General features: G+C 53.8%; 2 protein-coding genes and 2 long non-coding RNA genes across 5 annotated transcripts; 3 read left to right on the forward strand and 1 right to left on the reverse strand.

Annotated features, from left to right (window-relative positions):
• The first annotated feature begins 11,413 nt into the window (after positions 1-11,413).
• LOC138848842 (uncharacterized) lies at positions 11,414-12,619 on the forward strand. The gene is made up of 3 exons (XR_011386993.1): positions 11,414-11,551; positions 12,068-12,148; positions 12,253-12,619. It is a non-coding gene; the product is annotated as an uncharacterized lncRNA (long non-coding RNA).
• Positions 12,620-19,894: 7,275 nt separating this feature from the next.
• Positions 19,895-100,939, reverse strand: TPO (thyroid peroxidase). Its single transcript, XM_070069763.1, has 19 exons — positions 100,800-100,939; positions 88,738-88,877; positions 88,424-88,641; positions 86,846-86,944; positions 86,207-86,291; positions 83,449-83,618; positions 57,829-57,961; positions 51,730-51,859; positions 49,498-49,704; positions 43,710-44,216; positions 39,956-40,214; positions 38,652-38,822; positions 37,215-37,452; positions 36,398-36,606; positions 35,111-35,278; positions 25,117-25,248; positions 23,739-23,838; positions 22,194-22,311; positions 19,895-20,388 (listed from the first exon to the last, which is right to left on the reverse strand). Exons 4-19 carry the CDS (start codon positions 86,937-86,939, stop codon positions 20,350-20,352), a joined length of 2,760 nt encoding a protein of 919 aa, XP_069925864.1. The 5' UTR covers positions 86,940-86,944; positions 88,424-88,641; positions 88,738-88,877; positions 100,800-100,939; the 3' UTR covers positions 19,895-20,349.
• Positions 100,940-110,608: 9,669 nt separating this feature from the next.
• Positions 110,609-119,008, forward strand: LOC138848843 (uncharacterized). The gene is made up of 2 exons (XR_011386994.1): positions 110,609-111,213; positions 117,526-119,008. It is a non-coding gene; the product is annotated as an uncharacterized lncRNA (long non-coding RNA).
• Positions 119,009-134,519: 15,511 nt separating this feature from the next.
• On the forward strand, positions 134,520-142,164 carry TMEM18 (transmembrane protein 18). 2 transcript variants are annotated; one of them, XM_070069764.1, is made up of 6 exons: positions 134,520-134,677; positions 135,227-135,347; positions 137,425-137,479; positions 139,695-139,788; positions 139,870-141,226; positions 141,580-142,164. In XM_070069764.1, exons 1-5 carry the CDS (start codon positions 134,621-134,623, stop codon positions 139,957-139,959), a joined length of 417 nt encoding a protein of 138 aa, XP_069925865.1. In that variant the 5' UTR covers positions 134,520-134,620; the 3' UTR covers positions 139,960-141,226; positions 141,580-142,164. The 2 variants fall into 2 exon arrangements, with proteins under 2 accessions (XP_069925865.1, XP_069925866.1); XM_070069765.1 differs by having other exon boundaries at positions 139,870-140,028; positions 141,671-142,164.
• Positions 142,165-142,902: the final 738 nt, after the last annotated feature.

Below are 142,902 nucleotides of genomic sequence, written 5' to 3' on the forward strand. Positions count from 1 at the left end.
CATCTGCACAGTGGTCCACTTGCCCAGCAGAGGGGTCAGCTGGGGCCGGCGTGGGCCAGCGTGGGTGGAGGACTGGCTCTCACGGGGGAGATTCCTTACGTCTGAGTTGCCTGAATGGCTGTGTCATCTCCTCTCCAACCCTGGGAATGCAGCTACGGCGTGACCACGGGGGAGGAGGAGCAGCCTCGCAGCGCCCCAGGCCCACCCTCCCGCATTAGTCATCTGCAGCTCGGGGCCTCTGGGGAGCGCGGGGCCGGGGCGGCCCGGAGCCCCGAGGAGGAAGCCCAGCTGTGGGGGCTGGAGTTTGCCGGGCAGTTAGGGCAGGAGCAGCTGAACTGTTGACACTCAGGCAGACGCTGGAGTGATGCCAACACTTACCCTCAAAATAACCCAGAGGTAATGGTGGCAGAGTTGTTATCGGAGCATGATGACCGAGCGCAGGACAGCCGGGGCTTTTACTAACTGTCGTGCATTTTCTCATTTTCCTCTGATCCTCCATGGAGGGGGTTTCTACTGGCCGTGGGGAGTGTGTGTCCCTCACCGTGCTGTGCATCTGTGTGCATGCACATGTACACACAGGCAGATCTGCGAGCACACACGTGCTCACACACATGCACATGTGTGCACATGCGTGGGTGCACACACACATGCACCGCTGAGGAGAGTACTGCTGAGCCGGGCCCTGCCGCCCCACTGGGTGGTCGCTCCACTGGGGGGTCTCTCCAGAGAGGAGGGTTTCTCCACGGGGGGGGGTCTCTCCACGGAAGTCTCCAGAGGGGGGGTCTCTCCACTTGGGGGGGTGTCTCCACTGAGGAGGTCTCCACTGAGGGGAGTCTCTCTGGGGGGGTCTCTCCACTGAGGTCTCCACTGAGGGGGGTCTCTCCACTTGGGGGGGTGTCTCCACTGAGTGGGGGATCTGCTCTATTTTCCCACTCGTTTCATTTATTTCTCCTTCCCATTTCCCACTGCGTTCACGGGCAGCTGGGTTCCACGCTCATTATCTCCCTCCACTCCCGAAGGCCCTGCCCCACCTGCCCCTGGCTCGGAGCCTGCGCCCTCCTTCTCACACCTGTGACCTCACCTCTCACAGCTGCCACGTTCTCTCCATTTTTGAAAGGACAGTAAATGCAACTCAGACTAACGACTGCTCCCGGGGAATCAGCTGTGTGTGTGTGTGTGTGTGTGCACAACTGTCTCCTTCGATGGGGAGAATCTTTTACGGCTGTATTGCCCCTAACTGAATGATCTGCAGATGGAGTTGATCGTAGCCCCGGTCCCATGGCAGGGCTGCTCACAGCCTGACGTGGGCAGGGTCCCTTCCAGCACAGTGACCCAGGGTGGCCGAGCAGAAGAGCAGAGGCAGGGTGCCCATGTACGGGACGGGCTTCTCTGCAGTGGGGGGTCCCTCTCTGAGGGTCACTGCCCGGGGGCTGGAGCTGGCCTTCCTCACCAAGCTTCTTGGTGGCCCTGCCTGTTCGCGGGTGCTGCTTCCTGCCAGGCAGGGAGCCCCAGCACAGCTGCACAGTGGGGCAGCCACAGGGTCTTCTGCCTGCCCCAGGGCGGTTGCTTCCCTGGCTGACTGACTTCTGCGAGCAGGGAGGGGCTAATGCTGAATGTCCGGGGTGCCAGGATGCTGGGCTGCTTGGGATGGCGCAGAAGCCATCTGCTTCCCAGAGTGAGTTCTGTCCCAGGTCCCCTGCACCTTGCAAGTGTGGATGGCATGCAGCGCCCCCCACTGTTCGCTCCTGGAATCTGCCTCACTCCCTGCAGCAGGTGGCTTGCAGGCCCTGGTGCGGTGGCGCCTGTAAGGCCCTCGATGACCACAGCAACAGAGACCATGACATCCTCTGAATTTTAAACCTTTCCTTGCCTTGTAATAGAACTGTCAAGTTTGGCCCAAAAACCTGGAGTAAAAGCAGGTTCTCAGGCCGCCGTGTGGCTGTTCAGTTCCCTGAAATGGGGGAGCCACATGCCACAAGCATGGCCAACCCTCCAAGAACAGAGCCCCCTCCTCCCGTGACCTCCCTGCCTGTTCCTGGCTGGAATGTAGAAGTGATGACTCGAGGCCGAGCAGCCTCCAGACCACGAGGAAGGCATCCCAGCAGGGGAAGGAGCTGTGGTGCCTGCTGCCTGCCTGGCAGCCCCCCCCCACGCCCGCTCCCAAGCTCCTTAGAAGAAAGAAGGGACCCCCGAACGCCTCTTCACGGGGTCCTGATCACGCAGACGCCTAGCAAGCATCACCAGTTCATGACTGCAAACATCGCTGTGCAGGGACCAGGGGCGGCAGGAGACAGAAAGGGCGTCTCCGTGAGCAGGAGCCGGCCGCGATGTCCCTCCCACAGGGATGGTCCAGGCTGTCCCACCCCCCTGGGAGGGAGGAGTCATGCAGCACTTTAAGCCCTTCAGTTACCCCAGAGCCACTATTGTGCCCATTGGACAGCGGGGAAAACTGAGGTTCACAGCGGTTGCTTGTGCCCAAGTCCCCAGCTCATGGTCTGTCCCTTCTGCCTGGCCCTGGTCTCCAGAGCCACTGAGGTCCACGCCCGGCACAGTGTGGGTGTTTGTAGGGGTGAGTATGCGTGTGGGGGTGACCATGTGCCGTGGGCAGGAGAGCACTGGACCCTCTTCCGTTCTGAGTCAGTTCACCCACACGGCGGCGGCCTCGTTCCCAGTGTGCCCGTCTGCCAGGGAGAGTGGCTGGAGCCACACAGGCTGCGGGGGTCCCGTCTCCCCCCACACTCGGGAACTCCCCAGGAGCAGACCAGCCTCTGGCCACTGCAGGCTCAGGTGGCCATTTCAGCCTGGGCTCTGGGGGAAGGGTGCTGGCAGGACCACCACAGAGCCGGGTGTTGGCCAGGCCCTGGAGCACAGCGAGGCCAGCATGGCTGTAGGGGTGGAGGTGTGTGGTTCTCATTGTCTGTGGTCCAGGCCCCGGGTGAGAAATGCCTGGGAGGTGGGGATAGCCAGGCTGGGCGTCCACTTCCAGAATGTTCTTCCTTTGGAAGTTGGAGGACTGGCCGGGAGGATGCTGCTATCCAGGCTCCCACCTATGCACCTCCAGAACCACAGGGCCCACCTGACCCCTTCCCGATGCCCTCCTGGGTTTACAGTGGGGATCTGCTGACACAGAGGAGGGAGGGAGCTGTGACTGAACGTGGCCACACAATGGATGGAAGTGTCCTGAGCTGGCTGAGATCCAACAGCGCCTGCCTTCGCTGGTGCACGTGTGGGGCAGGGCCTCCCATCTCAGGCTGGGCCAGGCTCGCTCCCACGGCCCTGCCCGGGAGAAGATGAAATTCGGGCCGGGGGTTTGCTTCCTACTGGGCATGCACCGCACCAGCCAAAGAACTCTGAAGCTGAAACACGTGTCGAGAACCATCTGCAGTAGGAAGGTAGATTACATGTTTCATATTTCTAATCAGAGCACACAGTTCAAGGAAGGGTCAAGAATCCATTACAACAAAGGACAGAAAAGAAAAACCAGAATGGCGCACGTGTGGCACAAAGTGCAGTGAATCGTCCAGTTCGTGTGCAGGGAACGCGGCATAAAACCACCACTGACGGGGCAGGTGCAGCAGCACAGTGGGTGACGCTGCTGCTTGCAACACCAGCATTCCATGTGGGTGCGGGGTCCGGTCCCGGCTGCTCCACTTCCTGTCCAGCTCCCTGCTTACGGCCTGGGAAAGCAGCAGCAGATGGTCCAAGTGCCTGGGCCCCGGCACCCACAGGGGAGAGCGGGAGGAAGCTCCTGGCTCCTGGCATTGACCTGGCCTGAGGAGTGAAACAGTGGATGGAAGACCCCTCACTCTGTCTCCCTCTTTCAAATACTAAATATTAAAAAAAAAAAAAAAAAAAAAGGAGGAAGTGGAGGAGGAGGAAAGAAAACGTCTGGCCGTGGGAGTCTCAGACAGCCTTCGGGCTGATGCAGATACACGCGGGCTCCACTGAGGAGTTAGCTTAGGGCCGCCTCTTCTCCCTCGGTGGCCTTTGTGGCCCTGAGGCCAGCGTGAGCCTGGCTGTCAGGGCGCTGCGATCCCTCCCTCCTCTTAGTGGACGTGCTCCCATTTCAGCTCGATCCACACCACCTCTGCTCATCTGTCAGGAGGGGGGGTCACGCGCAGCGGCGTGGTGCAAGGGGCTGCCTGGATGCCAGCTCTGAGCACGGGCTCAGCCACCCCGGCTGCACTTCCAGCCAGGGCTCCTTGGGCACAGCAACACCCGGGTCCCCTGGGCGCCGACACCTGCTCGGGTTGTTGTGAACGTGCCTGGTTCCCGCGACACGGCAGGCACTCGAAGCTTCTTCGAGAACGAAGCTCATCCAAGGCACGTGGCAAAGGGTTGGGCAGAGCAGTCATTCACTCAACCAACACGAGTGACCCGCAGTGTGGTTCAGTTCTGCTTCCGTTTGCCAAGGAGTTCCATTAATCACCTGCTTCCTTGAAACACCGCCTGTGTGGGCCTCTGCGCACAGCCCCCAGCCCCCCAGGACCCACCTCCACCCCGAGCTACTGAGGGAGAGCTCTTGGGCTTTGCGCTTCTTCCCCACAACGGCACAGCCTGGCGTCCTCGGTGCCACCTGGAGGCCAGGCACTTCCCCCCTCTTCACTCAGCAGACTCTGCACTGAGTGCCACGCGCGTCTCTTCCCACCCCCATCATCACGTGTGTCATCTGCTCCACCCTCGCCGTCCAGACAAGGGAAGTGACCTGGCTGTGGGCTCCCACTCACCAAATCGCCCCTCTTCTGACACCATCAGTCCCAAACTGGCCTTGAGTCCTCCTCGGCCCCAGGAGGAAGGCCTCCCCCTTCCACCCTTCCTGCGCCAGAGGGAACGCACCGCACCTTCCACCTCCCCAGGTCACACTGGGCCCCTCCCCGCAGCAGGACAGGGGAGCCCAGCCCTGCTCCTACAAGGGTGGCGGGGGTCCCTGGAGTTTGGTCGCTGGGACTCTCTGTGAATGCTCCGTGTGGGCGAGGCTGGGTACAGCAGCTCTCCATGCAGCCCCAGGATGCAGTGGTACCTCCTCCTCGTGGTGGAGACCGGGGTCTGGGAGCTGGCCCCACCAGGCAGCCTGTGCCCCGAAGCTGTGGGGGCATCCAGCCCACACCCAGGGAGGCTGTGGGGAGGGTGGGAGGAACCAGGATTTCCTCAGGCGATACACCCGGACCCATGCCCAGGCAGGCCCTTGAGGGGAGTGGGGGCTCTTGGCTTCCTCGCAGCCTTTCTGGGCTGTGTTGCTGGATCCCAGGTCAGGAGGGCAACACCACGAGCAGTGGCTGCACAAGTGTGGACCACGGGGACCCCACGGTCTTTAATTGTGCCCGGAGCAGGAGGAAGTACTTCCTGTACCCAGATTAATGCTACGGGGCTCTTGGGAACTCCACAGACCGTGAACACACATGGAGTGTGGCACGGTGGTGGTCCAGCTGGGCGCGGTGCTCTGGGGAAGAGTGAGGTGCCTGAGCCGAGTTCCAGCAGACACTGTGAGGTAGAGAAGGCTGGGTGAGGAGGAGGATGGCGCAGGGGCAGCCATGGACAGGACGGAGAGGGAAGTTCAGGGTGATTGGACCACAGCACCCACACATGGAACATTCCAGAACTTAGGGGAAGAGGACCCCGGAAGCCAGTCCCACTTCCTGGAGGTGGGTCCTGGTGAGGCTGAGCGTCTTCTCCAGACAGTGTCAGAATGGGAACTGTGACAGGGAGGCCTCCTCCCGGCCAAGGCCAGGCTGGGCTACAGGGGCACTGCCCACCTCGTAGGGCTCCCAGGCTGGGCTGTGGGGGCACTGCCCGCTATGTGGGGCTCCCAGGCTGGGCTGCAGGGGCATGGCCCACCTCGCAGGGCTCCCAGGCACCCACGCTGCGCCAGGTGGTGACTCCGTGCAGAGAGCCGGGGCTGTGACTACAGCCCCTGTGTGCAGCTGTGGCCCATGGTGAACACTGCAGCCAGGAGACGGGCCAGGGCCCCCTCCCGAGCCCTGAGGGAGAGGGCAGGGGCCTGTGGAGAGGGGGATAGAGGAAGAGCACTGGGGAAGCGAGATGCCCAGCTGGCCGCACTGACGCCTGCGTGGACGCGAGGCATTGTGAACGCTGTGGCCTCACAGATGGGGGCACCCTGTGGCTGCACCCTGGAGGACCGGGCTACACAGCAAGCAGCACAAGGGACCAGGGTTGCTGGAAGGGCTGGGGCTGTGCATCTGCGTTGGCAGCGTCAGGCGGCCCTGCCTGGAGGCGGGCAGGGGAGCAAAGCTGTGGACGGGGATTGTGGGGTCACTCAGGGTGGTGCCTCTAAACCAGATGCCCCAGACCAACACTGAGTGAGTTCCCAAGCACAGAGAACAACTCGGGGCTCACAGGAAACAACCGGAGGCTCATGGGAATGACCCCAACGATCTGAGAACCACCCCAGGCGCATAGAGACCCCAGTGACCCTGAGAACCATGCAGGCTCACAAAGACCCCAGGCGTATAGAGAACGACCCCAAGGCTCTCAGGGCACGGCCCCAACAACCCCGAGAACTGCGCAGGCTCACAGAGAACAACTTGAATGAGCCCGAGAACAACCCAGGCTCACAAACAACAACCATGAGGCTCAGAAGAAATGACCCCGGGCTCACAGGAAGGACCCCGGGCTCAGGGAGGGCCCAGGGCCCTGGCAGCTCGGGCGCCGGAGAGCTCGCGTGCCCTCAGCCTCAGAACACCTTCATATCAGCACAGGAAGTGGGCGTCTGACTCAGCCGGCCTGGGTGGGGCTGACAATGTGCATTTCCAGTGGGTTCCTGGGGGTTCCAGACCTGACAACCACCACCCGGCAGCCCAGCGAGCCACCTGCGGCTCACCTCTGGAATCTACACGGACGGCCTGGCAGCCGAAAGGCCCTCGCCCCATATCAGAGTACCTGGGCCTGATGCCGTGACCTGCTCCCAAGCCAGCCTCCCGCTGATGCCGACCCTGGGAGGGACCTGGGCTCCCGCCGCCAGCCTCCTGACAATGCCGACTCTGGGAGGGACCTGGGCTCCCGCCGCCAGCCTCCTGCCGATGCCGACTCTGGGAGGGACCTGGGCTCCCGCCGCCAGCCTCCTGCCGATGCCGACTCTGGGAGGGACCTGGGCTCCCGCCGCCAGCCTCCTGACAATGCCGAGCTTGGGAGCACCTGGCTCCTGCCGCCCACGTGGAGAACTTCTCCAGCCTGCAGGACCTGCACCTGCCACGCGCACAGAGGGTCACCTGGCACTTGTTAATGATGAGGGACGGACCCCCAGCAACAGGTTTGTCCCATTCACCTCTTGCTTTGGGGCCCTGCCCTCCAGGGCACAAAGCCCCACATCTGTGAGATCCTAGCCGTCAGTCCTGGAAGAGCGTGCGGGACACTCAGTCATGACGTCGCTGACTTCAGCCTGGCTCAGCCTCAGCCGTGGCGGGCATCTGGGGACTGAACCAGAGGAGAGGACAGAAGATCTCTGTCTCTCAAATAAATATAAAAAAGCTTTTAAAAGGCTGTAAAAAATAAATGCATGAAATAAAATTTACACAGGAGGCTGAAGGATGCAGGAGACACCAGGACCCAGGCAGACCCTGCGGCGCCACCCTCAGAAGCGCACCCTCCTGGGGGCCGGCGTCCTGGCGTGCCAGATGAAGCCCCGCCTGCAACATCGTCATTCCACACGGCTGCCGGTTCAAGTCCCGGCCGCTCCACCCTGCTCCTTCCTTGCTCACAGCCTGGGAAAGCAGTAGACGATGGTCCGCGTGGGAGACCCAGATGAAGCTCGTGGCCTCAGCCTGGCCCAGCCCTGGCCGTTGCAGCCAGCGAGTGAACCAGCAGATGAAAAATCTCTCTAACTCTTTCAACTTGCACTTGAATTCCTTTCCCAAATCTCCAAAGCCTGTGCCAGCTGCTCCTGGTTCAGCCTTGATTCCACGAAGGCAGAGTCCATAAAATTAAACGAGGTGTTTGGGGAACGCTCAGGCAAGGCCTGCAGGAGCAGGGCAGACAGCGCCCGGGCCCCACCTCTAGTGAGGAAGGCAGCACCGTGGCGCCCCTGGGCCTGCAGTCCGAGTTTGTGAAGTGTGGTTTCTTGGCCTTTGGGCTGTGTCCTTGTCTCTCTGGCCCTCCTATCTGCCAACCCCCCCTTTTCTGAGCTCCCATCCAGGAGTCCAGCTAACACGCTAAGCCTGGAGGGCCTGCCTCTGCAGGGACTCCCCGCGCCACCTCCTGGCGGCCCTTGGCTCCTCCTCCCTGGACAGGAGAGGCAGAGGGCCGGCGGCCGGCGCTGTGCTGCAGCTCAGGGCCCCAGCGGATGTTGGACTAGGAGGCGCTGGTGTATTACTTCCCTGTGGCTGCTCTGACAAATCACCACAGACTCGGTGAGACAGGGAAACGTGACGTCTCTCCCATCGGCATCCCGGCGTGGGCAGGCCGCGCTCCCTCCGGGGGACAAGGGAGGATCCTTCCAGCTGCTTCCATCCTCAGGGGCTGCCGGTGTCCTGGGCTCCTGGGCTCTGTGCTGCGATCACCATCTCCACTAGTGCCCTCTGTGGAGGACCCCTGTGACGGTGCCGAGGGCCCACCTGCCCCCAAGTTCAGTCACGGAATCACACCTGCGAAACTGCAGATCAGTGGGACGGTGGGGACCTCGCAGGAGAGGGGCCTGGAATGGACACAGGAAGTCCCAGAAACGAAACTGGAGTTCCAGCTTTTGTCCACACCCAGCGTTGTGGGGGCTGAGGGGCCCTGGGTGCTGTTGGAGCGCTGGGTTTGTGGCCAAGCAGAGGGCACCCCTGCCTGGGGCGGGGCTTTATGATGCTCACCTGTGGGGAGTAGGGCCCGTCGTCCGGGAGACAAATAAGTACTAAGACTGGACAAATAAATACTGAGGACAAATACTGAGATTACCGAGACTAGACTAAACTACTGGAACTGCTAAGACTAACTCTATGCATCTGATCTCCCACAATATGGTGCTGAGAGGGAGTAAACAACTTCCACACAGCTGCCTCACCCACTCGACTAACAAGCTGCAGGAGCTGATCCTGCCCCTGATTGGAGGAGAGCAGTGTGCTCAGCGCGTGGGGAGAGAACACCAGCAGAGTTGGGAAGAGGACTATAAAGGAGGAGAGAGACAACATGCACCAGGAACCCTTGAGGAACTCCTGAGAGAGCCGGCCGGTGACGGTGTGCCACTCCTCCGCGGAAGTGGGGAAGTGGTGGGGGTGCCACCCCTCTGTGGGGGGTGGGGTGGGGTGGGGTGGGGTGGGGTGGCAGCAAACCGGGGAAGGGCCGGGGAAAGAAACAACAGCAAATCCGTTGCTGCTCCTCCATGAGCCTGTGGAGCGAGCGACACTCACCCCTCCCTGGGGCGGGGGGACCTTTATGGAGCTTGCCCCTCCCCAGGCAGGGGGCTTTGTGAAGCTCACCCCTCCCCAGGCGGGGGGCTTTGTGGAGCTCACCCCTCCCCAGGCAGGGGGCTTTGTGAAGCTCACCCCTCCCTGGGTGGGGGGCTTTGTGAAGCTCACCCCTCCCTGGGGTGGGGGGCTTTGTGGAGCTCACCCCTCCCTGGGGCGGGGGGCTTTGTGAAGCTCACCCCTCCCTGGGGCGGGGGGCTTTGTGGAGCTCACCCCTCCCTGGGGCGGGGGGCTTTGTGGAGCTCACCCCTCCCTGGGGTGGGGGGCTTTGTGAAGCTCACCCCTCCCTGGGTGGGGGGCTTTGTGAAGCTCACCCCTCCCTGGGTGGGGGGCTTTGTGGAGCTCACCCCTCCCTGGGGCGGGGGGCTTTGTGAAGCTCACCCCTCCCTGGGGCGGGGGGCTTTGTGGAGCTCACCCCTCCCTGGGGCGGGGGGCTTTGTGGAGCTCACCCCTCCCTGGGGTGGGGGGCTTTGTGAAGCTCACCCCTCCCTGGGTGGGGGGCTTTGTGGAGCTCACCCCTCCCTGGGGCGGGGGGCTTCGTGGAGCTCACCCCTCCCCGGGGTGGGGGGCTTCGTGGAGCTCACCCCTCCCCGGGGTGGGGGGCTTTGTGGAGCTCACCCCTCCCTGGGTGGGGGGCTTTGTGGAGCTCACCCCTCCCTGGGGCGGGGGGCTTTGTGGAGCTCACCCCTCCCTGGGGCGGGGGGCTTTGTGGAGCTCACCCCTCCCTGGGGTGGGGGGGGCTTTGTGGAGCTCACCCCTCCCTGGGGCGGGGGGCTTTGTGGAGCTCACCCCTCCCTGGGGCGGGGGGCTTTGTGGAGCTCACCCCTCCCTGGGGCGGGGGGCTTTGTGGAGCTCACCCCTCCCTGGGTGGGGGGCTTTGTGGAGCTCACCCCTCCCCGGGGTGGGGGGCTTTGTGGAGCTCACCCGTCCCTGGGGCGGTGTGGGGAGCAACTCAGCCTAGACTGTTACTGGAATTAAGACTTATTCTATGCATCTGCTCTCCCACAATATGGCGCTGGGAGAGGAGTAAACAGCTTCTACGTAGCTGCCTCCAGTTCAACCAATGACCTGCAGGAGCTGATCCTGCTCCTGATTGGAGGAGAGCAGCGTGCTCGGCATGTGGGTAGCAGAGTTGGGATTGGTGGAAGAGGACTATAAAGGAGGAGAGAGACAACATGCACCAGGAACATCTAAAGGGAACATCCGGATAACATCTGAGCAGTCCCCGAGAGAGCCGGCCGGTGGTGTGCCGCTCCCCCGGGGAAGTGGGGAAAGTGGCTAGGGGGAACCGCCCTTCCACGGAGGTGGAAGGGTCGGTAGCCAACCCGGGAAGAACCAGCAGCAAACCCGGGGAGAGCCGAGCAGACAAAAGAACAGCGCAGGGTCCTGTGTCGTTCCTCCGCGAAGAGGGGGAGCGACAGGGCGGGGGGCTTTGTGGAGCTCACCCCTCCGTGGGGTGGGGGGCTTTGTGGAGCTCACCCCTCCCTGGGGTGGGGTGGGGGGCTTTGTGGAGCTCACCCCTCCCTGGGGGGGGGCTTTGTGGAGCTCCCTGCTGTGAAGTGAGGTCCGCCAGGCTTCCTTGGGCAGGACTTCAGAGAGGAGCTATACCTCTTTTTTGTTGGAGTCCTGGTTCCGATCCCTCCTGTCTCTTGATCTGGCCGGCTGGCCCAGCACACTGATGATTCCCACCTGAGCTCCTGTGTGGGGGTGGTGTGACCCGGTGCTCCTGAGTCTGGGACAGGTGGAACCGGCTTGGTCCACTGGGAAGCCTTGTCCTACTGGGGCTCTGACGGACCCAGACTCGCCCTGCGGTGGACGATCCGGCGTCTGGGCCGGAAGTGCTGGGTTCTCCAGGAGCAGCGAGAGGCAAGCACAGCCCAGGCGCATATGGAAGCACTCCCCCAGTGAAACCACAAACCCCAGAGCCCGTGCTCACCGCCGTGTCGTCCAAAGCCTGTCGAGAGGAAATTGGTTTTCCAGTGTAGGGGTGGGGAAGGCAGTTGAACGCTGCAGCAGAACTGGTTCACACGCAGCCTTGGACAACAGCACAGAGCTGCTTCCGGAGCAGGCTGTGTTAGCTCCAGAGCTCAGAAATGAGGAATCACTTCAGATGCGTGCAGCCGCACATCCAGCCAGGAGGGATTCCGGAGGTGAGGACCCGTCTGGCCTCAGGTGGAGATAGCTGGGGGTCAAACAGGGGCCCAGAGAGCTCGTCGGGACCTTGGCTTCCAACAAACGCTCAGGCAGGTGACTGCCCTCCGCCTCTGCCTCCAAAACATTCCGGAAGCACCACTGCCCCCATTTTACCTCCTCCGTCCCGGTCCCGGACACAGGAGACGCACTTGCTCCCGGGCCACCGCTCCTCCACCCACCGGAGTGCACCAGTAGGTGGAAGACATTCTCCCTGGCTCTGGCTCTCCCTCTCTGTATAACCTTGCCCTTAAATAACTATTCTTTTTAGTGGAAGAGCCCTTGAAGAAAAGACCACTGCTCTGTGGGGGTCTGGGGAAGCCCAGGGGCCAGGGAGGGGCTTCCTCTGTCCAGTCGCCTGGTGTGGGGTGGTGCTGAGGGCAAGGACAGGGCCGCCACCTGCTGGCACGCTGGCCCTGGTGGCCAGGAGCCCCATTTCAAGGAAAGAGAACAGTTGTGTGGGTTTTTGCATCCAGCTCGGCCCTGATGTCCCCTGGCGCCACTTCCGGACCAAGGGCCAATGGTGCTGCTGCTGGCTGTGCCTTGCTGGCTGTGAGGTGAGGCTGGGGCTCCCACCGGGGCTTGCTGACTGCAGCGGCCGGGCGGGCCAGGGAGCTGCCCTGCCCTGCTTCTAACCTGCCCCTGCCCAGCCCCTCCTCAGGTCCTGGGCCAGGCCCCGGTGTGCTGGACATCGGTCCCCCCGGGGGCGCCCATCACCCGCGGAGGTGCTGTGCAGCATCCGGCAGCGCGGGCTGAAGGTCACATCCCGGGAGGCGGTCAGGACGCCCACCCACAGCTGCAGACCCCAGTGCGGCACGCGTGCCCTCATACAACTCAATGGGGCGGACAAGGAAACCGTGTGCGCCCCTGGGACCTGGGACGGCTCCGTGACAAGGCCAAATCCTGTCTAAAGCGCTGGAAACCACGCCTGGCTGGAGCACAGGGCGACGCCCTCTGGCCCTGGCTTGCTCTTGTTCCCCACCGGCTCTCACCAGTTCTGTTCACCCAGAACACTGCTTTCTGGCCACAGATGACTAAGGAATACTTCTTCCCCACGGTTTTGTTCATGAGGAGCTGCAATGCACCCTACTAGCGTGGGGGCGGGGGGCGGGGGTACGAGTGGGAGGCCCCCGCCTGGGGTGGGGTGTACAAGTGGAAGGCTCCTGCCTGGGGCAGGGGGGGTACAAGTGGGAGGCTCCCGCCTGGGGCGGGGGGCGGAGGGTACGAGTGGGAGGCCCCCGCCTGGCCCCTGCAGTGGTCACTGCTGAGTCTGAGCTCTCTTCTGCCAGAGAAGCCACTCTGGGGACAGAGGACAGAGCACGGGGAGGGACAGCTGGCACCGCGCAGGGCCCTGGTACTGCACAGGCAGGAGACGGGGTTCCTGCCTGGGGCTTGTGTGCCAGCCGAGACTGCCCACGGGGAGGCTGGGGGCCACGCGAGCTGAGGAGCTGGCAGACAAGGACACTGGCCGGTTCCAGGTGAGCTTAGACGACCCCGTGCCCTACGAGAGATCCCATCTTTTCTCTCTGATGCGGAGAGACAGCTGGGCGGCAGGGCCCAGCCAACGGTTCTTGGGCTGGGGCCCGAGGGGACCGGTCAGCCCCACGGAGCCGTGCCTCTGCAGAGCCTCTGGCCCCAGCAGAGCGTGCAGCCCTCTAGAGGACCCACCCCATCTCCTCTTTGCAGCCGCCCATGATGGCAGCCACACTGAGCACCCAGGCTGCCCTCCGGGAGAAGTCTGGGAACACCCCGCTTTCTGGCGTGCCCCAAAATGATTCCCGGAAGCTGGAAGGAGTGGGTTCCTTAGGTCTATGGAAAACTCAGGGCATGTCCTCCACCCTCTAAGAAAACAGGTTCCCAGCTCATGTTTCTGTCTGCCGAGCAGGCCGATGCATCAGGCTTCCTGTGACTCACCAGGCCAGCGTGTGGTCACTCTGAGCAACGGTAGCAGTGCAGAGTGCCCGCCGGACATGCGGCCTGTGCTGGCCACGTCCCCCTCGCCAAGCACCTTGTTCTGAGCCTCACAGCAACCACAGCCAGACAGCTGAGCCCTGGGTGGTGCTGCTCGTGTCCAGGACCCGGTGGCGGCACAGGCGCTGAGCACTGCCCTCTGGTGTCCATGGTGTGACTTCTCCCTGCAGGGCCAACACCAGCTCCCAGGCCCCTCTGTGGGAGGCGGCACCTGCACACCTCCTGCGGCCTTCCCCTGCGTGGTCACATGACCTGACTTCTGTGAGAGAACTCTCGCGGTGGGTCTCCTGACACTGGGCACACCCGGGCAGCGGCATGATCAGGATTTCCTTGTGTGGGGGTTCCCTGCTCTTCCCAGGGTCTTCCTCGCAACACCTCCTCCACCTCTAGGAGATGGGACCCCGGTCGGTGCCATCACACGCTCTTCTTCCCAGCCAGAGTGTGCAGCCTGCACCGTGGGAGGTGACAACGCCGCTTCCCTTGAGCACACGCAGACCAGCACCTATTCTGGGCTGTCATCAGTCTGCTCGCTCCGCTCCCTTTCAAAGGGTGACTGCAGGGTGCAGAGACATCCCCCCCGCCCGCCGAGGCTGGCTGTGTGCTCCCAAAGGCCCCTGGGCCCCATCTCCACTCCTGTCCGAGACAGGTGCTGGTGAGAAGCTGGCGTGAGTGGGCTCTGGACTTCATGCGGGGAAAACGGGGCTCATGCCAGCGCTGTGCCGCCTCCTCTGCTGCCCTGTGTCTCCTAGAGATGCTCGGCTTCCCAGAACCCTGCGTGTGCAGGACAGCTTCCACCCAGCGCCTGTGCACACCTGGGGACCCCTGGCCAGCGACCAGCCCAGGAGTGGGGGACCCCTCATGGAGAGGAATGGGAGCCCCAGGACGCAGCCAGCAGGAGTCACAACACGAGAGCCGCCTGATGACCCCAGCCCAGGCCTGGGGTCTCCCAGCGAGGCCAACACCGTGGAGCAGAGTCAGACCCTGACCTGAGAACCCGTGAACGGGACGCGTGGTCACCGCACACTGAGCAGTTCCGGGGCCACCGGAAGCAGGGCAGGACTCTGAGTGCAGCCTCTCCCTGCTCTGGGGGTTGACGGAGGGGAGGGGAACCAGGAAGGTGTGGCCCATTTCCTGTTACCACCAAGAAGTAACTTGGGGCAGGCACCCACGTCCCACATCAGTTCGAGTTCTGCTACCGCTCCAGAGTCAGCTTCTTGCTGATACGACCCTGAAGGTGGCGGTAGCTGGGTCTCTGCCACCCACTTGGGGGTCTGTATTGGGCTCCCACTACCCAGCCAAGGCCAGTGCAGGCATCTGGGAAGTTAGTCAGCAGCTGGGAGCCCCTGCTCATAATCTGAACACCTGTCTGTCCAGAGGAAGGGAGGGAGGAAGAGAGGAAACAGGATATACCGAGGCTGCAGTGGACCCGGCTCTGGTGAGGGAGCCCTGTGTGAGCCACACGGTGGACAGCAGCATGGTGGGAGCAGGTGCAGGGCAAGTCAGAGCCAGAGATGGGGCCAGTAACCACCTCCCACCTGGCCACATCTCTTAGAGGTCACACAACATAACACACTGCCAGTGTGGACCAAGTCCCTGCCAGGAGCCCCTGGGGACATCCTAGCCACGTCCTCACCACACACCGGGGACCAAGCCCCTGCCAGGAGCCCCTGGGGACAGGCTGCATCCTGTTTCAATCTTCAACAGCGACCATGTGCGTTGGCCACGTCCCCTCCTCCTCTTCCACTCCTCGGTGGACAGTGAGCAGCAAAATGCCCCTCCCTGCGGGTAGGGCTCCCAGGCTTCTGCAAGAGGACGGGACAGCGCTCTCCTGAGCCTGGCTTTGTGAGAGGCTTTGTGTCAGCAAAGCCCAGTGGCTCAGCCCTTCTGCTCCCGCTCTGGGTGGTTTGGTTCCAGATAAAATGTCCTGGTGTCGGTACTGAGGCTGGCACTGTGAGGCGGCTCCACAGCCTCCACGAAGCCTCCCCCGGCCTCCACCTGTCTGCTTCCTGTGGAGGGCAGCCAGCCCTGGACGTGCTGCCTCTCAGAACGGCTCAGGGCCAGCTTCCCGATCCCTGCAGGGGAAGAGGGCCAAGCAGCAGGGGCCGAGCACCGCCGGGCAGCCTCAACCACCTCGTGCGGAAGCTTCTGCACCGGCAGGCCAGCGAGCGGTGGCCGCAGAGGCGCCGGGGATGACCTGGGAAATGGGTGCCCGCCCCAGGTTGGGGACCACAGCATCCTGGGCGATCTGAGGACGTCGGTATGCAGGAAGGACAGGACGGAAGCTCAAGCCACGCGGGAAGCATTCCTTCCTGTTCACGGCAAAGGTGTAGGAGCTGCAGCAGGGAAGGACCTGGAGGTAGTGCAGCACAGCCGTCAGCTCGGCCGCGTGAGAGGGGCTGGGACCCCTGAGGCTGGGTCCTGCCGAGCACCCGCCTTCAGGAAGGGCTGTGGGCTCCGGGCTCCAGGGCTGGGCACGGGCCCCCGGGGGATGACTGCAGAGCCACAGCTGTCCTGGTGCCTCGTGAATCAGTCCCAGACGCTGCTGCCTTCCATGATGTGCACCCAAGGTCTGTGACTTGCATTTGCCTTTATGTCCCAGCTGATGCCAACTCAGCACATTTTACTGAGCCCCCGCCCTGCCCCTTGCTCTGGTGTCCAGACGGCGCCTGGCCTGGGAGCATGCTCTGGACGACGCAGTCCGCCCAGCACCGACTCCACCACGGTGCCCAGCCTTGTACCCAGGGGTTTGTGCACACGCGTCTTCTGCGGGAGTGCGTCACTTCCCACACTGCTTACAGGAGCAACGCACAGAACCCAGAACGTAGGGGAAATGCTCAGGTGGCATCCCTGCGTCCCTTGCTGCACCCTGCTGAGGTTGGTCTGCACCTGACCTGCAGTTTGTCGTGGTGTTTGGCCCCAGTGGTGACCCCAGGACTCCACAGGTTCCCCAGACACCTCCGACCTCATTCTCCACCACCTTTTCTGGGGCAGGCGTGACGCCCAAGGCCCAACCCCTGTGCTGCCACATGCTGAGCTGAGTGGCTACTGACTGTGAGCTTGCGGCATGCAGGAAGGTGCCCCTCACTGCTGCTCGCTCCCTGGCTGCTCCCCTCTGGGCCCAGGCAGAGACGTGCATGTATAGGCTTAAAGACCCTCCCGTGGCTTAAAGACCCCTCCCGCAGGCCCGCAGCCCCCAGCACAGTGGACGGCGAGACTGAGAGGGGCACAGCACCGACCTGCTCATGCTGACAGCAGCCGGGCACTGCTCGCCCTCGGCGGGCTGTGGCCTCCTGCCCTGGCCACGGTGGGCTCTGTGGGCTGTGGGCGCCGGCCCCACCCCTGGGAGCAGCACATGTGGTTTGTGATTCTCTCTCCAGTTTTCTCTTCGGAACTTAGAAGTGGTTTCTGAAACTTATTACTGCTTTTAAAATATTCTAAGAATGTTTAATAGCGAAGTGAATTCTCAAGGCGCCCACAGGAACGCTCTGAGAATGTGTTCAGTGCACCGCGGGAAGGCTGAGGGATGCAACGTGGTATAGACACGGCACTGCTCAGCCACAGCGCCCCTTGCCACGGAGGTGGCCGGCCGTGAACCTGGCAAATTCCAGGCTGAGCTTACAGTAACACACAGGGGTCCCGGCCTTTGTGCGCAGGTGTCGGGGCCTGGTGGAGGACGAGTTGGCCTCTCAGGACAAGAGCCTGGAGGTGCCGGGCCGCCCCAGAAGAGCCCCAGGCTCACTTCAGGCACAGCAGGACTTTGGGCCTGGATTCTCACCACAAAACCAGCCCAGCTACGCCCCTGCCTCCTCCCCTGCCTGGGCACTTGGCGGCCAGGGTCAGTCCGCCAAGACACACAGGGTGTGGTGCAGGACAGGCTCTGCCAGTGCCAGCAGGCCTGGGCTGCACAGCAGGATGCCTGGGACCCTCTGCTTTTGGGGAGGAGCCTGTCTTGGGTGTGGACAGGGAGGCCAACCGTCCATACCAGGGCCAAGGGCCAGCCTTGGACCAGGTCCTGCTGTCTTCCTGTGAATGAGCTGCCTGGATGTGCAGTGACTTAGTGCAGTGTCTGGGGAGCAGCAGGAAGTGGGGTGGCACAGGGGCAGCCTGTTCTCCACGTCCTGGGAAGGGCCAGGCTGTTCTGTGCACCAAGCAGAACCAGGAGGGCTGGGCCCTGCCAGGCTTGGTGTGCACATGTCAGCACAGGGCAGTGGAGGGTGTCCACGTGCCGAAGGGTGTCCACGCCTAAGGCCCACGCCCATAGCAGGGCAGGTGGAGAAGTGGCCACACATGAGGTCCACACCCAGCGCAGGGCAGGTGGAGAAGTGGCCACACATGAGGTCCACGCCCAGCGCAGGGCAGGTGTAAAGTTGTCCACGTGTCAGGCCCACACCCAGCCCAGGGCAGCGGCAAGGCATCCACGTTGTCAGGCACATGCCAGAGCAGGGCAGGTGGAGAAGTGTCCACCCATCAGGCCCACACCCAGAGCAGGGCAGGTGGAGAAGTGGCCACACATGAGGTCCATGCCCAGCGCAGGGCAGGTGGAGAAGTGGCTACACGTGAGGTCCACGCCCAGCGCAGGGCAGGTGGAGAAGTGGCCACACATGTCCACGCCCAGCACTTTGGAAAGTCTTACAGAAAGGCGGCTGGATGAGAAACGCTTGTTGCTTCCCCAGACGCCCAGCAGGTGGCGCTGCCTGACGGAGATGCTGAGAGTTTGTTCCCTTCAAGGTCACTTCACCCAGAACCACACAGAGCGAGAAGCCCATGACCCGTAGGCGCCACGCAGGGCAGAACCCTCGCTCCCAGGTGCTGCTGGGTCCACGTGTCCACACGGGTGGGGCACTCACGATGCTTGCTGACTGACCCGGCCAGCAGGAGGACACAGAGGCCCCAAAGGCCAGCTCTGGTGGGAACATCCTGGCTGTGGCGGGCAATGCCTCCAGGTGGGCAGGGCCCTTGGCTAACTGTGAACTGCTTTCCTCTTTTGTTAAACTTGAGCTTGCTCACTGACTCAGCATCCACTTCTGTGCCCAGGACCAGCCACGTCGCTGTCCAGCCACGGCTGCACAAGGTGCCCTCTGGGATAGGTTCCAGGGCTACCATGCAGGACGCCAGGGGCCCCAGTCACAGGCCAGCCTCTGGCAGTGTGCAAGGCTCCTCTGGGAACAGCACCAGGGAAGTGACCAGAGGGAGGCCAAAGGGGAAAGAAATGGAGCAACTCCCAAGGTACCGAGCCCCGCACAAGCCCGCTTAGATTTTTAAGTGGGTCAGACCCGGCAAAAGCGCTCCAGACCCGGACAGCAGGCCAGCTCGGTTCTCACCCCAGTGCAGCAACCAAACTCCCAGCTTGGCCAGGGTGTGCAGGGGCCGTGCTTGGTGCTGAGGGGGTCACGACTGGTGGCTGAACTGGCCACGCCCACACTGCACTATCCGGGGATCCCATGATGTGGGCTGTTGTTCCTGGTCAACTGTTCACCGGCACCGCCTAAGAGGTGGGCGGGGCCGAGCACAAGGGCTCCGAGGCCGGCTAAGAACAAGTTCATTCCCCAGAGGGCACAGCAGCGCCAGGGCTGTCTCCCGGCCACCCATGCTGCGGGAGGCTCGGAGGCAGAGGCGGACTCGGCCGGTGGCGTGGCCTGGCTCCTCCGTCTCCCAGCTGCTGTCCCCTCCATCTCGGCCGCCCTGTGGGGGAAAACCTCAGCACCCTGGAGCCCAGGCCGTGTCCCCGTGGCAGGAGCAGGGTGGTCACCACCGGGCTGTGCTCATCTCTGCGCCATCCTCCCACCCTCCACAAGCTTTGCATTAACAACAGGAACGGACGGAGACACCGCCCCTCCGCGAAGCGGCCCTGCTGAGGTGAGCGGCGCTCCCCGCGCCTTGCTCCCTCTCTGGTGGCGCTGCCAGCGGTTCTCATGGGCTGCGTCCCCGGGCAGACGCGTCCCCTTGTGCCTGGTCTCTGCACGGAGACAGCTTTACTCGGCCGCACCTGCTCTTGTCACCTTGGGCCAGTGAGGCAAGCCCCCTGGTTCAGGCCCTGCTCAGCAACGTAAGGAAGCCGGCGAGGGCTGGCTGTGGCCCCTGCAAGGACAGCTGGGCTGTGTCCCCAAGGGACAGGGGGCAGGGGAGGCGAGGAGGCACCTGCACCGAGAGGTCCCCAGGAGCCGGGCAAGCACAGCTGCTGGCTCCCGCGTTTGGGGGGGGGGGACGGCCGCGGTGGGGGAGACTGACCAGGAGTGGGGGAGCTTGGGGGAAGGGCAGGACAGCAGAGGCACGGACTTAAAATTGGAGCACAAATCCTGCGTCACTAAAATAAACCCCAGGCAGGACGGCAGTGTGACGGGGCCTCTGAGGTTTATCAGTGCGAGGGGTGTGTGGGTACATCTAGGGCACCCCAGCCGGAACCAGTGTTCATGGGGGGGGTGCAGAGGGGGAGGCCGGGGGTTCGCTCTCAGGACTGAGGGACTGCAGCACAGCGCGGGACTCCTAGGAGAGCAGTCAGAACGGCAACTCCCAGGCGTTCCCGGCCCGTGCCAGTGTGCCCCCACCAGATGGCACCACGAGCCCTAGCAGGGCTCTGCTCTCCACGGAGGGTTCGCACCGTGTCCAGCGTGGCCTCCGCGGCAGCACATACATCATGTGTGGAGACGTCCCAAGCAGGTGGCCGAGGCAGCCACGCTCCTTCCGACTGCACTGGGGAGGACGTTTCTGGCTCCAAGCTTCGTGGTTTGCTTCTCGGAGGCGGCCAGGGATGCACACTGGGGAGCACAGGCTCCAAAAGCAGGGGCTCCTACCTGCAGAGAAGGATCTGGGACCCACAGGCGGGCTCCTGCGGAAGGCAGGGAGTGAGACACCTGCCTCTGCCCTGGGTGTCAGCCCGGCCCACGGTGCCCAGGAGTGGCTGGGAGGCGAGCCCAGGTCCCCAATCACACACCTGCCTCTGGCCTGGGTGTCAGCCCGGCCCACAGATGCCCAGGAGTGGCTGGGAGGCGAGCCCAGGTCCCCAATCACACACCTGCCTCTGGCCTGGGTGTCAGCCCGGCCCACAGATGCCCAGGAGTGGCTGGGAGGCGAGCCCAGGTCCCCAATCACACACCTGCCTCTGGCCCAGATGTCAGCCCGGCCCACAGATGCCCAGGAGTGGCTGGGAGGCGAGCCCAGGTCCCCAATCACACACCTGCCTCTGCCCTGGGTGTCAGCCCAGCCTCCGGTGCCCAGGAGTGGCTGGGAGGCGAGCCCAGGTCCCTGTCCAGAAGACCTGCCTCTGGCCCACGTGTGGCTGGGACGAACGTCCCTTGTGCACTGAGGCTGGCCAAGGCATCACTCCATCGGGGGGCTGGTGCAGGCTCCCAGGACAGCTCTGGTGGGGGCATGCAGCAGTCCAGATTGGAATCTGATGTTGAACTGACAGACATGCAAGTTCTGTATTTCTGTTGCGAAGCCGGATGTTCTGATGGAAGCTTGTGGTTCCTTCAGTGACACGGAAACCCAGATGGCACTGCCACTCACCATGGCCACGTGCCGGGCTCGGGGCTGCAACCGCCCTGTCTCCCGGAGGCTCTGCCTGTGCCCCATGCCCGCTGCTTCTGAGAGCCCGGGAGTGGGACTCGCACGGTGGCTGTTTCACCTGACACTGTGTTCGGAGGTGGGAGTGCTGGAAGGCACTGAAGCCTGCTTTCGCACGTTAAGCACAACTACGCCTTGGGAAGCCAGTGTTTTCCAGGCTGGCGCTGTGGTGTAGCAGCTAGAGCCACTGCCGGCAGCGCCAGCATCCCATGTGGGCACTGGGTGGAGGCCCGGCTGCTCCACTTCTGATCCAGCTCCCTGCTAATGCACCTGGGGAAGCAGAGGAAGATGGCCAGAGTGCCTGGGCCACTGCACACATGCAGGAGACCCAGAGGGGTCTCCTGGCCCCTGGCTTGGCCCAGCTCCAGCCACTGCAGCCATTTGGGGAGTGAACCAGAGGATGGATGACTCATTCTCTTTCTCTCTTTCTGTGCCTTTCTGTAACTATTTTTTTTTTTGAAAGATTTATTTATTTGAAAGTCCGAGTTACACAGGGAGAGGAGGAAAGGCAGAGAGAGAGAGGTGTTCCATCCATTGGTTCACTCCCCAGTTGGCTGCAACGGCCGGAGCTGCGCCGATCCCAAGCTAGGAGATTCCTCCAGGTCTCCCACATCTTCTACTGCTTCCCCAGGCCACAGCAGAGAGCTGGATCAGAAGTGGAGCAGCCGGGACTCGAACCAGCACCCATATGGGATGCCAGCACTGCAGATGGCAGCTTTACCCGCTATGCCAGGGCAGCAGCCCTGACCTCTGTAATGCAGCCTTTCAAATACACACATCTTAAAAGTCAACACTCTCAGGTTCTAGCAGGGTTCCTGTGGGGGCGGGGCCGACTCCGAGGTGAGGTCCAGGTGACTGTGCATGGAGGGGCGCTGCTGCCTTCTCCCTCAGGGTCCCAGTTCTGTCCGCCTTGGGCTGTCTCACACTGGCTCGCTTCTGACAGACTTAGTGTGGACAGGAGAGCCACAGGAGGACGTGTGGGATGGGCAGCAGAGCCACAGCCACTTCTTGGACGCCCTCGCTAGAAGCGGTAGTGCTGTGACCCCGAGAGTCTGCAGGGAAACTCACCTGCGCCAAGTGCGGAGCGCAGAACCCCGTGATCTGACGCCGCCTGCGTCCCAGGGGGGAAGTCGCTCTCCCACCGCTCCCCGGCACCGGCAGTGTGGCCTCAGACCCTGACCGCGACCTGTGGCAGACACCACACACGGTCACCGCCATCATCCCCGGAACGTGCCTTCTGAGCCACAGCAGGACTCTGTGCTCTGCCTGGCTTGGCTCAGGGGAACCCCGTGGCTGCAGCGTCTCCCCCGTGGCCCTGGCTTCAGGACAGTGAGGAGTGCAGGAAGAGCCTGGTGGTGACTCAGGGGACAGCCTCGACTTTCTCCATCAAAGGTCAAAGGTCAGGAGTGTCCGAGAGGCTGCTTTCTAGAAGTTTCTTGGCCTTTTCTTTATACAGGGAGGGAGCTGCAGTGTGAAGCTGGCATAGATTAAGTGGTTCACAAATTGGACTGACCCTGGATTCCAGGACTCTCTGACTTGGATGCAATTGCTACAGACCATCCATGTTCAAGGCGGGGAAACGTGTGACAAGTCCTCTGTAGGTCAAGGGCAGGTGTGCCTGGAGTGCCAGGAGGTGCCTGTAAACATGGAGGCTGCCAGTCTCCCACGGGATGAATGGCATCCGATGAACACCTTGAGTGGGAGCGCAGCCCATCACCCACCGCGGCAGGCCTTGGAGAGAACTGAACAGACCCGTGTGAGAGTGACAGGAAGGAGGCGGGAAGTCGCCTGCGGGGCGGAGCCAAGCCCGTGGTGTGGTGTGGAGGAGCCACAGGGCCTCAGCGTGTGTTCAGGTGTCCCGGGGCATGGGCCCATCCTGGGCTCCAGGCTGGGGCGGCACTCACACCTTGTGGCCTATGTGGAGCCTTTCTTAGTATTCCCGGTTTAGAACAGGCAATCGTGCATCAGGAAGTTAGTAACGCTGACCAGCTGCCAGGGAAGCAGCCGCCGTGGGGAGTGGAGGCAGGTGCAGCCCACCAGGGCCAAGGAAAGTACCCCCCCGCCCTGCCAGGCCCAGCCAGGTTCCTTCTGCACAGACTGCCCTGCTGGGACAGAGGCTTGCACACCTGGCCCTGGGAAGAGTCCACGACAGGGGGCAGGAGTGCACCTTTCATCCCCGAGTGACCTTGGTTCTCTGAGGAGCCTCTTGGGAGTCTTCACCCCAATAAGAGCCAAGCGTGTGCTACCCAAAGGGTGCAGGTGGCCACCCCACTCACTGCCTGAAGCAGAGGAATGCGCCAGCAAGTCTAATGTGCTGCTCGGAGTGGCTCTCAGGCCAGTGCCTTCAGACTGCCGCTGACCTGTATCTGCCTGGGGAGAAGTGAAGCACTGGTGACTGGCTGTGCCAGACCGGCCGTGCCAGGAGGAGAGCACTGGGCTGTGCCGGACCGGCCGTGCCAGGAGGAGAGCGCTGGGCTGTGCTGGACCAGCTGTGCCTGGAGGAGAGCACTCGGCTGTGCTGGACCAGCCGTGCCTGGAGGAGAGTGCTGGGCTGTGCTAGACCGGCTGTGCCCAGAGGAGAGGACGCGGCCTTGGAAGGTACATGGCACTTACCACCTGCAGATCACCGTCCACGTGAGCACCGCCATGCCGCCCACGAGCAGGGCGCCCAGCGCGATGGAGACCCAGGACGCCCGAGGGAGCCTGCCGGAGTCTGGGCACAGAGGGGCTGGGTTAGCAGAGCCTGCTGGGTGGGCAGCATCCATCTTCTCGGCTGACCCTGGCCCACACTTGATTCTGGGTCAGCTGAGCCCATGGAGGGGTATTTGTCTGCCTGGAGAAGCCGTTAAAACACTCAGCCCAGAACTGGCCATGGGTGCGGGGAGTGAGTGGGACAGGTGGCTCCACCCTGGGAGACACTGCCTGCAGAGGTTCCCACGGGGCAGGAAGCATCCCTGTGTGCCGAGACCAGGGAGCACTGAGCACCCTGGGTGCGCCCACCCCAGAGACCCTGGGCCCGAAAGGACGGGGATGGGGCCGGGAGGGCGCAGTGACTGCTCAGCAGAGCAGGACCCTCTGTGCCTTTGGTCATATCTCGTTCCACACACAAGCAACGAGGTCACCCTGTGGCTGAGGGCGTGTGGAGCCCTGTGTATGCCTGTTGCTGGCTGGGACACCACCTGGCCTGTGACATTGTGTCTCTGTATGCTCCTGGACCTGTATCAAGTCTGCCTGTGCATCTGAGTCTGCAGGGAACCTGCATCTACCCACACACCAGCCTCTTCATCTGCAAGGGGCCCTCCTGCTTGTTCTGGAGGTGACTGTCCCAGGTGCGTCCAGCCTGGCGAGCCCTGACCCCTCGTCCATCATCCGGGTCATGCTGGGCCAGTGACTGCACCGTGTGGGCCTTGTGTCCTCTCACCCCACCCCACTGCACTGAGAGGGCCCATGAGCCCCTACCAGGCTCAGGGCAGGAACACTCGTGGATGTCCTTGAAGGGGGCGGGCCTGGGAGGGGGTTGGGGGGGAGGTGCAGGCAGCAATTCCTGAGCCTGGAGGTGGTGCTGGCAGGGGGCTCGCTCTGTGCAGCAGCAGCTGGAACGCAGTCCTCCAGCGGCATCTGGCGTCCAATCTGCACGCTCACCGAGCCTTCCTCAGAGCCTGCACAGGCTTGCAGGGTCGCACCTGGACCCCTCATTGCTTGGGGATAGACACACACGAACCATTGCCCAGGCCTGTGTCAGGGCAGGCGGAGTGTGTTCAAAGGGGCCTGGAGCGAGTAGTACCCAGGGAACCCAAATGTCCTCGGCCACCCCTCGGCTGAGGTGTGCCCCTGCACCGGCTACAGGAACCAAGGCCGCAGGCTTCCCTGACATCATCCGCCTGTCCTGCAGTGCAGCCGCCCCTCCCTGCCCACGCTGCAGAGGGGCTGAGCGCATTTCCCATGCCGCAGGCTGCAAATGCAGCCACCAAGTAGGCGCGCCCACACTTACCTACACAGGTTCTCCCGTCGTCCCCCAGCACATAGGGGTCTGTGCAGGTACAGCGGAAGCTACCCTTGGTGTTCCGGCACCGAGCTGAGGGGTGGCAGGGCGCATACGCCGGGTCTGCGCACTCATCCACATCTGCAGAAATGATGAGCATGAGTGAGTGTGCGCCCGCCCCTCCTAGGAAGGAGGCCGGCCTCACACCCAGGTCCAGTCCAGGTCCAGGAGGACAGGGAGGCCACCTCTTGCTCCCGCAATTCTCAGGAGCAAAGGCTGCAGAATCCTCTGCCACAAGTCCCTGGACTCAGTCTGAGCCACCTGCCACCCCCCTCCCAACCCCCCCCCCCCCACTGCAGGACCCAGAGCCACGGCCCTGTCCACTCTGCTAACATGGACCCTGCAGCCACCCTCCCACTGTCCTCTGCTGTGATGTGGGGGTCACTCAGACCACGGGAGCCAAACGCACTTCTCCTGCCAGATTGCAGGGCCAGGCCCCGCTGTGGGCCCTGCCTCTGGCAAACAACACTGGCTTTAAGCCCGCAGATCCCACATCCTTCCTGCAGCTCAAATGTGCACGTGATGGGAGCGAGCGTGGCAGACATCACGGGCACCTCCTGGGCACAGGGTCTCCCGGGGCATTTACAGCCCTGGGATCAGAGTCGCCTTCTTGGAGGAGCCCAGTGCTGCCAGGGAGCTGGCCCAGGGCTGCAGCAAGTGAGGTGGGGTGAAGGTGAGGACGACCTAGGGCCGCCCAGGCTGGGGACTTCCTGGCCAGCCAGCAGGCACTCCAGTGGGAATTCAGGCCTACTCCTCCATGCCACCTCCCCCAACCCAAATAATGCACCTCTGCCGCTAAGGCCAGGAATGAAATCAGGGCTCTGGAGCGCGATCTGCAGTATGCAGACGTGGTGATGAGGGAGCGGCTGTCAGCTGGGCCCAGATCCCCCTCTATGCACAAAGAAGGCGAGCTGTAGCCCTGGGCCCTGCCCAAGTCCATCTGTCCCTGGGGGCTGCAGCCCTGGGCCCTGCCCGAGTCCACCTGTCCCCGGGAGCTGCAGCCCTGGGCCCTGTACCTGAGTCCACCTGTCCCTGGGAGCTGCAGCCCTGGGCCCTGCCTGAGTCCACCTGTCCCTGGGAGCTGCAGCCCTGGGCCCTGTACCTGAGTCCACCTGTCCCTGGGAGCTGCAGCCCTGGGCCCTGTACCTGAGTCCACCTGTCCCTGGGAGCTGCAGCCCTGGGCCCTGCCCGAGTCCACCTGTCCCTGGGAGCTGCAGCCCTGGGCCCTGTACCCGAGTCTGCCTGTCCCTGGGAGCCACAGCCCTGGGCCCTGTACCTGAGTCCACCTGTCCCTGGGAGCTCAGCCCTGGGCCCTGCCCAAGTCCACCTGTCCCTGGGAGCTGTAGCCCTGGGCCCTGCCAGAGTCCACCTGTCCCTGGGAGCTGCAGCCCTGGGCCCTGTACCCAAGTCTGCCTGTCCCTGTGGGCTGCAGCCCTGGGCCCTGTACCCGAGTCCACCTGTCCCCGGGAGCTGCAGCCCTGGGCCCTGCCCAAGCCCACCTGTCCCTGGGAGCTGCAGCCCTGGGCCCTGCCCGAGTCCACGCCTGTCCCTGTGGGCTGCAGCCCAGGACCCCAGCCTGCGTGCGCAGTCTGACCCTCTCCCGGTGACTTGCTCCACAACTGCCCTTCACAACGCGCAGCGTCAGAGGCATCTGCACATCACTGAATGTTCTGTGAGCGGCAGAGACCGGTGTGTGTCTTCCTAGGATGTCCTCGGACAGGAAGGACTGAGTCCCCCTGTGCTCTGTGCTGGCCTTCTCGGGGCCAGCACAGGGTCTGTGAACCCCTCTGGTCCTGGGATCCTGGCATCAAGAGGGTCAACAGCCTGGAGGCGGCTGCGTGAGTTGTCCAAGGTCTTGGTGCTGAGTGGACAAGCTGGACTGGCCCGGGCTCTGGTGCCACGCGGGTGAGAGTGCCTAGTGTGTGTGGAGCCAGTGAGTGAAGCTGCCGTGGGAGCCCCCTACCTGAGGGACACCTGGTGCTGCCCACGTGCACTGGGCTGAGGGACACCTGGTGCCGCCACGTGCACTGGGCTGAGGGACGCCTGGTGCTGCCCACGTGCACTGGGGCTGAGGGACGCCTGGTGCTGCCCACGTGCACTGGGCTGAGGGACGCCTGGTGCTGCCCACGTGCACTGGGGCTGAGGGACGCCTGGTGATGCCCACGTGCACTGGGCTGAGGGACGCCTGGTGCTGTCCTCGTGCACTGGGGCTGAGGGACGCCTGGTGCTGCCCACGTGCACTGGGGCTGAGGGACACCTGGTGCTGTCCTCGTGCACTGGGCTGAGGGACGCCTGGTACTGCCCATGTGCACTGGGCTGAGGGACACCTGGTGCTGCTCACGTGCACTGGGCTGAGGGACGCCTGGTGCTGCCCACGTGCACTGGGCTGAGGGATACCTGGTGCTGCCCACGTGCACTGGGGCTGAGGGACGCCTGGTGATGCCCATGTGCACTGGGCTGAGGGACGCCTGGTGCTGCCCTCGTGCACTGGGGCTGAGGGACACCTGGTGCTGCCCACGTGTACTGGAGCTGAGGGACACCTGGTGATGTCCACGTGCACTGGGCTGAGGGACGCCTGGTGATGCCCACGTGCACTGGGGCTGAGGGACGCCTGGTGCTGCCCACGTGCACTGGGCTGAGGGACGCCTGGTGCTGCCCACGTGCACTGGAGCTGAGGGACACCTGGTGCTGCCCACATGCACTGGGCTGAGGGACGCCTGGTACTGCCCACGTGCACTGGGCTGAGGGACACCTGGTGCTGCCCACGTGCACTGGGCTGAGGGACACCTGGTGCTGCCCACGTGCACTGAGCTGAGGGACACCTGATGCTGCCCACGTGCACTGGGCTGAGGGACACCTGGTGCTGCTCACGTGCACTGGGCTGAGGGACACCTGGTGCTGCCCACGTGTACTGGAGCTGAGGGACGCCTGGTGCTGCCCTCGTGCACTGGGGCTGAGGGACACCTGGTGCTGCCCACGTGCACTGGGGCTGAGGGACACCTGGTGATGCCCACGTGTACTGGGGCTGAGGGACGCCTGGTGATGCCCACGTGCACTGGGGCTGAGGGACACCTGGTGCTGCCCACGTGCACTGGGCTGAGGGATACCTGGTGCTGCCCACGTGCACTGGGCTGAGGGACGCCTGGTGTTGTCCACGTGCACTGGGCTGAGGGACGCCTGGTGCTGCCCACGTGCACTGGGCTGAGGGACACCTGGTGCTGCTCACGTGCACTGGGCTGAGGGACACCTGGTGCTGCTCACGTGCACTGGGCTGAGGGACACCTGGTGCTGCCCACGTGTACTGGAGCTGAGGGACGCCTGGTGCTGCCCTCGTGCACTGGGGCTGAGGGACGCCTGGTGCTGCCACGTGCACTGGGGCTGAGGGACACCTGATGCTGCCCACGTGCACTGGGCTGAGGGACACCTGGTGCTGCTCACGTGCACTGGGCTGAGGGACACCTGGTGCTGCCCACGTGTACTGGAGCTGAGGGACGCCTGGTGCTGCCCTCGTGCACTGGGGCTGAGGGACACCTGGTGCTGCCCACGTGCACTGGGGCTGAGGGACACCTGGTGCTGCCCACGTGCACTGGGCTGAGGGACGCCTGGTGATGCCCACGTGCACTGGGCTGAGGGACGCCTGGTGCTGCCCACGTGCACTGGGCTGAGGGACGCCTGGTGCTGCCCACGTGCACTGGGGCTGAGGGACGCCTGGTGATGCCCATGTGCACTGGGCTGAGGGACGCCTGGTGCTGCCCTCGTGCACTGGGGCTGAGGGACGCCTGGTGCTGCCCACGTGTACTGGAGCTGAGGGACACCTGGTGATGTCCACGTGCACTGGGCTGAGGGACGCCTGGTGATGCCCACGTGCACTGGGGCTGAGGGACACCTGGTGCTGCCCACGTGCACTGGGCTGAGGGACGCCTGGTGCTGCCCACGTGCACTGGGCTGAGGGACACCTGGTGCTGCCCACATGCACTGGGCTGAGGGACGCCTGGTACTGCCCACGTGCACTGGGCTGAGGGACACCTGGTGCTGCCCACGTGCACTGGGCTGAGGGACACCTGGTGCTGCCCACGTGCACTGAGCTGAGGGACACCTGATGCTGCCCACGTGCACTGGGCTGAGGGACACCTGGTGCTGCCCACGTGCACTGGGCTGAGGGACACCTGGTGCTGCCCACGTGTACTGGAGCTGAGGGACGCCTGGTGCTGCCCTCGTGCACTGGGGCTGAGGGACACCTGGTGCTGCCCACGTGCACTGGGGCTGAGGGACGCCTGGTGCTGCCCACGTGCACTGGGGCTGAGGGACACCTGGTGATGCCCACGTGCACTGGGCTGAGGGACGCCTGGTGCTGCCCACGTGCACTGGGCTGAGGGACGCCTGGTGCTGCCCACGTGCACTGGGCTGAGGGACACCTGGTGCTGCTCACGTGCACTGGGCTGAGGGACACCTGGTGCTGCTCACGTGCACTGGGCTGAGGGACACCTGGTGCTGCCCACGTGTACTGGAGCTGAGGGACGCCTGGTGCTGCCCTCGTGCACTGGGGCTGAGGGACACCTGGTGATGCCCACGTGTACTGGAGCTGAGGGACGCCTGGTGATGCCCACGTGCACTGGGCTGAGGGACGCCTGGTGCTGTCCTCGTGCACTGGGGCTGAGGGACGCCTGGTGATGCCCACGTGCACTGGGCTGAGGGACACCTGGTGCTGTCCTCGTGCACTGGGCTGAGGGACGCCTGGTACTGCCCACGTGCACTGGGCTGAGGGACACCTGGTGCTGCCCACGTGCACTGGGCTGAGCGACGCCTGGTGATGCCCACGTGCACTGGGCTGAGGGACACCTGGTGCTGCCCACGTGCACTGGGCTGAGGGACGCCTGGTGCTGTCCTCGTGCACTGGGGCTGAGGGACACCTGGTGCTGCCCACGTGCACTGGGCTGAGGGACGCCTGGTGATGCCCACGTGCACTGGGCTGAGGGACGCCTGGTGATGCCCACGTGCACTGGGGCTGAGGGACGCCTGGTGCTGCCACGTGCACTGGGGCTGAGGGACGCCTGGTGATGCCCATGTGCACTGGGCTGAGGGACGCCTGGTGCTGCCCTCGTGCACTGGGGCTGAGGGACACCTGGTGCTGCCCACGTGTACTGGAGCTGAGGGACACCTGGTGATGTCCACGTGCACTGGGCTGAGGGACGCCTGGTGATGCCCACGTGCACTGGGGCTGAGGGACACCTGGTGCTGCCCACGTGCACTGGAGCTGAGGGACACCTGGTGCTGCCCACGTGCACTGGGCTGAGGGACGCCTGGTACTGCCCATGTGCACTGGGCTGAGGGACGCCTGGTGCTGCCCACATGCACTGGGGCTGAGGGACACCTGGTGCTGCCCTCGTGCTCTGGGGCTGAGGGACACCTGGTGCTGCCCACGTGTACTGGAGCTGAGGGACACCTGGTGATGTCCACGTGCACTGGGCTGAGGGACACCTGGTGATGTCCACGTGCACTGGGCTGAGGGACGCCTGGTGCTGCCCTCGTGCACTGGGGCTGAGGGACACCTGGTGCTGCCCACGTGTACTGGAGCTGAGGGACACCTGGTGATGTCCACGTGCACTGGGCTGAGGGACGCCTGGTGCTGCCCACGTGCACTGGGGCTGAGGGACGCCTGGTGCTGCCCACGTGCACTGGGCTGAGGGACGCCTGGTGCTGCCCACATGCACTGGAGCTGAGGGACACCTGGTGCTGCCCACGTGCACTGGGCTGAGGGACGCCTGGTACTGCCCATGTTCACTGGGCTGAGGGACGCCTGGTGCTGCCCACATGCACTGGGCTGAGAGATACCTGGTGCTGCCCACGTGCACTGGGCTGAGGGACACCTGGTGCTGCCCACGTGTACTGGAGCTGAGGGACGCCTGGTGCTGCCCTCGTGCACTGGGGCTGAGGGACACCTTTTGCTGCCCACGTGCACTTGGGCTGAGGGACACTTGGTGATGCCCACGTGTACTGGAGCTGAGGGACGCCTGGTGATGCCCACGTGCACTGGGGCTGAGGGACGCCTGGTGCTGCCCACGTGCACTGGGCTGAGGGACGCCTGGTGCTGCCCACGTGCACTGGGCTGGGGGACACCTGGTGCTGCCCACGTGTACTGGGCTGAGGGACGCCTGGTGCTGCCCACGTGCACTGGGCTGAGGGATACCTGGTGCTGCGCACATGCACTGGGCTGACCAGCAGCAGCTTCTCACGCACAGGCCAGGGCCGCAGGTCTGCCGCGAGCCTGCCTTCCTCACTTTGCTGATGGGCAGCACGGTGCAACCTGTGGGACCTGGCCAGGGAGAAGACCCTGTGGGCGAGGGGAGCTGTGGGCTCCCGAGACTGGTGATGACAAGGGCACCAGAACAGCAGTGGGGCTGAGGGGACCGGAGCCCTGTCTGAGCCGGGTCTCTTCTTATTGCTGAGGATGTCTGTGTACTGTTCACCACATTCCACGCAGGCCCCAAGCACGGGTGCTGTGGGGAGGCATCTGGGGCCCACAGGAAGGGGTGTCCCTTTTGCTGTGGCTCTGTTAGGATGGCACCCATGGGTGTGGCAGGTCCACTTTCTCCTCCTAACCTGGGATGGGGGATGAGGTCAGCAGAGAGGAGCAGCTGTCCTCGTCCTGGAGGCACCATGCGGGCTCCATTTCACATGTCCAAGGCAGCGCCTCCAGGCCAGCTCTCTCCAGTCAGTACAGCTCTGCTCCCCAGTGCCGCCTCGATGCTGCCGCCCAGACGCGGCCTGCAGCTCCCACAATGCTTGGGGACTGGAGTTGTCCCCTCAGCACCTGCAGGCCAGCGGTGCCAGCAGGTCGCACGCACTGCCCTGCTGCCTCCCCCAGCTTCCAGCAGCTGCTGGCCCTCAGCGTGCCTCGCCTCATACCCCAGCTGCACCCTGCCGTCCACCATGTGGCTTCTCGTAGGAGGGCAGGCCTTGTTTAGGGCCCAACCCCGCGACCCCATCTTACTCAACGGCATCTTCCGACCCCGTGATCCCAGGTGAGGCTGCACCCTGAGGAACCAGGGGTTAGGACCTGAATGCGTGTCTTTGGGGGGCACAGTGTGACCCCCAGCACTCTCCATGTGATCGGTGTATCCTCAGGACGCCCCAGCCAGGAACCTGCACGTCCCACTTCTCCCCATCTGAGGACCACCGCTGAGGGCCAGGTGACAACTCCCCCTGGCTGGACGAAGAGAGGGGGAATCCCAGCGTCCCAGACTCCAGATCCAGCCTAATAGAGGCCAGGCCTCGCCGGTCTCCAGGTTCCCTTGTTTGCTGCTGTGTGCATCCCAACGCCCCACCCAGGCAGCGAGCCAGCACGGGCTTCCACTGCTCTGAGCACACCTGTGCTGGCTGCAAACCAAGAAGCAGACACAAGAACCTCGTGTCCATGCACGCATCACGCATTGCTTCATCTCGACGGTAAGTGGTGTAGAAGGCCACAGACTCAAAGGTGTTATCCACCTGCAAAGTACAACCTTACAGCCCCCAGATGGGGATGACTATGCTAACTTGTGAAGGTTTCTTTTTTTTTCCTTCTATCAGATCTGGGTTTCAGGGAGGAACTCGGATTTGAACGGTGAGAGGTGATATCCTCATTAAATGCTCAGGAAAACCCAGAGCCTTCCCTGCTGCAGCCATCGATGCGGAAAAGGCAGATTTTGTTGACCAGCTAAACACTGATGTTCTTAATGAAGAGTTCTCTTTCTTGTGTGCTTACTCTGTTTTTTTTTCTCATAATTCTTCACTGAGAAACTTCTAGCATAGGGAAAAGATGTGGTGAAAATATTTGTGGGGGTCTGCGCCGTTGTGCAGGTTAATCCTCCACCTGTGGTGCCGGCACCCCATACGGGCACTGGTTCTAGTCCCAGCTGCTCCTCTTCCAATCCAGCTCTCTGCCATGGCCTAAGAAAGCAGTAGAAGATGGCCCAAGTGCTTGGGGCCCTGCACCCACACGGGAGACTGGGAAGACGCGCCTGGCTCCTGGCGCAGCTCCAGCCGTTGCGGCCATCTGGGGAGTGAACCAATAGAAGAAAGACCTCTCTCTCTTTCTGTCTCTCCCTCTCCCTATCTGTAACTCTACCTCTCAAATTAACAATAAATAAAATCTTAAAAAAATTTGTGTTCATAAATGAATGCATTTAAGTCTTATCATGACTTCTCCTATGGAGCATTTTCTAAGTTAAGATGATGCTTTAATGAGAAAAGCAATAAACGAAAAGGACAGAGTTGAGTAAACAGTAATGCCCTCCCTTTCTGCTTCTCACTGGGGATGTAACTGACATTCAGAAGTTCTCTTCTATGTTTATAAATACGACCCGCAGAAGTAAACACTCTAAATGGCTTCTGATTGTGCCAATGCTCTGAGACTCGTGTTTGTACTGGGTGGGCTGTGGTCCCGAGTCCCACTCGCCTCCCTCACACCCACTCACCCTGCACCACGGTGCACCACACATATGGAGCTCAGAGTCTCAGGCTACACTGCTGTTCACGGGTGGAACGCACAGCCCGAGAGCTGAACCTTAGGCTCATCCTCCTCTCACACGGAGCACACAGGCTCACAGAAACCAGGAGATTCTGGGGAGACAGAGCCAACGGCTGGAGCAGCCCTGCTGCCCTGGTGGAAGGGGGTGGTGGCTGTCAGGAGTGAGGACGCGGCAGATCACGTAATGGCAAATGCACCCAGGGTCCGCAGGAGGCACAGCCGCGGGGCTCCAGGGAGCAGCCTAAGCCAGACCAGCACAGCCCACTTCCTGCTGGCGGGAGTCTGGGAGTGCGGAACCATTTTAAGTCCAGAGGAAGGTTTCCTGGGCCAGGGGCCAGGCTAGCGCCACTGGCAGTAGCCTCCTTGCCCTGATCCGTGCGCGCTGGGTCAGCTCCCAGCCTGCCTTCTCCAGCCGCGGGGCCCTGTCTCTCCATGTGAACCTGAGACAGCTGTGGGGACAGCAGTCGGCCTCTCAACCTGAGCCCAGTCCTCCAGGTCCACGGGGCCCACAGCCCCTCCACCACTCTCCTGGCCATGCAGCTGTGGCACTGCACCAAGGATCTGCAGTTGAACCCAGAGCCTCACCACGGCACTGCGTTGCATTCAGCGGCCGGACAACCATCTTCACCACCCACAGAACACCCTCCTTCCTCAGCCAAACGCCAAAACCTGAACCCAGGGACTGCTCGCATTTCCGCCGGACTCTTCCCTGTGCTGCGCGCGGCTCACTCAGTGCAATTCTGATGCCATCCCCCTCCCTCCTGGGAGACGGCCTTGGTGGGGGAGCCTCTCCAGGCCCTGCCCCAGGGCCCCGCAGGGGTGTGAGTCAGGGTTGGTTAGGGGAGACCTGGCCCTGGGCCACCGGGTCACTCTGTGGCCAGAGCAGTCTCATGGGGATGTCCTGCTGGCCTCCCTGCATGGCCACCCAAGGACCCACATTCTGCCAACTGACCCATTGGCCATCCAGGTGCCCTGGGGGTGACGCCCACTCATGGGGTCACAGGGAGAAGCCAGTAGAGTGGCTGGCCGTCCCCCACGTGCTCTCCAGGAATGGCGCGGGCAGCTCCTGGGCACCCCTGGGTGAGAGGAGGCTTGGGAATTGGGCCCAGCGGTCCCTGAGGGAGCAGAGAGAAGTCACTGGTCCCAGATGGCTGGGGGCTCACCACGTGGACTCTCAGAGGGCATGCTCCCGACATTTCATTCCCAAAGTCAGCTTTGCAGATCCGTCTCTCCCTGACCCTCTCCCAAGGCCCTGCCTGGTGCCATGCTCCTCAGGTGACTGCTGTCACGCTCTGCTACCTGAGCACAGATGCGCCCACGGCACTGTCTGGTGGACAGCTTCCTGGCCCATGCTGCCTGCCGACACGTGGAAACGCAGGCTCTGGTTCTCACCCCGCCCCCGCACGCCCCGCCCCAGCCTACTAAATGACTGACCTTTACAAGCAGGGGGCCGGGAGTCCCAGCCCTCCGGGGTGCAGGTGACTTGCTCTGGCCCTTGGAGCTCGTATCCATGACGACAGGAGAACACCAGCCTGCGCCTCCCCGCCTCTTCACAGAGCACAAAGTCCCCGCCATCCACCGGGTCTGGGAGGCCACACCTGTCTGTACAACGTAGAAAAGTCTCCTGCTTGGGGCTGCACCCACGCCCACCATTCCCTTAGCTCCCAGCCCCCGGGCCACGCCGGGGCCAGGGCCTTCTGAGGGGGATGTGCTGGTCATCTGCCCTCCCCCCCAGACAGAGGGCGATGGAGGCGCCTGTGTGGGGTGTGTTCACTCCCCAGCAGGGCCCACCTCCCAGACAAGGGCCCGCTGTATGGAAGGCACCAGTGACCGAATCTTCAGCTGCTGCCAGTAGCTGGTCTACCTCTGGGGAGCTGGTGGTGTCCACGAGACCTGACCAAGTGCCTGGTGCCAGGGACCTCTGAACACCTGCAGAACAGAAGCTGAGGCGACCAGTTGCTCTGAACTAAACCCTGAAAACCCCGGCTCCTGGTCCTCGTGCATCTTTTCTATGTGGCCAATGCTGACCTACACTGACCAAGATTTGCTCCTAGAAATGTGTGACATCCAGCCCCCACCTACAGCACTGGCATCCCACAAGAACACTGGTTTGAGTCCCAGCTGCTCTGCGTCTGCTCCAGCTCCCTGCTGATGCACCTGGGAAAGCAGCAGAGATGGGCCAAGTGCATGGGCCTCTGCCATCCACACGGGAGACCCAGAGTTCCAGATCCCTGGCTTTGCCCTGGTGCAGCCCTGGCTGTTGCGACTATCTGGGGAGTGAACCAGCGGATGGAAGATCTCTAGCTCTATCTTTCAAACAAATGATAAATCTTTAAAAAATAAAAGTTATGTGATCTCACCTGCTGCTTTCAACTGGGGCAATGTGCCCACAGGAACGGAGCAGCTTGGTGGGTGATCCTGGGGGCCCTACCGAGCCAGCACAGACCCTGCAGGCCAGTGCTGGGGTACTGCACCCCAACGACTCCCTGAGCCCTTTCTCCATGGCACTGCTCGGCAAGGCCATCTGTCCCCTGGGACCAGGGTGCTCAGGCTGGTGGACTCGGACTTCCTCAGTGGAGGACACAGCCACTGCGTGGGGCTGGCAGCGGTGATGACGCTGTTTGCTCCACCAGCCTGGGTCAGACGCGGCTCTCCGGGAAGTCGCCCTCCTCTGCTACAGGCTGTGCTCTGTGTGGTGACGCAAAAGGGGCTTAAAATCACCTTGAGGGAGGGTCTCCCGCCACGCGTCCAGGTTCATGCCAGGGATGTCCTCACAGGACTCAAAGTCTTGAGGGAACTGTCCACCTTGGAAGGCATCGCCCGGCACCCTGGTGAGGCCCGTGTTGTCACAGACCACCCGGGACAAGGAGTGCTTCTCCAGTTCCAGCCGCTGGGCCTCAGTGAAGACTGGCCCGTGCTCCCACCAGAACCTCGGAGGAGAGAGCAGGAAGCGTGGGTGAGCGGGAGTCTCTCCAGTTCACTCACACACCAGGCACCCCAACATCACAGTCTGCAGGCCCAGCAAGGAGAACACAGTGTCTGGACCAGGGCAGGACCAGGTGCCCAGAGAGGGAGGGGGAGGAAGGAGGAGAGGGGCGAGGAAGGGGGAGCAGGAGGGGGAAGAGGAGGAAGGTGGGGAGAGCCAGGGAGGAGGGGGAGGAGGGGAAGGAGGAGGGAGGTGGAGGAACAGGCAGAAGGGAAGGGAAGAGGAGGGAGGGAGGAGGGAAGAGGGAGGGAGGGAGGAGGGGGAGAGAGGAGAAAGGGGGCGGGGGGATGAGGAGGAGGGCTTGTGGGCACCCAGGCCTGGCCTTTGCAACCTGAGCCTCGGCAGGGGCGTGGCCTCCATGGTAAGGGACACAGTGCCATTTCCCTGCCTGCAGCCCTCCACACCTGCTGGCTTCTGGGGGGCCTTGTGCTGTGTCTGCACCCCCTTCTGCGCCCACCCTATCCTGCAGCAGGGGAAGCTGTGGCTGAGGGAGGTATCCCGCCAGGGTCTCCGGAAGCCACAGGAGGCAGCATGGCCGCCATGGACACCTACCTGTCCCCGTCCCTCAGGGCCTTCATCTGCCTGCCGATGATGCACGCGAACAGAGGCCCCGTGCGTGCCCCGGGGAGCAGCTTCTCGGCCAGGCCGCCCAGCCAGATGTCGATGTTGTCGGGATGTCCGTACAGATCCATCAGCCTATGGACAACGCCGCGGTCGGCTAGGACCTCGCTGAGGTGGGCGGGGGTCTCCAGGCGCGGCAGGCCACAGAACGCCCTCCACGCGTTGTAACCTGGGCAGGGGGCTGGGGTGAGCCATCTTGGTGTGCAGCTGCTGCCGCCCCTCCCGCCGCAGCCCAGCCCCGAGCTCAGCATCCTGGAATATTCCAGCATGCAGCTCAGGACGCGCACTGGAGGGGGTCACGCGACCCCCCCAGAACGTCCATGGGGGCTCCTCTCACCCAGCGACGCTCAGCTCTGCCCCCACACAGACCCTGGACAGCAACTCCCCAGAGAGACGCCGCCAGCCCCTCTCGCACAGGGCCCACAGGCATCCTCCCTCTGACCGTCACCTCTCACCAGCGCTCAGGGGACCTGGTCAGTGCCTGAGGTGGAGCCTCTTCTGCCCCGGGAGCCCAGCTCCTCATCACCCTCTCCAGAGTCCCCGTCCATGCTCGTCCTGCCTCCCTGGCCAGGCACTTCCCCTCCCCCTCCTCACACTGCCTTCCCTCCCCCTCAGCTCAGCGCCTCTCTGCCCCACATGCTCTCCTCCCCACTCCGCCAGGCCAGACCAGAGCCTCCAGCAGCTGCCTGCTGCGGCACCGCCGTCTGACGGGAGCACGCACCAGGGTCCTCCACTGCCCCCCCTGCTTGTCTGGGCCTGTCTTACTTCTAGGGCCTCATCAGCCGTGGGCTCTGGAGCCCGGCACTCAAACACAGGCACAGGCACAGCCACGTGGGGAGGACTGCGCCGGGTCTCTCAGGTGGTGAGGGACTCAGAGAGAAAGGGGGCAGCTCGCAGGAATCCTGGGTTTGGACAGGATGAGAGGAAAAGCACACACCTTCCAATCCGCCTGGGCGGGGCGCAGAGGTGATGGAGGCAGCTGAGTAGGGGCTTCCACCTACAGGTGTGGCAGTGCCAAGGGCAGCACCAGATGCTGCTGGCCCCAGGGCAGGGGGAAGGGAAGAAGGGGACAGGGGTGGGGGTCTGACCATCTCCAGGGCTTCCTGAGAAACCAGACGCAGCCTTGCCAGGATCTGCCCAGAAATTCTGTCTCCCTGTCTGGGGCCGGAAATGCCTCGCTCATGTGTCCCTGGGGCTCCCGTACCATTCCCATTGTCTAAGAAAAGCTGGACGGAACCTCTGGCTGAGGAACAGGAGTGCCCAGTGGCCCACTGCTCAGACGCTGGAACAGATTTGCAGGTACATCTTCACCTGAACCAGTTTCCCCAAGAATGGCCACCCTTGCGGCACGCGCACAGGCCAGCAGACCTGGCAGCCCGTGGTCCCGGCCCCTCTGCAGGTTCAGCGATGCCAGATCCAAGGTGCCCGAGTTCGACAGCACGAAGAGCCTTTCCGTCAGCTCCTCGTTCATCAGCTGGTCGTGCGCCTGCAGTTTGGCGGGTCTCGCAAGAAGGCCTCTGACCAGTGGGTCCACCCCACCTGGAAGACAGCACCCAAGTTGCTGAGACTCGCTGCTCAGTGCTAGTGCACAGTGCGACATCTCTGTGAGAGCGCATCCGTTCTCAGCAAAATCCTGTGTATAAGCTCATGAATGCCAGAACGGACTCCAGAGTGCTCCCATCAAGCTGAGGACCCTGGCCCGCATTGGACTAGCCACGTGGGGCAGGCCCCGCGCCTTTACAACCGAAGGGGCCAGAGCCGGGGCCCGCCAGTCGTTCCAGTTTTAGGTTTTGTTTTTGGTGGCAGAAACATCACAAAGAACTTGTAATGTCTGGAACGGGAAAGGCAGACTGGGTCCGAGGGCTGTCTGGACCCACGTGGCCATGCCCACCCCCTCCAAAGGCCCTGGGGTCACCTTCACCGAACAGACCCAGGGGCGCGTGCACCCACACTTGAGTGCAGTCAGATCTGTTTGGGGTCAGTTTGACTTCAGGGTGTCCCTGAACGTACAACTCAGGGCCCAGGATGTGTTTCTGCTGGTGTGGAAGCAGCTTGCCTAAGACGTAAGATGGTGCTGGGGCTTTCAGACAGATGTGAACACCGGGAAAGGGCCAGAAGGAAGGAGGCGGCTGCCCAGGGATTCGGATTCTCTTCTCAATGTCTCTCCCAGAGGCAACCCAGGTCCACATGTCCTGAGCTCATGGTGCCGATCATAACCACAGGACGCGTCAGTGCTTCGCCATGAAGAACCAACGGCACCAGCTACAACAGGACATATAAAGGCAGATTTCTCCCTCTATGTTTTCTGAAACCACGAGCAGAGAGTTAGCTGCCCCTGAATGGGTCATCCTGTGGATCAGAAATGTGACAGAAGGCATTTTTCATGAACAAATTTATCTTGCCTGTGGCCCGTGGGCCACGAGGCCCATGAAATCTTTTGGTCTGGTCCTGCCAAGGCAGCTGCAGGCAGGACTCAGAATTCAACACATCTATAGCAGGTTAATTAAGTTGATGATGTTATATGACCCGTGACATTATAAATATCCAAATGGGCTGGGCAGACACACGGTTCCCACCCCTGGTGAACACTGGAAGCTTGGTCAGCAGCAGCCACATGGACAGCGGGGCGGTGGCTGGAGGAGGTGGCGAGCGCCCGGTGGACGGACACGCACCTTCCTTGATGAGCCTCCAGGGGCTGAAGAACACGTCACGCAGCTGCAGCCTGGGGAGGCCCAGGGGCTCCTGGAAGTGGGCGTCCAGCCGCCGCACTCGCGGGTGCACTGTGGAATGGCCGAAGCGGAAGGCAGCCGTGGAGAAGACATTGGACACGGTGGGGTTCACGGTGGGGTCATAGCCTCTGTAGGGCCCCACATGCTGCTGGAAGGCCTGGGGTCCCAGGATCCTGGGGACGTAATCCCGCAGGGTGATGATCTGCAAGGAGAGGGAAGCAGGTGAGCTGCTGAGCAGGCCCCGGAGGCCCCAGTGCCAGTGAGGGCGACGGTCAGAGTGGCAGGACGAGCGGCACCTTCCTAGCACCCCTGGGGACGGATTGTCACGGGTGGGGGCGTGCAGGTAGACGGGGGCAGGTGGGGCGCCAACCTAAGTCCTAACGGCCTTTGCTCCTGCTTGTAGGATTGTGTGAGGCATGTCACAGACGTCCCCAGGCACCCTCCGGGGGTCACACAGAACCTGCTGCCCTGCACACAGGCAGGACAGGGGTGCCCGCCACTGTCCCCTAGAAGACATTCCCGTCACAAGCCACCTCTCCCCTCCTCTCCCGCTGTACCGCACAGTCCCCTGACCCTGAACACAAGACACACATCTGAAACCAGCTCCCCTCAAGGACGCTGGCCCTGGAGCCCAGGAGCCGGACAACCTGAGCTCCTACCCCGCCCCCGCGTGTAGCTGCCTGACTCTGGGGAGTCTGCTAAATCTGTGCTCTCATAGGGAAAAGCCTCTTTCCAGGGTTTTGGTGAGAACAAAAGATACCCATGGCTTTACACACATAACAGACAGCAATTTTACAAAGATCCCAGTTCTGGTCTACATACATCAGTGGATTTCCATCCTCCAGTTTAAAGCAAATCAACGTAGGCCAGGCAGGGGGTCAGGAAGGGATGAGGAGCCAAGTCTGGCCAACACCGAGGCCATGAGCCCTGCCCAGATCCGCCACCTTCCAGCCAAGGCCGGGCACACCCACTGCTCATCCTACAGCTGGGCCTCACTCTCCATCATGCCCCAGACGCAGGACACCTTTCCGGAGACCAGCACGTGTGCTGCAGCCCCACCCATGCCCTGCCTCCTTGGGATCTGGGGTCAGGCCCTGGCCTGAGTTCTCCCAGCCCTGGCTGAGGGCAGCTCTCCGGCATGAGGTTGCCGGCACGCACACTGCAGTGTGCACCATCCCTTTGCCTTTCGGTAAAGCCTGCTCCATGGTTCACATCCACCTGCGTCTCCCACTTGTATTCTCGCAGAAGGGAAGAGAAGAACCTGGACTGGCTCTGGCCCAGCCAGGGCCGTCAGTCTCCAGAATATAACTTGGGGATCCCCATCTCCGTAACAAAATGACACCCAAATTAAAGAGTGTGTGGTGTGCATGGCTCCCCGGGATTAGCATCCATGCCAGGACGAAGCTCCTGGGTTTCTTCTTCCTCTCCCCCTTCTGAATTGTGCTCCCAGCTCTCTGCTGGTTCTGTGAGAGACAGAGACAACATGGGCGGTGGTGGCCTTGGCCGTGTCTGAGTGCATGGGATTTCACAGGGGAGGGGGGGGCCCCTGCTTCTGTCCTTCCTTCATAATTTCAGCTCGTATTATCAAGCGCCTGCTCTGGACCAGGCATACTGCAGGTGTCGGGAAAAAGAACTCAACGCCCAGAGGACAGTCCGTCATGGAGGAGCTTCTGTTCAGAGAGGAGGACACAGAACAAAGATGACAGAACAGACCAGCTCCTGAGGCGTCGTAAAGTTATCAGCCCTGCTCCAATCTGCTCACCTGTGACCGCCTCATCTCCCATTCCACGCTGGATGTCAGGTGGCGTCTGAGCAGCCGCGACAGCAGCATGGCCACTGATGCAGAGTCCTACAGCAACACGGTCTACACTGGCTTCACTGCTCCCTCAAACACCCATTGTGGGTGTTTTGAACATTCTATCAATCTAGTTTTGTACACCTGTCTTGTCAGTCACTTGCTTATTCTCAATTCCACTGTGTAAGCTTCAAGTCAGGCTCTGTGTATCCTGTTCCTGCTTTATTACTGACTCCAGTACCCTACATACACAGGCACACATACATGCACATGCATGCCTAACCTGACACGCATGTAGACACACATACATGCACACACATGCCTAACATATCCTGCACAGACACACATGCACACACATGCCTAACATACCCTGCACACAGACACACATACATGCACATGCACGCCTGACATGCACATTCATGCACACACATGACTAACCTGACATACACACACATACATGCACACATATGCCTAACATACCCTGCGCACACACATTCATGCACACACATGCCTAACCTAACATGCAGACACACATACATGCACATACATGCCTAACCTGACATGCACATAGACACACATACATGCACACACATGCCTAACTTGACATGCACACACATTCATGCACACACATGCCTAACATATCCTGCACACACATTCATGCATGCACATGCCTAACATGCAGACACACATACATGCACACACATGCCTAACATATCCTGCACACAAACATACATGCACACACATGCCTAACATGCAGACACACATACATGCACACACATACATGCACACACATGCCTAACTTGACATGCACACACATTCATGCACACACGCCTAACCTGACATACACACACATTCATGCACACATATGCCTAACATACCCTGCACACACACATTCATGCACGCACATGCCTAACCTAATTTGCACACATACATGCACACACATGCCTAACCTGACATGCACACAGACACACATGCCTAACCAGCCTTGGCTGTGGCTGACAGGCACTGAACACTCACACGGTCCTATGTGGTCGATAAAGACAGACTCACTCCCTGCTGCTGCCCAGCCTGTCCCCGAGGCTCAGGTCCCCTCACCACTCAGCAACCAAGGGGTCACTGCCTGGGCCGTGGGGGCTTCCAGGCTGGGTGCCTGGACTCTCGCCTGCAGCAGTCATGAATGCTTGGACAAGACTCACTTTGCTTCTCCGTAAAATGGGGTTGCCCATCCAGGGCCTGGAGCGATGGAGACACACGGGTGGGAACTACTAACACAAGGTTCTGCACTCGTCTTACATCACCCAGCAAGACAGCAGATTCAGCCATGGTGTTTTACCTGTGCAAGTCACTCTCACATTACCATGAGTACACAAACGGTCTCCATTCGAGACAGTCAGATTCAGTGTTAAAAACAATCACAACATGAAGAGAAGAGTTAACACGGCTGCTTAGTTTAACTTGCTGTTTCAGAAATCTCACCCAGGAACATGGAGTCCTTTATTTACTCCACTGTTCGCAAAACAGAAAAACACCAGAATCATTGGCGTCCACCACCTGAAGGGTTCTTATGAGGGCTGTTCAATGGGCTAAAATCTGCAAAGTGTGGAAGTCCTGGGTGGGCTGAGCCTGTCACTAGGGTGGGACTGGCATTGGGATCATCATAACGACGGGGGGGTGTGTGGAGGGAAGCCTGCAGCTCCTGAGTTAGCCCCACGTCCTTGGGCAAGGTGCCCACGATGACCTTGCCTGCACCTGCTGCAGGGCACCCTGGATTCTGTGCCCACCTCTACGGGGCATCCATAGCCGCCTGTGTAGCCACCGGTAGCTGGATTCTGCACTCTTCCAAACAGGGCGCCCAAGGCCTCAACCCACCCTGCAGGGTGCCCACGGTGACTGCTCACTCACTTGGTGCAGGGCGCCCACCACCTTGCGCGCCTCCTGGTATGTGGTGTCCGCACTCCAGTGCGGGTTGAGGGCCTTGAACTTGGCAGCCAGGCGGTTGTGCTCGCGCACCCACAGCGTGTGCACGGCTGTCAGGGAGGGGACCTCGCTGGCACGGCCATCCCCAGCCAGGAAGCAAGGGGCGTGGGGCTCTCCCGGGGCTCCAGGCTCTGGCACGCAGGCGGCGGGCACGTGCTGTGCAAAGGGCAGGTAGGCACGGCCTGCGTCCCGGTGGCGGGTGTTGACGCGGAGCAGCCCCTCGGCGCTGGTCCAGTTGCGCAGCTGCTTCTCAGAGGCGGGGGAGCTGCCGTACACGGTGGAAGCGTCGAGGAAGGAAGTCAGCCCGTTCATCTGCTGCCGCGGGTTTGCCTGGGACAGGTTGCCAAAGAGCGCGCCCTGGTCCCCAGTGCCGCAGGCGGGAGAGGAGCGGTAGAAGGGCAGACAGGCGGTGGGCGAGGCGTTCCCAGGGAGCTGCAGGGCAGAGGGGAGAGTGGAGGTCACCTCGGGCACCCTCTTAGAGACACGAGGAGCCCTAGGCAGGGACGACCATCAATGCCAGGGTTTCCTGTGCCCCTGTGCTCTCCCTGTGGGATCAGCCCACAGGCCCTTCCTGCCCTTCCTGGGACAGGCAGAGCCGGTGGGATGGAGCCCTCACCAGAGGAGAGGGTGTCCCTGATCAGTGTCCTGCTCCTGCCCCTGGGGTCCTGCTGACCTCTTCGCCCCCATTACCTGGGCTTCCGTTAAGGGCATGGGGCAGAGTCACAGGGGGTTGCTGGCTGGAGGAGCAGGGCCGCTGGGTCCGGTTCCAGCTCTGCCTGTGGTCTGACAGCTGCGTCTGTGGTCAACACCGAGACCCTGCACTCTCCCGGCACCTTCACAGCTTTCCTGGGCAGTCAGGCCGGGGCCATGCAGAGTGCGCAGCTCTGCCCCACTGGGATGTGCCCGGGTCAGCCCTGCTCTGGGATGCTGGGCCTTTCCCAGCTCCAGGAAGTAGAATCCTCACAGGTATCCTCCTGCCTTGGGTCTGAGGCCCAGAGGTCAGACCACCTGCCCACAGAGGCAGGGCACAGGGGATGGACAGGTTCTGGAGGGAGGCCTCTTACGAAAACCCCAGAGTACACAGCCCTGCCTGGTGAGGAATGAGGAAGAGAGGACCTGGGGCCACTCAGGTGGGCACGGACCTGAGGGCCAGGGGCAGCTCACAGAGGACCTTCTATACCTGTGGCACTGGAATTCACGCACATGACAAGGCCACAGAGGGAGTCACCCTGGGGAAAAGGAGAAGGCTGGGTGAGCCCAGGTCCAGCCCACAAGGAAGGGGTGTCCACTGAGACCCCTCAGGAAGCTGGGCCCAGGCTGGAGTGCAGAGCAGGAGGGCTTGGACCGCTAGGGCCACCAGGAAACCACAGTCAAGAGCCCAGAGTCTCATCAGCTAAAATAAAGCTAAAGAATGGAAAAGCTCAGAGGACCCCGGCAACAGACACGTCAGTCTTCACCCTTCACCCAAGATCAGAAAAGAAAGAATGGGGTTAAGTTAGAGAGCACAAATAATAAGCTGGCCATAAAATTCTCCTGGATAACCACTGATCAAAGACACATTTTAAAATAAATTGAAATCTTTGTAGAAATAGATGAAGTGGAGCCAGGAGGCAAACCCAGGCACAAGACAGCATTCAAAAGCATCAACGTGTCTCTGCAGATGTGGGGGCTGGGCGATTACAGATACACTTTAGCCGGGTTTTATTCACTATGGCAGAAAAGCAATCATGATCTGTCAGCGTTGATGCAACACACTAACAGACTAACCATCAAACTCTAGGAGCGTACACAAAACGCCAGGGGGAAGTGAGCCGGTGACTGAAGAGGACAGGTCAGTTCATAAGGCCTGAGGCTCACAGACCCGCGTGCGGAAACGCAGATCCTGGTGAGCCTCTCAACAGAACTGCCCCAGCTGGACAGGGCCGGGCTGCAGCTCCGTGGAGGAGCGAAGAGTCAAGATGGGTTCCTAAGACGGAAGACAGCGTGGAGGACACGGCTGTGATGGGGTGTCCGTCGGGAGGCCGTGGTGCAAGGACTGAGCGGGGGGCAGGTGGGCGTCTGAGAGGACTGCGTCGGAATCAGTGTGGAAAAGGGAACCTGCTCAAAGTGATCACCACTTAGAAAAGCACCCTAGTAGATCCCGACCTCTCACTGTTGGTCAAAGTAAATCCCTAATAAAGTTTTCTATAAAACCCCCATCTGGAAAATATTCAAAGGAAACCATACCGCGCATTCACACCTTCAGGCCGGGAAGCACTGCTTAGTAAGACAACTCACGTGGCACAGAGGGCACAGGCTGACTCACTGAAACATCAAAATTGAGAACCCGACGAAAACAACTGCACCACCAGCAAAATTACAAGGCGAGCAGTTGTGTACGACTAAGCACTGATGCCGAGACTGTGCAGAGACTCTGTGTGTCCAGCTATGGAACCCGAACTGAAGGGAACAAAGGTGGGACCAGAGGGCGGCTGTCATTCAGCAGTGACGTGCAGTGCACACTGCTCCTTTCTCTGCTCCTCAACACGTCAAGTTACATTCATGGCTGCTGAGAAATAACCGATTAGAAAACACAACTTACGATCCCACTGTTCTTGGGCACTTTGCGAGTATTCATTACAATTAAAGCATGCACATAACCCTGTCTTCTAGTTCCACTTGTTATAAACCCAGAAACAAATGGCCGCGTGCACAGGACACATCTCTACTTTTATCTTGTATCCATCTACTGGTTGATTGATTGGCGCCTTGTGGATAATAATAGCAAACCAAACTGAGTGCATAATCAATTCCAGAGAGCAGAATTGAACTGAGAGTGAAAGACAGCAGCGACTTCAGCTTATAGTAATATTCGAATTTTTACAATGTTCATGTATCTGCGAGTGATGCATACAGTTATTACTAAAAATGGGTAACTATTTTAAAAAGAAAAATGCAAAAAGAGGTAAATAGAAGGTTGGAGTTCAGACTGGCCAATGGGTGGGAGGGACATGACAGGGACAGGCCAGCCCCATGCACCATGGCAAAGCGTGGGTGCATCAGAGAAACTTTACGGAGCAACACAGGCACAAGAAACGATGCAGAGTTTAACTATGCATGCGATTCTCCTGCTGCTACCTGCAGCACAGGCGAGCGATGCAGAGAACCAAGGAAATAACAGCCCCAAGGAAGCACACACGGCCAGAGGGAGGGGACACATGGAGGAGAGGGCTCAGTGAGGGCCGAGTGCAAGGCCTGGCAGCAAAGGCACCAATGCCCTTGGAGAAACGGCGCCGTGGTGCTGATGGCCCCAAGCAATGAGCACAGAGAGCCAGGGAGAGACAGTGCCGTGAGAGTGAGGACAGAGGGGGCAGAGACAGAGGGGGGCCGCCCTTCCATGACGGACACTGGCTGGAGACTGGTACCCGTATACCAGCTCACTGCTCAGCAGAAATCAGCAGCAAAACCGGACTCAAGCCATACAGTGCCTGCAGGGGTAGCTGAAGCAGCTAAGTGATGAATTCCTTAGCAGAGACGGTGATAGCTGCATCTAATTAAGCTTTCTAAAGCAGACCTTCAGTTATCAGTGCCTGGAGCCCATCCACAAGCAGGTGTTTTCTGCAGTCCTTGGTCTCCCGCTGCCCTGCAGGCCGAGGTCACATGTGGGGAGGGGGACCCCTAAGACCAGGGAGGTGCAGAGGTGCCTTGGCAGTGTGAGTCCGTGCACAGGTACTTAAAACACTTTGCTTTATAGTCTCAGGCAGATGCTGGAAGCATGTTTGCCTTAGGAATGGTGAGCAAACATGGGGCTGAGAAACTGGATCATTTTGTTTTTATTTGGGATTCAGAAATCCCAGCTGCTTCCAAGCTCACCGCCAACCTTCCAGCCTCACATTCCTCTGCAAATACTCAGAGGCCACACTCGGTCTGCCAGAGCCAGGCCACCCAGCACTTCCAACACTAACGGGGGATGCACCGACTGGTGGGCTCGAGGGGTTGGTTCCAGGGGTTCTCATGCTTTTCATCTCACTGGAGTGACCTTCAGCTAAATCATTTGACACAAAACCCTACCCTGGAGAGCAGAGGAGTTGGATAGCTGACAGAACACTTATGTACAAGCCAGGGGGCAAATTCCCAGGATGCACAGGTCCCAGAGGAAGTCCTAGAAGGGCAGGCCTGCTCTGCTGTTCTCACTCCTGGCACACAACCATCCCTCCGCTAGATGGAGTCATGCCTTTTACTTTTATTTTTCAGTGTCAATTTGTTTACTTTCATTCTATCTGAAAGGCAGGTAGAGAGATCTAGCCAGGAACTCAGAACTCAAATTGGGTCTTCTATGTTGGGGGCAGAGAAGCAAGTACTTGGGCCATCACCTGCTGCCTCCCAGGGTGGACGTTAGCAGGAAGCTGGACAGGAAGCGGAGGAGCTGAGATTGAAGCCAAGGTCTATGATGTGGGATGTGGGATGTGGGCGCCCGAAATGGGAAGACTGTTGCACCACAGGCCCACTCCCTTACTTTTTAAATGATCTAAAAACTAATTTTCTATAAATTCAAAAGTAATATATGCTCAATAATGACCACTAGAAAAATGGCATATCAATTTCACTAACTCAAGAACCATTTTACCATTTCCAAGAACATCATTTTGTAGTGGAATTACTGACAGTTATATTTCCCATGTACTAGAGTCTACTTAATTCACATTCTGTGATCAAGTTATTTCCACTATTTTCTGATGCAAATGATCGCCATGAACAAGTGCTACATTAGCAGGTGGGAACAGACTTTTCTTTTCTTTCTTTTTCTTTTTTTTTTTTTTGTATAGACAACAAACCTGTGTAGTCATAGCTAAGGAGTTACAAGGCAAGGCTGGAACCCAAGATCTGTGTGAGAGGTGGAGGTAAAAACCGCTTCTCCAGGCTGCATAGCTCAGTGGGTTTGCAGTAGTTCAGGTTTGGAGCCACTTAGGTGAGAACTGGGCTCTGGTCGCCAGAGACACCGCAAATAGTTTCCACCTCAGATGGAGAGGAAGGGGGACAAGGGGTGCCCTTCCCTGGGCAGGGGGAGATGGGACCTGGTTGGGGCTGCTTCTGTGACTCTCACAGCGTCTCCTGTCCTGGGTCCATCCTGGGTCCATTCAGGGCCTTGCCAGTTGAGGCCTCCTCCAGAGAAGCCCAAAGTCGGGTTGCTGGTTCACTCAAGCGCGGCGCGCACAGAGCAGCTGCCAGCAAGGGCTGCCGAGCGAGCGTCAGCGAGGACGTGGGCTTGAACAGCCCAGGCTTCTATCAAAAGACGTTCTTGCTGGCTTCAGGCTGCTTTCTGTGGAGAAGTAATGAGAAATCCTGGGACAAAATCCAGCACTGTCCCTGTCTGTGCTGGTGACAGTGGAAATGGGTGTGTGATCAAGGGAAGGCAATGCAGCAGAGCCCCTCGGGCTCCCTGACTTGTCCATCAGCTGCAGCAGCTGACACAGCTCAGTCACGTTCCTGCACCGAGCGAGATGGAGAGAGCATGCATCCAGTACACGCACACACGCATTCATGTGCGAGACGCACAGGGTCTGAGATGATTGTGGTAACCTCTGGTGGGGAGCCTAGGAAAGTCACAACAGCTGGTAACCCCTGGGAATGGGACAGGAGCGGGTTCTGGCGTTTCGCTTTACATTTTCCTGCTTGATTTGAAAAGTGACATTTGCTCACATCATGATGACATTTTGGAAGGCTTCAAAATTACCTGTATGGGGAAACATGGGCTTTGGTTCTCACATGTCAGCTGGCAGTCAGCTCCCCCCCAGAACGAGGCTCTGCTGGGGCTCTGGGGTGTGAAGGCGATGTCGTGACTGATGTACTGTCCCCATGCCGTCAGGAAATCCGAGTGCTGCTCATCATCTGTCACAGCCTCATTGGGGGCTCGAATCACTTGTCTTGTCACCTCCCGAACCTGGGGATGAAGCTATGGGTCACCCACATAACGCGTAACCATCAGGATGAAACAGTGCAGGGCTCAGGGCACAGCCCGGACACAGGGGTCACCCAGGTCAGGATGAAACAGTGCAGGGCTCAGGGCATAGTTCCAACACCAGGGCTCACCCAAGGTCATGATGAAGTGCACAGCTCAGGGCATAGTTCCAACACCAGGGCTCACCCCAGGTCAGGATGAGGTGGTGCACAGCTCAGGGCATAGCTCCAACACCAGGGCTCACCCCAGGTCATGATGAAGTGCACAGCTCAGGGCATAGCTCCAACACCAGGGGTCACTCTCAGGTCAGGATGAGGTGGTGCACAGCTCAGGGCATAGCTCCAACACCAGGGGTCACTCTCAGGTCAGTACAAGGCGGTGCACAGCTCACAGGGCACAGTCCTGACATCGGGGGCTACCCTAAGGCCCAGGAACGCGAGGGAGTTTGCTCGTCTGGATTTCCGAAGTGCTTGGGATTGACTTAGCTTTCCCATTTCTTCCTTTCTGCACTGGGCTGATTTCTCCTCCTCACACACCTTGAGGGAGGAATTCTGCCCCAGGATGGATCATACATGGGGCTCCCCACCCCTGCTGTGGACGACTTCCATGCTGAGATCAGGAGCTGATGCTGAGCTGGGATGGGATTGGGGGAACTCGGGAGGGAGCGGATGTGCTGTGCAAGTGTGGTGAACACAACTCTTTGCGGGTCAGAGGGCACCCCCTCCCCCATCCTTGGAAGCTGCAGTTGTGTCAGTTGAGGGCCTTGCGAGGTGACTGTCCGGGATTTCCAGGGAGTCCAGTCTAGTCACATAGGTGCTGGAAACCCGAGAACATTTCCTGGCTGCAGTCACCGGGTGTGCTCTGGGAGAGGCCCAGGCAATGCAACCAGGCATGAGCTGACCACGGCCTCGAGAGGCTGGAAGAGGCAGACCCGGGCCCGGCCCTGGAGCCTCCAGAATGAAGCAGCCCTGCCAGACCTCAGCCGAGCCCAGGGGAACGCGCCTCTGGCTTCTGACACGTAACTGGAAGGCAGTCTGCTTGGGTGATTGAAGCCATGAAAATCCCTTAATCAATCTGCTACAGCAAAAGTAGGAGGCCCATGCAGTCCGTGTTTAAAGATACTTGGGCTTGGATCTTTCTAAACAGTGTAATTCAGAGCGAGCATGGGTTTATGGCATCAACGTGTCACCAAACCTAACCATCAAAGCCTCAGCATTAAACAGGTGAGGCAGCATTGCCCATGCTGCAGAGTCTGGCTGAGGCCAAGAATGCAGGTGACTTGCAGGAAAGTAACTGTGGTGCCCACTGCTTCATCCCCTGACCTCAGCAGCCTCTGGGGACACTGGGTCCTCTCACTCCAGCATCACCTGGCACAGCTGCCCAGGGACAGCTGCTCGCCTCTCAGGGGAGCCTTGTGATGCCGTACCAGTCCGTGCCGGCCTGTGTTGGACCTCACTCCTGACACCGAGTCCTCTGGGCTGAACTGAGCATCCCATACCGAACACTGGACAAGGACGCACACTCGTTCACTGCAGGGGGTGATCACCTTGGTTAAATGACCCCTTGTTTCACCAGACTGACCAGTAGGTTAGGTGTGAGTTCATTTAACAAACGCATTGAGCTCTGGGAGCAGTGATAATCACCTTTGTATACAGGAGTGGATTAATTAATGTGTGTCTTTCAGTGCACCTCAGCTTCTACCTGAGCAGCAAAGGGATTTGTCTGCAAACACCGCAGTGACCGTCAGGGCCGAGAGAACAGTGCTGGGCAGACCTTACCAGGAACGCTGTCCCTATTCTGTGTGGCTTGCAGATCGCATGGAGCCTTGGCTCCTTGGCTTCCTAGCAGGGACAGTGACCTCAGAGAGGTTGGGGGCCACGAGGAATTATCTCAGTGTAAGGCAGCGCCAGCACACGGAGCAAGAGCACAGATAAAGGTTAGTTTCCTCCACAGCTATGTTGGGAAACCAATCCCGACCCAGTTTAAGTAGCGTCCGGAGGTACCAACCGCAGGCAGTGGAAAGCCGTGGTGTAGGAAGCCGGGGTTCCAGCCCCTGGGCTGACTGAAGCCATCTTCGTAGACAGGAGGGAGCCATCTGGCCAGTGCAGTGTTGGAGGCACCCCATCTGGGATGGTCTCTGGGGAAACAAATGTGCACGTGTTTGAGAAAGCAGCATCAAGTCCCAGATACGACACCATTCTCAAGGACAGGAAAGGGGTAGCATCCCTGGGACTCTAGGCTTAAGGAGGTGCCCAGCTGGGCCAGCTGTCTGGTGGGTCTGCAGGCTCTCCTGGGTCCAAGGGTGTGGCTGGCCTGCAGGGAATCGCTTTCCCATGCTTCAGGCCACTGCTCTTCCCTAAGCCTAAACACACCTGTCTACAGGAGTCCCGCCAGGCAGTGTCCCTTTCCCGCCTTCCCTCCTGAAGCACTTGCTCGACTTCGCTTTCCCAAAGCGAGCCTCCCTCCCTCCTAGAATCACCATGGGATATTTTCCCTGCAGGATGGAAACGTCTGGGCTCCGAATGAGGAGACATTTTTAAAAATCACGGTAATTAAACATGCTTTAGCAAAGCTTCATAAAGCCCCCTACATCTCATCTTTTCTGGTCCTGTGTTTGCAAGACAGAATTTCTGCTGGAAATGGGCTGCTTGGAAACTTGCTGCAGCGTCTAAATTCAGAAGTGAGATGGTTGTCACGGGAACAGGTGTTAATACATTTATTTGAATTAAAAATAAGGTTTTTAATACATTGTGCTTTTCTGAGATTGATTTGGCAGTGAGAATGGATTTAGATGGGAATATTTTCTTAAGTAGAATGGTCTGCAGTTTAATTCTGTCGATCAAAATCTATTTTGACCAAAGTATATCTAAAGTGCATGATAAGACAAAGGTACGCTTCAGTTTACAAACTACTTCTGAGTATATTCTGTTAAGTAAGGTCCCTCTAAGTAGAAAGGAACAGGTATGACTAATTTGATATGTCTTGGATAATTTTCCAGAAACTGAGAAACCTGATTGCTGATAAATCAATAAAAGTCATGTTAATGATAGCTTGCTGCATGTTAATTTTCTTATATACCTCAGAAAGAGTTTTGAGGACCAGGTTCCACCACTGTAACAAACCTGTCTCCAAACACACATTACACCTCTCATCTGTAGAGGCAAAGAAGAACCACGCAGGTATTGCCTCGTCTCGTTCTGCACCGAGTCTGGCAATCATGACTCACTATCCACAGTGGAGTGCTTCACGGAGTGAAGGGGCACTACCCACTGTGCACCAGTGCAACGATACGGCAGGCGCAAACAGGCTGCCAGCTCACCGCAGTGCCTGCTCCATCAGCCAGTGGGGGACGTTCGCCCAAGCGGCAGGAGAACTAACCATGCTTCTGTCTGTCCTGTCAGTAATTCCATCAGAAATCTACCTATGTGCCAATTACCCATCAACATCTGTAATATATCTGGGCTGATTTCTTGTGTTTTGTCTTAATAACAATCATAAAATTATCTAAATATTGAAGAAAACAGCTAATATTTTTACTCTTGTGCTCACTGAATATTTTCTGAATATAAAATTGCAATTTCTAAAATATACACAATTAAAAATGTATAAATATACAAATATATATACAAATATATGATGTAATTATATGAATGTATAAAATAAGTGAATAAATTTAAATCTTACATATCTGCACAAGTTATGTAAAAGCAAAGGGATATGCAAAAGAAAAAAAAAGACTTTTAAGCATAAAACATCCTACATTTGGAAAAAAGCAAACGAATAAAATTATGAGCTCAAAGGACAAAAACCTGAGAATTTTCTGGTAGAAAAAAGCTTGTTCTTTAAGACTGGATTATGTGGGCATCAGGCTCCCGGCATGTCAGGGCCATCAGGGTGGGCTTGGCTGACCCCTGCCTGGCTCTCCTCTCACTTCTAGACTCGGATCAGCTGCATCTCCCAGAGACAATCATGGCACCACATTTATCAGATATGGATTAATGGCAGCACTGGAAGCATTCCTGGAGGGCAGTTTGGGAGAGAAACAGATGTGTTTGCTCCCACTGGGGCTCTAAGGTGCCATGGTTTACGTGCAGTGCCAGCTCCCGGCTCCCGGGCAACAGTGGACCATGTGATGTTCTGGTACCCGGAGGGAGAGGACATTCAGATCTTGTGAAGATCCAGCTTCCAGAGAGAAAACATTCGGACCCTGGGAAGACCCAGCTTCCAGAGAGAGAGAGGACTTTAAGACCCATGAGAAGCTGAAAAGCTGAACCAACTGAAAAGAAGAGTGGTCACCAGAGGCTGGAAAGGGTGTGAGGGGATGATGATTAATAGGTACGGGGTGCAGCTGGACAGGAGGAGGAACTTCCAGTGTCCACAGCACAGCAGGGTAGCCATGGTTGACAGTAGTTAGCTGCTTCAATATAGCCAGTAGAGACGATTCAGATGTTCCCAACACAAGGAACTGATAGGTGTTGGAGGTGGTGGGTGTGCCAATCACCCTGACCCGGTCATCAAACATTGTGTAGATGTTCTGAAATGCCACAGGCACCCCACAAATAAGCACAATTATAATGCGTCAATTAAAAATAAAAATACATTGAAAATCTACCACTAATACAGAGCTTTTAAAAGTTAAATCCAAATACCATTTGGCTTCAAATGTGCTCATAGTCAACACCCAAATATCCGAAATCCAACACTGCTCTGCCACAGCAGCGGCAGCATCAGCAAGGAAATGACTTTTTTTTTTTTTTTTTTTTTTGACAGGCAGAGTGGATAGTGAGAGAGAGAGACAGAGAGAAAGGTCTTCCTTTGCCGTTGGTTCACCCTCCAATGGCCGCCGCTGCAGCCGGCGCACCGCGCTGATCCGATGGCAGGAGCCCGGAGCCAGGTGCTTTTCCTGGTCTCCCATGGGGTGCAGGGCCCAAGCACCTGGGCCATCCTCCACTGCACTCCCTGGCCATAGCAGAGAGCTGGCCTGGAAGAGGGGCAACCGGGACAGAATCCGGTGCCCCGACCGGGACTAGAACCCGGTGTGCCGGCGCCGCAAGGTGGAGGATTAGCCTATTGAGCCACGGCGCCGGCAGGCAGAGTTAGAGAAAGAGACAGAGAGAAAGGTCTTCCTTCCTTTGTTTCCCCCCCACCAAATGGCCGCTATGGCCGGTGCACTGCGCCGATCCGAAGCCAGGAGCCAGGTGCTTCCTCCTGGTCTCCCATGGGGTGCAGGGCCCAAGTACTTGGGCCATCCTCCACTGCACTCCCGGGCCACAGCAGAGAGCTGGACTGGAAGAGGAGCAACTGGGACAGAATCTGGCACCCTGACTGGGACTAGAACCTGGAGTGCCAGTGCCACAGGCAGAAGATTAGCCTAGTGAGCCACGGCGCCAGCCAGAAATGACTTTTAAGAGAGAAAAAGAAAGCAATAAAAACCCACTACATATGCAAGTTAGATTCTAGAAGCACAATGTGTGAAACTAGCCCAAAAGAGAAAAGAAACACTGGTGATGTTTTAGAATTAAACAGGGGTGAAGTAGACAGGCATACAGGTTAAAATCGATTAGGTTTGTGAGCTGGAAGACCAAGGCTTCGTTACGCCCCTGTGTGACCTCACGCCCTACCTGATACCTTCACCATGCCATGTGTGACCTCATTCCCCTACCTGGCCACACTTGAGTGCCCACCTGTGGATTCATTTCTCAGAGGAGGAGCGTGGGGGTGGGGGGCAAGAGGCGCAAAGTCACCACACAGACCCCGGGAGTCGGGTGAAAGCGGGCCTGAGGGAGCAGCCTGCAGACTCATTTATTTCAGTTGCTACAGCTGCTCATATAGCCAAGGCAGCCAATCCAGTCAAGGGGCAGTCTATGCCCTAACCAATCACAGCCTGTTGCCAGTCAGTTTCTGAAACCATCCAATCACGGCCTGCCGTCAGTCAGGCTCTGTTGTCATGTGGTTTCCAAAGCCATCCAATCGCGGCCTATTGCCAGGCAGTTTCTGTTGTCAGCGGCCATCTTGGCATGACCTTCTCACCTTCTCATTCCACCACATGTGGCCAATCAGGGTAATTAACCACTCCCCTATGGAAGTGGGTTAAAAGCTGGGACACGATGTGTCTGTGCTCCCTCTTCTTTTCCCTGGCCTCTAGCCAGGAGGGGGCTGGCTGTAGCCCTGCACCCCCAGGACACGTGGCCTTCGGGCTACCTGCCCTAGGCTTCCTGGCCTAGATGCTCCTCCACGTGGCTGGTTGCTGGTGCTCAGTATGAACCCAGATTTACTCCTCTTAGATAAAGCTCTCACTCTCCTCTGCATCTTTCTCACTAAATAAAAGCTTAAAATGCACCATGCTGCCTCGTTTATCTGTGCCAGTATTTAGAATTCTTCTCTAAATCTTAGGCAAGAATGCTCTGGATCTTATCAATACTGGGGACTTATTAATAAGCATATGGTGATGTCGTATGGCACCCCAAATCCCAGTAACATGTGTGGCACCCCAGATGGCACTTCTGGGGAACTTTAAGGGGCCACATTTTCATATATATTTTAGAGGGTCATTTCCGATATCAGGGGGGCCAGCGCTGTGGCATAGCAGGTAGGGCTGCCGTCTGCAGTGCCGGCATCCCATATGGGCATCAGTTCAAGTCCCAGATGCTCCACTTCTGAACCAGCTCTCTGCTGTGGCCTGGGAAAAGCAGTAAAAGATGGCCCAAGTGGTTGGGGTCCTGCACCCACGTGGGAGACTTAGAGTTGCAGCCATTTGGAGAATGAACCAGCAGATGGAAGACCTCTGTCTCTGCCTGCTTCTCTGTAACTCCACTTTTCAAATAAATAAATGAATAAATCTTTTAAAAAAGAATAGAGAACATGACATGGTGGCCACGGTCCATAAAGAATTTTGACCATTAAGAGTCTCAAACAAAGATCCTCGCTTACTGTAGATGAGCAACATGCCCTTCATGACTGATAAAAATCATCATCTACACCAGCAATGATGAGACTGATTGAACAGAAAAATACATTTTCAAAATAAAAATAAAGATGTTTCAGGATGAAATGTCTGACTCCATGAGCAGTTCCCAAATACAGCAAGCATTAAGTAAGATGAGGCTGGAGATGCTGAACGGAAGCTGCAGCAAACCCTGTAAGTCGTGCCGAGACTTAACTCATACCTGAGCCTGCACTGTCTGGGCCCACACCATGCACACAGCCACAGCAGCGCCCCAAGACTGTCGCGGGGGCTCGCAGCATGAGGTGGCCGGCTCGGGATTTCACCAGCAACATGGAAACTAGAATCAAAGCCACCGAAGCCAGGCAGGACAGCCAGAGCCATTGCAGGAGGAGGACTGTCTCCACAGGGGCCAGGTATCTCCTAGGGTCAGACAGGACCCAGGGGAAGCCACAGAAGCTGAGCCCAGGATGCCAAGGGTAGGCTGGCACTCAGGTGCGAAAGAGCCCTGGAGAGTGTTGGTCACAGCCAGGGCACACCTGGGAGGCCAGCTCAGGGTACCAGGGTCCACCAAGGCACAGGAGGCAGGGCCACACCAGGGCATGGACGGGTTGCAGGAGAGGGACAACACTCATGCAGGAGACCATCCAGAGGCCACATGAGGGGCTATGGCCAGAAGGGGAGCAGCTGTAGGACCCCGATCTAGGGGTCACCTGAAGGACGTTCACCAGAGAGGGGCTCCATGTCTGGTGATATCACTCAGCAGCCAGTGGGGGCGGGCATGCTGTGGCTCACACAGCTCTGAAGGGCAGCGGCGGCCTGGGGTGTGATGACCACCTGACCCTGCGACTGTCTCAGCAATGGCCAGCGTGTGCTGAGGCAGACTCCCTCGGGGATGCAGAGCAGGCTCCAAGTGACTGAACAGCACTGATTACTGTTACCACCATGGATGTGTGCAGACTCCATGCTGGGCATAGGGCATGTTGGAGGTGAACCCCAGGGTGCAGGTGACGAAGTCAGCTGGCCAGAGGAAGGAGGGCTGAGGAGCCCAGGGTTGCATGGGGGGACACTCACAAGTATTCCCCGGAGCCCCATTCCTGGTGGCATCCAAGCCTGTCAAATCCAGCCTCCGTGAGGAGGCGAGGGAAGGCCGCAAGCCGTACCTGTTATTGCAGGCTCCGGTGATCAGTCTGTACTTGTCTGCTAGGCAGGTGTTTGGGCATTTGGGCGGCAGCATGTGAGGGAGGCAGCCAGACAGGTTGGCGATCGTGCCCAGCAGCTCTTCCGATAAGACGTCTGAGAACCAAGAAAGAAGCCGTGAGTTCTCGCTGTAATAGCACACCCGTGTGAAGAAGCTGGCTTCACACTGCAGTCTCCCAACTGCCCAGCACCTGGGCTGGGATTCCTCTGCAACTCGAGTCATTCTTTCCAGAAAATTACCGTCTCCCTTCCATCAGTCCCCTGAACTTTGTTGTTGCTCAGAATGTGTGAGTTAAAAACTAACAAAAACGCATTGTGCTCTGTGATGTCTCAGAAGAGGAACGTAAGAGCTCCAAGCCCCCAGGAGAGGCCAGAAAACGAGGCCTGAGGGGCTTCAGGAGCTGTCACTCAGCACATCTCCAGTGTCAATGCAGAGCAACTGGACAATGGCCCAAGTCTTCAGAAGATGGACACACCATTTATTTTCCCCTCAGCGAAAAAATACCTGCCCTGCTCAGGTTTGCTGACTGTACAGTCCTCACCTGACATCTACAAAACACTTCATTTTCTTACTGTTTTTTTTTTTCATTTTTGATTCTCTTTATATACAGAAGATCAGTTTAGCATACATTAAGTAAAGATTTCAACAGTTTGCTCCCACACAGAAACGCTTATTCTCTTTTTGTAGGTGTCTGGATTGGGGTCCCCAAAACAGTCTCATATTTTGTATTTATTTTGTCAATCCTATCATATTCAGGAAACCAAAGTGAGGGCTGCCTGTTATCCATTAGTAGAGTGATTATCTATTACCTCTCTAAGAGTTTCTAGAAATCTCTGAAGACAAAACTGGTTAACCAGATACTCACGAAATAGAGATATGCAGGGGGAAAAACAGGAAGAAACACATGTCCTCAACAGTCTCAAAGGGATGACACTAGAGAAGTAGTTAAATAAGCATAGATTTCAGTCTACACTGTTAGTAGAGAACTATGCATTTCTTAAAAAGCTGAGAAGAAAAACTCTGTAATAGGAAAAAGTTCAAGTAAATGCCTGAGCAGAACAAATGATGTCCAATAAAAAGGAACCGCACATGCAGCTGATTAAGCTGCTGCCTGCAACGCTGGCATCCCATGTGGGTGCCGGCTCAAGTCCTGGCTGCTCCTCTTCCGATCCCGTTCCATGCTAACACATCTGGGAAAGCAGCAGAAGATGGCTCAAGTACTTGGGCTGCTGCACCCATGGGGGAGACCCAGATGAATCTCCTGGCTCCTGGCTTCAGCCTGGTCCATCCCTTGCTGCTATAGCCATTTGGGGAAGAAACCAGAGAATAGAAGATTTCTCTGTCTCTCCTTCTAACTCTGCCTTTCAAGTAAATAAACAAATCTTTAATTAAAAAAAAAAAGTAGTCACCTACATACATACCCAACTGACACTCTATAACCCCCAAACAACAATAACAAAAATCTACCCTTTCAACAGCTGCTCCTAAAACTGGAAGTGGTGTCTGTTAGACAAGGTGGGCAGACATCAGTGTAGGATGCAAGAAGTATGAAAAGCAAGGAAACAAAACAAACAGTGACTCTCTGGAAAAGACTCCAGTGCGGGACAGGCCTGCAAAGGAATTTAAATAACAATCCCTGGGGAAACTCAGTGAGATGCAAGAGGATACAAAAGACATTCAACCAACTGAGGAGCAGTTCAGGATCTGAGAAATCAATGAAGAGACAGAAAAATCCTCCAAAACAGCCAAATAGAAATCTGGGAGTTGAAGAGTTCAGTGTGGGGCAGACATGTGGTCTAATGATTAAGATGCATGTATCTCCTACGTAGTGCCTGGATTCAAAGCCTGCCTCTGGATCCTAATGCACACCCTGGGGGCAGCAATGATGGCTCAAGTAATGATCCTTGGCACTCATATGGAGGCCAGTACTGAGTTCCTGGTTACCAGCTTCAGCCTCAGCCCACACTTGGCTGTCCTGGGTATGTGAGGAGTGAACCAGTAGACAGAAGTTATCTATCATCTCTCTTTTTGCCTTTCAAATAAATAAATTAGAAAAGAAAGAAGAATTTGGGGTCCAACATTGTGTCACAGCAGGTAAAGCTGCAGCCTGCAATGCCGGCATCCCATGTGGGCGCTGGTTCATTCTTGTCCGGCTGCTCCACTTCTGATCCAGCCCTCTGCTAATGGCCTGGAAAAAGCAGTGGAAGATGGCCCAAGTGTTTGGGCTCTTGCCACCCATGTCAGAAATCCAGCTGATGCTCCTGGCTCTGAGATTCTGCCTGGCCCAGCACTGGCTGTTGTGGCCATCTGGGGAGTGAACCAGCAGATAGAAGATTTCTGTTTCTCCCCCTCTGTTACTGTGACTTTGAAAATAAATAAATAAATCTTTAAAAATTAAATCAATGAAAAAATATATAACGGATTAAACGAAGAAAGAATTTCTGAAGTTAAAGATGGATTTTTTTAAAAGATTTTATTTATTTATTTTTTTTTGTCTTTTTTTTTATTTTTTTTTAAACTTTTATTTAATGCATATAAATTTCCAAAGTACGACTTATGGATTACAATGGCTTTCCCCCCATACCGTCCCTCCCACCCACAACCCTCCCCTTTCCCACTCCCTCTCCCCTTCCATTCACATCAAGATTCATTTTCGATTATCTTAATATACAGAAGATCAGCTTAGTATACATTAAGTAAGGATTTCAACAGTTTGCTCCTGCACAGAAACATAAAGTGAAAAATAATAGATGATTTTTTTTTAAATGATGATGAAATCAGATCAGACCTATTGTCATGTTTAATCCCAGTGAGAGTCAAGTTGGGAATTGATAATTTCTTTTTTTTTTTTCTTTTTTTTTTTTTTTACAGAGGATCAGTTTAGTATGCATTAAGTAAGGATTTCAACAGTTTGCACCCCCATAGAAACACAAAGTGAAATATATTGTTTGAGTACTCGTTATAGCATTAAATCTCAATGTACAGCACATTAAGGATAGAGATCCTACATGAGGAGTAAGTGCACAGTGACTCCTGTTGTTGACTTTACCAATTGACACTCCTGTCTATGGCATCAGTAATCTCCCTATGCTCCAGTCATGAGTTTCCAAGGCTATGGAAGCCCTCTGAGTTCTCCGATTTTATCTTGTTTAGACAAGCTCATAGTCAAAGTGGAGGTTCTCTCCTCCCTTCAGAGAAAGGTACCTCCTTCTTTGATGGCCTGTTCTTTCCACTGGGATCTCACTCGCAGAGATCTTTTGCCAGAGTGTCTTGGCTTTCCATGCCTGAAATACTCTCATGAGCTTTTCAGCCAGCTCCGAATGCCTTTAGGGCTGATTCTGAGGCCAGAGTGCTATTTAGGACATCTGCCATTCTATGAGTCTGCTGAGATTCTCACTTCCCATGTTGGATCACTCTCCCCTTTATTTACTCCATCAGTTAGCGTTAGCAGGTACTAGACTTGTCTATGTGCTCCCTTTGACTCCCAGTCCCTTCACCATGACCAACTGTGAACTGAAACTGATCACCTGGAACATTGAGATGGCATTGGTACATGCCACCTCGATGGGATTGAATTGGAATCCCCTGGTATGCTTCCAACTCCACCACTTGGGGCAAGTCAGCCTGAGCATGTCCCAAATTATACATCTCTTCCCTCTCCCATTCCCACCACCATGTTCAACAGGGATCACATTTCAGTTAATTTTCAACACTTAAGAATAACTGTGCATCAATTACAGATCTAAACCAGTCATATTAAGTAGAACAGATAAAAAAAACTACTAAGAGGGATAATGTATTTAGTTATTCATTAACAGTCAGGGCTATGCTGATCAAGCCACCATTTCCCATAGTGTCCACCTCACTCCAACAGGTTTCCCTCTTGGTGTTCAGTCAGTCGTCACCGATCAGGGAGAACATATGGTATTTGTCCCTTTGGGACTGGCTTATTTCACTCAGCATGATGTGTTCCAGCTTCCTCCATTTTGTTGCAAATGACTGGATTTCGTTGTTTCTTACTGCAGTATAGTATTCTAAAGAGTACATATCCCATAATTTCTTTATCCAGTCTATCGTTGATGGGTAAAGATTTTATTTATTTGAGAGGTAGAGTGACAGACAGAGGGAGAAACAGAGAAAGGTCTTCCGTCTGTTGGTTTACTCCCCAAATGGCTGCAAAGGCCAGAGCTGGGCCAATCCGAAGCCAGGAGCCAGATGCTTCTTTCCGGTCTCCCATGTGGGTACAGGGGCCCAAGGACTTGGGCCATCTTCTGCTTTCTCAGGCCACAGCAGAGAGCTGGACTGGAAGAAGAGCAGCCAGGACTAGAATCAATGCCCATATGGGATGCCAGTGCCTCAGGCAGAGGATTAACCTACTCCGCCACGATGTCGGCCCCAAAGATGGGTCTTTGAAATAACCCCATCTGACAGACAGGCAGACAGATATACATGCACACAAACACACATCAAAGAAAAAAAAGAAGAAAAGGAAGGAAGGAAGGAAGGAAGGTAGTTTTTTAAAAGATTTATTTATTTACTTGAGAGGCAGAGTTACAGAGAGAGAGTTCTGCCATCAGCTGGTTCACTCCCCAAACAGCCTAAGCAGGGCCAATTTGAAGCCAGGAGCCAGGAGATATTTCTGGGTCTTCCACGTAGGCACAGGGGCCCAAGCACATTTGCATGGAGCTGGATCAGAAGTGGAGCAGCCAGGATTTGAACTGGTGCCCATATGGGATGTGGGTGCACTAGGCGGATCCTTAACCTACTATGCCACAGCACCAGCCCCGAAATATAAAAGAATAAATTCCATGAGACTTATGGATGTCATTAAGCAAAGAAATATGTGTATTATGAGGATTCCAGAAGTAGAAGAGAAGTGAAAAAGCACTGATAACCCATTTAACAGATCAATGGCTATAAATTTTCCAAGTCCTAGAAGAGAGCTTGATGGGTCCCAAGTAGCTCAAACAAAAATAGATCTGCTCTAATGTGGTAGAATGAGGTGAAAAAGTCATATCAAGATGGCCGCTGAGGTGAAAAGTTCATGCCAAGATGGCCGCTGACAACAGAAACTGCCTGGCAATAGGCCATGATTGGATGGCTTCGGAGACCACATGACAACAGAGGAAACCACATGACAACAGAGCCTGACTGATGGCAGGCCATGACTGGATGGTTTCAGAAACTGCCTGGCGACAAGAGCCTGACTGGCAACAGGCTGTGACTGGATAGATTTGGAAACTGCCTGGCAACAGGCTGTGATTGGTTGGGGCACAGACCGCCCCTTGACTGGATTGGCTGGTCTCAGCTATATAAGCTGTTGTACTAACTCAAATAAACGAGTCTGTGGGCTGCTCGCCTCAGGCCTGCTTTCACCCGACTCCCGGGGTCTGTGTGGTGACTCCATGCCTCTTGCCCCCACCACGCTCCTCCTCTCAGAAACAAATCCACTGCAACATTGTTGAGAAATCAACTGCAACACTCCAAGGCATGTTGTAGTCAAACAATCAGAAGTCAAAGAGAAATCTAAAAGCAGAAGACAGAAAGCATGAAGTCACATATGATGCACCCTGCATATAAAGACACACATGAGGACTCTGCATAGGAGGACACACATGAGAACTCTGCATATGAAGTCACATGTAAGGACACACATGAGGAACTCTGCATACGAGGACACACATGAGGTCCTCCCCTTATGAAGTCACATACGAGGCACTCTACATATGAGGACACACATGAGGACTCTGCATAGGAGGACACACATGAGAACTCTGCATATGAGTTCACACATGAAAACTCTGCATGTGAAGTCACATGTAACGACACACATGAGGCACTCTGCATATGAAGTCACATGTAAGGACACACATGAGGAACTCTGCATACGAGGACACACATGAGGTCCTCCCCTTATGAAGTCACATACGAGGCACTCTACATATGAGGACACACATGAGGACTCTGCATAGGAGGACACACATGAGAACTCTGCATATGAGTTCACACATGAAAACTCTGCATGTGAAGTCACATGTAACGACACACATGAGGCACTCTGCATATGAAGTCACATGTAAGGACACACATGAGGAACTCTGCATACGAGGACACACATGAGGTCCTCCCCTTATGAAGTCACATACGAGGCACTCTACATATGAGGACACACATGAGGCATTCTGCATACGAGGACACACATGAGAACTCTACATACGAGAACACACATGAGGACTCCCCTTATGAAGTCACATATGAAGCACTCTTCATCAGACTAACAGCAGATTTCTCTGTGGAAACCTTACAGACCAGGAGAGAATGGAAGATATTCAGAGCCCTGAAGTTAAAAACATGCCCACAAAGAATACATCTTTCTCAGACAAGCGAAGACAGAATTCATCAACACTAGAGCAGTCTTACCAGAAATGCTTGAGGGAGTTCTACATAAGAAGTGAAAGGATGATTATTGCTATCAGGAAAAAAATCTCACTGATAAAGCTGATAAATGAAAAAGTACAAGAATACAAACAGCAGCAGCAACTTATCACTACAGAAAACCACCAAACCAAAAAATAAAGAATAAGACAGAACAGAGAATATGCAAAATGACTAGAAAAAAAAAATGACAGGAGTAAGTTCTTACCTATCAGTAATAATGAATATAAACAGCAACATATTCTACTATCAAAAGATATAGGTTGGTCAAATGGATTTTAAAAAATTGAAACATGGCTACGAAAATAAAGTCATTTTCTCAGCAAAGACACATATAGACCAAGAGTGAAAGGATGGCAAAAGATATTCCAGATGAATGGAAACCAAAACTGAGCAGGTGTCACTATCCTTATATTTGATAAAAGAGACTGTGAATCAAACTCTGTAAAAAGAGATGGACTAATTCATCATTATATAATGATGAAGAAATCAATTTAGCAAGAAGCTAATTATAAATATATGCACTTCATGCTGGGGTACCCAACTGTATAAACCAAATGGTTGATCTAAATGGAGAAATACACATCACAATGATAACAGTTGAGATCTCAATACTCCACTTTTATCAATGAACAAATAATCCAGATGGAAAACAAACACAGAGATATCAGAGTTATCTGCACTATAGACCTAACAGAAATGCAGAGAACATTTCTCCCCAAACCTGCAGAACACACATTCTCACCAGCACCTGGGACAATGTCCAGTACAATCACCCATTAGGCTACACGATAAACTTCAACAAACTTTAAAATATTACAAATCAGATCATGTATCTGCTCTGACCACAAAGAAATGAAACTATAAAGCAACAAGAAGAATAATGGAACTACAAAAATACAAAGAAATTGAGTAACATGCCCCTAAAGAGCCAATAGGTCACTGAAGAAATTAGAAATGAAATTAAAAAATTTCCTGATGCAAAATGAAACAGAAAACAGGGCACATGAGAATCCCTGAATAAAGCAAAAACAGCAGTAAAGGTGGAAGGTTAGAGCAGTAAATGTCTATATCTAACAGTGGGAAAAATTCAAATTAAAAAAGTAATCATGCATTTAAAGGATCTAGGAAAGCAAGAATAAACCAAACCACAAATTAATAGAAGAAAAAATATCAGGGCAGGAATAAATGAAATCAACACTAAAGCATAAAAAAAGTTCAACAAAAGTTGATATTTCTGAAAACAAACCAAATAGACAAACAAATAGCGAGATTATCTAAAAAAAAACACAAGAAAAAAAATTAAAATGAGAGATGAAAAAGGAGACATTATGAATACAGCACAGAAATACAAGGGTCATACATAATTACCATGAATAATTAGTTAGCAATTTGGAAAACTTAGCGAACTATAGAAATGATCCCTGAAAGTATAGTTTGCAATTTGGAAAACTTAGAAGAAATAGATAAATTCTCAGACATACAGAACTTACTAAGATTGAACTAAGAAGAAATAGAAAAATTAAACAGACCAACAATGAGTAGCAAGCATGAGGCACTAATTGAAAGTGTCTCAGCAAGTAACAGTCCAGAAACGTATGGTTTCAATGCCAAATTACATTAAAGACTCTTAAAGAAAAACTAATTCCAATTCTTCTCAAACTATCCCCAAAAATGAAAATTCTGCCAAACTCTTTTAATGAGGCCAGCATTATATTGATATAAAGACACAACACATAAAGAAAAATGAAAAACCAATTCCAGTTCTTCACAGACTAGACGAAAAATGAAAATCCTGCCAAACTCTTTGATGAAGCCAGCATTATGTTGCTATAAAGACACAACAAATAGAGAACTACATGGCATTCAGCTCAGCTTTTAGATGACAGTTAAGATGTGACGTCTCACGTGAAAGTACCCGAGTTCAATACCTGGATCTAGCTTCCTGCTAATGCAGATCCTAGGAGCCAGCAGTGATGTCTCTCCTATGCTGGAGACCTGAAATGAGTTCTTGGCTCCTGGCTTTGGCTCCAGCCTTGGCTGTTGTGGACATTTGGGGAATGAGACAGTATATAGGAACACAAGCTCTCTCTCCTCTGTTTTCCATCTGCTTCTCTTTTTTCTTTTTCTGCCTCTCAAATAAATAAATAAATATTCAGGGAAATGCAAATCAAAACCACAATGAGGTTTCACCTTACCCTAGTTAGAACGGCTCACATACAGAAATCAACCAACAACCGATGCTGGCGTGGATGTGGGGAGAAAGGGACACTAATCCACTGTTGGTGGGAATGCAAACTGGTTAATCCACTATGGAAGTCAGTTTGGAGATTACTCAGAAATATGAATATAACCCTACCATACAACCCAGCCATCCACTCCTTGGAATTTACCCAAAGGAAATTAAATTGGCAAATAAAAGAGCTATCTGCACCTCAATGTTTATTGCAGCTCAATTCACAATAGCTAGGACATGGACTAAACCTAAATGCCCATCAACAGAAGACTGAATAAAGAAATTATGGGATATGTACTATAGAATACTATACAGCAGTAAAAAATGAAATCTGGTCATTTGCAACGAAATGGAGGAATCTGGAACACATCATGCTGAATAAAATAAGCCAGTCCCAAAGGGACAAATATCATATGATCTCCCTGATCAGTGACAACTTAACTGAGCACCTAAAAGGAAACCTGTTGAAGTGAAATGGATCTATGAGAAACAATGACTTGATCAGCCCTTGTCCTGACTGTTGAGGAACAATTTACTATTTTATTCCTTTTAGTATTTTTTTGTTTTACTTAATACCATTGGTTGAACTCTTTAGTTAACACACAATTATTCTTAGGCATTTAAATTTAACTGCAAAGTGATCCCTGTTAAATACAACAGTGGGAATAAGAGAGGGAAGAGATGTACAGTTCGGCACATGCTCACTTGGACTTACTCCTAATGGTAGAGTTAGAAATGTGCCAGGGGATTCCAATTAAATCCCATGTACCAATGCCATCTCATTAGTCAAAGTGCTCAGTTTCAGTTCATAACTGATCATGATAGGACTAAGTGTCAAAGGAATCACATAAACAAGATTAGTGTCTGCTAATACTAACTGATAGAATTAAAAAGGAGAGAACGATCCAACATGGGAAGTGGGATACACAGCAGACTCATAGATTGGCAGATGTCCTAAGCAGCACTCTGGCCTCAGAATCAGCCCTTAAGGCATTCAGATCTGGCTAAAAAGCCCATGAGAGTATTTCAGGCATGGAAAGCCAAGACACTGGGAAAAAAAGATGACCTAAATGAAAGATCTCTGTGAGTGAGATCCCAGTGGAAAGAACAGGTCTTCAAAGAAGGAGGTACCTTTCTCTGAAGGGAGGAGAGAACTTCCAATTTGACTACGGCCTTGTCTAAATAAGATCAGAGTTGGCGAACTCAAGAGAAGCTCATGACAAGAGCCTAGGGTGATTACTGACATCATAAATAAGAGTGTCCATTGTTAAATCAACAGGAGTCACTGTGCACTTACTCCCCATGTAGGATCTCTGTCTTTAATGTGTTGTACTATGTGAATTAATGGTAAAACTACTACTAAAACAGTACTCTATGCTTTGTGTGTCTGTGTGGGTGCAAACTGTTGAAATCTTTACTTAGTAAATACTAAGTAGATCTTCTATATATAAAGATATTTGAAAATGAATCTTGATGGAGAATGGGATTGGAGAGGGAGTGGGAGATGGGATGGTTGCAGGTAGGAGGGAGGTTATGGGGGGGAAAAGGCCGCTAAAATCCAAAAGTACTTTGGAAATTTACATTTATTAAATAAAAGTTAAAAAATAATAAAAAATAAATATAAAAAAGATTTTAAAAAGACAACAGCAGATCAATAGCCATGATGATCTTAGGTTTAAAACTTCTCAACAAAGTACTGGCACACTGAACCCAAGAGCACATCCAACAGATTAGACACCACAATCAGGTGATGCAAGTATGGTTCAACATTCACAATCAATGAACATAAAACATCACATCAACAGAATGTGGAAAAAAAACGCATGATCATTTCTATAGATATAGAAAAAGCATTCAATACTATTCAGCACCTCTTCATGGTAAAAAGTCTCAACAAATTAGGTATAAGAAAAATGTACTTTAACATAATAAAAGTCATATATGATAAACCCACAGCTTTCTCAGATGAACATGTAGAAGCTTACAGGATTTCCTTTAATACTTTAATAAGACAAAGATGTTCACTTTGGTTACTCTGAAGCAGCCAGTTTTGGAAGTCTTATTCACAATTTGATAATAAATAAAAGACATCCAAATTGGAAAGGAGCAATTTAATTTATCCTTGCAGATAACATAATTTTATATAGAGAGAAATCTAGACTTCACACACCATAAAAAAACTGTTAGAACTGATAAATCGATTTAGTAAGATTTTAGGATAAATGAAATTCAAAAATAGTAGCACAAATTTACTGAAAAAGAAATCCAGAAAGCAATCCATTCATAATACTTACCAAAAAAATCTAGCAATAAATATAACAAAGGAAATTAAAGATCCCCTCAATAAAATTATACTGATGAAATAAATTGAGGACACACAAAAAATCAAATGTCATCCTACTTAATGATACTTCCCAAAGCAATGTATAGATTTGAAGAAACTCCCTTAAAAATACCAATTATATTATTCATAAAAATAGAATAATCTTAAAATTCACATGGACCCACAAAAAATTTCAAATAGCCAAAGCAACCATGAGCAAACAGAACAATGTAGGAGATATCACAATATCCGACTTCAAAACATACTGCAAATCTATAGTAACCACAACAGCATGGTACTAGATGAAAACAGACATCTATGCTAATGGAACAGAATAGAGAACCCAGATATTAATCCTGACACACAGTCAACTGCTTTTCTTTAAAAGATTTATTTGAGTGCTGGGGTCATTGTGGAGGGTTCTGGAGTAACACTGAGGAGAGCACAGATCCCCTGTGTGGTTTGTGCACTTGAATGTGTGGGGTGTGCAGGCACTGTGAGCTCCCCTAGATGGGTGAGTCACCTTGGCACTGAGAAGGGCTGAAACTGTGAACACACCAGCCAGTGTGATAATCCTTTCTGCTCTAATGACAATAGGGGATACTAACCACCAACTTGGACTCTCACTCCACCCTTGAGCACTGGCCAAAGCTCCCTGCCCTGCCCCTGGACCTCTAGATGTCCACTACATCCAGTGAAGGAGTTACATTTCAAAGAACAAAGCCTTCAGAGGGAAAACCAAGTATTTCCATAGATGCCTAAAACAAATTTAGATGAGATTTCCCAAAAGGAATACACCCCCAACTCAAAGCTAGAATGTGAAGATGAAGAGACTGATGAAACACCTGAAAAGGAATTCAAAGGAATGACCATACTACTCATTAAAAAACTCCCAAGAGGGCTGAGTAGGGTGTAGCCACACTAATGTTAGCTGCTCTGAGATGAAAAGAATAAAAAGAATCCATGTTTCCAGGGGCCTGATGGAAACCTTTGGTGAACAAGTAAAAAAAACAGTGAAGATTCCATAGGATAAGAGGAGAGAAGACAGAGACACCCTGGGCATTGATCACTTTGGCAGAGAGGAGGTGAGGCAGTAATCACACCCTCCCCCTACTAACGACAGGGGAGCTCCATCACACACAAGCTGGGTATTAACCTGGACTCTTGCACTAATCCCAAGAACTGACTGGAGCTACCAGGCCCCAACCAGCACACACCTCTGGATATCCAGTGAATGAGCAGACACTGCACTAAGCCACTGAGATATATTTCAAAGACAAAAGCCATCAGAAGAGAAAACAAGTGGTTCCACAAATGCCTAAAAATAAACAGAAACACAAGACACATGAACAAGGAAGATAATAAGATACCTCCAAAGGAACACAACAACACCTCAATATTGTAATATGAAGATGAAGAGACTGATAAAATGTCTAACAAAGAATTCAAAAGAATGATTATAAGATTACTCAAACAAATGAGAGGGAAATTAATGAGTTAAAGAAATGCTTACACGACATGGATGAAAAATTTTTCCAGGAGATAGAGATTCTGACGAGAACTCAATCTGAAATATGATAAGAAACAATATCTAAGCTAGAAGACAAATCTTTGTGAAATATGCAGACAAAAAATAGAAAAATTAAGAACAGTGTTTGAGGTTTATGGGATACTATCAAACAACCTAACATATGGGTCTTAGGAATTCCTGAAAGTGTGAGAAAAGAGAATGGATTAGAAGGACTATTCAGTGAAATAACAGCAGAAAATTTCCCTAATTTGGAGAAAGAAAGAGACATACAAGTACAGGAAGCACATGAATTCCTAATAGACATGATCTATAAAGCTCTTCACTAGGACACATTACAGTCAAGCTTTCAACAGTAAAACATAAATAAAAATTCTAAAATGTACACAAGAGAAATGTCATATTCCTTCAGTGGATCCCCAATTAGACTAACAGCCAATTTCTCATCAGAATCTCTACAGGATATGAGAGAATGGAGAGACATAGTCCAAGTCCTAAAAGAAACTTCCAGGGCCTGCACCATGGCATAGCAGGTAAAACTGTTTCCTGTGATGCCCGCATCCCAAATGGCCACTGGTTCAAGTCCTGGCTGCCCTACTTCCAATCCATCTGTCTGCTATGGCCTGGGAAAGCAGAAGATGGCCCAAGTGTTTGGGCCCCTGCACTCACGTGGGAGACCCAGAAGAAACTCCTGGCTCCAGCCATTGCAGCCATCTGGGGAGAGAACCAGCGATGGAAGACCTCTCTCTCTCTCTCTCTCTCTCTCTCTCTCTCTCTGCCTCTGTGTAACTCTGCCTTTCAAATAAATAAACAAATCTTTTATAAAAAGAAATGAAACTGTCAATCCAGAATACTATACTCAACAAAGATCTCATTTATTAATGGTGAAATAAAAGCCTCCCCAAAAAAACAGAAACTGAAAGAATTTGTCACCACTGATCTAGCCTTACAAATTACATTTAAGGATTAGCTACACAGAAACAGAGATAATCATTATGAAAGAATATGAAGGCAGAAAATCTCCTAGTAAAAGTACAATGAAAAGCCAAAGCAAGGGCGGAGCCAAGATGGCGGAATAGTGAGGGCGCGCACCGATAGTCCGGGAAAATTTAGTTTAATAAAAGCGGAGTTACGGTAGCCTCAGAAAAAGGATCAGGAAAAAATTGCAGAGGAAACTCTTCCGGAGCTATTCGCTGTGACCCAAAGGACCTACTGGGAGAGCAGGGTCGCCCACCACGTGGAAGCCGAACTGCGGGAGCCGCAGAGTCTGAGCGCCAGTGCGGGAAGGGGAGTCGATGTGACACAGACACCAGCGGGGAGAGGAAAGACACTAAGGGCTCCAAGTCCACACATCGGCGCTGGAAGCGGAGGTGAGCTCAGTAACCGGAGACATTGGCGGGGAAACGGCAGACAGAATTTTAGAGGGACGCGGGTTTTGAAGCGGGAAAGTCCAACAGACTACAGGAGAGAAGGAAAAATAAATAAATAAATAAATAAATAAATAAATAAATAAATAAAAGGTGGGGGCATACTGGTACAGACAAGTTCCACTCTCCGCCAACCTTGCAAAGGTGAGCAAGAGACAAAGAGCTGGGATATACATAATAAAAGGGGAGAGTTGAGCCTACAGTTCAGTAGCCTAGGCAACCCAGTGGTAGTCCACAGGAGAAACGGAGCCTGGGACAGACTCTGGGTAGAAGCCAGCAGAACCTAAATACCATTCATTCTGCTCAGCCTTGCAGTATTACTTACCTCCTGAACAAAAAATAAAATAAAATAAAATAAAATAAAATAAAATAAAATAAAATAAAATAAAATAAAATAAAATAAATAAATAAAGAGAGATTTACCACGCATAACCTGAGGGTGTCACCTTTGCACACCTGTAACCCTGAAGAACCAAGCAGAGCTCTCAGGCCACACCCATCTCAAGCCTCCAAGGCTCCTCCAACAGCAGGCAGTCCACTTAACACGGACATAGTAAAAAAAAAAAAAAAAAACCTCACAGTGAGGGAAACATGCCATGCCAAGCAATAAACATAGAAATTGAGGGAACAAGATCAACGATGACATTATGATGCCTCCAAATAAACAAAACACCCCAAGCCAAGATTATGAAGATGATGAGATAGAAGAAATGCAAGATACGGATTTCAAAAAATTTATGATAAGAACATTTAGAAGTTTTCAAAAGCAAATGTGGGGAGCAACTCGGACTAGACTAAGTTACTGGAATTAAGACTTATTCTATGCATCTGCTCTCCCACAATATGGCGCTGAGAAGGGAGAAACAGCTTCTACGCAGCTGCCTCCAGTTCAACCAATAAACTGTAGGACCTGCTCCTGTTTGGAGGAGAGCAGCGTACTCGGCGTGTGGGCAGCCGAGTTGGGATTGGCGGAGGAGGACTATAAAGGAGGAGAGAGACGGCATGCAGGGGGGAACATCTAAGAGGAACATCTATTTGAAGGAACACCTGTGCAGCCCCCGAGAGAGCCGGCCGGCGGTGTGCCGCTCCCCCGCGGAAGTGGGGAATGTGGCAGGGGGAACCGCCCTTCCACGGAGGTGGAAGGGTCGGTAGCCAACCCGGGAAGAACCAGCAGCAAACCCGGGGAGGGCCGAGCAGACGAAAGAACAGCGCAGGGTCCTGTGTCGTTCCTCCACGAAGACGGGGAGCGACAAGCAAATCCTTGAACTACAGAAATCCTTATTGGACAGGATTGAAAATCTCCCTCGTGAAAATGAAATTTTAAGGAAGAATCAAAATGAAACTAGTAGAGCAGGAAAGTGTGATAGTGAAGAGAAATCAAAATGAAATGAAGAGCTCAATAGATCAAATGACAAACACATTAGAGAGCCTTACAAACAGAATGGGTGAAACAGAAGAGAGAATATCGGACTTAGAAGACAGAGAACAGGAAAGGATACAGTCAAACCAAAGAAAAGAAGAGGAAATTAGAAATCTAAAAAATATTGTTGGGAATCTACAGGATACTATTAAAAAAACCACATTGGGGTTCTAGGAGTTCCTTAAGGCATGGAGAGGGAGAAAGGATTAGAAGGCCTTTTTAGTGAGATACTAGCAGAGAACTTTCCAGGTCTGGAGAAGGACAGAGACATCCTAGTACAGGAAGCTCATAGAACCCCCAGTAAACATGACCAAAAGAGATCCTCACCACGACACGTTGTAATTAAACTCACCACAGTGAAACATAAAGAAAAGATCCTAAAATCTGCAAGAGAGAAACGTCAGACTACTCTCAGAGGATCTCCAATCAGACTCACAGCAGACTTCTCATCAGAAACACTACAGGCTAGGAGGGAATGGCGAGACATAGCACAGGTGCTAAGAGAGAAAAATTGCCAGCCCAGAATATTATATCCTGCTAAGCTCTCATTTGTGAATGAAGGTGAAATAAAGACCCTTCATAGCAAACAGAAATTGAAAGACTTTGTGGCCACTCGTCTGGCCCTGCAAAAGATACTTAAAGATGTGCTACACTCAGAAACACAGAAACACGGCCATCAATATGAAAGAAGGGAAAGGAAGAACACCTACCAGTAAAAGAGCATGGGAAGCTCAAAGCATATACTAGAAAATATCTCCGGGAAAATGGCGGGGCAAAGTCACTATGTATCAATAGTCACATTAAACGTGAATGGCCTGAACTGTCCAGTTAAAAGACACAGACTGGCTGACTGGCTTAGGGAACAACACCCAACTATCTGTTGCCTACAAGAAACACATCTCTCTAACAAAGATGCATGCAGACTGAAAGTGAAAGGTTGGAAAAAGATATTCCATGCCAACAAAAACCAAAAAAAAAGCAGGTGTAGCCATATTAATATCAGACAAAATAAACTTTAATACAAAAACTGTTAAGAGAGACAAAGAGGGGCACTATATAATGATTAAGGGTTCAATTCAACAGGAAGATGTAACTATTATAAATGCATATGCACCTAATTACAGGGCACTGGTCTATTTAAAAGATATGTTAAGGGACTTAAAGGGAGACTTAGATTCCAATACAATAGTACTGGGGGACTTCAATACTCCACTCTCAGAAATAGATAGATCATCCGGACAGAAGATCAACAAGGAAACAGCAGATTTAATCGACACTATTGCCCAAATGGATCTAACAGATATCTATAGAACTTTCAATCCTACATCTAAAGACTTTACATTCTTCTCAGCAGTGCATGGAACCTTCTCTAGGATTGATCACATACTAGGTCATAAAGCAAGTCTCAGCAAATTTAAAAGAATTAGAATCATACCATGCAGCTTCTCAGACCACAGTGGAATGAAGCTGGAAGTTAGCAACTCAGGAAACCCCAGAAAGTATGCAAACACATGGAGACTGAACAACATGCCCCTGAATGAACACTGGGTCATTCAAGAAATCAAAAGAGAAATCAGAAACTTTCTGGAAATAAATGAGGATAACAACACAACATATCAAAACTTATGGGATACGGCAAAAGCAGTATGGAGAGGCAAGTTTATAGCAATAGGGGCCTATATCAAGAAATTGGAAAGGCACCAAATAGATGAGCTTTCAGCGCATCTCAAGGACCTAGAAAATTTGCAGCAAACCAGACCCAAATCTAGTAGGAGAAGAGAAATAATTAAAATCAGAGAAGAAATTAACAGGATTGAATCCAAAAAAACACTACAAAAAATCAGCCAAGCGAGAAGCTGGTTTTTTGAAAAAATAAACAAAATTGACACCCCATTGGCCCAACTAACTAAAAAAAGAAGAGAAAAGACCCAAATCAATAAAATCAGAGATGAAAAAGGAAACATGACAACAGACACCACAGAAATAAAAAGAATCATCAGAAATTACTACAAGGACTTGTGTGCCAGCAAACAGGGAAACCTATCAGAAATGGATAGATTCCTGGACACATGCAATCTACCTAAATTGAACCAGGAAGACATAGAAAACCTAAATAGACCCATAACTGAAACAGAAATTGAAACCGTAATAAAGGCCCTCCCAACAAAGAAAAGCCCAGGACCAGATGGATTCACTGCTGAATTCTACCAGACATTTAAAGAAGAACAAATCCCATTTCTTCTCAAACTATTCAGAACAATCGAAGAAGAGGGAATCCTCCCAAATTCTTTCTATGAAGCCAGCATCACCTTAATCCCTAAGCCAGAGAAAGATGCAGCACTGAAAGAGAATTACAGACCAATATCCTTGATGAACATAGACGCAAAAATCCTCAATAAAATTCTCGCCAATAGAATACAACAACACATCAGAAAAATCATCCACCCAGACCAAGTGGGATTTATCCCTGGTATGCAGGGATGGTTCAACATTCGCAAATCAATCAATGTGATTCACCACATTAACAGACTGCAGAAGAAAAACCATATGATTATCTCAATAGATGCAGAGAAAGCATTCGATAAGATTCAACACCCTTTCATGATGAAAACTCTAAGCAAATTGGGTATAGAAGGAACATTCCTCAATATAATCAAAGCAATTTATGAAAAGCCCACAGCCAGCATCCTATTGAATGGGGAAAAGTTGGAAGCATTTCCACTGAGATCTGGCACCAGACAGGGATGCCCACTCTCACCACTGCTATTCAATATAGTTCTGGAGGTTCTAGCCAGAGCTATTAGGCAAGAAAAAGAAATTAAAGGGATACAAATTGGGAAGGAAGAACTCAAACTATCCCTCTTTGTAGACGATATGATTCTTTACTTAGGGGATCCAAAGAACTCTACTAAGAGACTATTGGAACTCATAGAGGAGTTTGGCAAAGTGGCAGGATATAAAATCAATGCACAAAAATCAACAGCCTTTGTATACACAAGCAATGCCATGGCTGAGAAAGAACTGCTAAGATCAATCCCATTCACAATAGCTACAAAAACAATCAAATACCTTGGAATAAACTTAACCAAGGACGTTAAAGATCTCTATGATGAGAATTACAAAATCTTAAAGAAAGAAATAGAAGAGGATACCAAGAAATGGAAAAATCTTCCATGCTCATGGATTGGAAGAATCAACATCATCAAAATGTCCATTCTCCCAAAAGCAATTTATAGATTCAATGCAATCCCAATCAAGATACCAAAGACATTCTTCTCATATCTAGAAAAAATGATGCTGAAATTCATATGGAGGCACAAGAGACCTCGAATAGCTAAAGCAATCTTGTACAACAAAAACAAAGCCGGAGGCATCACAATACCAGATTTCAGGACATACGACAGGGCAGTTGTAATCAAAACAGCATGGTACTGGTACAGAAACAGATGGATAGACCAATGGAACAGAATTGAAACACCAGAAATCAACCCAAACATCTACAGCCAACTTATATTTGACCAAGGATCTAAAACCACTTCCTGGAGCAAGGACAGTCTATTCAATAAATGGTGCTGGGAAAACTGGATTTCCACGTGCAGAAGCATGAAGCAAGACCCCTACCTTACACCTTACACAAAAATCCACTCAACGTGGATTAAAGACCTAAATCTACGACCTGACACCATCAAGTTATTAGAGAACATTGGAGAAACCCTTCAAGATATTGGCACAGGCAAAGAATTTCTGGAAAAGACCCGGGAGGCACAGGCAGTCAAAGCCAAAATCAACTATTGGGATTTCATCAAATTGAGAAGTTTCTGTACTGCAAAAGAAACAGTCAAGAGAGTGAAGAGACAACCGACAGAATGGGAAAAAATATTTGCAAACTATGCAACAGATAAAGGGTTAATAACCAGAATCTACAAAGAGATCAAGAAACTCCACAAAAACAAAACCAACAACCCACTTAAGAGATGGGCCAAGGACCTCAATAGACATTTTTCAAAAGAGGAAATCCAAATGGCCAACAGGCACATGAAAAAATGTTCAAGATCACTAGCAATCAGGGAAATGCAAATCAAAACCACAATGAGGTTTCACCTCACCCCGGTTAGAATGGCTCACATACAGAAATCTACCAACAACAGATGCTGGCGAGGATGTGGGGAAAAAGGGACACTAACCCACTGTTGGTGGGAATGCAAACTGGTCAAGCCACTATGGAAGTCAGTCTGGAGATTCCTCAGAAACCTGAAGATAACCCTACCGTTCGACCCAGCCATCCCACTCCTTGGGATTTACCCAAAGGAATTTAAATTGGCAAACAAAAAAGCGGTCTGCAGCCTAATGTTTATTGCAGCACAATTCACAATAGCCAAGACCTGGAACCAACGTAAATGCCCATCAATGGTAGACTGGATAAAGAAATTATGGGATATGTACTCTTTAGAATACTATACCGCAGTAAGAAACAACGAAATCCAGTCATTTGCAACAAAATGGAGGAATCTGGAACACATCATGCTGAGTGAAATAAGCCAGTCCCAAAGGGACAAATACCATATGTCCTCCCTGATTGGTGACAACTGACTGAACACCATAAAGGAAACCTGTTGAAGTGAAATGGACACTATGGGAAACGGTGACTTGATCAGCATAGCCCTGACTGTTAAGGAACAACTTAATACATTATCCCTCTTAGTAGTTTTTTTGTCTGCTCTACTTAATATGACTGGTTTAATTCTGTAATTAATACACAGTTATTCTTAAGTGTTGAAATTTAACTGAAATGTGATCCCTGTTAAACATAAGAGTGGGAATAAGAGAGGGAAGAGATGTACAATTTGGGACATGTTCAGGCTGACTTGCCCCAAATGGTAGAGTTAGAAACATACCAGGGGACTCCAATTCAATCCCATCAAGGTGTCATGTGCCAATGCCATATCACTAGTCCAAGTGATCAATTTTCAGTTCACAATTGATCATAATGAAAGGACTAAGAGTCAAAGGGAGCACATAAACAAGTCTAGTACCTCCTAATACTAACCGATAGAATAAAGGGGAGAGTGATCCAACATGGGAAGCGAGATACTCAGCAGACTCATAGAATGGTGGATGACCTAAACAGCACTCTGGCCTCAGAATCAGCCCTAAAGGCATTCTGATCTGGCTGAAAAGCCCATGAGAGTATTTCAGGCATGGAAAGCCAAGACACGCTGGCAAAAAATAAAAAAAAAAAAAAAACTAAATGAAAGATCTCTGTGAGTGAGATCCCAGTGGAAAGAACAGGTCTTCAAAGAAGGAGGTACCTTTCTCTGAAGGGAGGAGAGAACCTCCACTTTGACTATGACCTTGTCTAAACAAGATAAGAGTCGGAGAACTCAAGGGGCTTCCATAGCCTTGGAAACTCATGACTGGAGCATGGGGAGATTACTGAGGCCATAAACAAGAGTGTCAATTTGTAAGGTCAACAACAGGAGTCACTGTGCACTCACTCCTCATGTAGGATCTCTGTCCTTAGCGTGCTGTACATTGAGACTTAATGCTATAACGAGCACTCAAACAGTATATTTCACTTTGTGTTTCTATGGGGGTGCAAACTGTTGAAAGCTTTACTTAATATATACTAAACTGATCTTCTGTGAAGAAGAAGAGGAAGAAGAAGAGGAAGAGGAGGAGGAAGAGGAGGAGGAGGAAGAGGAGGAGGAGGAGGAGGAAGAGGAGGAGGAGGAGGAGGAGGAGGAAGAGGAGGAAGAGGAGGAGGAAGAGGAGGAAGAAGAGGAAGAAGAGGAAGAAGAGGAAGAAGAGGAAGAAGAGGAAGAAGAGGAAGAAGAGGAAGAAGAGGAAGAAGAGGAAGAAGAGGAAGAGGAAGAAGAAGAAGAAGAAATTATCAATTCCCAACTTGACTCTCACTGGGATTAAACATGACAATAGGTCTGATCTGATTTCATCATCATTTAAAAAATCATCTATTATTTTTCACTTTATGTTTCTGTGTGGGAGCAAACTGTTGAAATCTTTACTTAATATATGCTAAACTGATCTTCTGTAGATAAAGAGAATCGAAAATGAATCTTGATGTGAATGGAAGGGGAGAGGGAGTGGGAGAGGGGAGGGTTGCGGGTGGGAGGGACATTATGGGGGGGAAGCCATTGTAATCCATAAGCTGTACTTTGGAAATTTATATTCATTAAATAAAAGTTAAAAAAAAAGAAAAGCCAAAGCAAACAATATGAATATGTACAAGAAAATGGCAGAACCATTACTGATAAGTAATGATCTTTCATGTAAATGGGCTAGATTATCCAATTAAAAGATACAGACTGGATGAATGGATTAAAAAGCAATACTCATCTACTTGCTGCCTACAAGATATACCTCACTAATAAAGATACACAGAGACTGAAAGTGAAAAGATTGAAAAGATATCCCATGCTAACAGAAAGCCAAAAAGAGCAGGAATAGTCATCCTAATGTCACACAAAATAGACTTTAACACAAAAACTGGTAAGAGACAAAGAAGGCCATTATGTAATGGTTAAGGGATCAGTTCAACAGGAAGATGTTACTATAGTAAATGTATATGCACCCAATGCCTGGGTGCACAGGTATTTAATACAAATGTTAGTGGATCTAAAGGGAGACATAGACTCCAATACAATAATGGGGAACTTCAACACCTCACTTTCTTCAACAGACACATTAACTAGACAAAAAAATCAACCAAACCTACAAAGAAACAACAGAGCTAATCTACACTATGGACCAAATGGACTTAATTAATATCTAAAGAACATTTTATCCCACAGCTACATAATGCACATTCTTCTCATTAGTGCATGGAACTTTCTCTAGTACAGCCATACACTAGGCGATAAAGTAAGTCTCAACAAATTTTAAAAACTGAAATTATACCATGTATCTTTCCTGACCATAATGGGATCAATGTGGAAATTAACAACTTAAGAAACTTTTAAAAATATGCAAATACATGGAGACTGAACAACACACTCCTGAATAAACAGTGACTCATAGAAGAAATCAAAAAGGAAATAAAAAATTCCTGGAAAGAATGAAAATGACACCACAACACATCAAAACTTGTGGGCTACAGCAAAAGCTGTAGAGGGAAGTTTATCAATTAGTTCCTGTATCAAAAATTGGAAAGGTACCAAATAAATGATCTAACTCCATTTCAAGGACCGAGAAAAAGAAAAGCAAACCAAACCCAAAAATTTTAGGAGGGAAGAAATGATTAAAGTTAGAGAAGAAATAAACAAAATTGAAATAAAAAATCATACAAAATCAGTGAAATGAAGAGCCGATTTTTTGAAAAAATAAACAAAAATGATACACCATTGGCCCAACAACCAAAAAAAGGAAGAAGATCCAAATTAATACAATCAGATGAAAAAGAATATGTTACAATGTATACCACAGAAATAAAAAGCATCAGGAATTACTACAAACAGCAATATACCAACAAACTAGAAAATAAAGAAGAAACAGATAGATTTTTGGACACATACAGTCTACCAAAATTGAATCATGAAGACATAGAAAACCAAACCGATAACCAATATGGAAATTGAATCAGTAATTAAGAACCTCCCAGCAAAGAAAAATTTCAATTCTTCTCAAACTATTCAGAACTATTGAAGTGGAGGGAATCCTCCCAACCTCCTTCTATAAGGCCAGTACCACCTTAATTCCAAAACCAGAAAAAGATACAACAAAGAAAGAAAAATATAGACTAATCTCTCTGATGAACAGAGATGCAAACAGCCTCAACAAAACACTAGATAATCTAATCCAACAACACGTCCAAAAAATTATCCACCTGGACCAAGTGGGATTTATACTTGGGATGCTGGGATGGTTCAACATACACAAATCAATAACATGAAATTAGCAAATTGAAGAATAAAAGACATATAATTATCTCAATAGATTCAGAGAAAACATCTGATAAAATAAAATATCCTTACATGATAAAAACCTTAAGCAAACTGGGTATAGAAGGAATATATCACAATACAATCAAGGCAGTATCTGAGAAAGCTACAACCAACATATTGAGTGAGGTAAAGTTAAAAGTATTTCCACCAAGATACAGAACCACATAAGCATGCTCTCACTATTCAATATAGTTCTGGAAGTTTTAGTCAGAACCATTAGACAAGAAACAGAAATAAAAGGGATACAAATGGGAAAGGAGGAGCTCACATCAGCTCTGTTTGCAGATGACATGATCCTGTATTTAGAGAAACCAAAAGACTCCACTAGGAGATTACTGGAACTCATAAGAAAGTTTGGCAAAGTTGCAGGATATACAACCAACACACAAAACCAATAGCATTTTTATACACAAACAATGCTTTGGCTAAGGAACAACCTGCATGATCAGTCCATTCATTATAGCTAAAAAATTTCAAATACTGTGGGATAAATTGGACCAAGGATGTGAAAAATCTCTACAATGAAAATTAAAAAACATTAAAGAAATAAAAAGAAGAAGACACAAAAAATGGAAAAATATTCCATGTTCAGGGATTGGAAGAATCAATACTGTTAAAATGTCCATACTACCCAAACTAATTTACAAACTCAATGTGATCCCAATCAAAATACCAATGATACTCTTCTCAGATCTAGAAAAAAAGACCATAAAATTCATATTGAAACGCAAGAGAGAGACCTGAATAGTTAAAGCAATCTTAAAACAATACAAAGTGAGAGGCATCACAATATCTTATTTCAAGACATATTACAGGGCATTTAAAATCAAAACAGCCTGGTACTGGCATAAAAAAAGAAACAGATTAGAGACCCCAGAAATTAAACCACGCATCTACAACCAAATGAGCAAACATCAATTCATGGAGAAAGGACAATCTCTTCAAAAAATGGTGTTGGGAAAATTGGATCTCCACATGCAGAGGTATGAAACAAGATCCCTACCTTAAACCTTATACAAATCAACTCACAATGGATCATGGATCTGAACCTGAGTCCCGAAACCATCAAATTACTAGAGGAAGACATAGGGGAACACTGCAAGACACTGGCAAAGGCAAAGACTTCTTGAATAAGACCCAGAAGCACAGGAAATAAAAGCAAAAATAGACAAATGAAATTTCATCAAGCTAAGAAGCTTCTGCACTGCAAAGGAAGCACTCGGGAGAGAGTATTTGCAAACTATGCAACTTATAAAAGATTAATATCCAGGATCCATAAAGAGCTCAAGAAACTCAACAACAACAAATAGTCCAGTTAAGAAATGGGCAACAGACATGAACAGGTACTTTTTAAAGGATGAAATACAAATGGTCATCAGACACATGAAAAAAATGCTCAGGATTACTAGCCATCAGGGAAATGCAAATAAAAACCATGAGATTTCACCTCACCCCAGTTAGACTGGCTATGATCCAAAAATCATAAAATAGTAAATGCTGATGTGGATGTGGGGAAAAGAGTACACTAATACACTGTTCGTGAGAATGTAAACTAATGCAACCATTATGGAAGACAGTGTGGAGATTCCTCAGAAAAGTTAAAATAGATCTACTAAGTGACACAGACATCCTACTCCTGGGAATTTACTCAAAGGGGATGAAATTAGCATATGAAAGAGTGATCTGTACCCTGAAGTTTATTGTAGCTCACTTCATAATAGCTAAGATACGGAATCAACCCAAATGTCCACCAAATGGTGATTGAATAAAGAAATTGTGGCATAAACACATGATAGATCCTGCTCAACCATAATAAAGAATGAAATTCTGCCTATTGCAACAAAATGGATGTAACTGGAAACCAATATGCTTACTGAAATAAGCCAGTCCCCAAAAGACAAATGTCAAATGTGTTCTGTGATTTGTGGCAAATAATATAAGAATACAAAAATGTATATGAGTGTAATTGACATTCTGAGATTTGATTTTTTATAGCCCTTGGGCCCCTGCACCCACGCTGGAGACCCGTTGGAAGCTCCTGGCTCCTGGTTTCAGATCAGCTGCAGCCATTTTGGGGTAGTGAACCCAGTGGATGAAAGACCTCTCTCTCTCTCTCCACTTCTGCCTATCTGTAACTCTGATTTTCAAATAAATAAATAAATCTTTTACAAAAAACTGTATATATGAAAAACATGAAATGTGTTCCCATTATATAAATAAAACACTTAAAATGACTACAGCACACAGGTGCTCACCTGCTGGATGCTGGGACCATCCAGGCTGCAGGTGTGCTTTCCCTCTCACTGCGTGTACTGAAGCTTCCATGATCTCTGCTGCTCGGGAGACAGCTCTGCTGGTCGGCTCCGGGAGTTTGGAAAGAGACAGAAGCTGAGCTGGGGAAGTGACATCCCTTTTCTTGAGGTTTCTGTGGCACAAGATATAAATATTCATTAGAGAAATACCACCTCTGTCCTGTGCTTCTTGGCAGTAGTGCCTTTCAGGTATCCTTCCCACTAGCCCGTCATCAGATAATGGTAATCTCTTTGCCGAGATTTGCAGTCTGACATGATCAGAAGGGACATGTGGGAATTTATTTGTTCTTGTTCCAGAGTCCTATTAAGACCTTCAGTTAGTTCTGCCGAATTGATTCCCAGGATAACTGTGGATGTTATTCCATTTTGAACCTGGTTCTCTGGGCTGTGTGCTTCCTTCTATTTTCTCAATAAAAGTATGTTTTTATTTTTTTGCTTAAAAAAGATATAAATATTCATTTGTGGCTGCTTTAGGATGTAATTTCTAATTAATCAGGCATCTACTGAGTAACAACTGCCAGGTAACACGCTAGGCACTGCATGGATACAAAGATGTGAGCCGCGGTGAGGGTGGCCCAGCCAACATGATGGTGGCAGGTGTAGGAAGGCTGTGGTAAGCACAGGTGTGGAGCTGGCAGGGAAACCCCGACCTGCTGAGTGTTCCATCCAGAAGCATCTTCTCAGAAGCACCCACCTCATAGCGTTCTGTTGTGGGAGAAAAAGCCCCTCATTGCTCTTTGCAGTCATTTGTTAGCTACAGGTCAATGGATCACTTACATTTTTCTTCTATTAATAATTACTCAAAATACATAGAGCTTGCTGAGTGGAAGTAACAGACACGAATCCAAAATCCATCTCAGCAAAAGACTAACAGGAAAAAGACTAACAGGAAAATATTCAGACATAATCCAACTTGACGGCTGTGCAAAGGGCAGTGGCAGTGGCAGGCCCCTTCCTAAGGTTGATGGTGGAGGCAGGGCAGACCCCACCTCCCAGAAGCTGTGCCTAGAAGGGACCCTCAGTGACAGGCCATGCAAAAAGTATAAATGTCTGGGCCCTGTCAAAGGACAAATTATTCCACCATCCCTACTCCACCCAAAAGATGTAAAATCAGCACCCAAGTCCCTAACTCCCCAGTCAGGCTCTCCTTCCTGAAGGTACCTGCGAGGCTGTGGAGACTTAGTGACCTCCCAGGCCACAGCCCACCCCTGTACCCAGAGCAGCTGGCCACATGTGTGCTGCTGGCTTTCCCTGATGTGAGCGCCTCCCTGGTTGCTCTCGGAATTCCCCACCACCTCTTTACTCCCCACCAGTTTAAGGAAACCAAATGTGGAAGGAATGCAGATATTTTAGCTTTAACACCATCAGTATTCAGAAATATCTGAATAATTAGCTCCCTGTTCATTGCTCATGTGTTCCCTGAACTGACAGATTCATATGTACATCACACACATGCACACTCATCACCTACATTCATGTGTATCACACATTCCTGCACATGTAAAAACTCCCATGCACTCTCACGCAGACACATGCTTATGCTTCTCCCGTTCATCTCTTGGTGCCACACCACCTAACGTCTCAGACTTTCTTGGACCAGATCTGAAGGTGGCATCTGATGGCACTTGGACAGTCTCATCACCTTCTCATCCTGCACCAACCTGTGTCTGCAAGTCTGCTGGTTCAGTCTCTGCGTGCGTGAAGAATCCGCAAACTCCCCAGAGCACGGGGCAGAGGGCCCCACGTCTAAGGAAGCAGGCTCCTGACCCTGCCAGAGCAGCGTTGCACCTGTTCCAGGGCTTAGTCCTGAACGTTCCCTCAGCTGCACGCAGGAAGATGGGAAGGGCAGAGACGAGGCCCCGGGAACCTGAGCGCAGCTCCCAGTACTGAGCTGGACGACAGCGTCACCTTGCAGGTGCCTGACCTCCACTGCACTCCGGTGAGTCCAAGCCTGGCAGGTCTGCAGGTGCTCTTGCAGAGGCAATTCTGCAGGGCAGCCTTCATCTGCAACCGTGCAGCTGTGAGTGCACAACGCCACTGCAACGCTCACGTGCTTACTACACAGTGTACACACACGTTCTTAGTCTACAGATACACATCTGGGCATTGACACATGCATACGCAAACAAGCTCTTATTCTACAGTGTATGCACATGTGCAGGTATGTGTTCTTCTGTAGGTATGTGTGTGCATTAACACAGGCATGTACATATGTTGTTCCATAGTCTATGCACATACATATGCTCTCCTATTATAACCGTGTCTATGCACTGACACATACATGAACACAAATGCTCTTATTCTATGGATAAATGCGCCTGTGCATCAGCATGTGTGTGCGCACACACATTGTTTTTCTACAGGCACATGTGGGTACGTCGGCGCAGGACCAGGCACCCAGGCAGGGGTGGGGGGTGTCTCCGGTGGCGTCTCTTTTCCCCCAGCTGTCCTAGCTCCTGAGGAGGGGCCCCTTCCTCCATCAGGGCTTTGGTGGCTTTCTGCTTTTAAACCAGGTTATGTGGAACAGTGTCATGGATCACGTGCTTTTCTTCTCTTTTGCTAAAGAAAGACTCAGAGTAAACACGGTTCTGTCAGCTGCTTACACGGGTCACGGGAGAAGCGAATCATCTCGTGTGGGAAACGGTGGCTGGGGCCTGTTTAGGAAGCCACGGAGAAGGCGCGGGCGCCGGCCGCATCCTACCTGCGCATGGTCAGCTGCAGCGCGCCGTCCACCAAGGCCCTGCTCTCCTCCAGGACGCGCAGGACCCGCGCCGCGCCCGCCTGCCCTGCGGAAGAAGCAGCGGTCACTGGACGTGGACACGAGGCGCGGCCAAGGCCAGTCGGGGCTGCCTGCCCCTGCCCGTCTCCCTCGCATGCTCATGTGACAGAAGCCTTGGGATTCAAGAAACCAGCACGTCCAGAAAGACAACAGCCCACGAGGTCAGCAGACCGGAAGCCCCGCCCTCCCTTCTCCAGCACCACACCCGGCACCAGGCTCCTGAGATCCCCTCTGACCGACCCCAGCTAGGCCGCCGCTCAGAGCTGCACTGCGCCCCCTGCTGGTGAGACCGCAGACTTGGAATAAGGCTGCACACCTTCCTGGTAGACTTTCCCATCAGCAGGAAATATTTTTCAGATTTGAGCCGGGGAGAAATGGAAATTTTCCACCGGGCAGTCATCGGAAGATTAGCTCTTCAGAAGGAAGCACATCTTCACTCTTCAAAAATGAGCACAGAGCATGCGCCTGCTGCTCTCCACGGACTCAGGGCGGTCCTTTGCTGTTGGTGATGGTGAAAAGTAACTAGACGAGGCCCCAGGCCCCGTCTTACCTGTTACTTACCCCCGAGGCGCTGTCTGCCTCTCAGGATGAGTGGGAAGAAGACGCAGGTGCAGGCCACCGCCAGTGTGAGAGCCAAGGCCACAAGTCCTCTCATTCTGCCTGCAGGGAGCACACAGCAGGCCGGGGTCAGGGGCCGGACCACTGGACCTGGTTCTTAGCATCTGGCCAGTGAGAATCTGCACTAACTGGGCCGTCCAGCCCCTGCCTGGAGGCTGAGGCCCTACCCGCCCAGGGAGGGATGGGAGCCCCATGAGAGCCTGAGCGCCCTCTGGAGTCGGTGGGATGCATCACCACGGCCCCACGCAGGCCCTCAAGTCCTAACTCTGAAAACAGCTCTCTCCTGACAGGCAGCTGCAGCCGCCACAGTATCTCAGCAGCAACTACTCTGATGCACAGTGATGTCAATCATGTGAGATTACTCGGTCATGGGGAATAACATAATTCTGCTTCCCCAGTATGTCACATGGAACAAAAATCCCACGCCAGGATTTCAGCCTTTATAAAAGCAGGAAACGGGGCCTCTCGCTGCCCCTGAACCTCTCGCTGCATTTTTGCACTCAGCAGGCTCAGAGCTCCGGAGCCGCGAGATTCAACTTCAGCAGTTCCTCCTTTCAAATCTTTGCTTCACCTTGCGCTTGCTGAGGCTGCTGCTGAGCCACTGGGCTTGCTGAGCAGGGTGGCGCTGGTGACGCCGTCCTGACGGGATCTGCCTCGCTGCAGGGCCGGACACACCCGCACACTGGAGCTGGAGCCCCTGCACACCCAGCCCTCATCCGCCCATCCTATGCTAATAGCAGCTCCCCGTGTCTGCCCCGACACTGGCCTCTCCTGGACCACTTCACAGGGTCACTGATGGATTTCTCCTGGAAAGTAGAAAAATTAGTTTCCCAGCCTGACCTTTCTTGCTCTCTCAGCCGACACACAGCAGGGTCCTCTGTCGCTGGCTGGGACTCTGCCCAGGTGTCACCCTCACTTGCTTCCCAGGGGTCAGCCACCACCATATAAACCCATGCTATGCTCTGCTGCCCACTCGAGCACCTGGGAAGTGGGGAGGCGTCCACCTCTGTGGCCGCAGAGTGGCGGCTGGTGCTGTGTGTGCGCCAGTTCCTCCGCCCTGGCTGGTCAGAGGCCAGGCGTCACATCACTGAGGTCACACCTGAGGTCCAGCCCCTCGCCACGCGTGCAGAAAGGAAGGGAAAGACGTTTGCATGTGGAGAAAGGGCAGACCAAGCAGGACCATCACCACGTGACAGCAGCACTGTCCTCTGTTGTGCTCAGAGTTGAAGGGTGGGAGTGGGGGTGGGGGACAGACAGTGAGTCTCCAGTGTCAACTGGTTGGAGCTGCTTCTGGGCCTGTGGGTGACCACAAGGCACTTTGGGCTGGCCCCGAGTGGTTTCCTGGTCACTGAAAGGTTGATCTCTTTGCTGGGGGAGTGACGCGTGCCACCCAGGGTGCTCGTGCAGGACAGAGCCCCACCCCATCCAGAGAGGCCCAGAGTCCTGCGGGATGCTCAAGACAAAGGCCACAGTGACTCCTCGGAGAGCCGGGGGCATGTGGTCTGTGTCCAGGCCGCTTACCTCAGAGAACGCCAAGCTAACATGCCCAGTGGGTGACACAGGCGGACCTCCACGGAGATTTTCATCCCGGCTCACCGCTGATCTGAGACTCTGACCTTCTCCATTTCCATGAAAGTCTTGAGTTCCCACTTTATGAAAACCATCACTCTCTCTTATTTCCCTCATTAGGACTCATCCAAATGTGCTGCTTCTTCCTCTTGGAGGAGAGAGACTAAGCCCTGAAACGTAAGGTGCCTGAGTGTCAGCCTGCGGTGGGGCACATCACGCCCAAGTGTGGTGGTGGGCACGAGAAAGGGACCGCTGAAGGTGCTGACCTGGAACGTCAGAGCCTGTGCCATCAGCTGGCTCTGGAGGCTGAGGCTGAGGCTGAGGCTGAGATGTGAGGCTGGAGGCAGCCGGGACTCACTGGGGAACGCCGTGGGCAGCTCACGTCCTTTGCAGGAAGAGAAGCCGACTAGAGAGGTGAGGTGACCACTCAGAATCCAGCAAGGAAGGGGTAGCGATGCTCTCCCGCTGCTGGGACTCGTGTCCATGTGGGGAGCCCGCACCCTCCCCGTGGGACTCGTGTCCGTGTGGGGAGCCCGCACCTTCCCCGTGGGACTCGTGTCCGTGTGGGGAGCCCTCACCCTCCCCGTGGGACTCGTGTCCGTGTGGGGAGCCCTCACCCTCCCCGTGGGACTCGTGTCCATATGGGGAGCCCGCACCCTCCCCGTGGGACTCGTGTCCGTGTGGGGAGCCCTCACCCTCCCCGTGGGACTCGTGTCCGTGTGGGGAGCCCTCACCCTCCCCGTGGGACTCGTGTCCGTGTGGGGAGCCCTCACCCTCCCCGTGGGACTCGTGTCCATATGGGGAGCCCGCACCCTCCCCGTGGGACTCGTGTCCGTGTGGAGAGCCTGCACCCTCCCCGTGGGACTCGTGTCCGTGTGGAGAGCCTGCACCCTCCCCGTGGGACTCGTGTCCGTGTGGAGAGCCTGCACCCTCCCCGTGGGACTCGTGCCCGTGTGGGGAGCCCGCACCCTCCCCGTGGGACTCGTGTCCGTGTGGGGAGCCCGCACCCTCCCCATGGGACTCATGTCCGTGTGGGGTGCACACACATAGGCTGGCATAAAGGTACGTGTACAACTGTACAACTGCCAAGTTCACACAGTACTAAGGGGTCTTGTGTGTCTGTGTGGCTCAGTGACCCCCACAACTCCACAAAAGAACATTGTGACTTTGACGTCAAACCTTGAGTCAACAGCAGGTGTGCCTCCTTCAGCAGCCCGTCGAGCGTGGAGAACCCTTTGCGCCCGTCAGAGCACTCCAGCTGCTTCTGTGTCACCAGGCACTCGTGTCCCAGCCCTGGGGGAGGCTGCAGGGCTCCCCACACGGACACGAGTCCCCGCCCGGCAGGTGCTGCGTGCTGTCCATGGTGAGGAGGATGCTTGCCTGCTGCCTCCCGAGTCACACACAGTGCACATCTGCCTCAGACCACGGCTTTCCGTGCGGGGCGGACAGGCAGGCTCTCCCCAGGCTCTCACAGTCCCAAAACTGCTCTTTCCAAGCTCCCCTCCAGCCCAGGACACCAAAGTCCACGGATCCCTCACTACCCTCACCCAGGACACCCACACCCAAGATCCTATACTACCCTCACCCCAGGACACGATACCCACACATCCTATACTACCCTCCACCCCAGGACACAACACCCACACATCCTATACTACCCTCACCCCAGGACACCCACACCCACACATCCTATACTACCCTCACCCCAGGACGCGACACCCACATATCCTATACTACCCTCCACCCCAGGACACCCACACCCACACATCCTATACTACCCTCACCCCAGGACACCCACACCCACACATCCTATACTACCCTCCACCCCAGGACGCGACACCCACATATCCTATACTACCCTCCACCCCAGGACACAACACCCACATATCCTATACTACCCTCTACCCCAGGACACCCACACATCCTATACTACCCTCCACCCCAGGACACCCACACCCACACATCCTATACTACCCTCACCCCAGGACGCGACACCCACACATCCTATACTACCCTCCACCCCAGGACACAACACCCACACATCCTATACTACCCTCCACCCCAAGACACCCACACCCACACATCCTATACTACCCTCCACCCCAGGACACCCACACCCACACATCCTTACTACTCTCTACCCCAGGACACCCACACCCACACATCCTATACTACCCTCCACCCCAGGACACAACACCCACACATCCTATACTACCCTCCACCCCAGGACACCCACACCCACACATCCTATACTACCCTCCACCCCAGGACATGACACCCACATATCCTATACTACCCTCCACCCCAGGACGTGACCCACACATGCCACACTACCCTCCACCCCAGGACACCCACACCCACACATGCCACACTACCCTCCACCCCAGGACACCCACACCACATATCCTATACTACCCTCCACCCCAGGACACCCACACCCACACATCCTATACTACCCTCCACCCCAGGACACGACACCCACATATCCTATACTACCCTCCACCCCAGGACACAACACCCACACATGCCACACTACCCTCCACCGCAGGACACCCACACCCACACATCCTATACTACCCTCCACCCCAGGACGCAACACCCACACATCCTATACTACCCTCCACCCCAGGACACCCACACCCACACATCCTATACTACCCTCACCCCAGGACACCCACACCCACACATCCTATACTACCCTCCACCCCAGGACGCAACACCCACACATCCTATACTACCCTCCACCCCAGGACACGACACCCACACATCCTATACTACCCTCCACCCCAGGACACCCACACATCCTATACTACCCTCCACCCCAGGACACCCACACCCACACATCCTATACTACCCTCCACCCCAGGACACCCACACATCCTATACTACCCTCCACCCCAGGACACCCACACATCCTATACTACCCTCCACCCCAGGACACCCACACCCACACATCCTATACTAGCCTCACCCCAGGACGCGACACCCACACATCCTATACTACCCTCCACCCCAGGACACCCACACCCACACATCCTATACTACCCTCCACCCCAGGACACCCACACCCACACATCCTATACTACCCTCCACCCCAGGCGCAACACCCACACATGCCACACTACCCTCCACCCCAGGACACCCACACCCACACATCCTATACTACCCTCCACCCCAGGACGCGACACCCACACATGCCACACTACCCTCCACCCCAGGACACCCACACCCACACATGCCACACTACCTTCCACCCCAGCGCTGTGCTGTCCTTTCAGAACTTTTTTCTTTATTTTGTTAAGACCACCAGGTTGTCCCCCTCCCCTCTGAGCACTCCCAGTGTCCTCTGCTCCACATCTATGATTTCTACCTCACCCCAAATGTAGAATCCCCAAGTGCTGTCCTCCTCCTCCCTGTGCAGGCTCTTCCTAGACGTCACCAGATCCCCGGGCTGCACACACTGCTGAAACCCCTCACAGCTCCTGTTTCCAACTCTTCTGAGCCCAGAGCGCGGGCCAACCTTGCACCGTTCACATGGGCACCTCAAAGACATCTTAACATGCACATCCCGTACTCAGCTTGTGGCTCACCCACCCAAGCCCCTCCCCACCGTGGCCAGAGGCTGCGCTGTCACCAGCACCCACATCTGCGCTCTCTCCTCTGTCGTCACAACCCTGCCTGGTCCCAGAGAAGAAGAGCTGCCACAGAACAAAGAGGCTCGCTCACTGCCAGCCCCGGAGAGACCGCCTCCACCCAGAGATGCCAACCTTCCAGCCGAGCACACAGAGGAAGCCACGACTCCCAGTGGCCACACGGATCCACAATTTGGCCACCTCCTTACCCTTCGTGGCCCAGCAATTCCACTGGAAGTCACATTTATGATTCTGTGACCGAGAGTGCAGGATTCAGGGGCAGGAGTTCTGACAGCTCCCCCCTCAGAGAAGCCAGGAAGGCTGACCTGGGAACATGCGCTTACCGGGGGCCACACAACAGTCTACCCATACATGCCGCAGGGAACCAGCCTGCATCACACCCATGAACACGACGTAGGAGGCTGTGTGCTGCTGAGCAGGAAGTGCCTCGGCCCCCTCCTTTCTACATCTTGGACACCCCGAGCCCTTGCTGTAAAGTCCTGGCAACTGCTTCTCAGGCAGCTCCTCTAGAGAGCGACACCGTCCCACTGCTCGTCACAGGAACACAAAGCTTCCCTCTGGGCAACCCCCACGTGCGGCTGACTCTTCAGTGACACACCAGGTGGGTGGAGCGCCACTGTCTGCTGAAAGCACTGCACTGATCTGTCATCTTGGGATCTGCGCCATGTCCAGATGCAGCTGTCACTGGTGCCATCCTGCTTCCCAGCTGTGCCGGCTGAACATCGGATGGACGTGCTGTCCATGTCCGAGAATGAAATTCCTCACGGCAGTCAGGGGAAGCACTTTGCAGCACTCAGGAAGGGAACCTGAGGAAGGGGCTTAAGTTCAACAGCACTGTGTACCACTGAGCCAGCGGAAAACACAGCGCCTTTCAGTAAGAAGCCAGACCAAACAGTGAACCGGTTCTGAGAGGTCTGTGACATGAAACAACTTAGCCTAACAGTTTATGGCACGAAAAGTGGGCAGGCTGAATGGGGAAATATACAAGTGAGCAAATTGAACAGCTGGGTGTCAAGATGCTGAACACAATGGATTGTGTCCTAGCCTGTGCCACAGATACAACATGTTAGATTCTCAAGTGGAAGGAAAGACTTGTCAAGTGTTATTTTTAATTAAGTTATTTATTTAAGAGTCACAGGGAGAGAACGGGCTCCCATCACTGGTTCATTCCCAAATGCTCACGATGGTTGAAGCTGGGTAGAGCCTGAACTGAGTAGCCGGGAACTTAACCTGGGTCACCTGACTACCACTGCTCAAGGTCTGCATCAGCAGGAAACCAGAAGGGGCTGCATCCGGGGACAAGACCTAGAGACACTGAAGTGGGATGTGAGTGTTTAACCACTAAGCTAAACGCCTACTCCCTCAGCACAGTTTTAAATACCTGGGAGAATCTATCCTGGCCAAGCACTGGGCTGACAGAGACAGCAATGAGAAACCACAGGGAACTGGACTTCCAACAAGAGAATGTTTAAGCACAGGTAAACAAATATTAGAATGTCATGCATTGGGAAAATTTTCTTGGTTTTACTATCTTACTCTCACACAATTTGTGCCATATTTTTAGAGATCATTTAGTTAATCCTTTTTCTCACAAGTGAAGACTGAATCAACAAAGATTTTGCTACTTTTCCAGAGCTTCACAGAACATGTGAGAAAAGAGGTGAGTGGGGCCGGTGCTGTGGCGCAGAGGGTTAAAGCCCAGCTTCACAGACCATGTAAAAACATACAAGTGTCATAGCTTAACAGGCCGTGTAAAAGCAGACATGTGTGTCACATTTCACAGAGCATGCAGACAGTGTCAAAACCTCAGATAGTGTTAAAGCAGACACAATCGTCCAAGCCTCACAGATGGTGTAACAACAGAAGGGTTTCAAAACCTCACAATTCATATAACAACAGACACAACCGTCACAACCTCACAGACCATGTAAGAAAACAGAGTGGTGTCACAGGCTCAGAATGCATAAGAACAGACAAGGGGATCACAGCCTCATTGATGGTGTGAGAAAAGACACGAGCGTCACAGCCTCAGAGCTGTTAAAACAGACATGGGTGTCAGAGCCTCTCATGATATGTGAGAATTGACATAAGCAGCAGTCTCACAGACCATGTAAGAACATGCATGATTGTCTCAGCCTCATAGACCACATCAGAACAGACTAACAGACCATGTAAGAATAGACACAGTGTCACGGCCTCACAGACCGAGTGAGGTCACAGCATCACAGACTGTGATAGACGTGAGTGTCAAGTCTCACAGACTGTAAGAACAGATGCGGTTGTCAGACTCAGACTGTGCAAGAATAGACAGGAGCCTCACAGCCTCACAGAGCATGTTAGAGCAGACTCAGATGTTACAGCCTCAGATGACACATAAAACAGACACGGGTGTCACAGCCTCAGACCACGTAAGGACAGACACGAGTGTCACAGCCTCACAGACTGTGCAACAACAGACATGAGCATCAGTCTCATAGCCCTTGTAAAAAGAGACACGGTGTCAACACCTCAGACTGTGTACGAATAAATTCGTCACAACCTCACAGATTGTATAAAACAAACATGAATGTCACAGCCTCACAGACCATATAAGTACAGACATGGTAGTTATACACTCACAGTCCATGTGAAAACAGACACGGGTGTTACAGGCTCACAGACCATGTTAGAGCACACATGATTGTCACAGCCTCATATACCATAAAAGAGCAGACAAGTTCACAGTCTAACAGACAATGTAAAACAAGACAGTGTGGGGAGCAACTCGGACTAGACTAAGTTACTGGAATTAAGACTTATTCTATGCATCTGCTCTCCCACAATATGGCGCTGGGAGAGGAGAAAACAGCTTCTACACAGCTGCCTCTCGCCAATTTGATGAGCTGCAGGAGCTGATCCTGCTCCTGATTGGAGGAGAGCAGTGTGCTCGGCGTGTGGGTAGCAGAGTTGGAATTGGTGGAAGAGGACTATAAAGGAGGAGAGAGACGGCATGCACCAGGAACATCTAAGGGGAACATCCGGATAACATCTGAGCCCCTGAGAGAGCCGGCCGGTGGTGTGCTGCTCCCCCGCGGAAGTGGGGAAAGTGGCAGGGGGTACCGCCCTTCCACGGAGGTGGAAGGATCGGCAGCCAACCCGGGAAGGACCAGCAGCAAACCCGGGAAGGGCCGAGCAGACAAAAGAACAGCACAGGGTCCTGTGTTGTTCCTCCATGAAGAGGGGGAGCGACAAGACAGGAGTTTATAGCCTCACAGGCTGTATAAGAACATACAGGAGTGTACAGCACACAGAACTTGATAGAACAGACATGGATGTCAAAGCCCTCAGACTGTGGAAGAACAGCCATGAGCACTGCAGCATCACAGATGAAGGAAGAACAGACATGGTGTTACAGTCATACAGATCATGTAACAGACACAAGTGTCATAGCCTCACAGACCATGCAAGAACACACACAGACGTCACAGCCTCACAGACTGTATGGACATAGGTGTGAAAACCTCACAGATGGTGTAAGAACAGACATGGTTTTCAAAGCTTCGTAGATCATGTAAGAGCAAACACAGGTGTCAAAGTCTCACAGATGTGAAAACAGACATGAGTTTCACAGCCGCACAGACTATGTGAGAAAAGACCTGGGAGCCAAACCCTCACAGATCATGTAAGAACAGAAACAGGTTCTAAAGCCTAACAGATACAGGTGTCACAGCCTCACAGCGCCTGGGAGCACAACCCAGATGTGACACATCTCACAGGTGGTGTAAGAAAAGCCACGGCGTCAGAGTCTCACAGACTGTGCAAGGATGTGCGTGAGTGTCACAGCCTCACAGCCGGTGTAGGAACAGACGCAGGTGTCACAGCCTCACAGTACAAGAACAGACACGGGTTTAAAACTTCACAGACCACGTTAAACAGACACAAGTGTCAGACACGTTTCAAAGCCTCACACACTGTGTAAGGACTGACTCGAGTGTCACAGCTTCACAGATCCTGTAAGAACAGATGCAGCTGTCACAGCTACACAGACCATGAAAGACAGACACAGTGTCATAGCTTCACAGACTGTATAAAGCAGACACCCATGCCACTCCCTCACAGACCAACATACAGGGGACAAAGCCACATGGTCAGTTTAAGAGCAGACGTGAGTATCACAGTCCACACTCAGTGTGAGAACAGACTTGGGTTTCAAAGCTTCGCAAGCGTCACACCCTCACAGACCATGTCAGGACAGACACAGCGTCAAGCCTCACAGGGCACAAGTGTCACACCTCTGGCACGCGCATATCAGAGCACCAGACTAGTAAGAGCAGACACGGTGTCAGAACCTCACAGATGGTGTTAGCATAGAAATGTGTTCCAAAGTCCCATGTTAAGCACAGACGTGAGTGGTGAGGCCCAGGCAACTCTGGCTTGCTGACCAGGTCATAGCAGAAGGTCGTCTCAGCAAGGCCTGAGAAGGACATCTTAGAGGTTTCAGGTTTGTTGGGAACTACACTCTGCATAAGCAAGCCGGAGCTTCCTGGTGGTCCCACTAATGATTGCTGTATTCCCAGTTTTGGGGAAGAACACTTAGTCACGTTATCCCCAAAGTGTCCGTTGTTTGTAGAATTTTAATCAAGCAGAATGTTAGTGTAGAAGAAAGGGTTGATGCTTTACACAAGGTTAAGCTGTTTGTGGAAAAGAAAAGGCAACAGGCTCTCTGGTATGTACCTCCCACTAGAATAAAGATAAATGTTATTAAAGCTTTAATTCAATATATACTACAAATACAACAATGGTTAGGATATCAAAACTGTGGAATAGATCTAAGTGAAACTTTAAATAAATACAATAAAGAAATGAGAGTTACAGAAAGAACTGCAAAGGGGTTACATTTTAAAAAGGGCCTGCTTTGAACATTGGGGCTTCTAGTAAAGATTAGACTAGGAAGGTAATACTCCAGCTTGTGTAGCCAATTCCTGCATAGCTCGACAGCACTCCAGGCCTCGACTTTTGTGGGCAGTCCGTTACCTCACACCTGTCCGTGATTGTAACCCATGCTCTGAATATGCCCTTGAAAATCAAAGAAATTGTAATTAGAAAAAAAACCAGACTTGTTATTGTGAGAAAAAAGAATCATTATGTGACATGATATAAAAATAATCTGGGGCTCGAGAGCCAGAGCCACGCCATCAGCCTTGCTGTGAGCGAGCGCCGACACCTCTCACCTTGGGCCCCTGGACTGGCTGGAGCTGGTCTCCGGCACGTGAGTTTCGAAGCTCCCAGACAGCGTCAGAAGACACTTGTGTCACAGCTTCACTGAGCATGTGAAAACAGACTCAGGTGTGAAAACCTCACGGGTGGTATAAGAAAAGCCACAGGTGTCGCGGCCGGCCTGACCGTGTAAGGATGTGCGGGAGTGTCACGGCCTCATAGTCCACGTAAGCGCTGATGCACTGTCGCCGCCTCCCAGGCTGCACAAGAACAGACACAGGTGTCAGCGGCTCACAGACCACACGAGGACACGGGTTTCCATACGTCACAGACTACATTAAAACTGACAAAATATCCCCTCTTCACAGACTGTGCAAGAAGACATGAATGTCACAGCCAACAGATAAGACCGAGCACACAGGTGTAGTGGCTGCAGACTGTCTAACAGATAGGAATGTCACAGCCTCACAGATCATGTTAGAACCGAAACGGGAAGAATAGACTTAGTCGGTGGAAGGAGAGACACCAGTGTCACAGCCACACAGAGTGTCAGAACAGACTTGGTTTTAAGCCCTCACAGACCATATATGACCTGAGTGTCACAGCCTCACAGATGGTAAAAGAACTGCCCCCAGTGTCCCAGCCTCACAGATGTCAGGTCATACATGAGTGCCACAGGCTCACAGACTAAGAACAGACACGGGTGTCACAGCCTCACAGGCAGTGTAAGAACACACAGCCAAGTCACATCCTCATAGACCGTGTCAGAACAGACAGGAGTGTCAAAGTTTCACAGACGGCATAAGAACAGAAGTGGGTTTCAAACCTCACACACTGTGCAATCAGACACGAGTTTCACAGCCTCACAGACCGTGTAAGGCTGGGGAGTTTCTCAAGGGAAGAAGCGTGTAGCTCAGTGCTGGAGTTTCAAGAGCGCCTCCCAGCGGCTCAGCCCCAGCATCACACGTGTGGGTGGCATCATGGAGGCAGCAGGTGCAAGGGGAGACTTGGGAGAGACAGGAAGCCAGAGAGCCAGGCTTGCTTTTCTCACGATAACCTGCTGTCTCAGGAGCAACCCTGGGTCCTAGGAATGCATGTTAACTCCGTCATGGAGGGACCTACTCACCTCCACCAGGCTCCCACCTCTTATGGGTTCCAATGCCTGGGGACTGGGCTTCCAGCACATGAACCTCTGGGACACACATGCCCAAGCCAATTCACGAATTTAGGTTCAGAGTTTCCTAGGCGTAAGTTAAAAACTGAAGTGTTAGATTAGTCTAGTCGGTGCTTTCTCTGAGAATTATAGACTGAAAATCTGTAAAGTATAATTACAAGGTGGCTGTGGAGGCACACGAGTGTGCGCATGGTCACAGTAATCAAGGTTCTAGACATCTCATCTAGAACACTCCTTGCTATTGTAACAGGAATTCCGTGAATGAGTTCATACGTGATCTTCAGCTCCTAAGTTTCCTATCCGAGTCACAGCACCATTATGTCGCTCCCCCTCTTCGTGGAGGAACGACACTAAACCCTGCCTAGGCTTCATATCAGAGTCATGGCACCATTATGTCATTCCCCGTCTTCGTGGAGGAACGACACAGGACCCTGCGCTGTTCTTTTGTCTGCTCGGCCCTCCCCAGGTTTGCTGCTGGTTCTTCCCAGGTTGGCTACCTGCACAGGTGTTCCTTCAGATAGATGTTCCTGGTGCATGTTGTCTCTCTACTCCTTTATAGTCCTCTTCCACCAATCCCAACTCTGCTACCCACACGCCGAGTACGCTGCTCTCCTCCAATCAGGAGCAGCTCCTGCAGCTTGTCAAGTTAGTGAGAGGCAGCTGTGTAGAAGCTGTTTGCTCCTCTCCCAGCGCCATATTGTGGGAGAGCAGATGCATAGAATAAGTCTTAATTCCAGTAACAGTCTAGTCCGAGTTGCTCCCCACACAATAGGTGAAAGATGCGATGCCTCCAACCACAGTAATAAAACACGCTCTCTGAACGATGGAAAAGTTAAGAAAGCAGGAAGGTGGTGGCAGGCTGGGAGAAAACACCCGACAAAGATGCGGCTTCTGCTGTTCCCAACTAAGAAGGAACTCTTCCAACTAAGATGGTGAGAGTGGGCAGAGCTTTGGACACACGTGTCCCAGAGATGAGCGCCAGTGCCGCTGAGGCTCCCCCAAGGCTCCCGTGTGGCAGGCTTGGGGGAACTGTCACCGTGAGGCATGGAGGGGCTGCGGGACACATGTTCAACAAAGCGTCGGGAGCAGAAGACAAGCCCTGCACGGTGTGAGTCTTGTCTCTGATCCCACAGCTGGTGTGCCAGCACACACGTGACTTCCTGTGTCACCCCGTGTCCCGCAGCCCTGCTTAGTGGGCTAGGGGTGCTGGGATGGTACCTGGGGCTCTTTCGCAGCAGACTGGCTGTCACCTGAAGCAGGCACTGCCGTGTCGCCCCAGCCGCCTGCTGCTGGGTCTGAAGGCTGGTGCTGACCCCGCCCCTAGTGTCACTGTGGAGTCCTGGCCTCCAGGGTGACGGCAGGAGGAGGTGTGCTCCCCTGGGCACCTCATGGTCAGTCTCACCCTAGGGAAGTGTGCCCCGTGTGCTCCCCTGGGCACCTGACAGTCAGTCTCACCATAGGGAAGTGTGCCCCGTGTGCTCCCCTGGGCGCCTCACGGTCAGTCTCACCCTAGCGAAGCGTGCCCCGCGTGCTCCCCTGGACGCCTCACGGTCAGTCTCACCCTAGGGAAGTATGCCCCGTGTGCTCCCCTGGGCGCCTCATGGTCAGTCTCACCCTAGGGAAGCGTGCCCCGTGTGCTCCCCTGGGCGCCATCATTTAATGCGACAGGCCGGCTGGCCTCAGAAATAGCACTGGTGCCCTAAGAGAGGCCCCAGGGAGCCCCGCGCTCCTTCCCCAGCGGGTGGAGGAGCCGTAGGGGACCTCAGACCTGCAGCCTGCGTGCAGGAGAGGTGGGGCTCCACCCGCGGGAAGCTCCATTGTGCGGTTTGGTCCCCACAGCCCAGGGGAGGTCACACAGCCACACTGCCCTCTCGGCAACCCCACCCAGCTCCTCAGGGCTGGTCGTGGGAACCACGGGGGCGGGGCCTTGGGCAGGGGGTCTGTGAGGGGTGCGAGCCTCAGGCCTCAGGGACCCTGCCGGGCCCGGGAGGGGCGGCGGCAGAAATGGAAGCGTAGTGACAGGGTCACAGGGTGCGCGGCTCAGGACGCAGGGGCCGGCTCCAGCGGCGCCCTCAGGCCCTGGGCTCGCACAGGAGGGCGGGAGGTTGCCTGCTGCCTCCCCTCCAAGGGGGCCGCGCCCCAGCCCGGCGCCCGCGGGTCCTGGGGGCCCCGCCAGAGCTCCTGTGCCTCGGACGCCAGGCTCTGACCCGGTCTTCGTCCCGCACCGCCCCCTCCGCGAGCCGCCCCGGCCTCCTCACTGCAGCGCGTGCCGCAGGCTGAGACCCACAGTGACGGAGACCCTCACCTCAAGTCAGCGTCTTCGTCCATTTCCAGGACAAGATCCCTGCTCCTGGAGGGTCCGAACCTTCCTGGTGAGCAGCGCGCACCACACGGCGGCCTGGCGGACCAGCAGACGAGAACACCTGCGCCTGTGCGCACGGGCCTTTCTTTACCAACGCGGTCTCGCGAGAGAACGGGTCCAGTCCCTGGAGCCCCAACCACTCCTGAGACAGCACTAATCACACCCCCACTGCCAGGGCCCTGCCCAGGTCTCCCACCTGAGTCTCACCTCCTGCTGAGAGACCGCCAGGCCCTCCACCAGGGCCCGGCACCGCAGGCCTCTCTTCCCACCAGGCGCTCCTCCTAAACTCCACCACCTGGGGCTCCCCACACTCCAGACCACAGCTGCAGCACCTGGACCCAAGCCCTCCCGGGACCAGCCACAGCCAGCCGCAGTGTGCAGGGGCCCTGTGGATGGGTCACCGCTGTCACGTACAGCTGCGCCGGGACGTCCAGTCCAAAGTGCAAGTTGCAGTGTTACCACGACCCAGCTCAAGCGGCGCTAAGGAATCGGGCAGAGGCCGCTGACGATTTGCGGGGACACAGGAGACGCTGTGGCGCCTGACCCTACAGCTTGGCGTGTGTTTTCTCACCGTCCTCAGTGGTGACATTCAGCTGCCCTCAATTCAGCTCTCACTTGATGCAAACGAAGTGGAAAGCGCCCTCCCACTAGCACTCAAGGTGAAACTCTGGCTCATCTTCGGGGTCCCCAGTACGGTGTCCTGCCTGCAGAGGCCACCACAGAGGGTAGGGTGCGGAGAAGGGAGGAGAGAACCCAGAAGCCCCTGTGCCTGGGCTGACCTGGGCCCTGCGGAGGCCATGGGGAGCTGATTCGGAGTCTGGGGGCTGTGATGGGTGGGGCGGCGGGGGGGGGGGGGAGGTTGATGATGTGGGAATGTACTGTCAGAAAGGTGACCCTGGGAGCAAACACGGCCGAGCACTCACAGCACTGCAGTAAAGACCAGCTCCCAGCAGAGATGCTCACACTCACGGGGCTGAAGCCGGGACGCTCCTTGTCACGGGTGCACCGTGAGGTTCCTCAGAGATGAGCCCGGCCTCCGGTCACCTTCAGCACAGGCTGTCTGAGGTCTCCTTGGACCAGGCTCACTGAAGTGGTCCCTCCTGATGAGGGGACAGTGGAACCGGTCGCTCGTCAGACCGGTTAGCTGAACTCCAGCGGGTAACTAACTTGGTGAGTTTTTTATTGTGCTTATCCAGTTTGGGGTAAACAGGTTTGACTTTCACCTCTGCTCAAAAGCAAAGAAGAGTCAACCACTCTCCATTTCTACTGCATGCTATTCTTTTGGTAAAAATTTTCACTAATTTCCAACAATAGGAGGGAGTATCACTAAACTGCAATAAACTATGTGACAGACTTGTTTTGAAATTGTCTAGGGACTGGAGAAAATATTCAAGTTGTTATGTGATGGTCTGTGGCAAAGCAAATAAAACATGAGGCAAAGCCCTGAAGACACACATTCACACACATTTGCACACGAGTGTACGTTTTACACATTCACACTCAGGCACACATTCAGTCACACTCACACCTGTGTTACATACGTGCACCCATGTTCACAGGGGAGAGCTCAACTCTGGTGACATCTGGATGATGGCACTTTGATGGCCGCCGTCTCACGTGAACAGTTAGAATGAACAGCTTCCATGATGAGGAGAAATAACTTCCGCAAGGTGCTACCTCCGTCACGGTGTGAGGAGCAGAGCTGTGTTGAGCAGCCATGGCCCCGACCCACGGAGATCCCTGCGCCCGCTTCTCCCTGCCTCTTCCCACTAAGGTGCCTCTGAGGCCGACTCCCACCCTCGCCTCCTCTCTCTCCGCCGTCTCGCGGCAGCGGAGCCTTGCCAGCCCCCGGCGAGCCTCAGGTTCCTCTCGCGGGAGCTGGGTCTTCGCCTGCGTGGTTGCTCCTGACTTCAGCTGGAGTCACAGACGCCACGAGGTCGCTTCTGTTTTCACCGGCTCTCCTTTTCTACCAGCCTCTGCTTTCTGAGTTATTGCAGTTGGAGTAGATGCTCGTGGTGGACTCTGCATGTTCCACTTCTTTTTAAAAAAGTTTATTTGTTTGAAAGTCACAGTGACAGGAAAGACAGAGAGACAGAGAGAGATCTTCCACCCACTGGTGTACTCCCCAAATGGCGTGACAGTCTGGGCTGGGCCAGGCTGAAGCCAGGAGCCAGGGACTCCACCCGGGTCTCCAAGCACTGGAGCCCTCGCAGGTGTATCAGCAGGGAAGGGAGCAGCTGGGACAGACACCCGAGGCTGGCCTGCTGCTCTGATACAGATGCCGGCTCACCCCACTACCAACACCCGCCCCTGTACGCTCCATTTCTAAAGCAGAGTGTAACATACCCGTGCTTCTGCTAACTTCCGGTAGGTTAACACCTAAAGCAGTGTGGTCATTTGGCTACAAACGCACGACGTCGCTACCTTCACTGTGATCTTCACCTGCGCGGGGAACGTAGTGCTCAGACCAGAACTGGGAGCTAATTAACTGTAAAACTTACACGTGATCAAATCCCGAGTGTCTAGTGGGTTTTAGCCTCTGTCTCTTAATTTTTTTTTTTTTTTGACAGGCAGAGTTAGAGAGACAGAGAGAAAGGTCTTCTGTTTTCCATTGGTTTACCCCCCAAGTGGCGCCGCTGCAGCCGGTGTGTTGCGGCCGGTGTGCTCCGTCGATCCGAAGCCAAGAGCCAGGTGCTTCTCCTGGTCTCCCATGCGGGTGCAGGGCCCAAGCACTTGGGCCATCCTCCACTGCACTCCTGGGCCACAGCAGAGAGCTGGACTGGAAGAGGAACAACCGGGACAGAATCTGGAGCCCTGACCAGGACTAGAACCCGGGGTGCCAGCGCCGCAGATGGAGGATTAGTCTAGTGAGCTGCGGTGCCGGCTCTGTCTCTTAATTTATTTTTCTCCACAATTATTTGGCCTCGTTGCTGAAAGATAATAGAAACCACACAGATTGGCCCAGTCTCGAGTAGAAAAGTGACTAAAAACAGGCTGTGTCACGTCCTCTGCTGCACTCCGTGTGCTTCCACCCAGATTGCAGTTACCTTTTGAAGTACAGAAACACCGGATTCCCAAAAACTACATCTCTAAAACACCCTGATTTGTAAATCAAATATATAAAATACATGCAAATTAAATGCCCACCTGGAAGATGTTATCAACAATAAAAATAAAATACCTCTGTTCCTAAATGCAGAAGATTCTAAAACACACATAAAATATTCATGTTTTCTTTGAAACTGAACACCTTTTGAAGAGAAATGTGATGGGAGGAAAAAAGACTCTATAACCTTTCAAAGCAAAAGGCTTCCTTGAGGAGCTTAGAAGAATGGCAGGTCTATACTTTCATAGATAAAATCATGAAAATCATGTCTATTTCTGAGACACCTTTGAAACAGCTTCTTAAAATTCTTTTGAGAAAACCCTAATTATTATTTGAAAAAAAAAAAAAACACTATTCAACATTCTCATCTTACAAACTGCTGCCTAAAAACTAACCCTAGATCAAGTTGAAGATATTCTCTTCCTTGCTTCAAAATTCCTGATGTCAAAGCCATTTAAATTCAAAAGAACGCACTGCACCTGTGCTCTCCTTTGGCGGGCCTGGGGTCAGAAGCACACCTGTGCCCCTCAGGTGTGTGTGTGGGTACTTGGGGCCCTCTACCGCATCAATACTCAGATGAAGACAATTCTAGCTCATTTAGTTACACTAGAGGCTTCAAAAGTTCCTTGAAATGTGATTTATATTTATGTGAACACAGTATTGTAGGAGTTTCTCCTATTGCCAGTTGGTTATTTTGATGGTACTGCCAATGTCTTGTGTAGGCTACTTATTCTTCCCACCTCATCAAGCACAGTGACGTTGCTCGCTCATTAGCGTTCGCTCATCATAAACCGGTTCCAAGTCCCGGCACTCACTGGGAGCCGTGGAAGGAACTGAGAATACGTTTAGCTGACGTTCTCCAGGATGCGGTTACTGTGGCTTTCTTTTCTATAGTGAGTATTTTCAGATTCTCTTTAAATTATAATGAAATCAACACAGCCCCAATCATGCCAAACAACAGCTGTGTCCTCAGAGGCTTCGTGCCCAAGCTTGTGGGATCTGGCAGTCACAGAAGCATGAAAATACTGACAGCTAAATCACTGTACTGGTTTGCCTTCTTTCCTTTTAAAAAAAGTTTTATTTATTTGAAAGTCACAGAGAGAGAGGAGAGGGAGCAAGTGAGCTTCCATCCACTGGTTCACTCCCCACAGAAGGCCACATGGCCAGTGTTGGGCCATGAGTTACATCTGGATCTCCCCCATGGGTGGCAGGGGCCCAAATGCTTGGGCCGTCTTTGACTGCGTTTCCCAGTCATTAGCAGGGAGCTGGATTGAAAGTGCAGCAGCACTCAAACTGGTGCCCAAATAGGTCCTGGCATCACAGGAGTGGCTTCAGGCACTAAGTCACAACGTCAGCCCCGGCCACCTTCCCTTGGTGTGGCAGGTGGTGGAGGGGATGGGAGTTCTGGGTCTCTACATGGACGCAGGTCCTCTTTCGAGGCTCTGCTCCGGTGACCTGCTCACCTCCCAAAGCACCCATGTCCAACACCACCACTAATGAGGCTTCAGTGTATAAAAGTTGAGGAGACACATTCAGACAACACATAGAACACACACAGACAACACATACACATACAGAAACACATAGAACACACACAGACAACGCATACACATACAGAAACATAGAACACACTCAGACAATGCATACACATACCGAAACACATAGAACACACGCAGACAACACACATACACATACAGAAACACATAAAACACACGCAGACAACGCATACACATACAGAAACACATAGAACACACAGACAATGCATACACATACAGAAACACATAGAACACACAGACAATGCATACACATACAGAAACACATAGAGCACATGCAGACAATGCATACACATACAGAAACAGAACACACGCAGACAACGCATACACATACAGAAACGCATAGAACACACGCAGACAACACACATACACATACAGAAACACATAAAACACACGCAGACAACGCATACACATACAGAAACACATAGAACACACAGACAATGCATACACATACAGAAACACATAGAGCACACGCAGACAATGCATACACATACAGAAACAGAACACATGCAGACAACGCATACACATACCGAAACGCATAGAACACACGCAGACAACGCATACACATACCGAAACGCATAGAACACACGCAGACAACGCATACACATGCAGAAACGCATAGAACACACGCAGACAACGCATACACATGCAGAAACGCATAGAACACACGCAGACAACGCATACACATGCAGAAACGCATAGAACACACGCAGACAACGCATACACATGCAGAAACGCATAGAACACACGCAGACAACGCATACACATGCAGAAACGCATAGAACACACGCAGACAACGCATACACATGCAGAAACACATAGAACACACGCAGACAACGCATACACATACAGAAACACATAGAACACACAGACAACGCATACACATAAACACATAGAACACACGCAGACAACACATACACATACAGAAACACATAGAACACACGCAGACAACGCATACACATACAGAAACACATAGAACACACAGACAACGCATACACATACAGAAACACATAGAACACACGCAGACAACACATACACATACAGAAACACATAGAACACACGCAGACAACGCATACACATACAGAAACACATAGAACACATGCGGAAACACAGAGAGGGAATCCTTTCATCTGAGCTTCAATTTCCAAGCTATAAATATGCAAATGCAGTATAAGATACCACTTCACACCCAACAGGAACCTCCACACCCACTGGAATGGCTCTTGTTGAGAAGCAAAATCAAACATGAGGCCATCCAGTGGGGCTGGGGTCTGTGGGCCCTCAGACACAGGCAGAACGTCCCACACACGCAGGCTGCCAGCTGTGCCTGGAAAGCTGCCTCCAGACCGACCGGCATCTCCCCCACTAGCGGCTCCTTGAGCTGCACGTGTGACCTCATGGCTTTAAGTCACGCCTCCAGGGCTAGAGGAAGGGGCTGAGCCCCTGAGGAGAATCAGGCTGGCTCCAGGAGATCCCAGCTATCTCGTGTGACCCTTGTGGTTTTAAATCATGCCTTCAAGTTGGTTGCAATCTTCCATGCAGAGCTAGCAGAGGCGGGGGCTGGGTCCTTAAGGGGGAGACAGGTCGTCTCCAGGAGACCCCTGCATCTCCATGAGCTCCAAGCCAATCAACATACGCATGTGAAGCCCCCTGTCCAATGGGCACCCCACAGAATGACCCAACGAGAAAGCAGTAATGGCTTGAAAACCCAGACACCTCCTCCAAGCCAGTGTCTCTCGGGCCCTCCGCCTGGGCTCCTCTCAGACCAGACACTTTTTCTGTCACTTGCCAATCAAATAAAAGTTTCCTTTCTGTCAAATAAAAGTTTCTGCCTCTTTGCAAATTGTTTCTGGCTTTTGAGTTCTCTACCAAGCTGAGGAAAAGAACCCACGGAACTCGCTCTGGCAAACGCCCTCCCCTCTGCACCCAGTAACAAAACACAACAGAAAAAGACAAGTGCTGGCAAAAATGTAGAAAAACTGGAACACTTCAGCACTGGTGGAAATATCAAACAGTACAGCCATGGCAACTCGAAAGCTGAAACGGGGATTACTGTGTGACTGGTAGTTGTGTGTTCCCGTGTGTGCACGTTTGCGTTGACTGTTACGAGACAAATGATCAGGCCCTTGCTGCTCAAAGCTTGGATAGCCAATTCAACCATGAGATAGGCGAGAGGAGAGGGTTTATCTCAAGAAGCCGGAGGAGTGGTGAATGAGCGATGTAAAATGTGCGCTTTCCACCCAACAGACCAGCAGAAAGGATTTGTAAAGGGAAAAGGGATAGCTGGAGGGGCGGTTATACAAAAATGAATTCGGTCAGTTGATACCAAGGCAGTTGTCAGTCTCCGTTCTGATGGTCCTCCAGGAAAGTCAGCTGGTGGAGTTCCTGGAGCTTGTCCTCCGTCAGGTGAGTCTGGCGAGGTCTGCCCTGTCAGGAGGTCCCTGGAATTCTCAGGTAAACCTTCCAATGTACAGGACTAGTACTGGGTACCTCACGGGACTAGTCATGGGTAACTTCACAGCATTAGCAGGTGGATTTTGTTAGTTAAAATGTGAAAAGGAAAGGAAGGTAGGATGCCTTTATTATGGTCACAGCGCATGGCCTCATAGCTGCGCATTTACAGCAAGAGATGGAGAACAAGTTGTGGAAAACTAAAACTAAATGTTACTTAGAGAATGTGTCGAGCATGAAGTCTGAGAAAGAAATGTGACTTGCATGGGCGAAACATGTAATGGCATCCGGCCAGAGCAGCCTCAGCACAGGATGGAGTGGGGGTGGGCACCAGGCACGTGTGCTGCCTGTGCGCGTGAGCTGCTGACCCAGCACTGGGGTGCGCATGTGTGTGCATGGACATCCATCTAACATACAACTCTATGGTGTGTAGAGGGTCCTGCATTTGCCCAACATAACAAAAGCCCATGAGTTACCAAAATGAGACTCAAGGTTAGGTGAAAATGAATATAAATCTGTGCAAAGATCCCTAAACTCTATGACGTTCTTCCTCCTCTGTTTTCCAACAACTGCACGTTCTGTGATCCAAGGATGAAACTGGACAGCAGTCCAGGAACCCCCGGCGCCCTCTCCGGGCCATCTTCTCAAAGGCATCCACCCCCCCAGTCTTTAGCAGGGGATGACCCGTTTGCCTCTCAGGTGTGGGACACTCTTCCACTGCCTACTGTCATCAGCACTTTAGAACTTGGTTTCGTGTTCTTTTTTTATGGTAGTAATTGCAATGACAAGCCAACCTTGTAAAATTCTCATTGTATTCGTGGTTTGTCCAGTCACATTAGCAACACTGAAGATGTAATTATTGGACAGCCAAGAAGATTGAATAGAGACTGCAGGAGGGCTACGGAAATAGCGCAAGGGGACTGGCCAGTGAGGGTCTCTCTGGCCCAGTGACCCACTGACAACAGCAGCAAAGAGTGTGCTTCCACGTGGCCACGCTGTGGCTGGCAGCCGGGTTACACATTTCAGTGCTCCGCAGCTTTTCCATGCACAAACTCCTTCAAATGCATTCGAGAGTCCAGCACAGGGACTGACTTCCAGGGGCTCTCGAAACTAAGGGCTTTCTGAACCTGTTTTCCTGTGATAAGACTCAACGGGTGATTTTGTAAATGATTTTTCAGGGGTTGAATCCTGCACGTTAAACATGATGTCACCCACCTCATTATCTAGAACACCTGGAAGAAACCCCACTCTATCAGTTCATGAATTTCTCAGCCAGCCCAACAGAAGAATTAGACGGGACTCTTCACAGTGCCGGGAAAGAAAACTGTTGGGTATGATGAGTTCAGAAATTACTTTCTCCTGAGCTTCACTGCACCTAAACATGTATTAAAACGGTAAAAAATGCACCCGCAAGAAAAATAGCAAATTAAAATAAATGATAAACCACAAGATAATTCATCCTTCCTGCTTTAAAAAATCCCTGACCTTAATTGCTGAAGGTTGTGGGGAGCAATCCGGACTGGACTAAGTTACTGAAATTAAGACTTATTCTATGCATCTGCTCTCCCACAATATGGCGCTGGGAGAGAAGTAAACAGCTTCCGCACAGCTGCCTCCAGTTCAACTAATAAACTGTAGGACTTGCTCCTGATTGGAGGAGAGCAGCGTGCTCGGCGTGTGGGCAGCCGAGTTAGGATTGGCGGAGGAGGACTATAAAGGAGGAGAGAGACGGCATGCACCAGGAACATCTATGGGGAACATCTAAGGGAACCCGTGCAGCCCCCGAGAAAGCTGGCCGGCGGTGTGCCGCTCCCCTGCGGAAGTGGGGAATGTGGCCAGGGGGAACTGCCCTTCCACGGAGGTGGAAGGGATAGTAGCCAACCCGGGAAGAACCAGCAGCAAACCCGGGGAGGGCCGAGCAGACGAAAGAACAGCGCAGGGTCCTGTGTCGTTCCTCCACGAAGAGGGGGAGCGACATAGTGGTGCCGTGACTCGGATATGAAGCCTAGGCAGGGTTTAGTGTCGTTCCCCCATGAAGACGGGGAGCGACATAATGGTGCCGTGACTCGGATATGAAGCCTAGGCAGGGCTTAGTGTCGTTCCTCCACGAAGATGGGGAGCGACATAATGGTGCCGTGACTCGGATAGGAAACCTAGGGCGGATAGGAAACTTAGGAGGGAAGAAATGACTCGGATAGGAAACCTAGGACGGATAGCAAACTTAGGAGGGAAGAAACGGGAAGAACTGGGAAATTACCGGAGAGAGAGACTAGCAAACAGCCTAGGGAAAAGCCGGACGAAAAGAGGTGCCGGAAGAAGCTGTTGAAAGCCTAGGCATAGACTCGTATACGCACTATGGGGGGAAGCTGGGAGAAATCTCTAAGGGCGAAAGCGAAAGTGAAAGCTAGAACAAACAGACTCGGACGCGGACTGTGGGGAGAGGCCAGGAGAAATGAGGGAGGAGTATTGTTGGAGGAAAGCTTGGGGAAACATACCGGGTAGAGAAAAGTGTTAGGGAAATTGAAGCCGTGGGGGGCAGGCCGAGGCGGATATGAAAGCCACTTTGGGATTCTCAAGTTAGCCCGGGAATAGGGGGCGAAAAGTTGAAACCAGAAGCTGAAACGTGAGCCTGGTTGTGAAAGGAGCCAAGAGCCACCATAAAAAAAAAAAAAATGGGGCTCCTGAGACAAACCGTTCCAGAGACGGCCTTGGGAAATGGGGAGTAAACCGGTTCACAGAGAAAGCAGTCAGCTACTGACCAGAGATACACAGAACACCTGCCTTGTAGATAAGCCCCTTCCTTCCTCTTGCTCAAGGTTAACTAAGAAAGTTACAAGGCATGTAGCAACCTACTCCTGTCTCCTAGAAACCCCCTCCCCTAATGTATCCCTTTGACCTAGTACTTTTCCACCGACATTAGCACTTCAGACTGCCATACAAGGCCCGCTACTGAAAATTATCCAATGAACTTACGCCAGCCTATAATATGTTAATTTTGTGGTTTTGCCCTTTAAAAGCTGTGTGAGATAGCTGCTCGGGGCTCCTCTCACTTGCTTGCTGCTTGCAGCAGTAGGGGGCCCATTTGTACAAATGAAATAAATTACCTCCTGTTCTATTGCATCGTCTGGTCCGGAGTCTGTGTTTCTGGGGTCGTCACAAGAGGACACCGCTTTTGGGGTCCTACATCTGGGGGCTCGTCCGGGATTTGGGGGGCCCCAGACTCCCACACTCCATCGGCCAGACGGAGGTAAGTTTGCTTACTTGTGTATTATTGTAACTGTGGTTTGTACTGTTTGTCCTTGTCTGCCAGGACGACGTGGAATCTGTCCTGGGGCGCCTGTACAGGCTCAGTACTGACTGGACCAAAGGGGAAGACAGACGTGTCGTGAGGCCCCTGGTCCAACCCTGGGGGACGCTCCAGTGGTGGTCTGGGAAGGAGGGAAAGAGAGTGTTTCCCTTCTTCAAAGGGAGAGCCTGGCCAAAACGGCCGCTCCCTTCTGAAATTCTGGTTTTGGTTTTGTCTCGGTCTGTTGCTGCGCGGCTTGTGATTTATGTTCTGTGTGTCACTGTTTTTGTTGTCCTTTATCTCTTACTGTCTCCCCCATCTGTTTTTATTGTTGTGTTTGATTGCTAGATGTATACTTGTATGAAAAATGTGTATTGTATTCTTATAATGTGTTAATTATGTCTACCTCTCAATGCAACTCTAGGGCCAAATGTAAGGACAAATTTTTGGGCTGGAGAGGCTTGTACCTAGATTTGGCTCTGGTAACCAAGAAACTTTGCTGCCGAATGACCTTCTCCTGCTCCTTGGGAGCCTGGCCAGTTCCCGGGGAGGAGGATAAAGGAATGTTTTCTGATAAACAGGTGGGCATGCTTCATGTCTCGGCTCTCTGGCCAAGACCCGAGATGGGACGCACTGCTTGCCTAAAATCTTGGCAATGAGCCACCCTTGTCCTTGGAGGCTTTAGGGGGGAGCCGGAGCAAGCCTCTGTTGCTGCTGTTTCATTCGGGGGGAACACGCAGTCAAGCTGAATGTTAAATGTGCCCGTGATGATTACTAATAATGTTTAATTCTCAGTATGGATCCTTCTCCGGAGCTGTGTGAAGATTGCCTAGTGATGCCCACAGTACTGTAAATTCTACAAAACATAAGTACAACGTGGACATGATCAATTGGCTACTGTGATTGAGGTGTTCTGTGACAGTCCCTTTAATGAGAAATTAACAAAATGAATTAATAACAGGACATTCAGGACCTGACGCTCTGCTTGGTATGTCATTACAAAAATCATCAAGGAGGGCTATGCCTGATAAATGAGGGTGCTATAAATGTGGGCAACAGGGACATGTACAAAAATTGTCCAGAAGTCAAAAATCAAAATAAGGCTCTTCCTGGGATTTGCTTCCAGTGCTAAAGGGAAAGGCATTGGGCCAATAAGTGTCACTCCAAAACTGATAAAAAAGGTAATTCATTAAAAAACAGAGTTCAGGAAACTGGAAGCGGGGCCAGCCTCAGGCCCTCCCTACAGGGATCAGTGGACCATCTTGCTATAATATCATTAAAGCAATGGAGCCATGTTTATTGCAACATTCTGTTAATCTATGCTCCTTTACCATCTTTCCTGTAAATAATTTTAGTGTGCACTACAAGGCTTGCAGCGTATTTCTTGCAGATTAAAAGTAACTAAGTCTGTGCACAGCAGACAGCTAAAAAGTAATTTACTGTCACAAATTGGCATAGTTGGCAGGATCTGCAAGTATGCAAAGCAATGCCTTTCTTTAAAAGAAAAACTGAAGTTGCATGTGTAACCTGTGATGTTCCTGGCTGAAAAGACCTTCAGTTCGCCTCTTTGGTGAAGGAATGGGCTCTCTGCTCAGAATCGAGTGAGAATTGGGATGGCAAGTTACGGAGTGCACAGCCTCCACAAGTTATTGAGGTTTTGCTATCAGTGCCGGTGGAAAAGGGGGATGAACTATAGGCTTTGGGGAGGTGAGAATGGATTTTGTTATCTGCATATCTTAATGGCTGGTTTATACTGGAATGAAAAAAAGGGGGGGGGAGAAGAGAAAGGTTTGAGCAAGTTACAGAAGGTGTGAGAAAGTCGCAAAATGTTATGGGAAGAAGAAATCTTTGGTTATTTTCTTTGACATAAAATCAAAATCTGATCCTCTGTTAAAGCAATGAGTTAAAGTAATCTATTATGTTCTCTTGATGTCTCTGTTAAATTCTAACTGCTTAAAAACAGCTGTAAAAAGAGCAGTGGTGAAATGGAGGGATCCTATCACCAATCAATGGAATGGACCTGATCCAGTACTGGTATGGGACAAGGGCTCCTAAGGGATGGGTTTTTCCGTGTAACCAACATGCCTTTCTGCAATTGCTCCCTGGGCCGTGTGGCCCTGATGCTAACATCTGTATTTACAGCAGCGGATAGAGCACATCAGTGGTGTGTTTTACCTGAAGACTACAATTAACAACTCCTTTAAGTCTGACTCTAGGACACTGGAAGGAGGTTCGGGAGATCGCCCGCAGTTTGTCGATGGAAATCCGCAAGAAGGAGTGGGTGACGCTCTGCACCTCCGAATGGCCCACCCTCGGTGTTGGGTGGCCAAAAGATGGAACTTTTAACCTCGATTTAATTTCGCAGATTAAAGACCAAGTCTGCCGCAAGGGTGACGGGGGACGCCCAGGACAAGTACCCTATATTATGGTGTGGGAAGACTTGACCCGGAAGCCCCCGCTGTGGGTTAAGCCTTTCATCACACCCGGAGCCATCAAAGACCACCAGCAGAAAGCTAAGGAGGGAGTTGATGAGAGTTCTGGGCTCCACCCTTCCCCCCCCTTAACTCCCTCGACCCCAGTTCCAGCAGAGACCCCAGCACAAGGTCCCCCGCCAACCTCAGGTCTTTATCCTCTGAAAGAACTCCAATCATTAAAATCTGCATGTCCACCGGTCCTTTCGGACGGACAGGAGGACCTCCTCTTCATGGACCCCCCCACCGCCATATAACCGTCCGGTGCCGGGGGAGATGCCTCCCTCCGCCCCGTCCCCGGATTCTACAGTCCAAGACTCAGGGGAATCAGAACCCACTTCCCAACGAGACCCCTCGCCACCAAGCACCCGCCTGCGTCTTCGCCGGGAGCAGAAGGGGGGGGGGGAATTTTGGGCGGCATCCCAGGCTTTCCCATTACGCTCGGTGGGGGGGGAGCTTCAGTATTGGCCTTTCTCCGCGTCAGATCTTTACAATTGGAAAACCCACAACCCCCCATTTTCGCAAGACCCGCAGGCCCTCACGGGACTGATCGAGTCGGTTTTGTTAACCCACCAACCCACTTGGGATGATTGTCAGCAGCTTTTACAGGCCCTTCTGACCACGGAAGAGCGGCAACGGGTCTTCACAGAAGCCCGTAGAAATGTGCCGGGGGAGGACGGCCGCCCCACTCAGCTGCCTAATGAGATTGATGAGGTGTTCCCGCTGACTCGACCCAATTGGGATTTCAATACGGCAGCGGGTAGGGAACGACTCCGTCTCTACCGCCAGGTTCTCCTGACAGGGCTCCAAGGGGCAGGAAGGCGCCCCACCAATTTGGCCAAGGTACGTGCGATTGTGCAGGGTAGTGAGGAAACCCCGGCAGGATTTTTAGAAAGGCTAATGGAAGAATATGAAATGTATACTCCCTTTGACCCACAGGCCCCTGACCGGCAGGCCGATGTGATCATGTCCTTCATTGGGCAATCGGCCCCGGACATCCGCACAAGGCTGCAGAGGCTAGAGGGGTTGCAGGGGTATACGCTGCAGGACCTAGTTAAGGAGGCAGAAAGAATTTTCAATAAAAGAGAAACAAAAGAAAAAAAGAGAAGAAAGACTACGCAGAGAGCAAGAACGCAGGGAAGAGCAGAGAGATAAGAGAAGAAATAAAGATTTAGTTAAAATTCTAGCCACCACAGTTACAGGATCAAAGCAGGCAAAAGGGAAACAAGATAGGGACCTGGGAGACAAACGGAGGCCATGGCTGGACCGAGACCAGTGTGCATACTGCAAAGAAAGAGGACACTGGGCTAAGGAGTGCCCGAACAAGGGGCAGCCAAGGAGCCAGCGGAGAGCGACGCCCATCCTGGCACTGGAAGACGACGAATAGGTAGGTCAGGGCCAGGCGCCTCCCCCTGAGCCCCGGGTAACTCTAAAAGTGGGAGGCCGGCCAGTCACCTTCCTGGTCGATACGGGAGCCCAACATTCGGTCCTCACAACGGCCGGAGGCCCCCTTAGTTCCAAGACATTATGGGTCCAGGGGGCCACTGGAGGAAAATTGTACAAATGGACTACTGAACGCAAAGTCGACCTGGCAACAGGGCGTGTCACGCATTCGTTTCTACTAGTGCCGGACTGCCCATACCCCCTGCTGGGAAGGGATCTGCTCTCAAAGGTTGGAGCCCAGATCCATTTCCAAGACAAAGGAGCCACAGTAGTTGGCCCTGCAGGCCAACCCCTCCATGTGTTGACCCTCCAGCTGGAAGACGAGTACCGCCTTCACGAAAACCCTCTATCAGTTCAGTCCCAAGTAACATCTAAATGGCTTACTAAATTTCCCCAGTCTTGGGCGGAAACGGGAGGAGTAGGGCTGGCTATCAGACAGCCCCCGGTGATAGTAAACCTGAAGCCCACGGCCACTCCCGTATCAATCCGCCAATATCCTATGGCTGCGGAGGCGAAGAGTGGAATTCGACCACATATACAGAGACTGATAAAATTGGGCATTTTGAAACCTTGTCAGTCACCTTGGAACACCCCTTTGTTACCAGTCAAAAAGCCTGGCTCTAATGATTACAGGCCAGTGCAAGACCTACGGGAAGTAAACCGCAGGGCTGAGGACATTCACCCCACGGTCCCTAACCCATACAACTTGTTGAGCACCCTGGCCCCGACCCGAACTTGGTATACGGTGCTTGACTTGAAAGATGCCTTCTTTTGCCTAAGACTGAGTCCCCAGAGTCAGCCTCTCTTTGCCTTCGAGTGGAAAGACCCGGAGACTGGGTTTTCAGGACAACTGACGTGGACCAGGCTTCCCCAAGGGTTTAAGAACTCCCCTACGCTGTTTGATGAAGCCCTACACCAGGACTTGGCAGACTTCCGGGTAAGCCACCCAGAATTGACTCTCCTACAATACGTGGATGACCTATTGTTAGCTGCAGAGACTGAGCAGGGTTGCACCAGAGGTACAGAGGCCCTACTTTGTAGATTGGGAGAGCTGGGATATAGGGCTTCCGCGAAAAAGGCCCAACTTTGCACCCAACGCGTGACCTACCTAGGCTACGTATTGGAGGGGGGTCGGAGATGGTTGACTGAGGAACGGAAAAAGGCTGTAGCGCTCATCCTGCCGCCTAAAAGTGCTCGTCACCTCAGGGAGTTCTTGGGCAGCGCTGGTTTCTGCCGCCTCTGGATACCGGGTTTTGCGGAGATGGCAGCATCCCTATACCCCCTGACCAGGACAAATTCCCCGTTTATCTGGGAAAGGGAACAACAATTAGCCTTTGACAGAATAAAACGGGCCCTCTTGGAGGCCCCGGCATTAAGCCTCCCGGACCCTGCTAAGCCCTTTACCCTCTATGTGGATGAAAAAGGGGGAGTGGCAAAGGGTGTCTTAACTCAGAATTTGGGGCCCTGGAAAAGACCTGTGGCGTATTTTTCAAAGAAACTGGACAGTGTCGCCTCGGGGTGGCCCCCTTGCCTCCGCATGATTGCGGCTGTGGCCGTCTTAGTGAAAGACTCGGACAAATTGACCTTGGGGCAACCACTCACCATAGTGGCACCCCATGCCATCGAGGCCGTCATCCGCCAACCGCCAGATAGATGGCTCTCGAACGCCAGGGTCACTCACTACCAGGCCATGCTGCTCAACCCTGAACGGATCCGGTATGGGACTGCTGCCTCGCTCAACCCGGCCACCCTGCTTCCTGAGCCGGGGTCTGAATCACAAGTTGACCACGACTGCCACCAAGTGTTAGCCGAAATGCATGGGACCCGAGAAGACCTGACCGATCTACCCATGTCAGATGCAGTCACCTGGTATATGGACGGGAGCAGCTTCTTGCACCAAGTATTTGTAGACACTTTCTCCGGTTGGACAGAGGCTTTTCCGGTAAAGAAGGAAACAGCGCAGGTGGTGGTCAAGAAAATCTTGGAAGAAATCTTTCCGCGGTTTGGCTTGCCTAAGGTACTGGGATCCGATAATGGGCCGGCCTTTGTCTCCCGGGTAAGTCAGTTGGTGGCTAAAGTACTGGGGATTGATTGGAAATTGCATTGTGCGTATAGACCCCAGAGTTCAGGACAGGTAGAGCGCATGAATAAAACAGTTAAGGAGACCTTAACTAAATTAATGATGGAGACTGGCGCTAGAGACTGGGTTGAGCTATTACCTATGGCCCTGTTCCGGGCTCGCAACACCCCATCCGCGTTCGGGTTAACTCCGTATGAAATATTGTATGGGGGCCCTCCCCCAATAGCTGACTTGTTGGGGCCTAGTATTGACTCTTATGCCACTTCCCCCTGCCTGCAGACCCGGCTGAGAGCTCTGCAGCTGATTCAAAAATACGTGTGGAAACCTCTAGCGGCAGTGTATCAATCCAAGTGCCCTGCAGTGCCACACCCGTTCCAGATCGGAGATTCAGTGTACGTCCGTAGACATCAGTCCAGGACCCTCGAGCCGCGTTGGAAGGGACCTTACACGGTGCTACTGACGACTCCCACTGCAGTGAAGGTCGACGGGATCGCCGCTTGGATTCACGCTTCCCACGTCAAGAAGGCACTGCCGGAAGGAGAAGGCCCGCGGACGACTCAGCCAGATGGACGCTCCAGCGCACTCAAAACCCCCTCAAGATAAGACTTTCAAAGACTGCCTAATGTTTGTAATCATTAGCCTGTTGCTTGTACTACTTATGACTCATCCTAGTCTCACCCTATCCAGCTTGTCCCTCTCAAACGCTCATGCCCCACGAAAGCTCACCTGGGAAGTGATCTCCCCTTCGGGTAGCGTGGCCTGGTCCACCAGCGACATTCGCATCCCAGGGACATGGTGGCCATCTCTCCACCCAGACGTATGCCAGATGGTCCTGGGGCTAGATACCTGGGATTTACCCGATCAAGACAGCCTCACTCTGAAACCACCGGGTCCAGGTGGAAAGCCTGGTCCTTTAGGGTGCAGACACCGATACCGAAGGTGCCGACTACGTCAGCTTGAATTTTATGTGTGCCCCAGGGATGGTAGAAGGCGGGATCAGATTTACCGGTGTGGGGGGCCAGAGTCTACAGGTCGCCCTGGCTGACAACCTTGCTCTCCACCATAGCAGGCCCCCTCATTATCCTGCTCCTAATCCTGACCTTCGGGCCATGCATTATAAACCGACTGCTCCAGTTTGTTAAGGATAGGCTGTCCACCGTACAGGCATTAGTCCTCACACAACAGTATCAAGCCCTGGCCACCAGTGACCATATTGAAACCCCTCATTAACGGGCACACAATTTTAGGATTAAAATTAGTTCAAAGAGAAAATGGGGGAATGAAAGGAGCCAAGAGCCACCATAAAAAAAAAAAATGGGGCTCCTGAGACAAACCGTTCCAGAGACGGCCTTGGGAAATGGGGAGTAAACCGGTTCACAGAGAAAGCAGTCAGCTACTGACCAGAGATACACAGAACACCCGCCTTGTAGATAAGCCCCTTCCTTCCTCTTGCTCAAGGTTAACTAAGAAAGTTACAAGGCATGTAGCAACCTACTCCTGTCTCCTAGAAACCCCCTCCCCTAATGTATCCCTTTGACCTAGTACTTTTCCACCGACATTAGCACTTCAGACTGCCATACAAGGCCCGCTACTGAAAATTATCCAATGAACTTACGCCAGCCTATAATATGTTAATTTTGTGGTTTTGCCCTTTAAAAGCTGTGTGAGATAGCTGCTCGGGGCTCCTCTCACTTGCTTGCTGCTTGCAGCAGTAGGGGGCCCATTTGTACAAATGAAATAAATTACCTCCTGTTCTATTGCATCGTCTGGTCCGGAGTCTGTGTTTCTGGGGTCGTCACAAGAGGACACCGCTTTTGGGGTCCTACAGTTGGGATCCGTCTGATTAGCCCGGGGAGCAAAGGACGGGAAGCCAAACTGTGGGGCGGAGACGTACGCTGGGTTGAATTCGCCAGGCTAGCCCGGGGAACTTAGATTGAATGCTAGTGGCGGACACGTAAGCTACGCTGTGTTACTCGCGGAAGCCGCCGCGTGCAGAGAGAGCACGGGGCGTGAATAGATAGGGAACGGGGCTGGCGTAGGCCGTGGTGCAGACGCGAAGGGCGTGGAGACCGCGGAGCGCGCGAAGCCAAGCCGCACAAAGCCGGGAAGCTGCGCAGATGAAAGAGGCGCGGGCTGAAGCAGCTCAGCTGGGAAGCCGCCGAGAAGTAGCCTCGGGGCGGGCAGCGGGAAGCTGCGGGGAGAAACAGAAGTTTGGAAGTGGAGTGAGAGAAATGGGAATGTTGGCAGACAGAAGTAAAATGGGAGAAATAGGAATGCCCGGAGATAGAGAAATAGAGAAATAGAAAGGCCTCCCTACAACACTGCAATGTGAGAGCTTGGATTCGGTTTGCCCGATTAGTGAGGCGATGAGCACCTGGGCGGCTAGCAGCTTATGCGCCGCAGGTCACCGAAGACAGGCACGAATTAACATCAGTAAGGCCTCCCCACAAAAAGGCAATGAGAAGGCTTGGATTCGGTCTGCCTGATTTAAGGCGGTAAGCACCAGCAAGCAGCTCGACCAAAGCATGAGCTGCAGGTCACCGAAGATAGGCACAAACCAACACTAATAAGTCTCCCCCACAATACGGCAATGAGAAGGCTTGGATTCGGTTTGCCTGATAGGTTTTGTAAGCCCCTGCGGGCAGAGCAGAGCATGCGCTGCAGGGCACCGAACACAGGCACGCATCAGCGCCTAAAAACCTCCTCACAATGGCGAAGAGAGGACCCGGATTCGGTTTTCCTGATTGATAGGACTTGTAAGAGCCTGTGGCAACTCTAGCAAGTAGAGCAGAGTGTGTGCCGCGGGACACCGAAGACAGGCGCGTATCAACGCCAAAAAATAAAAAGAAAGGGGGATCTGTGGGGAGCAATCCGGACTGGACTAAGTTACTGAAATTAAGACTTATTCTATGCATCTGCTCTCCCACAATATGGCGCTGGGAGAGAAGTAAACAGCTTCCGCACAGCTGCCTCCAGTTCAACTAATAAACTGTAGGACTTGCTCCTGATTGGAGGAGAGCAGCGTGCTCGGCGTGTGGGCAGCCGAGTTAGGATTGGCGGAGGAGGACTATAAAGGAGGAGAGAGACGGCATGCACCAGGAACATCTATGGGGAACATCTAAGGGAACCCGTGCAGCCCCCGAGAAAGCTGGCCGGCGGTGTGCCGCTCCCCTGCGGAAGTGGGGAATGTGGCCAGGGGGAACTGCCCTTCCACGGAGGTGGAAGGGATAGTAGCCAACCCGGGAAGAACCAGCAGCAAACCCGGGGAGGGCCGAGCAGACGAAAGAACAGCGCAGGGTCCTGTGTCGTTCCTCCACGAAGAGGGGGAGCGACATAGTGGTGCCGTGACTCGGATATGAAGCCTAGGCAGGGTTTAGTGTCGTTCCCCCATGAAGACGGGGAGCGACATAATGGTGCCGTGACTCGGATATGAAGCCTAGGCAGGGCTTAGTGTCGTTCCTCCACGAAGACGGGGAGCGACAAAGGTGAAGGCGGGAGCACCAGAGCAGTCCCTGTGCCCACATCAGAAGTAACTGACTGGAGCTGCAGGTCTGAGTACAGGCGGGCGGACTGGGAGGAAAGCGCCAGAGAGGCCCTTTGGCGAGGGGCATTGCCGCAGAACCCAGTAAGTGGAGGTCACTGCTGCGACCTTCAGGAGAGGACCACGGTGAAAACAGAGCTACCACGTCCAGCTTTTCCAGGCTGTCGTGATCAGCCTCATTGACTCGCTGGTTGACCTACTCAGCAGCTGTACCGAATGCCTTCCACAAGCCAGGGAGGCAGCACTGACCAAGCCAGAACAACCTACAGCAGCAGGGCTCACAGTCCAGGGGAGAGGTAGACAGATCAGCAGAAGAGCTGCCCACGCCCGGCTGTGAGGTTCGGTGGGTGGAGGTCGTGACACTGAGACCTGAGGGCTCAGAGCCAGGACGAGTGGCTCGGAGGCAGCCAGGCATGTGTGCACACCAGGAGAGGGAGCCGATCTCTGGGGAGGAGAAAGTCCGTGGGGATGGCAGTGGCTGGCCTGGTGACATCGCCACAAAGCAAAGGCCCTCGGCTGGTGTGCCAAGAAGCACCCAGTTCTAGTGGGGGAGAGCTGTGCACCAAGTGTGCAGGAAAAAGGCAGAGAGTGAGCAAAGCAAAACCAAAGCAGACAGAGAGGTCGTCCGAGGGCCACGTGGACAGACACAGACCGCCCAAGGACCACCTGACACCCCTGAGAAGGTGATGGGGTGGAGTGCGGAAGAAGGAAATCCCCTCTCCCTCCTCCTCTCCTAGTGAGACGGTGACCCACAGCCTCGGAACGGCCACGTCATTCGCTCAGCTGGATTCTTGCTCTAGTCAGCCGGACTGAGTGCTTCTCGTTCCCAGAGATGCGTCTGCTCACGTGGGTGGTTTTGCCCTCCACCTCCAGCCCCAGGGGAAACCACTGTGAGCCACAGCTCCGTGCCAGGCGCTCCCTCTGCGGTGACCGGCAGAGAAATCCCGGCTCGTGCTGTGTGTGTGTGGAGATGTGAGAGAGGAAGGCAGAGTCCCCCAGGTAGAGAAACTCACACTCCGAGAGCAGCTCTGAGCCTTCCGTCGTTGGGGAAGGCGCGGTGTTTCATTTCCGCTGTCCTGGGACTAACGGGTGGCACAGCCTCGCACACGTGCGCAGGTCGTCTGCGGATCTCCTCTTCTGGGCTGCATGCTCCTGCTTGTCGCCCTTTTCATATTTTCTTCATGGAATTATACACAGTGTCTTCACGGGGTGATTTCCTGGACACCTATCTATATAGCAAATCTTTTCCTCTCAGTGACTCTTTTCAAGCAGTACTAGTAGGGTCTGTGATACACTGAGGTTACTTTTCCTTTATAACCAGGGCTATTTAATCCACTTGAATTTCCCATTTCAAGTAACAAGCACAGCATCCTCACCTGATGGTTTCACTGGCACCTGCAGACTTACAGTCCATCCTGACTGTTCTTCACAGTTGTTCCAGTTAGTTCAGCAGCACTGAGTCCTCCTCTTTTCCCGTTGGTATTTGAGGTCTCTCACTGTAAAACACATTTCCCTGGGAGCTCTCTTCCTGGACTCATAACCATTGACCTGTCTTCCCTCCACATGCTGGTGCTACCTGGCCATGCCCATTCAGTTTTCCAATGAATCTTTTCTGTTCAGATTTATTAATCTATTTGAAAGGCAGAGATAGATAGGTTAGATGATAGATAGATAGATAGATAGATAAATTATCCACCTGCTAGGTGTCACTCCTTAAATGGTCACACCAGTCAAGCCCGGGACAGGCTGGAGCCAGGAGACAGGAACTCCATTCTAGTCTCCCACGTGGGAGGCAGGGATCCAAGTAACTGGGCATCTACTGCTGCCTTTCCAGGGGCATTAGCAGGGAGCTAGACTGGAAGGGAAGTAGCAGAGACTGGAACTGGCACTCTAATATGGGTGTCACAGGGGAGACTTAACCCAGTGTGCACACTGCCAGTCCTGAGCCTTCCAACGGATCCTGATACTCAGTAGTATCTATCCACATCTTCGCCGCTCGAGAGTCTTTGATATTGCAAGTCCTTCTTCTCCATATAAATCTTAGTTTTCTGGCAAAAAAAAAATGCATCCTTTTTTGTAATAACATTGAATGCAGGGAACCTGTCCAACCCACCTGCTAAATCTAATAGTTTTATTTTATCTATAAATGGAGAAACGTTTACTTCTTTACTTAAAATACTTATTCCACTGACAGGTCACTCTAATAAAATGTTGAGTAAATATGCTAACAATGATTGTCTTCCTGTTATTCCTGGTCTGGAGTTGGGAGCCATCAGTATATGCACATTAGGTGTGAGGCTACTGTTGGAATTGATGGCACCACCCACCACAGTGAGGAGATCATTTTCCACTGCTGATTGGATAGGAAGTATTTTTTTTAATAATTAATGAATGTTGAATTTTATCAAATGTCTGTCTTCATTTACCTATTTTAAAACATTTTACATGCAAAGTTATAATAACTGGTTTTAGAATTTAACACAATCTTGGTTTAGATATATTAATCCTTTTATATATCAATGAACCCACTTATTAATATTTGTTAGTCATATCTGAGTTTATATTTAAGGGAGACAACGACCAGTCACCTATATTGACAGATCTGGAACCTAGATAATATTGGTATCGTAATTTCCACTCTAATGAACTCTATCATTTTGTATTCTCTTGAAGAATTGATAGAGGGTTGGTTATTCATTTAGGAAAAGTTTAGAAAAATTTATCATGAAGACATCCGATCCTGTAGTCAACAATGCTGGGTGATTTTAATAGCAGTTTCTATGTTTTTAAGAGATATGGGTATATTCAAATTTTCTATTTATTCTTTTATAGTTTTAATGCATGGTGCTTATCTAGAAAATTGTTTCTTTCATTTAAATTTCCAATCATATCAACACGAGTTTTTCCATTATTTCCTTTTGTACTAGTTTCTACTGTGTTTTCCTGCACTACTCTATATTCCCCATATTGGTGACTGAGAATTACAACTGGGGCACAGGTAGACAGAACTCCCCGTCTTTTCAAAGTGCACAGTGCATAGTGACTTCATTACAAACAGCATGGAAAGAGGGGAGACAGTGAATGGACTGTGAAAATCCACACAGACCACTTCAGTCCAGCGGTGTGGTCACATGGATAGTATGTACCCTGAGGGAACGTCTACAAAATATCTGACCACTACTCCTCACACTACCAAGGTCATCAAAAACGAGGAAATCCTGAGCAACGGCCACGTTTTAAACAAGACCTGATGACTCAGTGCAAAGTGGTGCTGAGTGCGACCCCGCAACAGGAGTGGACATCAGGTTAGAGCTGGGAATCTGAATAATGATGGCGTTAGTTAATAATTATTAGTAAGCCAGTATTTCACCATTCTAACCAATACAGCCTAACAATTATAAGATACAGACAACATGGGCAGCATTGTGGTGCAACAGGTTAATCTGCCACCTTGCAACACCAGATCCCATGTGAGCACCCCATCAGCAGTACACACAGTCTCCTAAGTAGCCCTTGGCTTCAATGGTGCAAAAGCTAAATCTGGGGCCTGCACTGTGGTGTGTCGGTGTGTCATCCCTTCTGGGCCTTGGTTCCGGTCCTGGCTACTACACTTCCTATCCAGCTCCCTGCTAACACACCTGGGAAAGCAGTGGAAGATGGCCCAAGTCTGTGGACCTCTATACCCATGTGGGAGATCTGCAAGAAGCTCCTGACTCCTGGCTCCTGGCTGTTGCAGCCATTTGGGTACTGAACCAGCAGATGGAAGATCCCCGGCCCCTGGCCCCCATAACTCTGTCTTTCAATTAAATAAATCTTTAAAAAATGATATGGACAATAGCGGAAAACGGGTGTGGGTACATGGGAATTCTCTACACTATGTTTACAATTTTGCCGCCAATTTAAAACTTATAAAATTAAAAATTATTTTAAAAATAGGAAGCATTTAATAGCAGAAAATTTACAAAATTAGTACAGAATCTATGTCTGTCTGCCTTTTAAATAAATAAATAAAATTTTAAAATCTGACATTCTCTCCACTTTTGCTTGTCCTACAAATGGCTTATTTTTCTTCCACTTGATGAGCTGTGTTTCTGGGTGTGAAATTCAAAGTTGGCAGCTACTTTCTCTCAGGGAACTTCAAAATGCTCATAAATTAAAAAACACATTTATTTTGGCAGAAAAAATTCTGTGAGTGTTTAGCATAGTGGTTAAGTCCTGCTTGGAAACCAGCATCCCCTAGTGGAGCCAGGGTTTGGATACTGACTACTCCACCTCTAATTCAGCTTCCTTTGTGTGAGTCCCCCGGGAGGCAGCTGGTGAGGGCTCAAGTGCTTGGGCCCTGCTACACACATAGGAGACCTGGACTGGGATTCGGACTCCTGGTTTCAGCCTAGCCCAGCCTCGGCTATTCTGGTCATTTGAGGAGTGAAATAGCAGATGGAAGATCTCTATCTCTAATTTTCTCTCTCTGCGTTTCAAAGTGAAAGTAATCAACAAAAAATTTTTTTTGAAGTGTTGTTTATTTCCAAGACTTTTTAAAGAGCTTCCGGATATGCATGGATTTCAAATATTTACCCCAAATTATCTTTTTTTTAATTATTTACTTATTTGAAAGTCAGAGTTACACAGAGAGAAGGAGAGCAGAGAGAGAGAGAGAGAAAGTGTTCTATCCGCTGGTTCACTCCTCAATTGGCTGCAGTGGCCAGAGCTGTGCTGAACCCAGGAGCCAGGAGCTTCTTCTGAGTCTCTCATGGACTTCGGCCATCTTCTGCTGCTTTCCTAGGCCATAGCAGAGCTGGACTGGAAGTGGAGCAGCCAGGACTCGAACTGGCGCCCATATGGGATGCTGGCACTGCAGGCGGTGGCTTTACCCTCTAAGCCACAGCGCCGCCCCGAATTTAATTTCCAATGAATTTTTTGAGTGACTGCCCACAGATGCCACTCTGTGGTCGTTTGGCTTCCGTTGTTACAGCTGGGAAGTCAGCCACTGGTTTACCTTTCTCCCTTATAAATGGCACACTTCTTTTCCGCCCCTACTGTGTGGCTTTGTCCATCTCTCTGTTTCCAGAGCTGTACTATGATTTGTGCCCTTCAGGTTTCGTGATACATCTTGATTCTCTGAGTTGATGGTTTACACTATTTTTTGAAAAAATGTTGCTACCTGTTTTTAAGTTGTATCGCAGATGCACAAGGCAACGTGTGAACCGGGGAGAAGGCCTGGCGTGGTCATTACTGAAAGCCCAAGGGGAGGAGAAATGCACGTGCAGTTGCTGACAAATAAGCGGCTGTCTCCGTCCTGGCTGCTGACAGAAGCGAAGCCCTGGGATTTCCTGAGAGGCAGGTACGATGGGGACCCTCGCAGCCAGGCTGAGCACACGCTCACGAGGTGGGTGCCTCATTAGTTTCGGGGGGGGGGGCTGGTTACTACGGAGACAGATCCTGTGTTCACAGGCCTGGCGGGCCGCACCCTGACCTGAGAGGAAAAAGGGGCTGGGGACTCCATCTCTAACGGCAATGATGTCATCAGTCATGTTCATGTGATGGAGCCTGCAAGACTCCCAGACGGTGGGTTCAGAACGCACCCAGCTCGGCTGGCACAGCGTGTGCTGGCAGGGCGGTGCATCCCCTTGCCATGGCCAGGACCCTCCCAGGCAGCAGTCCCTAGGCCTCCTCACCTGGCTGTCCACCGGCATCCTTCCTAAGAACCAGTGATGGCAAATGAAGTGCCTGAGCTCTGTGAGCCATCCCAGCAACCGCAGACCTGGTCAGGGAGTCCCAGGAATCCCCAAGTGGGACAGGCGTGTGGGTGGCCTAGAGCCCCTACTTGCAATAGGCCTGTGATCTGGGGTAGCCCTGTGGAAAACGAGCTGGCTGGGCAGTTATCAGAACCACATCAACGGGGAGATGCCAGGCAGTGCTGGAGAATTGGTGGGTGTAGGGGGGATGTCCTCAGGACTTGGCGTCTAAATTGTGAATAAACAGTTCACACTGAACTATTTCATACTCTTATTTGTTTAGTTCTCCATCCAGACTGGATGTTTCTCTTTTAACTTACAGTTTACTAATCTCTAGATACATCTGATATCCCAATAAACTCATTTAAGTAATTAAAGTACAATTTCAATCTAGAATTTGCAAATTTGATTCTTCCCTTGTTGATTTTTAATTTTTAAATTTATTTAGTTATTGGGGCCGGTAGTGTGGCATAGCAGGTAAAGCCGCTGCCTATAATGACAACATCCAATATGGGCACCAGTTCGAGTCTCGGCTGCTCTACTTCCGATCCAGCTCTCTGCTATGGCCTGGGAAAGCAGTAGAAGGTGGCCCAAGTCCTCGGGTCCCTGCACCCATGTGGGAGACTCAGGAAGAAGCTCCAGGCTCCTGGCTTCGGATCAGCACAGCTCCGGCCATTGCAGTCATCTGGGGAGTGAACCAGCGGATGGAAGACCTCTCCCTCTGTTCATTCCCTAACTGCCTGCAATAGTGAGGGCTGAGCCGGGCTGGAACCAGATCAGAACTCCATGCGGTGGCAGGAACTCAAGCACTTGGTCTTCACCCACTCCTCCCAGTGGACTAGAGGGACCTTGACTCAGAACCAGGCGCTCTGACATGGATGCAGTTAGTCTGCTGCACCACAATGCTGGCCCCTCTTCGTTTCTGCAATGTAGTTTTAAAAGGCAGACAAATGCCAAAAGCAAGTGAACATGAACCTTAGGGGTTATTGTTATACCTTCACACAGAGACACCCACAAGTGAGCAGGAGGAGGCTGGTGAACGTGTAGGAACCGTCCGACTCGCGCCAGTGCTTGCTGCCACGGCCTGTGTGTGAGGGAGGGTGGGAGGGGCGACCACATGTGGCCGCAGAGGCGGGACAGTTCCTCCCGCCCAGCTGCTCTCCTCCCTGCACACTGACAGCGCTCACGGCGACAGATCCTGCAAGACAGCATAAATACATGAATGCAGGAAAGGAAGCTTTCGAAGATGTCGGAGGCCTGGCAAGGCTGTGAGGACCGGAGAGGCCGGGGTGCGTGCGAGTCCCTGGAGGGGAAGGAGGAGAGGAGTTGGAGGCCCGCGCTGTCCTCGTGAGGAACTCGGTGTGCCAGCGGTCTTGTAGATAACCCTGACAGCTGTCAGTGTTCCTGGTCAGGTCAGCACTTGGCGACTCGCGGGGTTCAGGCAGCGTGGCAGTGTCACCCAGGACATCCTCTTCAACAGGCGGGGGCGCTGGCCATGTCCCTGCCGGTGAAGACTTGCAGAGCTGTAAGCACAGCACTTCCTGGGTACACACGTGTCCTTCTTGACAGCATCGTCAAAAACATTTCTCCATCCAAGTTAAATGGTGAATGCTAACCCCTCTCACCTCCACAACTGTAAACATATGAAAAGTCCTTTCTCAAGAACGAGGGAAAGTGAACCGGTCTTCAGGGCAGAGGCAGGGCCTGACGGAGGCGCAGTGCTGCCACCTAGTGGGCGCCTCTCAAGGCGCACTCGGCGCAGTGCCTGGTCTTGTTCTAGGACCTCCCTTGCCTTGGGAAGGCAGCTGCGACGGAGGCCCAGGAGAAGGGTCCATCTTGCACCAATAGGACAACGTCAGGGGCATTCTTATCAGGGGGTAAGGCCCCGGCCTGCAGTGCCAGCATCCCACATGGGCGTCAGTTCAAGTCCCGGCTGCTGCACTTCCCATCCAGCTCTCTGCTACGGCCCAGGTCTTTGGGCCCCTGCACCCACGTGAGAGACCCGATGGAGGCTCCTGGCTCCTGACTGGCACAGCTGTGGCTGTTGCTGACATCTGGGGCGTGAATCAGTGGATGGAAGACCTCTCTCTCTCTCTGCCTCTCTGTGACTCTGCCTTTCAAATACATAAATAAATCTTAAAAAAAAAGACAACAATAGGCCGGCGCCGCGGCTCACTAGGCTAATCCTCCGCCTAGTGGCGCCGGCACACCGGGTTCTAGTCCCGGTCGGGGCGCCGGATTCTGTCCCGGTTGCCCCTCTTCCAGGCCAGCTCTCTGCTGTGGCCCGGGAGTGCAGTGGAGGATGGCCCAAGTGCTTGGGCCCTGCACCCCATGGGAGACCAGGATAAGTACCTGGCTCCTGCCACCGGATCAGCGCGGTGTGCGGGCCGCAATGCGCCGGCTGCGCCGGCCATTGGAGGGTGAACCAACGGCAAAGGAAGACCTTTCGCTCTGTCTCTCTCTCTCACTGTCCACTCTGCCTGTCAAAAAAAAAAAAAAAAAAAAAAAAAAGACAACAATGTCAACTCCACTTTACAATTATGATTACAGATCTCACAGCAACATCTGGTCTGTGTTTTTGCTCTGCAGACGGACCCTGGCTTGAGGAGCAGTCTATGCTAGAGTCTGGGCAAAGGTCGAATTTGCAGCCCTACCAATGAGGCAGAAAAGGGAACTCCAGGAGCAGCAGTGGTCAGCCTGCCGGACGCAAGTCACTGAGGTCTGGGTTTTACAAAAGCCATGGACACCTCTGCAGCATAGGACGAGGCATGCTGTACCAGTCGTGCTCTGAAAAGTCTGCAGTGGAGGTGAGTGGCAAGAGCGCCTGCGCCAGCCCAGGATGCGGTGTCCAGGGACTCAGGAAACGGGAGAACCCAGACACCGCGGGGCAGGACGGCCAGGGCCTTAGTTCCCCGAGGGGGACGGCCAGGGCCTCAGTTCCCCGAGGGGGAGGCTTCTGGGCTGGGGTCCTTCGCGCAGCAGGAAGAGAAAGCCGACGCCGCTCACACCCTGGCCCCACCCTGCAGTTCAGTGCCACCCAAACTGCACTCCCTCCCGTCCTTTCTGCTGCCTCCGCCGTGCCGGGTCACCACAGGCCGAGGCAAAGGGGCTGCAGCTGCTCCTTCCTTGGCGTCTTCCTTCCACTGTGGCAAGAAGGAAAGCGCCGCCCGTGGGAGCCCTCAGACGGCCACCCAGGGCCTTCACCAGCCTGCCCCCCAGAGCCCCACCCCCAAACTCCCTTCCCTCAGAACTCCCGGGATCCTAAACCACCAGCCCTCAGAATCCCCACGGCCCCAGAATGCCTGTCCCCACAGAGCCCACACCTCCCAGAACCCACGTCCCACAGAGCCCACACCTCCCAGAACCCACGTCCCACAGAGCCCACACCTCCCAGAACCCACGTCTCACAGCGCCCACACCTCCCAGAACCCACAGAGTCCACACCTCCCTGAACCCACAAGCCCACACCTCCAAGAGCCCACACCTCCCAGAACCCACGTCCCACAGAGCCCACACCTCCCAGAACCCACGTCCCACAGGGCCCACACCTCCCAGAACCCACGTCCCACAGGGCCCACACCTCCCAGAACCCACGTCCCACAGGGCCCACACCTCCCAGAACCCACAGAGTCCACACCTCCCTGAACCCACAAGCCCACACCTCCAAGAGCCCACACCTCCCAGAACCCACGTCCCACAGAGCCCACACCTCCCAGAACCCACGTCCCACAGGGCCCACACCTCTCAGAACCCACGTCCCACAGGGCCCACACCTCGCAGAACCCACGTCCCCACAGAGCCCACGTCCCACAGAGCCCACACCTCCCAGAACCCACATCCCACAGAGCCCACACCTCCCAGAACCCACGTCCCACAGAGCCCACACCTCCCAGAACCCACAAGCCCACACATCCCAGAGCCCACACCTCCCAGAACCCACACCTCCAAGAGCCCACACCTCCCAGAACCCACGTCCCCACAGAGTCCACACCTCCCAGAACCCATGTCCCCACAGAGTCCACACCTCCCAGAACCCACGTCCCACAGAGCCCACACCTCCCAGAGCCCCGGTCTCACAGGGCCCACACCTCCCAGAGCCCACACCTCCCAGACCCACGTCCCACACCTCCCAGAACCCACGTCCCACAGGGTCCACACCTCCCAGAACCCACGTCCCACAGGGCCCACACCTCCCAGAACCCACGTCCCACAGGGCCCACACCTCCCAGAACCCACGTCCCACAGGGCCCACACCTCCCAGAACCCACGTCCCACAGAGCCCACACCTCCCAGAACCCACAAGCCCACACCTCCAAGAGCCCACACCTCCCAGAACCCACGTCCCACAGAGCCCACACCTCCCAGAACCCACGTCCCACAGGGCCCACACCTCCCAGAACCCACGTCCCACAGGGCCCACACCTCCCAGAACCCACGTCCCACAGGGCCCACACCTCCCAGAACCCACAGAGTCCACACCTCCCTGAACCCACAAGCCCACACCTCCAAGAGCCCACACCTCCCAGAACCCACGTCCCACAGAGCCCACACCTCCCAGAACCCACGTCCCACAGGGCCCACACCTCTCAGAACCCACGTCCCACAGGGCCCACACCTCGCAGAACCCACGTCCCCACAGAGCCCACGTCCCACAGAGCCCACACCTCCCAGAACCCACATCCCACAGAGCCCACACCTCCCAGAACCCACGTCCCACAGAGCCCACACCTCCCAGAACCCACAAGCCCACACATCCCAGAGCCCACACCTCCCAGAACCCACACCTCCAAGAGCCCACACCTCCCAGAACCCACGTCCCCACAGAGTCCACACCTCCCAGAACCCATGTCCCCACAGAGTCCACACCTCCCAGAACCCACGTCCCACAGAGCCCACACTTCCCAGAGCCCCGGTCTCACAGGGCCCACACCTCCCAGAGCCCACACCTCCCAGACCCACGTCCCACACCTCCCAGAACCCACGTCCCACAGGGTCCACACCTCCCAGAACCCACGTCCCACAGGGCCCACACCTCCCAGAACCCACGTCCCACAGGGCCCACACCTCCCAGAACCCACGTCCCACAGGGCCCACACCTCCCAGAACCCACGTCCCACAGAGCCCACACCTCCCAGAACCCACAAGCCCACACCTCCAAGAGCCCACACCTCCCAGAACCCACACCTCCAAGAGCCCACACCTCCCAGAATCCACATCCCCACAGAGTCCACACCTCCCAGAACCCACGTCCCACAGAGCCCACACCTCCCAGAGCCCACGTCCCACAGAGCCCACACCTCCCAGAGCCCACACCTCCCAGAGCCCACGTCCCACAGGGCCCACACCTCCCAGAACCCACGTCCCACAGGGCCCACACCTCCCAGAGCCCACGTCCCACAGGGCCCACACCTCCCAGAACCCACGTCCCACAGGGCCCACACCTCCCAGAGCCCACGTCCCACAGGGCCCACACCTCCCAGAGCCCACGTCCCACAGAGCCCACACCTCCCAGAGCCCATGTCCCACAGGGCCCACACCTCCCAGAACCCACGTCCCCACAGAGCCCACACCTCCCAGAGCCCACGTCCCACAGGTCCCACACCTCCCAGAGCCCACGTCCCACAGGGCCCACACCTCCCAGAGCCCACGTCCCACAGGGCCCACACCTCCCAGAACCCACACCCCATAGAGCCCACATCCCACAGAGCCCACACCTCCCAGAGCCCACGTCCCACAGAGCCCACACCTCCCAGAGCCCACGTCCCACAGAACCCACGTCCCACAGAGCCCACACAAAGGTGTCCGGCGCGTAACAGATCTTCCCAGGCAGAGGAATGGATTAATTCACAGGCTTTTATTGGGGTTCCGCTCCCAGGCGAGGTTCCCCAGTCCCAACAGAGCAACAGAGCGGGGCTGGGAAGTGAGAGGTTGGGAAGGCTCCTCTTAACAGATTCAGGGCATGGGGGTTAAAGGTTGAGGCGGGTCTGACCTTGAGGCACCCGCAGGAACCTTGACAAGGACTTTCTTCCCCGGAAATAGAGGCCTTCCCTCCTTGCGGGTCCCAAAGCTACCATCAGAGCCCACACCTCCCAGAACTCCTGACCCTGCAGAACCCACATCCCAGAGCCCCGTCCCCACAGAGCCCCGGCCCCCAGAACACCCCTCCCCTCCAACAGCCGTCCCACAGAAGGCCCCGGCCCCACAGGACACCCCATCCCCACGGAACACCCCGCTGGGGGCTGCTGACTCTTCACAGCCACAAGAGGTTTCGAGCTGAGGCACCCGCGCTCCCGGGGCGGGGGTGGGGGGTGGGGGGGGTGCAGAGGCACGGGTCCGAGCGCGGGGTCCTCGACCCGGGTGCGCCAGCGAGGGGGTGGGACGCAGCCGCGGTGCGGGAGCCCCAGCGGCCACCAGGCCTCCTGGACCCTCGGGTGCCCGGGTCGGCTGCTTTGACTGAGGGAAGCTCAGGTCAGGCTGTGCGTGAGGGGGCTGGGAAGGGGGCTCCTGTGCGGCTGCCAGGGGCGCCCCGGACGCAGCGTGTGCACAGCCCAGAGTCTCGCCGAGCAGATGGCCTGCCCTCCCCGCCCCGCGCCCGCACCCGCACCAGGTGGCCCGGCCCTCCCCGCCCCGCGCCCGCACCCGCACCAGGTGGCCCGGCCCTCCCCGCCCGCACCCGCACCCGCACCAGGTGGCCCGGCCCTCCCCGCCCGCGCCCGCACCCGCACCCGCACCAGGTGGCCCGGCCCTCCCCGCCCGCACCCGCACCCGCACCAGGTGGCCCGGCCCTCCCCGCCCCTGCGCCCACACCAGGTGGCCCGGCCCTCTCCACCCCTCGCCCGCACCCGCACCAGGTGGCCTGCCCTCCCCGCCCGCACCCGCATCCGCACCAGGTGGCCCGGCCCTCTCCACCCCTCGCCCGCACCCGCACCAGGTGGCCTGCCCTCCCCGCCCGCACCCGCATCCGCACCAGGTGGCCCGGCGCTCCCCGCCTGCGCCCGCACCCGCACCAGGTGGCCCAGCCCTCCCCGCCCCTGCGCCCACACCAGGTGGCCCGGCCCTCTCCACCCCTCGCCCGCACCCGCACCAGGTGGCCTGCCCTCCCCGCCCGCACCCGCACCCGCACCAGGTGGCCCGGCGCTCCCCGCCTGCGCCCGCACCCGCACCAGGTGGCCCAGCCCTCCCCGCCCCTGCGCCCACACCAGGTGGCCCGGCCCTCTCCACCCCTCGCCCGCACCCGCACCAGGTGGCCCGGCCCTCCGCGCCCGCACCCGCACCAGGTGGCCCGGCCCTCCCCCCCCCCGCACCCGCACCAGGTGGTCCGGCCCTCCCCCCCCCCCGCACCCGCACCAGGTGGCCCGGCCCTCCCCCCCCCCGCGCCCGCACCAGGTGGTCCGGCCCTCCCCCCCCCCCCGCACCCGCACCAGGTGGTCCGGCCCTCCCCCCCCCCCCCGCACCCGCACCAGGTGGCCCGGCCCTCCCCCCCCCTGCGCCCGCACCAGGTGGCCCGGCCCTCCCCGCCCCCGCCCGGTGCGCCGCAGGGGCCGAGGCAGGGAGGAGTCGTCGTGGGCCCAGCGGTGCCCCGCAGCGCGTCCCCGCGCCCGTCCGTGCCGTCCACCCCGCCGGGCCTGTCAGGGGAGCGTGGCGGCCTCGCTTACCGCCTCTCCTTGCGCAGACACGAGAGCCTCAGACCCGCCATCTCCCGCAACACTTTTATTTTAAAAAGTAATTTGTTTAAAAATCTTTTTCAAGGCGGAGAGCGAACACCCATTGCCCGTCCCATCGCACTCCCCAAGCGGCTGCGACAGTTCCATCCGGGCCCCCCATGCACTTGCGGCATCACAGCGGAGTCCTGCGGCTCGCCCGAGTGGGACTCGAACCCGTGTCCTCCGATAGAGGACGCCGCCCCCTTTCCAGGTAGAACACGTGACACTGCGAGCTCTTGACTCCGTAGGACCCTGAGCTCTCGCGAGAAGTCCTCCCGTGGACAGCGGCCGCAGCCGTTGTCTCGCGAGAGGACGGGGCCGCGTTCTTCCGGGTGAGGCTGGTGGGCGGCCGGGCGCAGCTCCGCGCGGTGCTGAGGGCGGGATTCCTGCGAACCATGGCGTCCGCGTTCTCCGTCAGCGCCTTCCCCGTCAGCATCCCCGCCGTGATCATGGTAACTCGGAGGCCTGGGGCTGCGGGGACCGGGCTGGGAGGCGATGCGGCCCCAGGGGCGGCGCCGTGGGCGCGGGTTGTGCGTGGCCGGGTGGGAATCTCGCGGCTCCTGGAACTCCGTGGGGCCGGGGTGCCGCAGGAGCTGTGCCCGCCGTCCCTGCTCGGGGGCCCAGGAGGGCGTGGGAGGCCCGAGGCGGCCTGCGCTGGGCGGCGGTGGCCCGGGGTCAGGGCTCAGGGACGGTGGGAGCGCGGCGCCCCTGGGCGGCTGGGGAGGGCCGAGGCAGCCGGGGCTCGGGTGGCGCAGACTAGCCGTGGCTGGGGCGCTGGTCGCGGGTTTTGGGGCGCTCGGCCTTGGACAAGTCGCTCGCCTTCCTTGTCCTCTCGGGACAGGAATCGCTCAGATCAGCCCGGCTTCCAGACGCGCGTCTACCGCGGCGAGTCCGCGTGCCCCCAGCCCCGTGGGCTGACTGCACCACGCTTCCGGGCGGGAACTCCTAGCCCGCGGGGTTGCGGGGCCTGCGCGTCGCTAACGGCCTGTTCTGCCCCACAGCAGACAGACTGGACCGAGCCGTGGCTCCTAGGGCTCGTGCTGTTCCACGCGCTCTGCCTGTTGCTCACCTGTGTCTCCTCGCAGAGGTACAACCTGCAGGTCGGACATTTCCTGTGTCTAGGTGAGTGGCGCGATCCGCAGCCCTGCACCGGGTCGCCCCGCGGCAGGTGCTGTGCCCCGCCCCGCCTTACATCTGGCCTTCCGGGAGGAGTCTGCTCTGACTCCGGGAACTCGGAAGATGAAGTACCTTCAGCGCTGGACTTGAGGGGTCTACCGAGTACCTTCTGCGGGCCAGGGAGGTGCTAACCGCGGTCTGCAGGGACGCGTGTGGCTTACTGCGTGCTGCCTGCCTTTTCACGGGGTGCTTCCTCCGTGATCTTAGTCCTGCGTTGCTTGCTCTTGGGAGAGGAGTGCACACTTGAAAGCGAAGTTCGGAGCATGAAAGAATTTTCCCAATTAGTTTTGAAGATAAGAGCTACAGGAATGCAGAGAAGTAGTAGATTTGCTTGATTGGCAAAGGTTTCACAGAAAAAGTAGTCACCCAGTGCGTGAAGTGTGGATACAGGTGCCCACGTGAGGGCAGCAGGCAGCAGCCCCTGATGCCCAGAGACCGGGCTGGCGGGAAGGAAGCACGGGTCAGGGTCAGGAGCCGCCAGCCCTGCAGGAGCTGAGCCTTCCTGGTGCAGCGTGCAAGTGCTCTGCACACAGGTGTGCTGGGGCCGCGCACGGTCGGTGCTCCTGGGTTTGCGACCTGGGAAGGGTGCTGAAGTTTTGCTTGATTGTTAACCCCACAGCTGACTTGGATAGATTTGGTTAGTTGGCTGTGTGCAGGGTAGGAAATCTGGACAGATTATTAGAAAGGACAGAGTGAATTAACGGGTCTGTATTACAGAGATAATCCGTACAAATAATGGATGGGCAGTGCTGTTACTTTCATTTCTTCCCAAGAAATTATTTATTAGGAGTGTGCTAAGGAGTGCTAAGGTAAATGGTGCCAAAGTGCATTTGCTTCTTCACTTGACAGAGCTCCACCAGGTCCCCAGCACATAGCAAATGCTCACCACTAACTCAGCTGTTGCCACCTGTGACAGGGACACTGAAAGAGACTTCAGCTGTTGCCACCTGTGACAGGGACACTGAAAGAGACTTCAGCTGTTGTCACCTGTGACAGGGACACTGAAAGAGATGAGCACAGGAGGCGTGACGAGGGCCTCATTTAAAACGCTGCACTTTCACCTACACTGGTTGTAAAGGATATGTGGGAATCGGCCAGGCGAAGTCTGGCAGGAGGTGTGGGACGTACTCCACGCCAGGGAATACGGTGTGCAGAGACCCTAAGGTGAGCCCCTGGAGCAGGCTGGGCAATGTCCCACCTACGCAGAATCGTCTGGTCTGGTGCTGCCCAGGCAACCACAGGTGGACTCGAAATTCAGTACTTCTATAGCGGGCTGGTTTTTAAGTTGTTCATTTTGTGTGGCCTGTGCTTGATATTACAACTATTCTAATGGCTCTTGGCAGAAGAAAGGTTCCCCAAAGGCCTTACCAAGTGACAGTTGTCTGTGGAGCCGGTTCGCTATGTCCAGGCTGCAGGGGGTGACTGCGCACTTGGGGAGTGATGGCCACTGTTCCCAGCTGTACTGTGTCTCATGACGCTTTTCATTCTCAAAGCAGCCTAAGAGCTAGTATCTGCTGCGGTTTAGAGATGAAATACCACAGAGGCCACAAACGGCGGGATCCAGACTTGGACCTGAGCAGCTGCTCCAGGGGAACAGCCCCTGGGCCGCCTTGCCCGGCCACCCCTTGGGCGCCAGCCTTTGTTCCTCCTCTCTGGGTCTGTCTGTCCCCTTGCCTGCATGTGCCCCTCTGCCCACTCCTGGGGAAGCCTTGGGTTAAGATTGGAAGGATTTGTGCATTTTGACTTAACTGACAAATTAATACCAGAAATTAAAGCAACAGGTTTTAGCATTTTCTTTGTCATACTTTCTGTAGCTTTTATGCAGGTCGGTGTGTTAGCAAGGCCATTGTTTCCTAGTGTGGGCCTTCACCCTTGAACTGACGTGAGACCTTGGAGCCTGCTCCTGTGCCCTGGGGCTGGCCCATGGTGCCCTGTGAGGGTTAATGGGGTGCTGTGAAGAATGCGTATTTTGTTCTGTGACGTTTAATAAGTCCTAACACACACAATTCCTATCTGTTTTCAGTGATCCTAGTCTACTGTGCTGAATATATCAATGAAGTGGCAGCAATGAACTGGAGGTGAGGCCATTTTTCCTGCCTGTTTGGTGGTCCCTCAGGTGGCACTGTCCACACTGGTGATGTCACAGAGAGCAGTCTGCAGCCAGAGAACTCGAGAGACTGGAGCCACACAGACACTGAAGCACCTTGGTGTGGGTGGGTGTGCCCTGAGGAGTGGCGCGACCTCGGCTCAGCAGTGCTGGCTGAGAAGCATTGGTTGATGTGGCCAGTGACGGTGTGAGAGAGTTTAGTTGTAGAATTTAACTGTACACATTGTCGTTAGCGCAGGAGGTGGAGCCTGTGAAACCTCCCACCCACCCTGGGCTGCTGAGTTGGATCCTCCTGGCCCGAGTATCCTGGGCAGCCCCTCCTTGGCCACATGCCTGTCTCTGCCCCTACAGCCATGTTGGCGTGTCCCCCACTGCCTGCTTTGTAAGCTCAGGGTCCTGGTGGCCTCGGATGCCCTCCTCTGTCCTGGCTCTTGCTCCTCTTCTCCTTCCTCCTCGGTTCCTTATCCTGCGAGAGTGTCAGAGGCTGGCCCCTGTGCAGCCTCAGCGCCTTCCTTGGTGTGAAAGCCTGACTGACTGTGGCCACCACTGCCAGCTGGACTTCCCACAGCCCAGAAGGACCAAGCCTGGCCGTGACGCGTGTGTGGCTGTTTTTACACCTTGCGGGGTTTTCACACTTAGTGTGCAGAGAGGAAAGCCTACTACAGTCTGATCAAGAGGAAGCTGAGGTGGGTGGCCTGTGGCCTGTGGCCTGTGGCCTGCAAGCCCGAGACAGCTGCTGTCCCTTTCAGGAAACGTGAGCTGAAGCCCTCCTGGGCCTCATTCAGGTGCTGCTCCGCCCTGCACACCTCCCTCTGTCCCCAGCCACCAGCACCTCCCTGCACAGCTGAGAACTCAGGAGATGTCAGAAAGGGCAGCTCCCTGCTGACACTTGCAGACGTGGCTGTCCTGTGTGATGTCACCCGTCAGTGGAGGGATGTTCTGTGGCCCCTTCACGGGACCCAGCATCCTCAAGGCCCCTCTGCTGGGACGTGCAGTGCCAGCTTGCGGGAGAAAGGCTCAGCCGCGGACGGCCCTGTGAGGCCGTTCCTCCTTGTCCTTGGTTTGCTTGCTTTTGTGATGGAGTTGACGCAGGCAGGATCTCCCCAGAACTCTGGCTCACGTGGTTTCCAGCGCGCAGCCCTGCCCTGGCTGCCTCCCCCTCACCAGCCACCTTGTTGCTTGTTGTTTTCCCGAGTCTGATCTCTGTTAGGAGGTACAGGGTTTCTCTGTGCACCGTAGGCCCCCAGGATGTCTCATGAACTGAATCCTCATCTGATCTTGTGTGGCAGCCCCTCTCTCTGCATCTGCACCCCCTCAGAAGTCCTCGGGTGCTGTCCCTCTGCTCAGCCATGGTCCCGTCTCCCTCGGGGCGGTCACCCTTGCCCTTGGCTGTGTTGGGCCCAGATTACGCAGTGGTCTGCTGTGTCCCTTTGCCGTCCTGGCCCCTCAGCCATCGTAGGTGTTCCCCAGAGTTGCAGTTCACTGAAGCAAACGCAGTCATGCACTGATGCCCCAGCCCCTGGGTTCTGGCATCTGCGACCCCTCCTGCCATGTGCACTGTGGTGCTGAGGATCCTGGTGGTACATTGTTCCTCCTCAGAGTCAGGATGCTCCCTGCATCTCCCACAGACACCTTCCCACTCCATCAGGATCACAGCGCGTGGCTGTGTACCTGAGCCCCTCTTGCCCCGGAACACAAGCTCTGCCTAGCAGTGAGTTCGCTTTTCTGTTCACTGCTGCAAGTGAGGAACGGTCTCTCCGCTTGCAAATCCTGATGCGTTACTAACTGCTGGTCAGCCTGCCTGCTGCCTGCTTTTCCCTGGCTCTGACCTTCAGGCAAGGCAAAAGGATCTGAACTTGGAGTCCCTCGTGTGCTGCGGTGATAATCTCTACTTCAGTGAAGTGATTGTGAGAATTGAGAAGAGACTGCCTGGCACGTTACCTTCAAGGTAGCTGCTGAGTAACTGCATCCGCCACGGTGTCGCCGTGTATGAAGTACTGGGGTCGTCACCGCACAAGTCCTAACAGCTCTGGCATCAGCACCTGGTGATTAGCACCAGGTCTGCTGTTGGACAGACAGCGCAGTGTGTGTAAGTGTTCCCTTGCACACTCTTGCACCATCCTCCTCCCTGTAGTGACAGGCCCCTGTTTTTATGCTAAATAATTTTCTGTTTTTTCTTAAAACAGGTTATTTTCAAAATACCAGTACTTTGACTCCAGGGGCATGTTCATCTCCATAGTGTTCTCGGCGCCTCTGCTGCTGAACGCCATGATCATTGTGGTATGTGCGCTCCAGAGTCCCGCTCCTGGTTTCTTCTGTCGCTGCTTTCCTGCTCTAAACGCTGCAAACCATTGTTTCCAGATGATGTGGGTCCGCAAGACTCTGGCCGTGATGACCGACCTGAAGAGCCTGCAGGAGGAAAGGAAGCGCAGGAGGAGGAAGGAGGACTGAGGTTGCGGGAGCCTTGCACTTGATGGCGGTGTCCCCTGTGCTGTGGCTGCCTCACTCGAGAGTGTGCAGGTGCCTTCCTGAGTAGCTCGCCTGTGGGTTGAAAATTGGGTCATTTTTTCCCGATATTTATAGGCTCAAGATGGTTTTTAAGACAAACACTGCTCTGTCCACCAGACTGTTCCATCCTGGGAACGTCCAGGGTCTTTCTGGTTGAGCCGTTGGAAGAGTCTCCTTGCAGAGCCCTTTGGAGTTTGTTCAGTTCACATCATTTATGTCGTTAGGTTCCTGGTGAACAGTGTTGGGCACGGAAGCTGCGTAGCAAACAGCCATCCTCTTGTGGCACCATTGCAGCCCCAGAGGACATGGGCGTGTTTGCTGTCACCAGCGGAGAGAGCCCCTCGTATGCACAGGGTTGCCACCAGCCACCTCTAGTGACTCAGTGTGGGCAGTGTCCAGGTCTGGTGAGCTTTGGAGCAGCTCTTGAAAAACATGATGTGTCCTAATGAAGTGGCCAGTGCCCGTGAGGAGAGGCCCTTTGAAAGTGAGGAACTGCATCACTGAAAATACGTGGAGGTAGAGATACAAGAAGAGAGTGAGAACTGTGAAGTCAGAATGCTCTGGCAGAAAATATCTTGAGAGCCCTTTGTGTTTTCCGGGACGCAAAATTAGAAATAGAGAAGTGGTAACTCAGTCAGGATGTGTATGATGCGTACAAACCGACTGGTTCCCTCCTCCTCAGTATTTCCCCTGCAGTTCCTGCTCGGGAATGGAGCAGGGGTGCCACAGCTCTGCCACGCTCTGCCCAGCACTCCCCTCGGGCTCGCTGGGGCTCGCTGGGGCTCCGACAGATCCAGTTCTGCCTCTAATACAGCGTGCACGGAGGGGGTGCTGTTGGCTCTTCATTCTGGTTTAAAAAATAATCTTAGGATTGGGTGCCTTAATCTTAACAAGATTTTTCCCTTAAGTAAAGCATTCTTTAATTTTGTAAATTTACAAAATTGAAAGCATTTGGATTTAGAAGATTGAAAATTGACAGTTTTACTAGGTTATAAATTGTCTTGAAATCCATATAGTGTTTTATAGCTTGATATAATTTTTAAGCTCTTGGTAAAGAATCTGTTTCCTTGTTCTGACAATTGTTTACTTGAGCCAGTGGAACTTTCTAGAAGAATCCACCAGAGCCTGTGGCTGGAGCAACTTCATTCCTGTCTTGCTTTGTTCAGTTTTTGCATTGAACATAAAATGTGATTTAAAAAATAGCATCCTGGCCGGCGCCGTGGCTCAATAGGCTAATCCTCCACCTTGCGGCGCCGGCACACCGGGTTCTAGTCCCGGTTGGGGCGCCGGATTCTGTCCCGGTTGCCCCTCTTCCAGGCCAGCTCTCTGCTATGGCCAGGGAGTGCAGTGGAGGATGGCCCAGGTGCTTGGGCCCTGCACCCCATGGGAGACCAGGAAAAGCACCTGGCTCTTGGCTCCTGCCAGGATCAGCGCGGTGCGCCGGCTGCAGCGGCGGCCATTGGAGGGTGAACCAACGGCAAAGGAAGACCTTTCTCTCTGTCTCTCTCTCTCTCACTGTCCACTCTGCCTGTCAAAAAAAAAAAAAAAAATAGCATCCTGTAGTAAATCAGATTCTAAATTATACCCAATGCTGTTGCGTGCCTTGTGCCTCAAGTCAAATATAATTGTGCATTTCTGAAAATTGCCACCTCAGGAGGTTTAGCCCTGTTACAGCTTCAGAAGAGCTTCACTGCATCGCAAGTTGGTTTCATGGGAAGTGAAAACAAGTTGGACCAGTCACATCTGAGTACACAGCTTGGCAATGGAGGACGAGTCTGCGTGGAGTGGAGACACAGGCTGAGTGGAGCAGGACGTTGTTGAAGGTGGTGCCTTGGCCCTGCCTGTGCAGCACGGCTGTGTAGCTAATGGAAGAGAACCCGCGAAACTGGGCGCTGTGTTTGCACTCACCAACTGTATGTTGTGTAGGTTGTTGAAATATGGACTGTCTGAACCGGTTTTCCTGTGAAGACATGCAACAGTATTGTTTTGCATTAATCTAATGTTAATGACCTGTTAATGTGCAGCTGTGACATGGACTAGGGCCTTTTTGGTTTTCATTCTGAGTGTGTTCTTTGGAACACTTATATTTTGATTTTGCAAAACCAAACTTCACTGTATTTTTTAACTTCAATAAATGCAAGAATGGGAGTTATGGTGCGGTGGATTAAGCTACCACTTGGGATACCAGCATTCCCACATTGGATCGCTACTCTGCTTCTGCCCCAGCTCCCTACAGGGTGCCAGGGAAGCAGCAGATGGTGGCTCCCACGTGGGAGGCCCAGCTGGAGTTCCTGGCCCTGGTTGATGCAGGCCCAGGGAGTAAGTCAGCAGCTGGGAGCGCGCTCACTGCACTTCAGGTCAATTAGATTCGTACTGTGGTGACTTAAATCGCATTGTTAACGAACGTCTTCCTATTTTCTTGTTCTCACACTAGGGAAAATCCTGCAAGCCAATGTATGCACAGCTTAGTAGTTTCTACACAGTGTGCAGGTGAGCCAGCCCCACCTTACAGAGTGAGGATGTGTGAAATGCAAGGGCGTCAAGTGAAAGGTCTGTGCGATGGGCCTGTAGAGGTAGTAGGACTCTGAGGCAGCTTTCACTGTGCTCATAAACCAGGAAGAGGAGAGCACATTTACAGTTCAGAAAATTATTTACGTGATCCAAACCTGTGACAGCTCCAGGTACTCATTGCTGAGCCGAATGATGCCTCTTTCTCGTGTGAGCTGTAAGAGCCCTTTGACACACGTGGTAACTGTTGGGTGCACTCTGCTGCGTGCCTGGAACGTTGCCCCCACTCTTCCTGCTGGGGTTCTCCAGGTCTGCTGCTAAGCGCCAGCCGTCCAAGAAAGTCGATTTAACCAGAAGAAACTCGGCTCAGGCACAGGT

The sequence above is a fragment of the Oryctolagus cuniculus genome, chromosome 2 (genome assembly GCF_964237555.1).
Source record: "Oryctolagus cuniculus chromosome 2, mOryCun1.1, whole genome shotgun sequence".
In the NCBI taxonomy this organism is placed as follows: Eukaryota; Metazoa; Chordata; class Mammalia; order Lagomorpha; family Leporidae; genus Oryctolagus; species Oryctolagus cuniculus.

Excerpts from the sequence above, each read along its gene's own strand:
- TPO (XM_070069763.1), bottom strand. The coding sequence starts at position 86,939 with ATGAGAGGACTTGTGGCCTTGGCTCTCACACTGGCGGTGGCCTGCACC. Across the intron at positions 57,962-83,448 it reads ATGGTCCCAGCATCCAGCAG|ACGTCTTATCGGAAGAGCTG; the intron begins GTGAGCACCTGT and ends CTTGGTTCTCAG. Across the intron at positions 23,839-25,116 it reads CGACGGGAGAACCTGTGTAG|ACTCCGGCAGGCTCCCTCGG; the intron begins GTAAGTGTGGGC and ends CTCTGTGCCCAG.
- TMEM18 (XM_070069764.1), top strand. The coding sequence starts at position 134,621 with ATGGCGTCCGCGTTCTCCGTCAGCGCCTTCCCCGTCAGCATCCCCGCC. Across the intron at positions 134,678-135,226 it reads GCATCCCCGCCGTGATCATG|CAGACAGACTGGACCGAGCC; the intron begins GTAACTCGGAGG and ends TCTGCCCCACAG. Across the intron at positions 139,789-139,869 it reads TGAACGCCATGATCATTGTG|ATGATGTGGGTCCGCAAGAC; the intron begins GTATGTGCGCTC and ends CATTGTTTCCAG.